Source organism: Gorilla gorilla, chromosome 2 (assembly GCF_029281585.2).
Source record: "Gorilla gorilla gorilla isolate KB3781 chromosome 2, NHGRI_mGorGor1-v2.1_pri, whole genome shotgun sequence".
NCBI lineage: Eukaryota > Metazoa > Chordata > Mammalia > Primates > Hominidae > Gorilla > Gorilla gorilla.
In genome coordinates this window covers 205,427,512-205,571,690 of record NC_086017.1, presented here as the reverse complement: position 1 = coordinate 205,571,690, position 144,179 = coordinate 205,427,512, and the positions used below count along the sequence as shown (strand labels likewise).

At 41.6% G+C, this 144,179-nt stretch overlaps 2 protein-coding genes across 7 annotated transcripts; both read left to right on the top strand.

Annotated features, from left to right (window-relative positions):
* The first annotated feature begins 27,956 nt into the window (after window positions 1–27,956).
* ATP13A3 (ATPase 13A3) lies at window positions 27,957–112,767 on the top strand. 6 transcript variants are annotated; one of them, XM_055382690.2, is made up of 34 exons: window positions 27,957–28,021; window positions 30,117–30,158; window positions 53,698–53,795; window positions 55,107–55,280; window positions 55,965–56,147; window positions 56,395–56,465; window positions 58,753–58,833; window positions 59,964–60,033; window positions 61,545–61,679; window positions 62,160–62,232; window positions 65,674–65,805; window positions 67,332–67,511; window positions 67,962–68,119; window positions 68,861–69,049; window positions 71,188–71,249; window positions 74,522–74,672; window positions 77,007–77,123; window positions 78,408–78,425; window positions 78,517–78,670; window positions 78,766–78,886; window positions 82,078–82,202; window positions 83,746–83,921; window positions 84,410–84,532; window positions 84,614–84,693; window positions 85,319–85,361; window positions 85,453–85,562; window positions 85,860–85,956; window positions 86,717–86,789; window positions 88,373–88,550; window positions 90,081–90,268; window positions 95,546–95,634; window positions 101,659–101,739; window positions 103,210–103,299; window positions 109,333–112,767. In XM_055382690.2, exons 3-34 carry the CDS (start codon window positions 53,745–53,747, stop codon window positions 109,528–109,530), a joined length of 3,771 nt encoding a protein of 1,256 aa, XP_055238665.1. In that variant the 5' UTR covers window positions 27,957–28,021; window positions 30,117–30,158; window positions 53,698–53,744; the 3' UTR covers window positions 109,531–112,767. The 6 variants fall into 6 exon arrangements, with proteins under 6 accessions (XP_055238665.1, XP_055238664.1, XP_055238667.1 ...); XM_055382689.2 differs by lacking the exon at window positions 27,957–28,021 and adding an exon at window positions 29,265–29,403; XM_055382691.2 differs by lacking the exon at window positions 27,957–28,021 and adding an exon at window positions 29,295–29,390.
* A 2,842-nt stretch (window positions 112,768–115,609) lies between these two features.
* On the top strand, window positions 115,610–119,598 carry GP5 (glycoprotein V platelet). Its single transcript, XM_031009866.3, has one exon. It carries the CDS (start codon window positions 116,389–116,391, stop codon window positions 118,069–118,071), a length of 1,683 nt encoding a protein of 560 aa, XP_030865726.3. The 5' UTR covers window positions 115,610–116,388; the 3' UTR covers window positions 118,072–119,598.
* Window positions 119,599–144,179: the final 24,581 nt, after the last annotated feature.

The following is a 144,179-nucleotide window of genomic DNA, read 5'->3' as shown; positions in this document are numbered from 1 at the left end:
ACTTTGGGAGGCTGAGGCGGGCAGATCACCTGAGGTCAGGAGTTTGAGACCAGCCTGGCCAACATGGCAAAACCCTGCCTCTACTAAAAATACAAAAATTAGCCGGGTGTGGTGGTGTGTGCCTGTAATCCCAGCTACTTGGGAGGCTGAGGCAGGAGAATTGCTTGAACCCAGGAGGTGGAGGCTGCAGTGAGCCGAGATCACATTACTGCACTCCAGCCTGGGTGACAGAGCAAGACTCTGTCTCAATAATAATAATAATAATAATAATAATAATAATAATAATAATAAATTAAGTAAATAAAATCCCAGTTCTGCTCCTTGCTTGCTGTGAGATCTTACAAATATTATTTAACTGCACTGAGCGTCAGTTTCTTCATCTATAAAATAGGGGTAATAAAGGCATCCAGCTTATGGGGTCTTTTAGAGGAATAAAATAACACATGTAGAACACAGCACAGTGATGCCATGTATGTGTATAACAACTGTAAGTTATCATGAATATGTTAGCTGTCTACCGGGTGGCCTGGAGAGAGGTCAGAGGTAGGGGGCAGCAGCAGGCACGGACTGAAGGCTAGGGTGGAATAGAGAGTAAGATATTTTAAAGCAAGCCTCAATAGGAATCATTACTTGTACACGTGGGATAACAAAAATACTTAAGAATGACTCTCAGATTCCCAGTCTTTTCTTTTTTCTTTAAGTATTTGCCCTTTTCTTTTAGTTTCTCAAGATTCCCAATCTTTTTATTTATTATTATTATTTTTTGAGACAGAGCTTCACTCTTATTGCCCAGGCTTGAGTGCAGTGGCACAATCTCGGCTCACTGCAACCTCTGCCTCCCGGGTTCAAGCGATTCTCCTGCCTCAGCCTACTGAGTAGCTGGGATTACAGGCATGTGCCACCATGCCCTGCCGGTTTGGTATTTTTAGTAGAGATGAGGTTTCATCATGTTGGCCAGGCTGGTCTCGAACTCCTGACCCCAGGGAATCTGCCCACCTCGGCCTCCCAAAATGCTGGGATTACAGGTGTGAACCACTGCGCCCGGCCAAGATTCCCAATCTTATTCACTGAGAAGAAAAGGGCTTCTGTCCTTCCTGTAGAAGATAGATAGCCATAAAGGGGGGAGAAAAAAAAAGGGATGAGGTGGCTTCTGATAGAAACGCGAAAACTCGGAGAGAAGCTGGCTTTTTGGAGCAAGATCACACTTTGGGAGGATGTGTGTATGTGGGGTGGGGGTTGTCAAAAAGATCCTGGGTTCTATTGCCAGCTCTGCCACCAGTTGGCTGTGTCCCCTTGCCAAAAACCTCTTTCCTTTTCTGGACTTCAGTTTTTAGTCAGTGAAATTAAGCTTTTACACTTGAGATCTTAGAATTCTCTCCCAACTCAGATGTTCTGCAGTTTCACCTGATCACTGTACAGCACTTGAAAGGGAGGATAGTGCTAATAGCCTGGCTCTTAGGAGGCTTCTTTGAAAAAAAAAAAAAAAAAAAAGAAAGAAAGAAAAAAAAGATTTTTTAAATTTATTTAATTTTAATTTCTTTTCTTTTTTCCTTTTTTGAGACAGAGTCTCACTGTCACTCAGGCTGGAGTGCAGTGACGCGATCTTGGCTCACTGCAACCTCTGCCTCCCAGGCTCAAGTGATCCTTCCACCTCAGCCTCCAGGTATCTGGGACTACAGGTGCACACCACCATGCCTCGCTAATTTTTGTATTTTTTGTAGAGATGGGGTTTTGCCATGTTGCCCAGGCTGGTCTCGAACTCCCAAGCTCAAGTGAGCTGCCCACCTTGGCCTCTCAAAATTCTGGGATTATAGGCGAGAGTCACCGCACTCCACCTGTAAAAGAAAAATTTAAAGTAGAAATGGAGGGGTTTCACTATGTTGCCCAGGCTAGTCTCAAACTCCTGGCCTCAAGTGATCCTCCTGCCTCAGCCTCCCAACACACTGGGATTACAGACACGAGCCATTGTGCCCAGCCCTTTTCTTGAGGTTCAATGAGAGGTGATGGGAAGAGGCAGCAATATGAGAAGAGGAAACCTCCTTCTTCTTTCTTCCTGCTCCCTTAAATGTTGGACCTCAGGCCCTGCAAGAGACCCCTTGGCCAGGCTCTCCAAAACAACCCCTGCATGGATCCTCCCATCACTCAAGAGATTCTGGGAACTGGTGTCAGAGAAAGCCAAGTGCAATGTTGATTTTATTTAGCTGCACTCTCTTCCACTTGGTTGGTTCCTGACTGGGCTTTTGTTTTTCTACCAGATTAGAGAAGAAAGGGATGGTTGTTTTAAAAAGTTCACTATCCTTAGCAACAGTGAAACCAGAACCCTTGGTGGTGGCTGGGGCCCAGCAGAGCCTGTGTTTACCCAGAGGGTGCACTTGGGGGTAGGAGGTGGAGCATCACCTGCCCAGGTGTGTGGCCTGGACGTGGCCTCAGGCAGGTGTTTAGCACCTTCCATTTAGCACAGCCTGAAGGAGAATGGGCACCCAGTCTTCTGGGAAGACCTGTATTTTGAAATAGAGTTTTACATAAAATAAAACAGAATAACCAGGGCTGAAGAATGCACATGTCGAATGCATACCAACACCTGGAATGACATTTAATCCGAGGAAATGAACCCCTTGGAGGACATTTTTTTCTTTTTCCAAATAAAATGCCAGTTATGTAACACAGCCAAACAGTACCATAGAGACGGTGCCCTCTCTCTCTTGTTTTATTTTTATATTTATTTTATTTTTTAATTTTTGAGGCAAGGTCTCACTCTGTTGCTCAGGCTGGAGTGCAATGGTGCATTCATAGCTCACTGCGGCCTCGAACTTCTAGGCTCATGTGATCCTCCTGCCTCAGCCTCTCAAACAGCTGGGACTGCAGGTGCATACCACCATGTCTGGCTAATTACTTTTTTGTAGAGATCTCCCTACATTGCACAGGCTGGTCTCAAACTCCTGGCCTCAAGTGATCTGCTGGCCTCAGCCTCCCAAAATGATGGGATGGCAGGTGTGAGCCACCGTACCTGGCCTTCCCGTTTCTTATGAGCTGGCACCTGTGGCTAGACCATTTCCCTCAGGCATTGACAACATGTAGGAATTAAACTAAGGGATTCAAAATTAATTCTAACATATAGTGACTCATACTCGTTTTAACTTTAATTGGTCCTCAGACTTAATGATAGACGATACATTCACCTTCAACAGGCTTCTTTCAGCTCACACAGAATCAGCATTATCATTTCTGTTAGCAAACATTTATTGGGCATTTTTTTGTTAAATAAGATCTAGTTTGTCTAAAATGTTTTATATACCTTAAAGCACCATGCAAAGATCGTACTGTGCTTGGTGGATTCATGGACTCCAAAAATACCATGTTCTGTATTTTACAGGTAGGAAAACTAAGGCCCTGGAAAGGAAGAGACTTACTAATCATCTTTCCCTATTTTATTTGTCTTTGTTTCTTTCCTTTTTCGTTCTAAAAAAATATTTTTTGAGGCCGGGTGTGGTGGCTCACGCCTGTAATCCCAGCACTTTGGGAGGCTGAGGCGGGCAGATCACTTGAGGTCATAAGTTCGAGACCAGCCTGGCCAACATGGTGAAACCCTGTCTCTACTAAAAGCACAAAAACTAGCCAGGCATGGTGGTGAACACCTGTAATCCCAGCTACTTGGGAGGCTGAGGCAGGAGAATTGCTTGAACTCGGGAGGTGGAGGTTGCAGTGAACCAAGATTGCACCACTGTACTTTATTTAGCCCAGGCAACAAAGTGACATTCTATCTCAAAGAAAAAAAAAAAATTAACCCAGTTCATAACTTTCCCTATTTTAAATGATAGCACCAGGCGCTGATGATTCAAGGAGATGAGAAATGCAAGTAATAGTCTAGCTCTTGAGAGAGGACACTGAGAAATTAAGCCCAGAGTGTCTAATCCCTCATTTGGACTTTACTTGAAGAACATGTCCTGATGCCTCTGAGGGTGACCTGGCGACATAGGAGCTCAAATCTTCAAAGCAAGTTTGAAGACAGCAGCAAAACCTAAAAGGGAAGAGGGTACAGGAGTGACTGGATACAGAAGAGAATCCATGGCTGCTTGGATCAGATAGTGGGCTGCCGAAGGCAGTGACTGAGATCCTGAAACAAGGTATAGCTCCCAGAGCAGCTGGTATCTGAAGAAACCTAAGTAGCAGGTGCTGGAGAACCACAGTGCAAGGGCGCTGGAGGGATGGCATTATTCATACTCTCAGTCATTTATTCACATTTATTTATTTTTATTGATACACAATGATGTACATATTTGGGGGTTACATGTGATAGTTTATTATTATTATTGAAATGGCATCTCACTCTGTTGCCCAGGGTACAAAGCAGTGGTGCAGTCTCAGCTCACTGCAAGCACTCTGCCTCCCGGGTTCAAGCAATTCTCCCGCCTCGGCCTCCTGAGTTGCTGGGATTACAGGTGCCTGCCACCACACTCGGCTAATTTTTTGTATTTTTAGTACATGTTTGCCATGTTTGCCAGGCTGGTCTGGAACTCCTGACCGCAGATGATCCACCCACCTCAGCCTCCAAAAGTGCTGGGATTACAAGTGTGAGCCACTGCACCCAGCCATGATAATTTAATACATTCATATAATTTGTAAAGATCAAATCTGTGTAACTGGGCTATCCATTATCTTTAATATTTGTCTTTTCTTTGTGCTAGAAATATTCAAATTATTCTCTTCTAGCTTTTTTTTTTTTTTTTTTTTTTTTTTTTTTTGTGACAAGAGCTCACTATGTTGCCCAGGTTGGAGGGCACTGGCTATTCATAGGTGCTATCCAAGTGCATTAGAGCCTCCAACTCCTAGGCTCAGTCAATCCTCCTGCCTCAGCCTCCCGTGTAGCTAGGACTCCAGATGCATGCCACCACACCTAGTGTCACTCCCGTTTATGAAGCACCTATTCTGTTTCATGTCACGGGATCCTGGCACAGAGAGCAGGCAGGAGTCCACACAGGCAAGGTGTCACCATGGGGGATAATCAGGACTAGTGTTAAGCAGGGTAAGGATAGGCTTGGGAGACACATTTACACTTTGTGAGTGGAGCAAGAGTCATTCATTCAATGATAAACATCTTTAAAGTATATTCTATATGCCAGTAAAGTTCTAGACATGGAGAACAGTGGATAAAATGCCCTTGTAGACATTACATTCTAGTGGGGAGGGGGAGATAGACAATCAATAAACTACCATCTATAATATGGCAGATGGTGATTCATGTTACGGAAAAAAAAAAAAACAGATCAGGACAGGGGGATAAAGCGTGCCAAGGGGAAGGGATTTCAACTGTAGGCCTCAGTGAGGAGGGGATGTTTAAACAAAGACCTGAAAAAGGTAAGGAAGCAAAAGCCATAGGGCTACTGGTAGAGGCAGAGGGCACAGCAAGTGCAAAGGCCCTGAGGTGGGAGTGTGCCTGATGCACGCACACTTGCAATGAAAAGTCACTAGTGAGGCTGGGTGCGTGGCTTGCGCTTGCAATCCCAGCACTTTGGGAGGCTGAGGCAGGCAGATTGCTTGAGCCCAGGAGTTTGAGACCAGCCTGGGCAATATGGTGAAACCCCTTCTCTATAAAAAAAAAAAAAAAAAATATATATATATATATATATATATATATATATATATATATATATAATTAGCCAGGTGTGGTGTCATGCACCTGTAGTCCCAGCTACTTGGGAGGCTCAGGTGGGAGGATCGCTGGAGCCCAGGCGGTCAAGGCTGCAGTGACCCACGATTGCACTACTGCACTCCAGCCTGGGCAACAGAGCACGACTCTGTCTCAAGGAAAAAAAAAAAGGCTGGGTGAAGTGGCAGCTCATACCTGTAATCTTAGCACTTTGGGTGGCCGAGGTGGGCAGATCTTTGAGTCTAAGAGTTTGACACCAGCCTGGGCAACACGGCAAAACCCTGTCTCTACAAAAAATACAAAAATTAGCTGTGCATGGTGGCACATGTCTGTAGGCCCAGCTACCAGAGAGGTTGAGGTGGGAGGATTGCTTCAGCCTCGGAGGTGGAGGCTGCAGGGAGCCAAGATCATGCCACTGCAGTCCAGCCTGGGTGACAGAGCAAGACCCTGTCTCAGGAAAAAAAAAAAAAAAAAAAAGAAGAGAGGAAGTCATTACTAGTGAAACACACGGAGTGTTTAGTTGCCACAGGCTGACATTTTCTTCCTGGCAGTTTACAGTGAAATTTAGTAATGAATACCCACACCCACACTCGTAGATCAGAATAGACCACCGCCATACATACTAGGTCAGGGTCTCCTTCCCAAGCTTAAAACTTCAGGGTGACTGTTTGTGGGACCCCCCCACAGGGTCCCCCACCGTGGGCTTAACGCTGTGGGTTCACCTTAGCTTCACTCCCACACTCAGAACAAGGTGACACCCACTGGGCCTGCAGCAAAGGTGGGAATCTTAGGAAAACACAGCTGCAGAGGCTTCAGCTGGTGTGTCAACGTTCCTCTGCATCACGTGCTTGTTGTTTTCTGACTTGCTTGGCTCGGAAAGCTTAGCTTTGGGGTTATAAACTTAATCCCAACAGACCTGAATTGATACCTCTTAATTATGTCTGTGATGTAGTAAATCAACACCCTATTAGGAAGTCATTCAACTTCAACTATTAAATATTCAGAAACTTTTTACAAGAGAATTGCAACATGTAAGCCCTCTGGCAGGAAGAGATGTTACTAATCTGTTTTGTGTAGAGAGAAGTGCTGGCTGACACTTTGCAAAACGGAGCTGAGCTACCAGTTATATGCTCCTTCATATATTTTATCAAACCAAGAGTTTAAGTCCTGCCCTATAAATAACTGTAAAGCATCCAGTGTAACCACTACCCCAACCTTTCCTCCCTAATTCTTTTGCCTCTTCGTGGCTCCTTTTATCGAGACTTAAATTGGAATTATGTCCTAATTTTCAGAGACAGAACATTCATTCATTCATTCAGCTAGTTTTCAGTATTGCGGCTGGGCGTGGTGTAATCCCAGCACTTTGGGAGGCCAAAGCAGGCTGATCACTTAAGGCCAGGAGTTCAAGGCCAGTCCTGCCAACATGGTGAAACCCCATCTCTAGTAAAAATACAAAAAAATTAGCTGGGTGTGGTGGCGCACGCCTGTGGTCTCAGCTACTTAGGAGGCTGAGGCAGGAGAATCGCTTGAACCTGGGAGGCAGAGGTTGCATTGAGCCCAGATCGTGCCACTGCACCCCAGCCTAGGTGACAGAGTGAGACTCCGCCTCAAAAAAAAAAAAAAAACAGAAAAGAGTTTTCAGTATTGAGTACCTTCTCTGTGCCAGGCATTGCTCTAGGCTCTTGGGATATATCGGCAAATAAAACAAAGATCTCTGCCCTGGTGGAGCTTATACTCAAATGGAAAAAACTGACAAATTGTATAGGGTATTAGAAGGTGACACGTGATATGGGAAAAATAAGCTGCGGAACTGAGTATTGTTGGTGGGGTGGCGGGCGGGGGCGGAGGGAGTTACAGTGTTAAACAGGGCGGTCAGGGTAAATCGCATGGAGAAGGTGAGACGTGGGCGGCTTGACGAAGATGGGGCGGTAACCAACCGAGTACTGGGAGAAAGAGCAGCGAGGAGAGTGAGCAGCCAGGACGCAGGCCCTAAGGGGGCACATGCTTGCTGTGTCGGAGCCCTAAGCAGACCACGTGGTGGGTGAGGAGCGAACCTGGGCAGGACAGGAGGAGGGGATGTCAGGAGAAGGAGGTAGGGAGGGAAGCAGATCGTAGTGCTCTGTAGCCTGCAGAAGGATGTTCACTGGTTTTTTTGGGTTCATGTAGGAACTCAAGCGACTGGACCAACAGAACTGGTTCTTTGCAGAAGCAGAGGGGAGATCTGGACTTTGCTTTTCCTGTGGCCATTAAGTTAACTGCCTGACCTTTGACAAAGTCTTGAGCTTTGCTTCGGTGCTGAAAACTAGGTTATTCCTAAGGCTCCTTTCAATTTTGAGATCCTATGACTTTAGGGAGTCGTCTCCAACACGTGATTTGAACAGTAGAGAAATATCTTGCAGTCCACATCTCATATGCATCTGCAGCTAAAATCTCCAGGCAAGCCTCAAGGCTTCGATGCTTCTGGAATCACGAGACCCCTTTGAAAAGGATTTGCCAAGAACTACAGGACTTCTCTCGAGAGAAATGGAGAGCTACATGTGCACACAGCAGTTGCTGACATTGTAGGGAGTCCACAGCATCCTTAAAGCACAACCATGGGGCCCCACCTCCCTGCAAGGTGAGCCATGAACTACTCATTCAGAATCCCTCCATTAAGGAGGCTTGGCCATTTCCCCCAACTTTCCTTTTTTTTTTTTTTTTTTTTTTTTTTGAGACGGAGTCTTGCTCTGTCTCAAAAGGAGACAGAGCTGGAGTACAATGCCACAATCTCGGCTCACTGCAACCTCCATCTCCCAGGTTCAAGCAATTCTCTTGCCTCAGCCTCCCGAGTAGGTGGGAGTACAGGTACCTGCCACCACGCCCGGCTAATTTTTGTATTTTTAGTATAGACAGGGGTTTCACTATGTTGGTCAGGCTGGTCTCAAACTCCTGACCTCAGGTGATCCTCTTGCCTTGGCCTCCCAAAGTGCTGGGGTTACAGGTGTGAACCAGCATGCCTGGCTCCCCACAACTTTCTATTATGGAAATGTTTCATACATTCAGAGAAACGGAAGACCAGTACAGCACACTCCTGTACATCTTTCATTTAAATTTTTAAAAATGTTAATATTTTCTCTCTATATAATACTTTACCAATATCATCGTTTCGTTGTTGTTGACCCATTTGAAAGTTACAGCAATCATGACACTTTATCCCAAAATATTTTCAGCATGTATCTTTTAAGAATAAGAACAGTTTCCTGTTATACCAGAAAATTAACACTAGTTGACCTAAATATCAAATAGAGAGAGGCACTCTAAAAAAAATAATATTCATCTGGGTATGTATCATTGCAATGGGAATATGTATGCCATAGTGAACTATGTAAAGGTTAAAGAAGACGAAGGTTTTTAAAGGAAAACTGAGGATTATATAATTGTTTTGAGATAATTATCCTTGCCAACAAAGATCAGTAACAAGGGTGACGCCAGTTTGAGGTTGAACGGCCAGCTGTTTCGGCAGATGTCCTCGCAGAAGTATTTTTTTGTGTAAGGCTCCGATGACCTGTGTGCAAGGTTGCAATTTTTGCAGACTTTTGTGATAGTTTTTGTTTTCAGGCACTTATGCACGAGAACTCTCCCTTCATAGCCTTCTCTGGCTCCATTTGTCAGCTTTTTGTTTTGTTTTTAAACACAAGTGACTCCATTTTGATTCTTACAACTCTAACAAACTGACCTCTACACTCATATCCAGCCACATTCAAATTCCCTTCATTCTAAGAATTCCTTCAACATAATTCCTTTTACACATTACCAGGATCCAATCAAGGCTCACATATGACATTTGATTCTTAGGTTTTGCTAGTCTATTTTATTCTGAAACCATCTCTCCATGGTTTTGTTTTTGATTGTTTATTTTCTTGATAATGACTCTTCAGAAAAGTTCAGACCATTTGTCTCCTTTTTCAATCCTGCTCCTTCGGTAAAGACCATGTCTTATAGAATGTCCTGCTTCTGGATTTGACTGCTAGTGTCCTCTAACTTCTTCCTCTATCGCCTGTATTCCTTGCAAAGGAGAAACTAGATCTAAAAGTAATTTGTGAGCTTTAATTAAAGTACAACATAATCTGGGAAGTAGTAATCCATTTTCTAGATGTTGACTGGGTTAAATGCCAGTTTCGGCTGTTGGCTCTTTAGAAGACTGTCTTGGGCTTTCTAGGACTCCATCCCCAGGGAGGATCACCTAGGGAGGGATTTGTGGTTATATAGAGACAGGGAGAGAAACAAACCCATTTTCCCTCGCTGTGAAAGGATCAACACTGAATTTGGAATTTAGTCTGGAAGTTGACTATTTTTATTCTCTGGACTTCAATTTCCTCATCTAAAAAATGAAATAACAATAGTTTTATTTTTGATGGATTATTGGGCTCAAATGAGATAACAGATTAGAATTTTTTTTTTTTAAGCTCTCCATTTCTCTCGAGAGAAGTTCTGTAGTTCTTGGCAAATCTTTTTTTTTTTTTGAGACAGGGTCTGTCACGCTGTTGCCCAGGCTGGAGTACAGCGTCACAATCACATCTCACTGCAGCTTCAACCTCCTGGGCTCAGGTGATCCTCCTGCCTCAGCCCCCCCGAGTAGCTGGGACTACAGGTGTGCGCCACCATGCCTGGCTAATTTTTGTGTTTTTTTGTAGAGACAAGGGTTTGCCATGTTACGCATGCAGCTCTTGAACTCCTGGGCTCGAGCAATCTGCCTGCCTCAGCTTCATCAAAGTGCTGGGATTACAGGCATGAGCCACCAGGCCCAGCCCTAGAAAATTCTTTCTATGTAAACTCAGATAGAAGCGGCTCTGCTTTAGAAATTGATGGTAAGTGCAGACACACCTTCAATTCATCTCATGTAAGTGAACAGTGTGAATATCTATCTATGTATCTGTCTACCCAGCTACCTATTATCTATCATGATGAACTTCTTTTCTTTTTTTTTTTGAGATAGAATTTTGCTCTGTTGCCCAGGCTGGAGTGCAGTGGCATGATCTCAGCTCACTGCAACCTTCTCCTGCCTTTGCCTCCCTAGTAGCTGGGATTACAGGCGCCCACCACCACGTCTGGCTAATTTTTCTATTTTTAGTATAGACAGGGTTTCACCATGTTGTTCAGGTTGCTCTCGAACTCTCGACCTCAGATGATCCACCTGCCTTGGCCTCCCAAAGTGTTGGGATTACAGGTGTGAGCCACCGTGCCTGGCCTCATAATGAACTTCCCAAGAGTTACTGAAATAGTGGTGGGGGTCAGTTTTTCAAGGGTGATTTAATGCAGTAGTTCTTAGCTGGGGGTAATTTTGCCCTGCAGGGACATCGGGCACTGTCTGATTACATTTTTGGTTGTTATAACTAAGGAGCTGCTACTGCTATCTAGTGGGTAGAAGCCAAGGATGCTGCTAAACACCCTGCAGTGCACAGGACAGCCCCAGCCCCCACAGCAAAGAATCATCTAGCTCAAAATGTCAATGGTGCCTAGTTAGAGAAACTTTGATTTAATGTGAGGCTCAATTAAATACTGAAACTTAGACAAGACTCCTTGACAAATCCTTTGAATATCAGGGTTTGAGGTGACTTACACCAAAATTCCATGCAATAAAATTGCAAATTATATCCATCCTGGGGCACATAGTGAGATCCTGTCTCAACAAAACGTCAAAAAATTAGCCAGGCATGGTGGCGTGTGCCCATCGTCCCAGCTACTTGAGAGGCTGAGGTGCGAGGATGGCTTGAGCCCCGGAGGTCGAGGCCACTGCACTCCAGCCTCGGCAACACAGTGAGACCCTGTCTCAAAAAAACTTGCAAATGAGGAATTGAAGTAGAAAAACAGAAAGAAAGAAATGAATAAATAAATATGTTAATTATTTCAATCAACATAATTGCTATGGTTCAAATGAGTTTCCTCTAAGGCTAAAAAGAAATCATAATCAATTGTAGTTTTGATGATCAGAAAAGATAATTCCTAAGGAGAATTGCTTTTCCCAAAATAAATTGTAGCTAAATTTTCATAATAAAGTTTTTTTTTATAATATGGGGAACAATGAGTGATATGTTGACAGGAAGGACAATGTTTTTAATATTTGTGCAAAAATGTAGAAGTAAGTTCCATATGGATATTTACTAAAGTAACTTTGATTAAAGCTATGAGGGAAATATTCAGATGAAATTTTGTTAAGGTGATTCAGTGAGGGACTATATTAACAGGATTCCATATGGAACCTTCTCACAGTCTAATTTGATAATTCTGAATTATGGCACCCTGGGGAATATAAGGTTTCAGTAAAGGCACAACTGAATCATGGCCTAGAGCCTTTATTATGTTATTTTGAGCCCTTTGTAAATATACTGTTTTTAAAATAATGATATTTTTGAGATATTAGTCATGCATCCTAAAAAATAAGCCTTTTAAAGTCAGTTTATGGTATAGTCACTGAGTTGTGCAACCATCACCACTATCTAATTTCAGAATATTTTCATTGCTCCCAAAAGAAACTCTGTATCCATTAGTAGTCAGTGCCTATTTACCCCTTTCCCATGTTTCTGGGATCGTGTCCATTTTAAGTTTTGTGTATGGTATGAGGAATGAGTCCAATTCACTCTTTTGCATATGGATATTCAGTTGTTTCAACATCATTTGTTAAAAAGATTATTCTTTTTCCCATTGAATTGTCTTGGCACCCTTGTTGAAAATCAGTTGACCAGAAATGTAAGGGTTTATTTCTGGATCTTCAATTCTATTCCATTGATCTACATGTCTAGCTTTGTGCTAGTACCACACTGTCTTGATTACTGCAGCTCTGTAGTTAAGTTTTAAATTTGGAAGTGAGTCCTTCAAATTTTTTCTTCGTTTAAACAATTGTTTTAGGCTGGGCGTGGTGGCTCATGCCTATAATGCCAGCACTTTGGGAGGCCAGGGGAGGGGGTGGATCACCTGAGGTCAGGAGTTCGAGACCAGCCAGGTCAACATGGTGAAACCCCATTTCCACTAATACAAAAGTTAGCTGGGTGTGGTAGCATGTACCTGTAGTCTCAGCAGCTAGGGAGGCTGAGACAGGAAAATCACTTGAACCTGGGAGGCAGAGGTTGCAGTGAGCCGAGATTGCGCCACTGCACTCTGCCTGGGTGACAGAGTGAGGCTCTGTCTCAAAAACAAAACAAAACAAAACAAAAACAATTGTTTTGGCTATTTCTGTCCCTTGTATCTACAGATAAATTTTAGTTTTCTTTTTTTGCGATATCTTTTTAAGGGGTTTGGTATCAGGTTAGTACTGGCCTTATAGAATAAGTTGGGAAGTACTTCGTCCTTTTTTTTGTAACGGTTTGTGAAGAATTGGTACCAATTTTCCTTAAAATTGTGTATATTTATCAGTGGTCATCTGGTCCTGGGCTTTTCTTTGCAGGAAGTTTTTTGATTACTAATTTCATCACCTTACTTGTTTAGATCAATTTAGATTTTCTATTTCTTCTTGAGTCAGTTTTGATAGTTAGTACCTTTCTAGAAATGTATCCATTTTAGTTATCTAATTTGTTTGCATACCACTACTTATAATATTTATCATTCATTTCTATAAAGTCAATAATAATTCCTCTCTTTAATTTTTTTTTTTTTTTTTAATTAGAGAGAGAATCTCACTATGTTGCTCGGCCTGGTTTTGAACTCCTGGGTTCAAGTAATCCTCCTGCCTTGGCCTTCCAAGTGGCTGGGACTGCAGGCCCATATGACCATGCCCACCCTCCCAAGTGGCTGGGACTACAGGCCTGTACCACCAATACCTGTTTTATTTTGTTTTTTTGAGACGAAGTCTCGCTCTGTCACCCAGGCTGGGTGCAGTGGTGTGATCTCAGCTCAATGCAATGTACGCCTCCTGAGTTCAAGGGATTCTCCTGCCTCTGCCTCCTGAGTAGCTGGGATTACAGGCAGGCACCACCATGCCTGGCTAATTTTTGTATTTTTGGTAGAGATGGGGTTTCACCATGTTGGTCAGGCTAGTCTCGAACTCCTGACCTTGTGATCTGCCTGCCTTAGCCTCCCAAAGTGCTGGAATTACAGGTGTGAGCCACCGCGCCCAGCCACCAATACCTTTTTATTTTTCCCCCCCTTCCCCTCCTTCCTTTCTTTGTCACTCAAAAACATCTGAGGTCTCTTCAATTTTTTTTTTTTTTTTTTTTTTAGGCGGAGTCTCACTCTGTCGCCCAGGCTGGAGTGCAGTGGCGCGATCTCAGCTCACTGCAAGCTCTGCCTCTGGGGTTCACGCCATTCTCCTGTGTCAGCCTCCTGAGTAGCTGGGACTACAGGTGCCCGCCACCATGCCCGGCTAATTTTTTTTGTATTTTTAGTAGAGACGGGGTTTCACCGTGTTAGCCAGGATGGTTTCAATTTCCTGACCTCGTGATCCGCCCGCCTCGGCCTCCCAAAGTGCTGGGATTATAGGCGTGAGCCACCGCGCCCAGCCCCTTTCATTTTTGATGTAAGTAATTTGAGTCTTCTCTCTAATTTTTGGTCAGTTTAGTTAAACGTTTGTCAATTTTGTTGATATTTTCCAAGAATCAAGTTTTGGTTACATTGATTTCCTCTGGTGCTTTTTTTATTCTCTAATTTATTTCTACTCTAATCTTTATTTCTTTCCTTTGTAAATATGTTATTAAATGTTTGCATAGTACCCCCATCATTTGGATGTGTTATAAATAATATCTCAGTTTTGCTGAATATTTTAGATATTTCTGAATATTTGCTGATATTTTAGAGCTTTAGATATCCCCCCCTCCATTTTTTTCCCATTATTAATGATATCGGCCAGGCTCATGCCTGTAATCCCAGCACTTTGGGAGGCCAAGGCAGATGGATCACTTGAGCTCAGGAGTTTGAGACCAGCCTGGGCAACATGCAGAAACCCCATCTCTAAAAAGAAAAGAAATATATATGTGTGAACATCTCCATGTAATCAGAATTTTCCGTTTTAGATTTTTGTATAGGGTCGTAGTTAGTAGAAATGGCTTTGGAGCAACACCATGTTCTTCAGTTTACCCAGCTATGCGACTTTGGACAAATTGTTTGTGTTTGGACTTCATCTGTAATGTGGGAATGGGAATTTGTTCTTGGGTATCTAGGTTATGTTATAATTAGGATTGCTTTCCATCATTGAACTATCTAGGGCAGAGGATGTGAACAGTTCTAAATAAACTCAATACATAAAGAAATATTTTCTATTAGTTCCTTTCTGTGAAAAACAGGGAAACAAAATAAATACACATATGTAAGAAGCCACCTCCAAAGTTCCAAAGTAGGTATTTCAGGAATGTGATGGTCTTTTTTTTTTTTTTTCCTTTTTCAAATTGGCAACAATTTGAAAAATCTTGCAGGTGAACCACATAGACTAGAAATATGGCAAAAATTAAGAAATGTTAGGTATGTCTTGAATGCATAAAATATATGTAGATACTAGTCTGTGTGTTATTTGACTGTTATTGGTAAGGCTTCTAGTCAACAGTAGACTATTAGTAGTCATGTTTTTAGGGAGTCAACATTTTTTTTTTTTTTGAGATAGGGCGTCACTCTGTTGCCAAGGCCAGAGTGTAATGGTTCGATCTCGACTCGATGCAACCTTGATCTCCTGGGCTCAAGCACTCCTCTCACCTTAGGCTACCAAGTAGTTGGTACCACAGGTGTGTGCCACCACACCCAGCTAATTTTTTGTACTTTTTATTTATTATTAATTAATGTATTTATTTTGAGACAGAGTCTCACTCTGTCGTCCAGTGCGGAGTGCAGTGGCACCATCTTGGCTCACTGCAACTTCCGCCTCCTGGGTTCAAACGATTCTCTTGCCTCAGCCTCCAGAGTAGCTGGGATTACAGGTGCCCGGCTAGTTTTTGTATTTTTAGTAGAGATGGGGTTTCATCACGTTGGCCAGGCTAGTCTCAAACTCCTGACCTCAGGTGATCTGTCTGCCTTGGCCTTCCAAAGTGCTGGGATTCCAGGCGTGAGCCACCGCGCCGGGCCTGAGTGTTGAAACTTATGCTCAGAGTTTTTAATGCATGGTGGCTGGCTCCCTCAACACCCACACTGTTTAAGGGTCAACTGTATTTTTTATTGTTTTATTGTTATTTTTTTCTTAAATATTTTTGATCCCTGGTTGGTTGATCTGAGGATGCAGAACTAAGGAGGGAACATGGCTACATGTTGTCGGGGATACAAAGGTAAACATGACTCTACTTTTTCTCTTGGAGCTTGAAATCAGCCTGTGAATATCTGAGTTGGTAGAGCTGGACGAGGTTACAGCTGAGCATAATTTTTGTTTCTAAAGGAGAGATAAAACCAAGTATCTCAGGAATCAAAAACAGCTATTAGGTACCGGTCAAAGGGATATCTGAGATCCTTAGGGTCCTCAGTCTTCTTTAAATGTATGTATATTTTAAAAATGAAACCAAGGTCATAAGTGTAATTAAAGGTATCCTAAAGAAATCACATTAGTTTTGAAATGATCGCGAGGAATCTACAGCATTAACTTTAGGAAACTTCTTATAAAGCCCCAAGAGGTTTCACATTGGTTGTGTCTGTTGTTAAAATGAGCTATTTAAGTGTATTTAAGGAGTGTAGTGACAAAGAGACACGTGGAAATAGCAAGATGTTTCTGGTGTGCTCCACCTTAAAGGCTTGTTCACTTTCTTTTTTTTTTTTTTCAGATGGAGTTTTGTTCTTGTTGCCCAGGCTGGAATGCAATGGCGCGATCTCAGCTCACTGCAACCTCTGCCTCCTGGGTTCAAGCGATTCTCCTGGTTCAGCCTCCTGAGTAGCTGGGATTACAGGAATACGCCACCACACCTGGCTACTTTTGTATTTTTAGTAGAGATGGGGTTTCTCCACGTGCATCAGGCTAGTCTCACACTCCCGACTTCAGATGATCCACCCGCCTCGGCCTCCCAAAGTGCTGGGATTACAGGCGTGAGCCACCGTGCCTGGCCAAAGCCTTGTTCACTTTCATTTTGTGGCTGCTGTTGTGAAATCTGCAGAACCTCAAGCTGTTTGGACTCCATCTTCTAGGTTGAATTAGATTACAGGTAATCTCATGGTGGAGGTGTATTCTGGATCGACTCACTTTTGAAATGTTTATGAAAGAAATTCCTTCACCTCGGGACTTCCACACTGGAGCTGGCAATCAGTATCACCTTAATTTACCTATCACAGTGAGGCATCTCTGCTCTGAGGAAAACAAAACAAAACAAAAAAGAAGAGCTAATGGTTCTGTTTTGTTTTGTTGTTTTAGAGACAGGGTCTCGCTCTGTCGCCTGGGCTGGAATGCAGTGACATCATCATAGCTCACTGTAGCCTTGATCTCCTGGGCTCAAGCGATCCTTCTGCCTCAGCCTGAGTAGCTGGGATGGGACTACAGATGCACGCCACCACACCTGGCTAATTTTTTTATTTTTGTAGAGACGAGGTCCCATGTGAGCCACGGTGCCCCACCTTTTAAAGCAATTACCGTAAGGAAGCAACTGTCTTTAGCAAATAGAAGATCATAAACATCCTTCTGGAGATCTTGAGATGTTGACTGTGGTTTATAGGGCAATGAAAATCTACATACCTGAGTGGGGCAGTGAGACATGAGTGCCACCTATGATCCTTCCAGTGAGCAATTCTTTCTGGTGCCAGGAGCCCAAAGGAAACTCAGTCAACCAGCTGTAGATGGGCTTGTTCCGAGTTTGTTCTAGAAGTCAGAACTGCCAGCTCTGAAAGTAGGTCACAAGTGACTGGCCATCCCTGGGCTGCTCACAGGAAGTAGCTGCAAAAGTCAGGGAAAGTTTTTAATGACTATACAGGCCAGTGAATGACAGGCTTTGAGGAGCTTCTCTTCTTGGCATCTGAAACAGGCACATGGAGGAGCTGCCTTGGAGACAGAATGACAGCTGTGGCAATGTGAGCCTGATTCCTCAGCCCCATAAAATAGATGCCTTTGCAAAAAACCCATTTCTTTTTTTTTTTTTTTTTCTGTTTTTGAGAGGGAGTCTCGCTCTGTCCCCCCAGGCGGAGTGCAGTGGCGTGATCTCGGCTCACTGCAACTTCTGCCTTCCGGGTTCAAGCAATTCTCCTGCCTCAGCTCCCAAGTAGCTGAGATTACAGGCATCCGCCACCATGCCTGGCCAATTTTGTATTTTAGTAGAGACGGGGTTTTGCCACGTTGGCCAGGCTGGCAAAAAGGCCATTTCTATACAGAGGAATCATCTTGCAGGACTCAAGGAATGATTAAGAGGAGTCTACAGCATTAACTTTAGAAACTCGATGCAATATTCCCAAGAGAAGTTAAGATTGGGATAAGTAATCTCTGAATTAATTTCAACCTTGAGATGTTGTGATCCTATGAAGTCACAGACATATTTCTTTTTTCTTTGTTTGAGATGGAGTCTTGCTCTGTCACCCAAGTTGGAGGGCGGTGATGTGATCTCGGCTTACTATGACCTCTGCCTCCTGGGTTCAAGCGATTCTCAGCTTCAGCCTCCTGAGTAGCTGAGATTACAGGTGCCCGCCACCATGCCCGGCTAATTTTTGTATTTTTAGTAGAGATGAGGTTTCACTGTGTTGGCCAGGCTGGTCTTGAACTCTTGGCCTCAGGTGATCTGCCCGCCTGGGCCTCCCAAAGTGCTGGGATTACAGGAGTGAGCACCATGTCCGGTCTAGATACATATTTCTATTAATACACATTTGCAGGGATCGTTTGTTACTGAAGTTGACGCCTTGTGCTTGAGAATGCTATTTCACTGACACAATTGTTATGGTATAAATGTGAGAATATAGTTACAATCTGGACTATTTTTTGCTTGTCTTATTGGCCCAGTAACCAGCTTGACACTGGGGACTATCAGGCTCCAAATAATAACCAATGTCTCACTCCAAACAGACAGGATACTATGGAGCCAGGGTCAGCAAACATTTTCGGTAAAGGGCCAGATAGTAAATATTTTGGGCTTTGTGGGCCCTATGGTCTCTGTCACAACGATTCAACTCTGCTGTTGTAACAAAAAAGCAGTCAGACAATATATAAATGAATGGGCATGGCTGTGTTCCAGTAAAACCACAAAAACAGGCAGCTAGCTTTGGTGTGGGGCCCTAAGAGCTTGGACTTTGAAGCCAGGTTCAAATCCTGGCTTTCTCACCTTCTAGCTCCGTTACCTTAAAGAACTTCACTATCTTCCTTGTATTTTAGTCTTTTCATCTCTAAATTAGTGATAGTACTTAACAGTGTTGTTATAAAGATTAAATGAGTTAAGTTTATAAAGTACTTAAACAGTGCCCACCAGGTAGTAAGTGTTATAGCAGAGTGTGTTAGATAATTAAACATCCTGTGCTGTGGGTGATATTATTCCCATTGCGATTTGGATTCAAATAAAGAAATACATGACTTAGAAGAAGGCAACGACTTGAACTCAGTTTCCGCATCTCTAATATTAATACAATTGCACTTTTCTCATCAGAGGACAAATCATTACATCGAAACACAGGGAAATTCCCCATGACAGCCTATGAGTCAGGCCTTGGCCCCTAAAGCCAAAATCTTTTTTTTTTTTTTTGAGATGGAGTCTCACTTTCTTGCCCAGGATGGAGTGCAGTGGTGTGATCTCGGTTCACTGCAATGTCCGCCTCTGGGGTTCAAGTGATTCTCCTGCCTCAGCCTCCCGAGTAGCTGGGATTACAGGCGCCCACCCCCACGCCCAGCTAATTTTTTGTATTTTTAGTAGAGATGGGGTTTCACCACATTGGCCAGGCTGGTCTTGAACCCCTGACCTCAGGTAATCTGCCCGACTCAGCCTCCCAAAGTGCTAGGATTACAGGCATGAGCCATTGCACCTGGCCAAGCCAAAATCTTAAAGGACTACTTGTATTTCTTCTCTCCCCACCCATACAAGGAATTATTATACACAGCAGTGTGCTGGGGCTGGTGTGTATTGGCTCACTAATGCTGGCTATTAAATTTTCAGGAATTTGGGCCAGGCGTGGTGGCTCACGCCTGTAATCCCAGCACTTTGGGAGCCATGGTGGGCGGATCTCGTGAGGTCAGGAGTTCGAGACTAGCCTGGCCAACATGGTAAAGCCCCAATCTCTACTAAAAATACAAAAATTAGCTGGGCATGGTGGCGGGCACCTGTAATCCCAGTTACTCAGGAGGCTGAGGCAGGAGAATCACTTGAACCTGGGAGGCAGAGGTTGCAGTGAGCCAAGATGGTGCCATTTTACTCCAGCCTGGGCGACAAGAGCACAACTCCATTTCAAAAACAATAAAATAAATAAATAACCATAAAAATTTTCAGGAATTTCGTGAAGCAGTAGGGAAACTCTTGGTAGCTTGAAATTGGCTGTGGTGGGAGCATTTACACCATTAAACTGGCAGGCGCCACACAGTCAGAGTTTTCATTGTCTTGGAGAACTAGGTTATCAGCACACTGGCCCGACGCCAACAGTAAGCACTCCTCCAGGAGGGACCCCGTGTCCTGAATAGCTAGTTGGTAAACAATATTCAGTGGCACGTGAACTGCCACATCCTAGGGCACCGTGACCTCAGAAAAACGCCAGGCGCATGCTTTTGTCTCATGGCAGAGGCAAACAGTTTTTACATGCTTTGTTTAGAGAAAGAAACAAGTCAGTGATGGCCCTGGACTGTGATTTGTAGACATCTGACTTAACAGTCCTGCTCTCTGTTCCCATTCCAGTATACACACACACACACACACACACACACACACACACACTGGCCTGCATAGGTCAAGCTAAATAGGAACTGAATGGCTTAGGAGGCACTAAAAGAAAGAGAGATAGAGCTTGTTGGGCAAACATCATAATCATAATCAAAGTACTTTCTTTTCTTTTTTTGAGACGGAGTCTCCCTCTGTCGCCCAGGCTGGAGTCCAGTGGCATGATTTCGGCTCACTGCAGCCTCCACCTCCCAGGTTCAAGCAGTTCTCCTGCCTCGGTCTCCCAAGTAGCTGGGATTACAGGCGCCTGCCATCACGCCTGGCTAATTTTTGTATGTTTAGTAGAGATGGGGTTTCGCCATGTTGGCCGGGCTGGTCTCAAACTCCCAACCTCAGGTGATCCACCCGCCTCAGCCTCCCAAAGTGCTGGAATTACAGGCACGAGCCACTGCGCACGGCCTCAAAGTACTTTTAATGGACAGTTTTTCTAGGAAAGGCAATGAGTGCTGTGTTTGTTTTGTTTGCTTGTTTTCCCATTTTTTAATGGCAAAAGGTCTTCATAATCTAAACATGTGACCTCTAACCTTTTGTGGAGGCAGCAGAGGGAATACAAACAAGGGCTGAACTCAGTCAGAGATTCTTAGATAAGACACTCCCTCTTGCGAAGTTGTGAATCTCATTTTTCTTCTCTATAAAAGGAGAATCAAAACAATTCCATTGCTAGTCTGACATCGTGGTTGTGAAAATCAATGTTAACTTGTTCTCCACTTACTCAGCATACTTTCTGACTACCGCTGTGTGCTGTGAGGGGCTGAGGATCCAGATGTGGCTGAGGAAGGTCCTGGCTCATGAGGAGGTGGAAGTCTGGGTGCTTAAACAGATAATCCAGAGTTTTGATGCGAGATGAACTCACTCTGGTGAATCACTCTGGCTTCATTTGGTTATAGTGGTCAAGAGTTTGGCTCTGGAGCAAAGTGTCTGGGTTTGAATCCTGGCTGTGCTTTTGGGTGAGTTATTGAACACCTCTTTTTTCATTCTGTAAAATGGGATTTTTAAGCTTTCCTCAATTTGTAAGCAGAAATAATCTTCCTCAATTTGTAAGCAGAAATAAGCTTTCCTCAATCTGTAAGCAGAAATAATAGTACCTCCTTCCTAGAATTGTTATAAAGGTTAATGAGATCATATATGTAAAGTTTCTTCATCTATGAAAATGAACAGAATAGTAACTACTACTTTAAGTGTTGGCATCGTTGTGATGATTAAATGAGATAACATATGAAAGTATTCAGAACCTTAGGAAAAAAACATGAATAAGGTAGACTCATGGAAAACAAAAACACTAAATAGGTGCTTATTCAAGGTTGTAAATGCAGTGAGACAAATATGCACTAAAGAGGGATTCTTTTTGTTTTGTTTTTTGAGATGGAGTCTTGCCAGGCTGGATTGCGGTGGCGTGATCTCGGCTCACTGCAAACCTCCACCTCCGGGTTCAAGCGATTCTCCCACCTCAGCCTCTTGAGTAGCTGGGATTATAGGTGCCTGACACCACACCTGGCTAATTTTTGTATTTTTGGTAGAGACGGGGTTTCATTATGTTGGCCAGGCTGGTCTCGAACTCCTGACCTCAAGTGATCCACCTGCCTTGGCCTCCCAAAGTGTTGGGATTACAGGGGTGAGCCGTGCGCTCAGCTAAAGAGGGATTCTTAGCCTGGGAGTCAGGGAAGGCATTTAGAGATGATATCTGAGATCGTAAATTCATTCATTCAGTCATCCATCAGGTGCAAACATTTGAGTGTCTATCACATGCCAGTCTTCATCTAGTGCTGGGTCTACAGTGATAAGCCAAACTGACTTATTCTTTACCAGTAGCAGCACAAAGAGATGGTTTGGGTGGGGATGGGGGATTTTTTTTTTTTTTTAAGAGCTGAGATCTCACTATGTTGCCCAGGCTGGAGTGCAGTGGCACAATCATAGCTCACCGTAAACTCAAACTCCTGCGCTTAGGCAATCCTAGAAATCCTCCCACCTCAGCCTCCCAAGTAGCTGGGACTACAGGCACCTGCCACTGTGCCCGGGTGAGAAGGATATTTTATGTGCCTGTTTCCCATAATCCCAAAAGTCCTTCTCACATTTACAAAAATAAACAACCATTATTTTTTCAATCTTACGTAAGTGTCATACAACCACAGCCTTGAGATAAATACAATAACAACACAATAAAAATACTATACATAAAAATATGTTTGCATAGCATTTACATAGTATTATAAGTAATCTAGAGATGATTTAAAGTATAGATGATGGGTTGTGGTGGCTCATGCCTGTAATCCCAGCACTTTTGGAGGCTGAAGCAGGTGGATCACCTGAGGTCAGGAGTTCGAGACCAGCCTGGCCAACATGGTGAAACCCTGTCTCTACTAAAAATACAAAACATTAGCCGGGCCTGGTGGCGGATGCCTGTAATCCCAGCTACTTGGGAGGCTGAGGCAGGAGAATTGCTTGAACCCAGGAGGCGGAGGTTGCACTAAGCCAAGATCATGCCATTGTACTCCTGGGTGACCCAAGGAGACTCTGTCTCAAAAAAAAAAAAAAAAAAAGTACACGGGAGGATGTATATAGGTTATATGCAAATACTATACCCTTTTATCCAAGAAACTTGAGTATTTTTGGATTTTGGTATCCACAGAGGTTCTGAAACCAATTCCCTGTAGATATCGAGGGACAACTGTATATGCATTTAAGCCCAAAGTTGAACTTATAAGTTAGTCAGGCAAGAAAAAAAGGGAAGGGAAAGAATAGATTGTACAAAGACCGTGAGGCAGGAAAGAGGTTGGTGCGTTTGAGGAATTGAAAGAAGGCCTAGTGTAGCTGGAGTAACTTAGGGAAGGGGTCTGCGGTGAGAAGACGGGGACAGCAGAGGAGTGCCAGTGGAGGGGGAAGTGGTGGGCAGGTTACATCCTGCGCTGGACTTTGGACCCAAGAAGTTCATCTAGTATTCCAGGTGAGGTGGGAAGCAAGTGAAAGCTTTTATCAGCAGCTCTGCTTGAAGTCACATAAACTAATACTCTGGCTGCTGTGCGATAATGCACTGGAGGTGGGCAAGGGCAAAAGCAGAGGAACCCACTGGGAGCAAATGCACTAGTGCCAGGTGAGAGATGGAGGGGGCATGCCAGGTGAGAGATGAGGGGACATGTCAGGTGAGAGATGGAGGGGGACATGCCGGGTGAGAGATGGAGGAGGCATGCCAGGTGAGAGATGGAGGGGACATGCCAGGTGAGAGATGGAGGGGACATGCCAGGTGAGAGATGGAGGAGGCATGCCAGGTGAGAGATGGAGGGGACATGCCAGGTGAGAGATGGAGGGGACATGCCAGGTGAGAGATGGAGGGGGCATGCCAGGTGAGAGATGGAGGGGACATGCCAGGTGAGAGATGAGGGGACATGCCAGGTGAGAGATGAGGGGGCATGCCAGGTGAGAGATGGAGGGGACATGCCAGGTGAGAGATGAGGGGTCATGCCAGGTGAGAGATGAGGGGACATGCCAGGTGAGAGATGGAGGAGGCATGCCAGGTGAGAGATGGAGGGGACATGCCAGGTGAGAGATGGAGGGGGCATGCCAGGTGAGAGATGGAGGGGGCATGCCAGGTGAGAGATGGAGGCAACATGCCAGGTGAGAGATGAGGGGGCATGCCAGGTGAGAGATGGAGGGGACATGCCAGGTGAGAGATGGAGGGGGCATGCCAGGTGAGAGATGAGGGGGCATGCCAGGTGAGAGGTGGAGGGGACATGCCAGGTAGGAGGAGATGGAGGAGGCATGCCAGGTGAGAGATGAGGGGGCATGCCAGGTGAGAGATGGAGGGGACATGCCAGGTGAGAGATGAGGGGGCATGCCAGGTGAGAGATGAGGGGGCATGCCAGGTGAGAGATGAGGGGGCATGCCAGGTGAGAGATGAGGGGGCATGCCAGGTGAGAGATGAGGGGACATGCCAGGTGAGAGATGAGGGGGCATGCCAGGTGAGAGATGAGGGGGCATGCCAGGTGAGAGATGAGGGGGCATGCCAGGTGAGAGATGAGGGGGCATGCCAGGTGAGAGATGAGGGGGCATGCCAGGTGAGAGATGAGGGGGCATGCCAGGTGAGAGATGAGGGGGCATGCATTATTCTAGTGGCAGTGAAGATGGAGCGATGGGGAAGGATTTGAAATGGACTTCGTGTTGGATTGGATGGGGTGGTGAAGGAGAGGGAGGTGTAAAGAATGACTCCCAGGTTTTGGGCTTCAGCAGTTGTTTGGGTGACAGCGTCTTTGCTAAGGTCAGGAGACCCAGGAGAGAGGAGCTGGTTTGGGGAAGAAAGGCAAGAGTTAAGTTTGGGATAAGTGAACTTATCTGGCACCAGTGAAACCCCATGTGAAAATGATAGGGAGGAATGGCCAAGGGACTCTGAGGAGTGGCCTGGGCTGCAGGCATATGGTTGACATTTTTTTTGAGACAGAGTCTTGCTCTGTCATCCAGGCTGGAGTACAATGGTGCCATCTCAGCTCACTGCAGCCTCTGCCTCCTGGGTTCAAGTGATTCTCCTGCCTCAGCCTCCCAAGTAGCTGGGATTACAGGCGCACACCACCACGTCTGGCTAATTTTTGTATGTTTAGTGGAGATGGGGTTTCACCATGTTGGCCAGGCTGGTCTCAAACTCCCGACCTCAGGTGATCCGCCCGCCTCGGCCTCCCAAATTGCTGGGATTAAAGGCATGAACCACCACGCCCAACCTCAGTTGACAGTTATTAATGTACATGCAGATGACAGCTATAGCCATAGTAGATGAGGCCACCAGGGGAGAGCATGTGGATCAGTCCTCTTATCTTTTTTGGGGGACCCAGACACCTTTGAGAAGCTGCTAAAAGCTCCACTTCTTCCTTTAAAAGTATTTGCATCCAAGTTTAAGGAGCTTATAGATCCTTCTGAAGCCCGTCCACAACTGTTGTAAGGTCAAGAGATGTCAAATTAAAAACAAACAAACAAACAAAAACACAACAAACCTTGTGTAGACACAGGAATGGATCCTGGGTTGAGCCTTGGGGAACAGCAACATTTAGAGAAGGACAGAGGAAGCACCTGCGGAGGCTGAGACGGAGTAGACAAAGAGAAACAGGGAGGAGGAATTCCAAAATAGAGTATGTTATCAAAACTAACAGCAAAGTGTCTCAAGGATAGGAGATGCATGCTGCTGAGAGAACTAGAAAGATAAGGCCTGCAAAGTGTCCTCCGGATTTGGCAACAGTAATATTTTGGGGAGGCCTAGCCCCTGGAGTTGGCCTAACAGTGGTCCTTTTTGTGGAGAGCTAGCTCTGTTAGGAGGAGGCTTTGCCCCTCTGGAGTGGGAAAACAGATCCTGGGGCCGACGTAGGATGATGCGCAGATTTGCGGGTGGGAAGATGAGGATTTTTGCTCTTGATGGTGTATGTTTTCTTAGTGAAATAGGAGGTAAGGGGACAGTGAGAGGGAAGGGCACGCAAAGATGGGGGTTTTGAGGATGGAGAAGATGCAAAATAGCCTTTGTGAGAAGTGACGTCAGACCTTACTAGTATGACTGTTACCTCCATGCAGCTGCAATCAGGGTTGGTGCTTACAGTGAGTAGGATCAGAGGAGGGAAGCAGTGGGCTTGGACCCACAATCATCATGACTTGAGAACCAGTAAGCCTTCCAGAACTTCTCCAGACTGTTCCACTCCCTTTCTCTCGCCTATCTTGGGTTTCTCCTTTTTTCTTGCACCTTCTTTTCCCTCAACCCATAAACATGCTCAAGCCTTTCCTGGTGACTCAGCACTTCCTCTAAAGCCAGTGTCCAAATTCCTTTTTTCACCATTCTCAAAACATCTGTAACAGAAAAGTTTTTGGAATATCCAACTGCTTTTCTCTTTTTCCTATAGCTTTCCCTTGCCTGGCTGCATGTTGCCTTACTTTGGCTGCACCTCGAATTCTGGGGCTCTTTGTGATCTTTTAAAAGCCCGAACGCGTTGACAGGTTCATGCTGGGTAGCTTGGAGGTATACACTGCAGCCAGAAGCCTAGGGAAACTCTTAGGATTTTAAATGGAGTGCATTGTAGTTCACTCTGAAGGCTGAACTTGTCTAACAATTCAGGCTGGAAAGGATGGATGCCAGTGGGAACCACCGTAGGAATTTTTTTTTTTAGATGGAGTTTTGCTCTTCTTAGCCAGAGTGGAGTGCAATGGCGCAATCTCAGCCCACTGCAACCTCCATCTCCCAGGTTCAAGCGATTCTCCTGCCTCAGCCTCCCAAGTAGCTGGGATTACAGGCATGTGCCACCATGTCCAGCTAATTTTGTATTTTTAGTAGAGATGAGGTTTCACCATGTTGGTCAGGCTGGTCTTGAACTCCTGACCTCGTGTGATCCACCAGCCTCGGCCTCCCAAAGTGCTGGGATTACAGGCATGAGCCACTGCGCCCAGCCCACCATAGGAATTTGAGGCTTATTAAGGAGGTGAAATAGATAGGACTTGGTGATTGGGTAAGGCAGAGGGCTGAATTAAGAATGACTCACTCATTCCCAACTTTCTAATTCTGATGACTGTGGAGATGGTGGTGCCAACAGCTGAGGGAGGGGCAGCTATGAAAGCAGAGAATGAGTTCAGTTTTGGAAATGTCCAGTTTGGGGTGTCTGTGATATCTAGCTAGAGCTGCCTGGCAGGCAGTTGGATATTTGGTTCTAAATTTTGTGGAAGGGGTCTGGGTTGGAAATTGCTAATTTGGGAGCTGCATCCATGAGGATGCAGGCAATCCCAGAAGAATGAGTGAAGTGAGCAAAGTTGTTGGCTTAGAGTGGAATCCTGAATTTAAGGTGCAGATTCACAAGTAGATGTTACCAAGGAGGCAGAGGCTTTACTTACCTTCATGTGATAATCGAGAGGGTTCACTCTTCTGAAACCAAGGTAGTAGAGAGATTCCAGAAGGGGAGAGTCATCCCAAGGTGTCAAATGTAGCAGAAAAAACCAGAGAGATAAGGCCTGAGGAATGCCTGCAAGGTTTGGCAAAATGAAAGTCATGAGTTAGTCTTGCCTGAGCAAGGTGAAGGGTTAGAGTTGGGGAGGAGAAGCCAGAATGCCAAGTGTTGAGAAATGAGGAAGCAGAGGCAGCCAGGGAAGACCATTGTCTGAGGTCCGCATGAAACACTTGGAAGCCAGTTGGAGGAGGCACTTCAGGAGGAGGTTGGCTTGATAATTTTGTTTTTAGGACTTGGAGAGGCCAGCCTGTTTAAAGGCTGAGAGGAAGCAGCAAGGCAAGGAAGCCTGGGAGGTGGGGGAGGAGGATTTCAGGGCCAGACCCCACCCAGACTGCTTTCTTGTGGTTTGCCCAACACTACCACACCCCTTATCTCTTTTAATCATTTCAACACCACGAGGTTTGAAACAAACGGTGAGGTATGAAACAAAACGGTGAGGCCAGGAATTGGGAAGAGAAAGCTGTGGCTCCATCTCGGTCCAGCGTGCTGTCCACGCCAAGAGGCGGGCAGAAATGCCAGCCTCACACAATCTAGGGGACCGGGGTGGCTGTGGCGCGCTCCTGCCCGCAGGAGGTGTTATCAGTGTCGCGGACTCGGGCGGTGTGCTGCCCCTGGTGAGATGTCATCACGTGCGTGGACCAGGGGTGGCGGCCCTGGTAAGTGTCCAGGGACTAAGGGCTCCCTGCTCTCCAGGTGTGGTGGACGGGGTCCGCGTGCATGCTGTCCTCTTCTCTAAGACGCTAAGGCGGCTGAGTTCTGTAAATAGCGGCAAGAAGAACAGTCACGGAGCGGGCCGGGCACAAAGGGCGCAGGCCAGGTGGCCCCAGGCGGAAAGATGGCCGCAGCCAGAGGCTGCAGGTGGCCGGGCGCGCTCCCTGCGCGCGTCGCGGAGAGGACGCAGCGAAAATCAAACCCGCGATTTGGAAATCCGGCTGCGGCCCTACCCCGAGATAAGTCTTCTGCGGAGGGAAGTATTTAATTTGCATCCAGGACGGTCGGAAGAGGCGCCTTCCCGTCGGAGGCGAGGCGCGGCGCGTGGGAGCTTTCTCGTGTGCGCTCCTCCCTGTCCTCCGCCTGCGGCCGGGGCGCAGAGTCCGTGGTCATATGAGAATGACAGTTTTTTGTCTGTTTGTTTTGGCGGGGGCGAGGGTGGCTAAAGGAATGAAAGAGCCTTGCATTAGGAGCTGGGCTCTGGTTTCCTCTCCACCATTCTAGCACAAGCTTCCTCCATGACCATGACTCTGGGCAACGTCTGTCTAGTCACTGAGCCTCAGTTTCCCTGTTCATAAAATGGGAGATTGGACTATGATGTTGCCATAGCCCAAAGGGGATGAAGTGGGATTCGCCTTCCCATTTCATCCCACCAGAAAAGCCGCTCTCCATTAGCCACCCCGGCCTGACACCCAGCGTTTTTGGACGGCCTCGCCTCCCCTTACCTGCCTCTTTCTTTCTTTTGCCCGTTCGAGGGTGGCAAAGGCGATGGGTGGGCGGGGCCTATAAATCGCCCCGCCCCGCCCCTTCCCCGCCTCCTGACGTCGCCCGCGCCCCTCCGCCCTCCGCGCGGGGATGAAGCCGCCACGTGACCTCACATCCGGCGCGGGAGTCCTGAGCCCGCGCGCGCTCCCCCGCCTGCCTGCCGGCGCTCCCCGCAGCGTGATCGGGCGCCGCCGCGGAGGGGAGGGGGGTTCTCTACGTCGCTGGCGGCGGGGGGGCCGTTTCGGAGTGCAGACCGCCCCCCTCCCCTGCCCACCTCCCGCCGCCCTCCCTTGTTCTCGCCCTGCCGGCTGCACGCCGCCGCCGCGGGCGCGGAGGAGGAGGAGAGCGCGGACGTCCCAGGGCCGGCCCGGCCCCGCCGCGGCGCCTCCTTCCCTCACCCTGAGCCGCAGCGCGCGGCGCCGGCCGAGGGCGATGGGGCTGGGCTGAGGCGAGGCGGCGGCGGCGACAGCGGCGGCCGGGTCCCCCGCGGCCCCTGGGGCTGGTCCGGCCGCGAGGGAGGCCGCGGAGGAGGCGGCGCGGCGGCGGCCGGTGAGCGGCCCCGGTGAGCGGGACGAGGGGCGGGTGGGCGGCGGCGCCGGGGGAGGTCGAGGAGGCGAATGGTGTTGTCGGGGCGGCGGGTACCGGGCGAGGTCGCGGCCCGCCTTCTCGGGCCGGAGTTGGGCATCGCGGGGACGGGGAGCGTCGGGGACAGGTGAGGCCAGGGCAGGAGCCCACGCGGTGGGTGCGAAGGCCTGGGGGGGACGCGCCGCCTGCCGGGGGCGAGCGTGGGAGCCCGGCGCTTGGTGGTCGGTAGTGAGACCTTTCGGAAAGTCCTGTGGGAGGTGGAGGTCCTGTGGGCAGAGGCGGTGGGGGTGCTGGCAGGGCCCTCCCTAGCTCGTCCTCAGCCGAGGAGTATGGAGCTGCTTGCCATCTCCGCATTTCACAGATAAAAGGAGTGAGTCCCGTGGAGGAAAAGTGACTTCTGACTTGCCGGAGGCCTCCCACTCGGACTCTGTGGCAGTGAGGACTAGAAAAACCCAGGGCCCTTTCCCCCAGCAGTGCTCTCGTGGCCACTCTCGCTATGGCCTTTCTGTCTCTCCATTCCTGTCACAGAGTCAGGTTCTGGTGGAAGTATGACCTCTGGCTTTTTTGGGGAGGTGAGGGGTAGGGATGAAGGGGGAGGGAGTCGGGTTGGGATTGGCAGGAACTCAGCTGGGGGCTTCCCGGTGTGGAAAAAGCTTTGTGACAGGTGTTTATTGTTTCCTCTTCCCGTAGATCTGACAGACATCCCTGAATCTTGGTGTTTGGACATAGGAGGTATGAATCACTCACATAATTAGCCGCTTTTAATCATCAGTGTCTTAGAGCTATATTTAGTGGTTATATTAGTGCAAAATGAATGGGTATGGAGTCGTACACCTAGAAACAGACTTGTGTTCCTATATACGATTCTAACTAAATGAGTAGAACATACCTGGGTGTGTCATGGCTACTTTAGATCTATGAGGCAGGAAGTTAGAATTTAAAGAATCTAAGAAATGCAGGAACTTGAAAGATTATTGCAAAATAAAGCCTTTAAAAAGTTTCGTTGTTGAAATGAGAGTGTTTCGATTTGATTCCTTTGAAGGGTGATACATAATGAACAGTGCTCTATCTTTGATTAGAACTCAGCCTCTTTACCAAGGCACATGTATTAATTTTGTTTCACTGGAATATATGTTGCATTATTTTCTCTAGAGGTTTGTTGCTTTGCTTAATAGACTACAGTTGCCAAAAATCAATGCGTGTGGGCATCTCATCCTGGTTTGCAACCCCTTTAAGGCAAATCAGTGCTTGGAAGTTGTTCGAAGTAGTAAACCTATTATTAATGATTGTTGTAGAACATAACTTTTGCTAGTATCTTTGATTTGCATTATCCTACCATTAGATCAGGCAGAGAGTGAAATAGTTAAGTGAGATTTTGAGCCATGTTAGAACAACAATGCCTGGCTTTGGTCAGGGGATTGGGTAGGAAAAGTGACACTATTTGGTTGCTTTAAATTTTTTTTTTTTTTTTGAGACGGCATCTTGCTCTGTTGCCCAGGCTGGAGTGCAGTGGTGTGAACTCGGCTCACTGTAACTTCTGCCTCCTGGGTTTCAGCGATTCTCCTGCCACAGCCTCCTAAGTAGCTGGGATTTCAGGTATGTGCCGCCATGCCCAGCTAATTTTTTGTATTTTTAGTAGAGACAGGGTTTCACCATGTTGGCCAGGCTGGTCTCGAATTACTGACTTCAGGTGATCTTCCTGCCTAGGCCTCCCAAAGTGCTGGTATTACAGGCGCGAGCCACCGAGCTTGGCGGTTGATACTTACGTAGTTAGTTTAGGTCACCAAATATACAACACACAGAATCTGCTTTGGATAAACCACATTATCAAGCTCATTTTGAAATCCTATTTCTGTCTTCAAGATTTTCGAAATTATAAACCACTTTGTTGTCATTCACAAGTATAAAGTTCTTATTTCCACCATCACTCAGACTGAGAAAAAAGAATAAAGACAAAGTTCCATAGGGCGTCCCCATCACTGCTTATTCTCACTGAGTTTGACCATTGAGTAGGTTGTATATCTATAGTAATATGATCTAGTGCCTATCTCCTAAGATTACTATTTATCTTAGGAATAAAGCATATTCATATTCTAAAACCTCATATTCACAGTAGTTATAAAACCACCACGTTATACAAGCATAGTTTGATTCAATATATGGAATGGAAGAATGAAAGAAACCATTATGTGCCAGGAAAAGTGCTCCTTTCTTTACATATGGTCTCAACTAATCCTCAGCACTTTCAGGTAACAATATTCTTCTTTGTTAAAAAAAAAATTAAAGAAGTTAAGCAGCTTACAGTATAAGCGACTTTGAAGACAGACAGAAACCTAACTCTGTGTTAATGTGCTTAACACAGAGGTTTCTGTCTCTGGGTTTATAAGGTTAGTTGTATGTGATTAGGCAACATAACATCTCTGAACCTCAGATTCTGGTGATAAATCAGATATGTCATCTTAATAGGTGTCACACACTAGATCACTTTCTTTTAGCACACAACTGTGAACTGTTTTAACTGTTTTCTTTGATAGGTGATAAGCTGCCAACTCCTATTCCATTTATCATCCATTCAAATATAGCTCAGTTTAACTCTTAGATATGTTGTACTTATCCTTTTCTCCCTTCTCTCTCCCTCCTTAGAATCATATTTCTTATTTTTTAAAGTTTTAAAAACATTTTTTAATACTGCTTCTTGCAGAACAGGGCTGCTCGATAGGCAGTGTGCCTAGAGTAGCCAGAAGAAATTAGAAATTAAATTTCTTGGTGTTACCTCTGAATGTATTCTGAATATGCCATATCTCATCTGGATCCAAGAGGTAGCTGATGGGATTTAGCCTTGGTTTTGGAACATAGTTTTTGTGAAAATGAAGCTAATTGGCCTATGGAGAGAGTAAATCTGTAGTCGTCAAAACCATGTTGAGTTTTTTTTGAGATAGGGTCTTGCTCTGTCTCCCAGGCTGGAGTGCAGTGGTTCTGTCATGGCTCACTGCAGCCTTGACCTTCTGGGCTCAAGCAATCCTCCTACCTCAGCTTCCAGAGTAGCTGGGACCACAGGTGTGCACCATCACACCCAGCTGATTTTTTTTTTTTTTTTTTTTTTTTTTTGTGTAGAGGTGGGTTTTCACCGTGTTGCCCAGGCTGGTCTCAAACTCCTGAACTCAAGCAGTCCGCCTGCCTTGGCCTTCCAAAGTGTTAGGGTTACAGGCATTTATCACTGCACCCTGTCCTTTTTTCTTTTTTTTTTCCCCCCAGAGAAAGAGTCTCGCTCTGTCACTTAGGCTAGAGTGTAGTGGCACGATCATGGCTCACCGCAGCCTTGAGTTCCTGGGCTCAGGCGACCTTCCTGCCTCAGCAACAAGGGTAGTTGGGACAACGGGTGTGTGCCATCATGTCTGGCTAATTTAAAAAAAAAATTTTTTTTTTTTTGAGACGGAGTCTTGTACTATCATCCAGGCTGGAGTGCAGAGGCGCGATCTCCACTCACTGCAACTTCCGCCTCCTGGGTTCAAGCGATTCTCCTGCCTCAGCTTTCCGAGTAGCTGGGATTACAGGTGCCCACCACCATGCCTGGCTAATTTTTTGTATATTTAGTAGAGACTGGGTTTCACCATGTTGACCAGTCTGATCTTGAACTCCTGACCTTGTGATCTGCCCGCCTCGGCCTTCCAGACTGCTGGGATTACAGGCGTGAGCCACCACGCCCGGCCTTTAAAATTTTTTTTTAGAGATGAGTATCTCGCTTTGTTGCCCAGGCTTGTCTCAGAACTCCTGGCCTCAAGTGATCCTCCTGCCTCAGCCTCCCAAAGTGTAGGAATTACAGACATGAGCCACCTTGCCCAGCCAAAACCATGTTCTAATTAACCACTTAAGTTCAAATAGCATGCAAGAAGCAAGGAAATTGTTAAGTTCTCGTTTGAGTTTTGTTGAACATCGTATTTGGAGAGTAGAGGAGTAAGAGAGGCTCAGATTTCTGGCACATAATTTTAATTAAGATTTAGGTTTAAAAAAATGAAAAAGTTCTGGGCTCAAATTAATCTGGAGAAAAGTAGATATTTGTAAGGTAGAAGAAGGTCCTACAGTTACTCAGTTATCACTAGATAACTAGTGATTATAAAAGGAGTTAAAACCATTTGTGTTAGTAGGTTATGCACAGTGACTCATGCCTGAAATCCCAGTGCCTTGGGAGGCCAAGGCAGGAGGATGGCTTGAGTCCAGGAGCTTGAGACCAGCCTGAGTGACAAAGCAAGACTTTGTCTTAAAACAACCAAAAATAATTTGTATTAATAAGGTTAAAAATAGAGGTAAAATGAGATGACATGAGTAAATGGTAATTGGAAAAAATGATCACTGTTACGATAGTTTAAAAAATGACTTTATGGTTATCAGTAAGAAGGGAGAAAAACGAAATAAAGGAGAGAACTGTCCAAATAAATGTCTGACACTGAGGAAGGTTGTTTGAGGATGGTGATTGCTGAAAAGTTTCCATGAAACGATTCTCTAGAGGGCACTATGCCAATACCATGTCTGTTAACATCTCAGGCCCACAGGGCCGTATTGGAGCCTTTGCTAGAGTCTGAGATGGTAAAACATTAACTCGACTAGTAAACGTCAAGACCACAAAATTAATCTGTTAATCAGAATTTTGTCTTTTTTTGTTGATTCTTACACTTACTCCCTGTGGATCTTGGTTTTAAATGGTCAATTGACACTCTGAGACTAGTTAGATAAGAAATTAAATTTCCAGAAAAAGTCACTTAAGTATGTAAAGTAGAATTTCCTAATTATGTGGTCTAGAAATTGCTGATGTCTGCAGAATCTTTCTCAAGTTTGAAGTAAAAATACTTGTAACTGATGTTGGGTGGTAAGGTGAAAGATGATTCTAGCTCAGTGAGTTTTTCTTATTTTTTTCACAAAGGAGTTGCACATTGAAATAAAGAGGTGTGAGACTGGAAAATAATGCGGAGAGATCATGGATTATTTAGATTAGTTCCTTTTTAGAGAAGAGGAAAGTGAAGTAAGTGACAGCATAAAGGATCCTTTATGTTCTAACCCCAGATCCTTTCTCTAGCTTGGGTATTCCTTTCACCCTTGCTTTAATTTGGTACTCTGTAGTAATGGCGCATCTCAAAACTTTTGCATTTTTTTTTTCCAGTGAGAGCCAACTTTTAAGGGTTGCCTTTGCTTGCTTGACAGACTTCTTGAAACAAACTATTTTTAGTTTGTTTAAAATGAGTCATGGAATTGCTCCCACATATGTGTCTAAGGGTGGTTTCTTCATAGCATCCCTGTTGCTCTGTTTTTTTTTTTTCCATTTGTGAAATAGGATGAAATATATTTTAGTTATTTATTTTGATATAAAAGACAAGTGTTTTGGGTCCTGATTTTTTTCTGATTGATCTAAAGAGCTGAATAAAGTGCAATCACTGCTCATGGGGCCTTTGGGCCTAAATTCTCAGATAAAAATCCTGTGTAGTTAAAATTACCCTTGGAAAAAGTCTTTTAAAAAGGCACCAGTTTGAAAACTGGTTGGAAACTGACATTCTGTCTTTCAATTCCAGTGTCCAGTTTTTCCTGTAGTTTTAGAGAGGTCCCTTTTTTGGTGAGCTGGAATCCTCATCAGCTGTGTGAGACCGTTTTGACAGGTGACTGGGTCTTAGATTGACTGAGCATAGCAGATTTATAGTCTTCATTTCATGCTCACTCTGGGACAGGGATGTAAAGGAAGGCATACTATCATCATTATTCAAATTATTTTTCTCTGTTGCTTCCCCCCAGAGTGTAAGTAGTTGAATTGGTTTCAATTAAGTGCATATATGATGCGACTCCACAGTGTGAATAATGGAGAAATAACTTAGGTATTTATGAACATCTGCTATCTCCCTAAGGTTATGCCACAAAAAGATCTAGGATAATTAAAAGGCTAGGTAATAAAGTTGAGAATATTAGGAGATTATTGGTACTTTCTATCATTCTGAGGGGATACTCAACTACTTTGAGTGTTTTTGTTTTGTTTTTTTAAAGAATAAATTTATTCCTTACTGCTAGCAAGATCTGCATTGTTTTAAAAGAGCGATGTAAATTATTAATGGAGTCCATGAAATTTAAAGTATCTGAACTTAAATATTACTCTGGGGATAGCACAGTAAGAAAACATGAGTATGTAAAAACATGATGGTGGCTAAAAACTTAACAGTCTTATGTCCTGGGAGAGGGCATGGTGTATTGGATAAAAATGTGGGCTTCAGAGCCATAGTGATTTTGAATTACAGCTCTGTCACATACCAGTCTTGTAGTCTGGGTGAAGTAAGTCACTGAACCTCTGAGAGCTTTTTTATTTGCCAGATAGAGGTGATAAAGGGTACCTTAGAGAATTGTAAGGATAAGAGTCTGAGTGAAGGGTAACTTATTATTTGTTAACTTAGTAACATTGAAGATATTCAAAACAAGTCAGATGTGTGTGTGGGGTGTGATTGATGATTGCTCTTTGTTTTTTTTGTTAACTGGAACAGCAGGCAATAATGTTATATTCAGGCTTTTTATGTCCAAAACAATGTATGATTTTGTATCTTTAGTCGCAACATCCTCAAAAGCTCAAGATGTTAACCTCATGTATCTCCGATATACATTTTATGTATATTTTAGTTTTTCTCTTTGTGTCTCTGGTGTGTTTGCAGTCTGTTTTCTCTCCCATCTTGTTACTGTTACCCAATGTCTCTGTCTCTGACCACCTTATAAAATTTAAAACTATCTGTAATTATATTTATTTTATAGGACTTTATATACATTATTTTCATTTAAAAATTCTGATTAGTCAAATATTTCTACTTTTTTTTAAAGAAGACTTTGAATTATATTTCAATTTTGTGACCTTTAGATTTCTTTAAACATGGAATCCTAGTCACTGGTTCCTTATAGACCAAAGATTTTTCTTTTTTTTAAATTTTATTTTATTTTACTTTATTTTTTTAGACCAAAGATTTTTCATTCATCTCTAGATCATGCCTTAGCTTCTTAAGTCACCAGTTTTCTAAGCTCATTTACAATTTTCATCTGTAGTTTCCTTGTTTCTCCTTTTTTTAATGTTTATGTTTCTAATTTTCCTAAGCACAAAAGATAGAAACCTATTTAATGCTAATTATAATAAGTAGATTAGTATACTAAGTAAAATGTAAAGTACAATAGGCAAATGACATAATTTTGTCTGTAGCACTTACTTGAAAGACTAGACTAACCTAGCACACGCTTAATTGAAATATTTAATGGGTCTTTTTGATATGAAAATGTACTTTTCATAATTGTCAGCACTGTCTTAGAGTTAGTTGAAGAATAATTTTAAGCTAACCCATGGTTTTCTGTTCAGTGTTTGATGAAGAGAATAGAATAAGCTCCTTAATTTAGTCAGATTCAGAAGCATCTTAAAGAGTACCCCCCGCCCCAATCCTTTCTCATCTCTGGTGCGGCCCATAGTGAATCACCATTCTTCATGTTCCCTTAATAGTTGTGGCAATGATAAGTTATTGTAGTGTATGAGAGTTGTGATTTTATAGGTAGCAAGGAAGGGGGCTTGGTTAGGGCCTCTTGGTTACGCCCTTAGGACTGTGTTGGTACTTCTAACTATTTAATAGTGTTTTAGTTCCCGTACATGCCAAACACAGGGCTGGATGCTGGGGAGACATCGATGAATGAGTTCTTCTCTCTTACACATACACAGTCCAGCAGGTAAACACTGTGCTGTTACATTGCACAAGTCCAGAGGATACCATTCACGTTGTATTCTTCAGGAATATGGCTCCTTGGCCTGGCCTAGGATCTCTTTCAGGTGATAAAAGTTCAGAATCTCCATCACCTACAAGATAATCTGTATTGTTTATCATGTCTAACAAGACCCTTCCTTATAATCTGATCCTGTCCTATCTTTCTAAACCTCCATTTGTAATTATTCCTCAAAGGCTATCACCCCGTGCACCAGTCAGTTTAAATAACTTGTTTTCTTGGCATTTTTTAGGATCTCTCACTATAGTACCTCTGCATGTGGCAGTTCCCCTGCTTGGGTTTCATCTCTCTATTTTCTCCCTAACATTTTTCCTCTTACTGCTTGTTTGCTTGATCAAGTTTACATCCTTCCGGTCTTAGATCAAGAGATAGTTCTTTTCTGAAGTCTTTTCTGTTCTTGGTTCTCCTCTCTTTCTCCCTGGTGCCATTGGTGACCATTTTGTTTGATATTTGTTTGCTTACTTATTTGTCTAGCCTACTAGATGTGGTTCCTTAAGGTTAGAAATTTCATCTTGTACCCTCCAGCATTTAGACCACTAGTTGGCACATGGTAGGCAATACCATTCTAACACATGAGTTTTTATGAAATCAAATTGGCAATAAACCAGAATGATTATTGCTAGAATGCTAATTTAATATTTACAGATTTATTTGAAAAATTAGGATACTTGACAACATCTTGGTTTTCTGATTTAATTTACCTTTTTCTAGTCAAGCAGTAGTTTGGGGTTAGATTTCAAGGAACTGCTTGGCTAGAGTGAAGACACTGTTTTAAGTTCATTGGTGAACATGTTGGTGAGAACTTTCTGTCTGCTGAAGAATTAACCTAAGTGGTCTCAAACTAAAACAAATACACAGAGGTATTCAACCCAAGAAGAATGGATGATCTGTAGGATGGTAGCGTCTGCCCCAGCTCTGTCTCTACCTGTAGCACTCATTGCAGCTAATCTGTAGGAGTGGATGAAGTGAGGTGGAAATACTTCTGGGGGGCCCAGTCAGGAAGAGACTCCTAGACTCTTCTGGGCCAGTCTTTCTGTGCGATAGAGTGTCCACTCCCCGTATTCTCTGCATACTTCTTTTAAAATTTTGTTTCTTAGTGATTCATCTTAGGTTAACAGCTATGAGAAGCTGTCACTAATTTATGTATTAACTTCTGAACAGAAGGATCCTGATTAAGAGGAAGAGGAAGGGTTGATCTGAAGAACATAGTGCTGTGGTGGAGGTTGTGTAGAGTTCCATGAGGTCACTAAGGGACCTGGGAACACAGGATATTGGGAGAGCTGGGAAAGGGGAATAGGGATGAGATGCGGGAGCATGCCAAAGACAAAATTACTTTGTTGTCAAATTTTGCCCGGAAAAAGAAGAGGGATTCCACCCCTTCTTCACCCAGTCTTGCCCTGTCTCCTTTATTCAGCTGCACTGCTGGATGCTTGCCTGGTTCCCAGCCTTTAAGGTTTTTAGTCTGTAAGTTCAACGTTGTTGGAAAAGTGCTCTGATACCTGCAGAGGTGGGAGAAAGGTGGGGGCAGTCCTCTGCTAGGAGGTGGAAGGGACAATCAAAGCTTAGTAGCTTGAGCTGGTCCTGGAAGAGCAAGTAGGAGCTCTTTAGCCAGACTAAGAGAAGGGCATTCTTGGCAGAAGGAATATTCTATATAAAGAAGTGGAGTCAGGGAACAGTAGGGCTCTTTGAAGAACTACAGATTGTGTTCTAAATGAATGACATGTAAGGTTTGTAAGGGGCGAGTGATAACCACTGATGAATGGCAGATGGTGTTGACAACTAGGCGGGGCCAGAGTCTGTAGGATCTTACATGTCTTGCAATCAGTTTTGACTTTGACCTTGGAACCCAGTTGGGGCTCCCTTCCGCCCCAGTTCCTCATGGCAGGGAAATACATCATGTTGTGCGTTGTAAGACTTCAAAACTTTGCTAGTGAGAGGCCTGCTTAATATTGTTTAATCTAGTTCAATTTAATTGTTAAAAAAAAAAAAAAACAACAACTTACTTTGAAGGTACTCTTTTACCAGTTTGGGAATTGCTACTACAGACAATGGGAAGCTACTGAAATTTTATGTAGAGAGAGAAATGGTCATATCTGGCTGCATACAGACTTGAATGAGGGAGACGAGGGCTCAGGACCTGAATCAAGGCAAAGCTGATGGAGATAGGCATGGTGAGGTGGATTTGAGAAGGGTGGTCATAAGATGAGTGGCCGGTTGGATATAGGTGTGAGGTAGGAAGAGTTCGGAGGTGACTTCTAAATTCCTGGCTTGGCTTTTTAGGCAACTCATACTCATTAAAGGAGGAGGGGGAATTGGTGGTGGCTGGGTGGTGGGGCAGAGTTTTTGGAAGAAAGAGAAAATGAGCCTATTGAATGTTAGCTGTCTGCAAACATGTAGTTGAATCTGTGGGTCTGAAGCACATGAGAGATCAGTGCTGAAAATGTGAATTGGTAGTTGCCATCGCGATGGTCCAGTAGTGCCACCCCTGGTGAGATTGTTACAAAGAGAAGAGCCTGAGGAATATTAATAATTAAGAAGTGGGCAGAGGAAATGGAGGCTTGGTAACCTGGCTACCTGCCTGGCAACCCAGGCTAGTGTAATGTGAACTGCAGCTCAGCAGAGTTGTAAGAGGTAAAATGGGCATTTGTGGGCTATCTTAGGAATCTAGACACTATTTTCCTTATGGAGAAATGTATTTCAAGTACATGTGGAGTAAGAATTGGTTTTTAAATGAATTTTGTTCCTTGAAAGATGGTGCTGCCTACGTGTCATTCCTTAAATTTGTTGGTAAGGCTTTTTGATGTAAAGTCACCCCATGCTTGACTTTCTGGTGAAAATGAAAAACACTAATCTTGGTTAAGTGAAGATGATTTTTTCCTGGTTTTGAAAGGCAGTATTCTGGTAAGTAAGAGTAGATAATGCCCATCAAAGTGTTGTGTAAACTAAATATTCCCATACAGGCGTCACTATTGTGGTTGTTATAGTGCCTAAATACATTGATTGTGGGTGTGTGTGTGCGTGTGTGTGTGTATGTGGTTCTTTTTAAATCCTGGATAGTGGCATACAGGACAATCATAGGAGGTTAGAAAGTTAACATTTTTATGATGGTTGTGCCGTGAATAAGGTGATTAACTTCTTCAATAGCAACTTATATTACTGTATTTTTGAAATATTTGTTGAATGTAAATGTTACGGCCTTTGTATTGTCTATGCTGGGTTAGCATGGGTAGGTTTCAGATTAGACAAAGGACTCAAGTAGAAAAACCCAAATTCATGTAACTTAAAGTTGACCCAAGTACCTATGAGTTACATTTATACATTTGCAGGATTTTACTTTTTGTACAGAATAGCTTCCTAGTGATTTTGTGCTTCTTTGTGGTTGGATTTTCAAATCAGAATCTGGAAGAGTGAAATATGAATCATTCTGTAGTGTATGTAGATCATGAGGAAAACTAATTTTGCTTTGTTTCAAATTGTACAGTAATTCTGAAGTGAACCATACAGAAGTAATGAAAAAAATTATTTTTAGGTTTGCTATCAGTAAGAAAAAACAAACATTTCTGAGGTTTATATGTTTTTAACACACTGAAGACTTGGAAGTATAACCTCTGGAAAATTTTCTTCCACTCTTCTTTTTTTCTTCTCTACTCTTCCCTATTCCTGTATTATTCCCTAGCCTCCCCTTTTTCTCATCCTAGCTTTTCCTCTCCACCGTGCTGTGCTATTTCAGTATCTTTCTATGCAGAACGTTACTTTTTGTTGTGTTATGCAACTACAGTGTAATCTTTTTGAATACTTTAATTAGTGATTTAAACTCAACATAGTCTTAGCAACAGTGCACGTTACTTAGCTGGCATGGCCATAGTCTGAGCGGTGTGGCCAGTGTGAAGCGTGAGTGTGCAGTGAGCACCGCATCACAGCAGCCACTTGCCGGCAGCAGCTGTAAGGTTGTATCTAAGCAGTGTCTTGATTTTAGCTATGGTAAAATGAGAATTCATGAATGTTTAAATTTCAGAGACCATCTTTAATTTGGTGACTGAAATGTCAGCAGTTATTTGAGATTTTTATTAATAGCATTACAGTTTCAAATGAATAGTTGTTAATTTGCATTATAATGGAAGACATTAATTTACATATTACTCAACAAAAACTTTACCTTAACTCTGAACTAAAAAGTATAATTTTTAGTTTGGGGGAATTAGGCTTATTTATCATTTGGTTTGTTTACACAAGCTGTTACTGAAACTCTTGATTTGTCAGTTTCTATTATATTAAGTGCCCATGCCACATGATTTCTTTTCTGCTTATTTTAACATACTCCTATTTCCAGCTGCTTGGGAGGCCAAGGTGGGAGGATCCCTTGAGCCCAGGTGTTTGAGACCAGCCTGGCAAGATGAAGAGACCTCATCTTTATGGGGGAATTAGTTAGGCGTGGTGGCTCAGGCCTGCAGCCCCTTCCTGCTCAAGGGAGCATCCCTTGAGCTCAGGAGTTGAGGTTGTGGTCAGCTGTGACGGTGCCACTGTCTTCCAGCCTCGGTGACAGAGTGAGACCCCATCTCTTAAAAAAAACCCGAAAAACTCTTTTATTTATTCTAACTAGGTGTTTTTGCTTTTAAATACCCACTGTCACCCCGCAAAGGAAAGAAAGCACAAAACTTTTATACTCTACTTCATAAATCTAAAGATGCAGAGGAATTTGAAGAAACCATTAATGGTAGCCTCTGCCTTGCAATACGAGATGATGTTAACAGTTTGGTGTGTATCTTACACCTTTCTCTTTGGTCTTTTAAAAACACATATCCACAGAGTTATTTGGTTGCTATAAAAATAGTGTATTAGACATATTCCTTTTTTCCTGTTTTTATATATTACATAGCTCTATCTTGGTCTCTACACATAGATTTAACTCATTCTCCTTAATTCCATAAATTATTCATCTATTCTTCTATTGATGGACGTTCAGGTGGGTTCTAGGTTTTTTCCCCCTGCTGCAAACAGTGCTGCAATATACATGTTTTGTTCCTATGTACCTATATATGTATTTGTCATAGATTTTAAAAACTGGGATTGTTGGATCAAAGTGTATAGGTTTTAAATTTAAATATCTTCTGAGATCAGATGAGATTGGCACGTTCAAGGTGGTATGGCCGTAGACAAAATTTAAGTATCTTGTCAATTGGTTTTTTAAAAAGGTAGGACAGATTCACTCCTAAGACCAATATATAAGGTTGCTCCTTGTCAGGTTTTTTTTTTTTTTTCACCAATTTAATGGGCAAATAATGTCTTACCATATAATTTTACACTTTAAATACATCGTCTTGTTCTGTAATAGGTTCATTTGCTCTTTGTTATTGTTCTCTCCCTTGCTTTACAACTTTGCAAGATTCCTAAATTCTACTTTCAGACTAGAATGTACAGGGAGTGTTAATATAGCTGTTTCTCTCTGCCCCATTATCATTTGTTTTGTGTTTTATTGCGTACATTAATTTTTTGTTGAGACACATGAATGCAGGGCATCTTTTAAAAAGGCAATTCTGCTTTCCATGTCACGATCTCCACTGGTACTAAAATATATAATTTCTCATTAAAATTTCAACTTTTATTGTAGATTCAGGGAATACCTGTGCAGGTTTGTTACATGGATCATATTGTGTGATGCTAAGATTTGGGGTATGATTAATCCCATCAACCAGGTAGTAAGCAGAGTACCCAGTAGGTACCCTTGCCCCACCCCTTCCTTCATCTAGTCATCGCCAGTGTCCATTGTTCCCCATCTTTATGTCCATGTATATCCAATGTTTAGATCCCACTTACAAGTGAGAACATATAGTATTTGGTTTTCTGTTTCTGCATTAATTCGAATGCTTAAATAATGGCCTCCAGCTGCATCCGTGTTACTGCAAAAGACATAATTTTATTATTTTTTATGGCTGCATAGTATTCCATAGTGTCTGTGTGCCACATTTTCTTTATGCAGTCCACTGTTGGTGCACATCTAGGTTGATTCCATGTCTTTGCTATTGTGAATAGTGCTGTGATGAACATATGAGTGCATGTGTCTTTTTTGTAGAACGATTTATTTTCCTTTGGATTTATACCTAGTAATGGGATTGCTTGGTCGAACAGTAGTTCTGTTTTTAGTTCTTTGAGATAATTTCTCATCTTTAATCATTCTTGATCACTTCAGATAACTGCAGCAGTTCTATTTATTAAGTCTTGTTGTAACTCAGCCTTTTTTCCTTACTAATGTTGGAACATCCCCTAGTGGTGAAAGAGTGTACCAGCAGGCCATGTACAAAGGCTATGCTTGTGTAGCTCAAAACCTTTTTGGTTGATATTTATTGTAGAAATTATTCTATCTGCCTTATTTTAATGGAGAAGAAGTTGAGACCAGCGTGAAGGAACTTGCATCATAGTTCATGTTGAATTAATTGTTATTTAAGGAAAAGTTAAGGTTGACTGTGTTTTTTTTTGGCTACTGTGCAACAAAACTTTTATTAACATTTTGAACATGTTCAGCTATTACTGAAACTGGTCATTTCTAAATTTAAATTGGGGCAAATGGCTACGGTGCAGAGTTAATGCCGTCATTGGGCACTGCGAAAAGGAGACTGAAGAACTGACAGCCATTCCTCAGATGGCGTCGAGGTGCAGGGTTGACTCTGGATGTTGTAATCAGAAAGAGTGTTGGTTGCCTGCAGCAATCAGCTGGTTGCCTGCAGAAATGAGCCTCTTCTGGTCAGGGGGCATACTTTCTTTACTCTGAATCTTGGCCTTTACATTCTCAGTGGTGTCACTGGGCTCCTCCTCCAGGCTGAAGGTCAGGGTCTTCACAAAGATTTGCATTTTGTTCTGTTAAGTGAAGTCAAAGATACTGCAAATTGCTAGTCACCTCCAGCCACCTGAAGGCCACTACACTGTTGCTCGACAAAGCCAGCTACTGAATCTAAAGTTGACTCTTGTGCTCTTTTCATTTATGTTTGTTTGTTTTGGGGATGAAGTTGTAAATCCTACTGTTGTAATGTAGTAAAGAACCTGGCATAAGATGCACACTTAATACTTAGATGAATTAGTTTGATAAAAATAATTTAGGGCTGGGCGTGGTAGCTCACGCCTGTAATCCCAGCACTTTGGGAGGCTGAGGTGGGCAGATTGCTTGAGTCCAGGAGTTTGAGACCATCCTGGGCAATATAGTGAAACCCCATCTCTATAAAAGCACAACAAATTTGCTGGGTGTGATGGTACACACCTGTGGTCCCAGTTACTCAGGAGGCCGAGGCAAGAGAATTGCTTGAACCCGGAAGGCGGAGGTTGCAGTGAGCTAAGATTGTGCCACTGCATTCCAGCCTGGGAGACAGAGCAAGATGCTGTCTCAAATTTTCTTTTTCTTTTCTTTTCTTTTCTTTTTTTTTTTTTTTTTTTAGAATTTGCTGCTACTTACGCTGTATTATAGGCACATGCTTTTTCAGCTGGGCCAAAATGTAGAGGAGATAGAAATAAATCTAATTAATAGAAGTATACTTGTTAAAGGAGCTTTCAGGATGACAACTTTCTCTTGCCTGGGGTAAGATGCAGGCAAAGAGAATGGTCTGATAGAGCACCGTGACGTGCTTCAAAGGTTCCTACAAGTTTAGAACTCAGGGTTGGCCATGCATTGTAGAATTAGAAGTTTAGGCATATATTCAATCAACTATTCAGTCTTCCTTCTGGAAGGCATTCAAAAGGCACTAATGTCTCTTCCTCACTCCCACCCAGCCCAGAGGTAGCCATTGTCACCAATTTATTGATGTATTTGCCTTTTTGATTATCTCAGGGGTAGGTGCCAGTTTTCTCTCTAAGCCATTTTACTTCTGCCAGTTTCGAATATTCAGTCTGGAACTTATCACTGTTTCCTGTTGCCTGCTGCAGCATTTTTCATCGTAGATAGTAGTAATGTTTTGAAATCTATCTAGCAATCATAAGAGTCTTAAAATTCTTAACCTTGAATGTGGAATTTTAAAAAGTTACATACTTTTTAACAATTTAGGGGAAAGTATGAAAGTTTTAAGAACAGAGTAGCTTGAATAATTGAAATAGAAAATCAGTGACATAAGTGGAGATTTTGAGAATGCAAACTGTTTTATTACATTGCATATAAATGATATTTTGCACATTCTTTTTATAAAGAGAGAGTAAAATGCACGTATCATTTGTCAGTCCAAAGGTAACGTCCCCCTTTTTGCCAAATACTATACAATTAGACAAAACTCTGTGGGATTTCTCTGAATAAAAGGGTTGATTTTGTTTTTTAAATAGCGTATATGATCAAAGCGATAAAGTACCTATGCAAGAATTAATGGTATAGTGTAGGCTAAACTCTTCTTCATATTGATCCTAATGTTATCTTTCCTAATTATAGCTTATTTTGTTATAGCTATCACATTGTTTTGTAACATACAAAAAAGTATAATTATACAAAGACTCCACTTTACAAATGTAAATACAGTCTTGGTTTGGTGTATATTGGATACAATGGTCTTCCTTAAGCCTAAACACAGAAACAAAAGCATATTATAAGAGAAAGTCCAAGATGGGAAGTGATAAAGTGGGTATTGAGTAGAGCTTTGTTAAAATTTAGCTGGTATCCTTGTAAAATTTCCATGTATTCATTAAATTATATTATGTCATTCTTATTTTTAGGAGCTGACTTGAAGTTTTAAGTTTTGCCCTGATAAAGAATTGTCACAATTTGGTTATTACAGTTGGATGATTCTGATTTTTAAAAAATTCTTTTTGTATATATTTGTATAGGTATTAAAATTGAAATTGTTCAGTGACTAAAGTTAAGGCTTTAAACGTATTGGGGCATATTTTATTTCAACAGCAAAAAGTAGAACTGATTTTGAACTGTACAAGGTTATCTTCTCAGTTACTGTAAATTTTACAAGTTTGAGAATAAAATAATATTTAGAATGCTAGCTGTGCTGTTTATATTTCAAGATCATTAAAGCACTCTTGGCTTGTGTGGTCTTTAAAGATGGGTTTATCAAATCTTTATTTAACATTGGTAGGTATGTGTAATTCTCAGAAAAAAAATCTAGGACTGCAAAACAAAGCGGGATAATTCTTTCTCTCATTCAGCAATACAAGGTGTCACAGAAATCTCAGTGAAGTTTTAATTTTTAAAACTCCAGAATTATATATGTTATAAACTTAAACACCATTGAGAAATTCAGTTACTTGAATTTCTTTTATACTTATTTATTTTTGTGAGTTTTTTTTTCTTTTTTGAGACAGAGTCTCACTCTGTTCCCAGGCCGGAGTGCAGTGGTGTGATCTCTGCTCATTGCAACCCTCCGCCTCCTGGGTTCAAGCAATTCTCCTGCCTCAGCCTCTCCCTAGTAACTAGGATTACAGATGTGCACCACCACACCTGCCTAATTTTTGTATTTTTAGTAGAGGTGGGGTTTCACCATGTTGGCTGGACTGGTCTCGAACTCCTGGCCTCATGTGATCCTCCTGCCTTGGCCTCTCAAAGTGCTGGGATTGTAGGCGTGAGCCACTGCACCCAGCTGTGAATTTTGAATGATGCGCTTTTTTTTTGGTGTGTGTGTGTGATGGAGTCTTGCTCTGTCATGCTGGCTGGAGTGCAGTGGCGCGGTCTTGGCTTACTGCAGCCTCCACCTCCAGGTTCAAACGATTCTCCTGCCTCAGCCTCCTAAGTAGCCAGGATTACAGGCGCATGCTACCTTGCCCGGCTCATTTTTGTATTTTTTAGTAGAGATGGGGTTTCACCATGCTGACCACGCTGGTCTCAAACTCCTGACCTCAGGCATTCCACCCGCCTCGGTGAATAATGCATTTTTAATTTTAGTTTTTTACTTCAGTACTGCTGAAGATGGCAAATACTGACTGAAGGAAAAAATTAAATTAAAAATGTATTATTCAAAATTGCTTTGCTTGAACTTTTACTTGATTACAAGTCGTTATTTAAATCACTTTGTGAAATTACCTACTTTGGAATTGTAGGCACGTACATAGACTATCCTTAAAAAAATTCAACACTCTCCACACTCACTATTATAATATTGTTACAGCTCTTGAGAAACTCAGGTTTGAAGCAAAGATGTCTTTGAGGTTTGGAGATTTCTGTGTCTGAAAACAACTGATCTTGTTTTAAGGAAAGAAATCTGACTAACTTTTAGCATGGTATAGGATAAATAGTATACTTTAATTGTTCATAGTAATTACATAATGTGAAAAAATAAGTAAACTTTCAAAAATTAGCATATTTAATTTAGTGAGTTTTTTTTCCCAGTAGCTTCACTTTGTCCCACACTGTTCTTTTTTTTTTTTTTCAACTCACACAGCAAATCAAGTTTATTATAAATTCAAGGAAGGGTTTGGTTAAGCACAATAGCCTATAAGCTCCTTGCTATTTAGATAACATCAAGACTGAGGCATGCACTGTGGAATTGGAACTTCGGTGAGCTAACTAGCTAGGATTTATTCAAATCATAGGAGCTCTACGAGTGACAGATGGCAGAAGGGCACATCTTCTGAAAACTTACTAAATATTGGTGAATTACAAAATTCTAAATTTTAATACCTTAATCATTTTGAAAGCAGTTCAGACAGAACCGAAACAGAAATATTTGGCATAAAATTCCAAATTTTTATGCTCAGTTTTATTTTTAATATTAAAAGCCAGCTTTTGAAAGCCGTGCAAATATCAGGAATTGGGAAGAGTGATGATATAGTGCGATTGGTAAGAAAAATTTCTTCAATTTGTTTTCTCTGATATCGAATTTGACTTGGTTAAAAAACATGTGCTCCAGCAGTCCAGAAAAGTTATACTTCTGTAAGTAATGGGTTTATCAATTTGGTATTAATGCTTCAAATGTCTGATTAGATATATAGTAGAATTGTATTTAATGTGTATTTTTATCTTGATAAGCAGTGTATTTTAAATATGTTTATGTGGTTTTTTATCCTCTCAGAGTCATTGAAATAATCAGGGCTTTTACTTATGTACATTTAAAATTTAAATATGTTTTTAACATACATATGTTCTAAATGTAAGAGCTGTTGGAGTTGTCACATTGGAGTTGACTAAAAGTTTATGTGAAAAGTGAATTCTTGGGTAATTTCCTTTGAGGTGTATAATATATTCAAAGTGAATAATTAATTGGAGGTTTTTAGAGCAACTTTTTATTTGAATTGTTTATTTTTAGCACTTTGGTAAAATTTGCTAAGACTTAATTTGCTTTAAAAAACAACTACATTTTAGAGAAATTACACTCATAAAAAGAGTAATGGTGTAATATGGTTAAAAAATTGTATTTTGAAAAGTATGAAAATAGATTGCTATAGGCAGTGAACTACCTATAATAAGCTCATTTAAAAATAATTAATTGGAATAGTTCTTTATGTGGTCTAACTGTAGAAGATGAAGTGGAAAATATTATGCTGAACTAAGGCGAATGAACTCCTTCTATAGATACTTGGAGAAAAAGTTTTAAATAGTTAAAAGTACATGGGCTTAATGAAAACACTGGATTTTAACGGCAGTTCCTTTCTAAAGTTATAAAACATGCTTATTCATCTATTTATACATACATTCTACATTGAAAAATTTGGATTTACAGGAGTGGGAAGTCTATAGGTTTGTGGGAAATTGATAAAAGACAAGGGTGAAGAAGAGTAAGGTTCAAAAACCAACAGAAGTTTGGTGAATTGAGTTTATGGATAATACCTGGCACATAGTAGATTGAGTCGGTGGACTTTTGAGTCGGTGCCCTACAGGCAGAGTCCTTAATATTCGTGGCCCTCTGTGCCAGAAATAAATGTCTTCTGAAAGTTTTCTTCTATCTAAAAGCTTCAGATGGGTGGGAATTAATTTTTAAATTTTTTATTTTTATTTTTTTAGCGATGGAGTCTCACTGTTCTGCCCAGGCTGGACTCAAACTCTTGGGCTCAAGTGGTTCTCTCATTTCAGCCTCCTGAGTAGCTGAGACTATAGGCATGCACCACTGCACCCAGCTGTTTAATTTTTAATTTTTTGAAAACCTTTTCTATTATCAACAATTTCTACACATTAAAAAGTAGAAAGACTAGTATAATGGACTCTCATGTATCCATTCACTCAGCTTTTAACTTTGCTTTAGCAGTTATCAAACTCATGGCCATCCCCTGGTCAATAAAGATGGGTTTTTTAATTTAAAAAATTTTAATTCTGAAGTAACTTTAAACCTACAAAAAAGTTGGTGTATCAGTGTCAAGTTGCTTATTAAGTTCCTTGATTAGTCTTCTGATACTTGCAGAATCTTTTGTGGTATATCTGCTTATTACTGATACTGGTAATTTGCATCTCTCCTCCCCGTTTTCTTTCATTTTGATGAGTCGAGGTAGCAGTTAACAATTTTATGGATTTCAAAGAACCAGCCTTTTTGGTTTCAGTGACGTTTCCTCTTTCTGTTTTTTTATTTCATTGATTTTTTTCTCTGAATTTTATTTCCCTATAGCGGTTACTCTGGGAGTAATTTGCTATTCTTTCTCTGCTTTTCTTAAGGTGGAAGCTGAGGTCATGACCTTTCTTCTCTCAGATACTGGAATTTAGTGCTATAAATTTTTTTCTAAGTACTGTTTTAGTGGCATGTTACACATTTCAATATATCATTTTTATTCAGTTCAGAATACTTTGTATTTTCCACTTTGACGACTTTGACCCATTGGTGTTTTAAAAGTTTATAATTTTTTTTTTTTTTTTTTTTTTTGAGGTGGAGCCTCACTGTGTTGCCTAGGCTGGAGTGCAGTGGCGCGATCTTGGCTCACTGTAGCTTCCGCCTCTGGGATTCAAGCGATTCTCCTGCCTCACCCTCCTGAGTAGCTGGGACTACAGGCATGCACCACCACGCCTGGCTAATTTTTGTGTGTGTGTGTGTGTGTGTTTTTAGTAGAGATGGGGTTTCACCATGTTGGCCAGGCTGGTCTTGAACTTTTGGCCTCAGGTGATCTGCCTGCACCAGCCTCCCAAAGAGCTGGGATTACGAACGTGAGCCTGCGCCTAGATTTATTTACTTGAAAACAGTTGTATTATTTCAGGTCTTATGTTTAAGCTTTGTTAGTACCAGAGCAGTTTTTGTTTGAGGCAAATTTTATCCCACTAACTAAAGCAAAAACCTGAATACCCTTCCTGATTCCTTGTGGCTAATGGGGTTTTCCACTGTGGTTGGTAAAAATGGGTACGATTCCCAGCCTTTTGTGAGCCCTGGTGGTTTAATTCCCTTAATCATTTTGGGTGGTTCTTTCCCTGGCCTTCGGTAGTTTCTTCACACGCAAGTGCTGAGCGGTACGCAGCTGAAGGCTTGAGGGAGTCCATCTTGCAGGTCAGTCGTGTTCTTGGTGGGTCAGACTCTCTTCTGGTGATCTGACCAGCAAACCTCATTGCTTTGGTGCTTCCCCAGACTACCAGTTTCATCTCCCAAACTCAGGGAAACTGCTGGGCTCCCTCTGAGTTCCCTGTCCTCCCTTTTTTTGTGACCTGTAAAGTGTTTTCCGTCAGTAAACTGGGACAGTTGTAGGGCTTACCTAGTTTGTTTTTTTAATCTCTCAATTATCAGTTTTCTTCATTGCCTGATGTCCAGTTCCTTGAAAACCATTATGTATTTTGTTGTTGCTTTAGGGCAGAAGGGCAAATATGATCCCTTTTGTCTCAACTTGGTTGGAAGCAGAAGTCTCCATATGAGAATGTGAAGTAATCCGTCCCTGAGGAAGCATATTTTAGGTGGTGGTGATTGGAACTGGAGATCAGAATTGGTTATCAAAAATGACCCCATGGGGTGTGGTGGCTCATTCCTGCAGTCTCAGCATTTTGGGAGGCTGAGGTGGGAGGATTGCCTGAGCCCAGGAGTTCTAAACCAGCCTGGGCAACATAGTGAGACCCTGTCTCTATTTAAAGAAAACTAACAAACCCAAACCAAAACAGACCCCGGTGACTACTGAGTGATGACTACAAGGTTCATTTTTGAGCCCTTAAGGAAGAATCACAGGCTAAAGGTTAAGAACCTCAGACTAGTATTCTTTAGCAGGGACAGTGTCAGAGCAAAAGGTCTTTGGTTTATCCTTTGATAGTAGGCCTGTACGGTGTTATTACTTTACACATTCAGGTGATGATAGCCGATCTTCTCTACAGGGAAAGAGGTTGGGCTTATTCTCACCATAGTCTGTAGTAGCAGGCACAGCCCTTGAAAATAACTGCCACCCAAAAGTGCTTTGATTGTATGGAACATTATTATGGTGGAATAACTCTGGTAATATGCTCTAGGACCATTACACTGCCCTAGGTGGAGAAGATCTTGTTACCATGCCCAGAAGGTTTTGTATGGTCATACGGCTTGTTTAGAGGAAGTCGGACCCGATAGTGTGTAAGGTTTCTCCTTTTCCACAATGGCACTGAGTTCAGTATCTTACTGGTTATTTATTTTTGCACCAATGTTTATGTATTCACATACTTGATAAGAATGTCGTAGTTAGGAGTGAAATTATTAAAACGACGTAAGTAACTGTACAGACAGACCCCTCTCTTTTTTGAGATGGAGTCTTTCTCTGTCGCCCAGGCTGGAGTGCAGTGAGATGATCTCAGCTTACTACAACCTCCGCCTCCTGGGTTCAAGCAATTCTCTCGCCTCAGCCTCCTGAGTAGCTGGGATTACAGGCACCCGCTATCATGCCCGGCTAATTTTTGTATTTTTGTAAAGATGGGATTTTTCACCATGTTGGCCAGGCTGGTCTTGAACTCCTGACCTCAGGTGATCTGCCTGCCTTGGCCTCCCAGAGCGCTGGGATCACAGGCGTGAGCCACCACGCTTGGCAGATAGACTCCTCTTATTGGTTGCTTTATGATAGAACACCAAGAAGTTTCAACAATCTTTATGTATGGGGTTACTTTAAAATTCTGCATTTGGTTTTTACTTGGCTGTTAATTTATATCATCTTAAAATAAATAGGTATTGTTACTTAGTGCACATTTTTTAAATCAGTTCATTTATTCAGTAAGCATTTTTGAGTGCCTACCGTGTGTCAAGCCCGCTGTGCACTGGGGTAGATGAGTAGAGGTATGGGATCTGAAACGAAGGCAGTAATATTCCTGCTGTGAGATTAGCCTCATCTAAAGCAGTGGCTATCAAACTCGGGGGGCTGAAACCCATTTACCTTCTTGAAAATTTTTGTGGATGCTAAAGAGCTTTTATTTATGTGGACTATAGCTATTGATACCATATATGAATTAAAACTGATATTTCAAATATTTATTACAAAAATAAAATTATATTTTAAGTAACATTTTTGGAAGATATTTTCTAAAAAAGCAAAAAGTTAGAAAACTGGCATCGTTTTACATCTTGCAAATTTCTTTAATGTGTAGCTGAATGTTTAATATTTGAAATACAAAAAAAAAAAAAAAAGGAAAAATATGTCAGTGGGCTCAATGAATTTTTTCCCTGGACAAGTTTTGTAGGTAGTCAGGAACAATCAGAAGGTTGCCCAGTGGACTTGGAATCGAATGCTGGAGTCAGCTGAGTGCTCTCCAGTAGGGGTAAACCTGCCATAGCGATTGACTTTTGGCCAGGGATTGCCATTTATGTAATTGGTGCTTAGTAAATATTTATTGGATGATTAATAATCTCTGAGAAGTTTTTGGGTTGGTTTCATTGCTAGTGCCATAGCTCTTTACTATGCTACAGTGAATAATTTTGAGTTGTGTGAAGTACTTTTAGCTCAAGATGGTTAAACTAGACTACTTCTGAATCTGTGGAATGAAAAAGGAAGACTCTGTTAGTAGTTCCTCTCAATATAAATTGTCCTGTATCACAGTAGTTGCTAGTCTAAATGAATTAATGAAATATGCCATGTTTGTGGTAGTTAAGTAATACAGATTCAAGCACTGGTATCCCATTGAAAATGTCATTAGAACCAGCTAGCACTTTAGAAACTACTTAAGTGTCATCTAAAGTTTGATACATCCCATGAGCAAGTGATGAATACATCACTGCTTTGGAAGAATTCAAATTTAAACAAAATCTTATTAAATATTAAAAGAACACTTCGATGGTATAAAACAGTGGTCCCCAACCTTTTTGGCACCAGGGACTGGTTTCATGGAAGACAATTACGGGTGGGGAGGGATGGTTTCGGGATGAAACTGTTCCATCTCAGATCATCAGGCATTAGATTCTCGTAAGGAGCACACACCCTAGATCCCTTGCACGTGCAGCTCACAGTAGGGTTTGTGCTCCTATGAGAATCTAATGCCTCTGTTGATCTGATGGGAGGTAGAGCTGGGGCACTAATGCTTTCTTGCCTGTCACTCACCTCCTACTGTGTGGCCCTGTTCCTAACAGGTCCGTGACCCAGGGGTTGGGGACCCCTTGTATAATAGACAGTTGATAGAATGAAGTTATATCGTCTACTAAGATATAAAATAATTCACTAACATTTGTTCCCTTTCTTCCCTCAGTGATCTTCCATTGTTTTGAAGCACTAGATCTTTAAACCACTGTAGGTATGGACAAGGAAGAAAGGAAGATCATCAATCAGGGTCAAGAAGATGAAATGGTAACCAGCTGTTCTAATTTACTTGTGACGTATGAAGACTTTATCTCTGCAATTTATTATTTTAGGGACTAGAAAAAGGCAATTAACAACAGTGGCAGCAGCAGCTAACTCAGTGGGCTTCTTCATCCTGTGCTTTTGAATTGGGATTGTGTAATATGTCTATTAGTTGCTTTTAGTATAATTCTTTTTTTACTTATGGTCTGTTAAAACTTAGAAGAAGTGTGTTTTTGCATTTGGTGATTTAAGAGGTAACATTGGCTAATATAATCCTAAATAAAAGATTTAAATACAATCCCAAATAAAGATTTCTAATTTTGACTTACAAAAATTTTCTAAAATCAGCTTAATAAAAAAAGCCAACTTCAACTTCTCTACTTTTTGTTGGGGGGAGCCAGAAAGATGTCAGGTGAAGTATAAGATGCCCTGTTAAATGTAAAAGTCACATAATGAAGGGAGAAATTTTTAGTATAAGTATGTCTGAATGTTGCATGGGACAGACAAAAAGATTATTATTTATTTGAAATTTAAATTTAAGTGGGCCTCCTGCATTTTCGTTTATTAAATCTGGCAACGCTTGTTGGGGGGCTAACCTGAAACTATGAGACAGTTTGTCAGTGGATCAGATTGATTAGTCGCAGTGGTATTGGGACAATTAGTAAATCATTTGGGAAATAGTAGATTAAAATCTATTCGTCCAAATGTACTGTGATACTCTCGATTATATTGTGCAACAGAAATAACATGTTAGTGGAAAACTAGTGAAATCCTAAAACTGAGTTTAGTTAATAGTAATACAGCAGTGTTAATCTATTGATTCTTAACAAATGTACCAGGAAATGTTAAAACATTAGGGGAAACTGCACAAAGGATGTACAGGAACTTCATAATATTTTTGCAACTTTTCTATAAATCTAAAATTTATTTCAAAATAAAATGTTTATTTAAAAAAAAAGCCCACCTCATAACAAGATAAATTCAAGAAGAATTAAAAAGATATGTAACAATGAAATTGCAGACATTCTAGGGAAGTGTACTAAATATGAATTTACTATATCAGTGGGAAAGAACGTATTAGGCATAAATTAAATATAAAATCAAAGTGTAAATACCAATAAATTTACTTAAAATATAACTGACAGTAAACTGGTCAGAAACAAAATTTAAAGGTAAATTATGGATTGGAAAATATTTACAGTTTATGTGACAAGACAATAAATACCTAGCTGGAAAACAAAGAACTTTGGAATGTGTTTCTCTGCCATGTCATTTTATCATTTGATAATTAATCATGTGGTCGCTGTGTCCATGCAGGAGATTTATGGTTACAATTTGAGTCGCTGGAAGCTTGCCATAGTTTCTTTAGGAGTGATTTGCTCTGGTGGGTTTCTCCTCCTCCTCCTCTATTGGATGCCTGAGTGGCGGGTGAAAGCGACCTGTGTCAGAGCTGCAATTAAAGACTGTGAAGTAGTGCTGCTGAGGACTACTGTAAGTTTATGTGTTTACTTGTAGCTGATTATTTAAGGAGTAAAACAATGTCTTTGTGTATACTTTATTCAAAATAATAGATGAAGGGAACATTGCTGCCTGGATAAAATGAGGAATGCTAATTCTAGTATTTCTAGAGGATTTGTGTTTGAATTGACTATTATTATAGTGATGAGAGTTTAAAGGAATCTTAAAGATGATCAGATTCACCCCCTTCCTTTCATATCTCTTATTGCCCTGAGAGATTAGATACTTGTCTGTTACGGTGCTGGTCCATTAGGACTGTAGTCCAGATCTCGGTCACTAGGCCAGCTGCCTGTCTGCTGTGTGATGCTGATGCATCTCAGCCTTGTTTTTTTTTAAAAACCCTAATTGGAAGCATTTTATAAGAGGTTTTAATATTTAGTCTAAAATATAGGCTAATTAAGGAATTACTCATGATATTTTATGAAGTATTGATGTGCTTATCGGTAAAATATGTCATAAAAACCATGAGCAATGGAAAGCACCTTATGTTTGAATTTAAGCATCCTCATGAAATGGTTTAGTATTTAGTGAGTAGGCGTGATGTTTCCTCAATTAGAGATGAGGAAATAATGTCTTGTAAAGAATGGAAAATAAATGAAAATATAGGCAGTTTTATATAAAATTGACTCCTTACCGTTATCCCTTTCTCTCTTTAAGGATGAATTCAAAATGTGGTTTTGTGCAAAAATTCGCATTCTTTCTTTGGAAACTTACCCAGTTTCAAGTCCAAAATCTATGTCTAATAAGCTTTCAAATGGCCATGCAGTTTGTTTACTTGAGAATCCCACTGAAGAAAATAGGCACAGGATCAGTAAATATTCACAGACTGAATCACAACAGGTATTGTGATCTTAATGTCAAAGTTTCTTTAAAAATCAGAATTGTTACATTTTATGCTATCATGTATATTTTGTAATTTTGTGTTTGCAGTTAATGCTTGAGATAAATTTACATACATATAAAATATTACATATTACTATATATAATGCTATATATAATCCTATATATAGCTGTTAATAGAAGTAACAGATTACATATCACAAGTGATGATATGCTTTTTGGTGTGACGTTTATTTGTGTTCCACAGATTCGTTATTTCACCCACCATAGTGTGAAATATTTCTGGAATGATACCATTCACAATTTTGATTTCTTAAAGTAAGTATCTTCCTTTTGTTTGGATTGTATTTTGAATATCCTGAAAACGTTCTAGGTAGAAAAGATTCCATTCTAGTATTCATAAAATTGCTGAGGTTTTATTTTATAATTTCTATTCACGTATTAATTAACATCTCCCTGTTGCTGTTTGAAGGCTCATTAGCCGTTTTAAAATAAGTCCCACCGCAGCTTGCACCATGGCAGAGTTTACATGAAACCTAGAATCAGTATGATGCCAAAGTCTACTGAGTCTGAGTTCTTACCTGTTTCACCTCAAAGTGATTTTGAGTATACCTCATAGCCTGTATCTTAACTTAGAGTATCTGAATCGTTACCTGTTAGTTGACTGACACTTAAAGCCTGTGGTACTTGAGGAGTAGAGTAATAGGCAAAGAGAAATTTAATTTTACTATGTAGATAAAGAATGGGGCAAGCTGTAGTAATTCCTTTATTTTTAATCGAGGATTTAAGTTATGTAAGTACACATTAAGATTTTATTTTTATTGCTGTTAAAATGATTATTATAAATACTCATTAATATCGTTGCTTTAGAGTGCCAAAGGAATTCTTAATTTTAGCGGTAAAAAGAAAATCATGTTATGAACATTTAAAATATTCATACCTGTAGGTTTCTATTGGAAGTAAAAAATAAAATATACCTGGATTTTTTACTCAGATACACTAATGAATTGGAACATTCTGGAATGGGCATGGGCATTTTTACATGCCTAGTTTTAAAAACCATTCCTGATTAAGAACTATTGCCTTAAAGAAAATCAGGCCGGGCGCGGTGTCTCATGCCTGTAATTCTAGCACTTTAAGAGGCCAAGGCGGGCGGATCACCTGAGGTGAGGAGTTCAAGACCAACCTGGCCAACACGGTGAAACCCCGTCCCTACAAAAAATACAAAAAAAAATAGCCTGGTGACGGGTGGCTATAATCCCAAATACTCAGGAGGTTGAGGCAGGAGAATCGCTCAAACCCAGGGGGCCGGAGGTTGCAGTGAGCTGATACCGTGCCACTCCGTTCCAGCCTGGGCCAAAGAGCGAAACTGCGTCTCATAAAAACAAAGAAAATTGCCAATGGGCTGTCATTTTGTTTAAAAAAAAATTTTTTTTTTTTTTTTTTTTTTGACTTGGCACTGGCCCCTGCTGCCTTCTGGAGAAGTCATCAAATTCATTGGGAAGAAATGTCAAACATATTTACTGTGTGTTTTTTGCCAGCCATAGAAACTTAAAAATTTAAACTTACTCCATTGATTGAAGTGAATTATGAAGCTTAGCTTTCCTATGTGGAAGGTGTGGAAAAGGATTGGAATTAAGTATATGTAGGACTTTCTTTGCTTTAGAGTTATAGCTGGTATCTCAGTTAAAATAAGCATAATTAAGGCGGGGGGCGGTGGCTCATGCCTGTAATCCCAGCACTTTGGGAGGCCAAGGCGGGCGGATCACCTGAGGTCAAGAGCTTGAGACCATTCTGGCCAACATGGTGAAACCCCTTCTCTACTAAAATTACAAAAATTAGCTGGGCGTGGTGGTGTGTGCCTGTACTCCTAACTACTCAGGAGGCTGAGGCAGGAGAATCGCTTGAACCCAGGAGGCAGAGGTTGCAGTGAGCCGAGATTGCGCCACTGCACTCCAGCCTGGCGACAGAGCAAAACTCCATCTCAAAAAAAAAGCATAATTAAGATATTTTGGGAAAAAGTAGATGTGTTAGTTGAAGCCCACTTAGAATTATTACAGATTTTAGGCATTGTCTGTGACTCATAAATTCTGCACTTCAAACCAGGTATGCATTAGGGAAGGGTTTGGATTGATGCTTTTATGGAGATGGAAGAAAATGAATAGAAATTCTTAATTTGACTCTAAAATTGAAAAGGAGAAACTATGTAGCTAAAAAGTAAAATGTTTTCATCTTTGGTTTAGAATTCTCAAGTTATACTTTATCTTAAAATTTTAAAGTTTAGTTTTAGTTATTACAGCTTTGGTACAGTCTTAAGGATAATGATATTATTATTTAAATTTGAGTATTTAGAGCCATCTCATCTATCCTGCAATAAATATATTGAATAGCTTCGAAGTTGGGTTTGAGACTTAGATTTGTCATTGTTTATCTTAAGAATTTGAGATTTAAAAATTCTCATTTGTTATCTCAATTTTTGTTAAGAGTTTCTAAGGATTTGTAAGGAAGTCACACCTTTATAAAATCAGGCATATAGAAAAATGAGGCGTTAAGAAATTTGGATATTTTAAACTTTGTTTAAAGTAAAAACTTTGGATTTATTTAGGGGACTGGATGAAGGTGTTTCTTGTACGTCAATTTATGAAAAGCATAGTGCAGGACTGACAAAGGGGATGCATGCCTACAGGTAATTTTTATCCAACTAAAGTTAGATCTTCTCAAAATTCCTAAAAGCAGTAGTATACATAGTCAACCCTTTACCATATAGTTGTACATATTAACAGATACTTAAATATTACAGACATAGTAGTTGAGAATTTATTGATGTTTTATTTGGGTAAGACTGTCTTAGTTTAAGAATTATAAAAATGTGCAAGCTGATATTTTGAAGTTGGTATCCCTGAAATTATACCATATTTCATCAGTTCCCAGGTGCACATTTTTCCACCTTTTAACATCTCTGAGATTGGGATGTGTCATAGAGTTGGTGAAGTGTCATTCTTGATAGCATTTTTGTCTTTCTCAATCATGTAATGATGGTATGCCTTACAATTGATAGCACCTTAGATTTTCTGAAATACAAGCATGAGTTCAAATTCACTGTAATGAAAGATTGTAAATTGGGAGACATAATCTCCCTCATTGTGTTATTCCTTGTTAAATCATAAAAATACACCAGTGTATTGCATATGTTAAAGATAAATGCCACTTTGAAATTCAATAAGAAATGTTCTTGTAGTTCTGTAACATGTTCTTTCAAAGGGGTGGAACATAAAATTCACTCATTTAGACTTACATTTCATAAAAGTCTAGAATTACTCTATCATATAGAAAATACTATTGTAACATAAGGAATTAAGTGGAAACATTTAAACTTTAAAAGCATTTTCTTTTAAAGTCAAATGTACAATGTTTTGAACTAAACACTGTTAGTGCAATATTAAAAAAAAAAAAGATCCCTCAAATTTATTTGGCTTCTTGCAAAAAATAATTGTAATTCAAAATTGTTAAGATCTAGTGTGTTCAAGGATGCAAAAGAGAACCTTTTGCTCACAAGGTATTATAGACTAGTGGGAAAGATACTTGTCACACATAAAGATGTGAGACAAAATGAAGTTAAGTGCTACCAGTATAGGTATCTACTATTGACTTCTTTGTTTTAAATTCTGTAGGTAGAGAGTTTGAATTATAGAAGACAGGTGTTTGGAGACATGAATAAGAACAGTCTGTGGTTTAAGCCTTACCTAATATAATGCCTTTCGTAAATTATACTATTATGATATAATGTAATACTATTAATGTATTTTCCTGTTATAGAAAACTGCTTTATGGAGTAAATGAAATTGCTGTAAAAGTGCCTTCTGTTTTTAAGCTTCTAATTAAAGAGGTAAGACTATTGATTGTATATAACTTAACAGTCATGATCAATGGATGTGTCAATTTGGAATGAGTCGTGATTAAAATATTCTTGGTTTTCTTTTTCCTAACCTCTTTTTTGCATATTTTTACTTGGAAGGTAAAGACGGAAGACATTTATTCTGGTAGAGAAAGAATCTGGGGCATGTATTCTTAAAATTTTGTCTAGTTTTGTTTTTATTACCTGTTGAATGTCTAGCAGAGTTAGGCTCACCAATCTTCATTCTGGTTTTTGGCTAAAGTTCAAGAATTAGTTGTATTAGGTGAACACTTTTAGGAGTAGAAGTAAGATTGTTTTTCATCAGTTCCTGGGAGTGGCCATGTAATGTTGCTTATGAGCATAGCATAGTGTAGTGATTAGGAATTGGAAGACCTGATTTTAATGTAGTTCCATCAGTAACTAGCTCTGATCTTTAGTACATTCTCTCTGTTGCTCCTTTACCTATAAACTTGGAATAAGTTTTTTCCAATTATCTCATTTGGTTTTGAGGTAAAATGAGACTATATATGAAAGTGCTTTGAAAAGTACAGAAGCATCAATTTGAAGACATTGGGTGGGGGGTGTTTAATGAAATTGATAAAATACCATGACATTTGGGTGGATGAAGTTCATTGCCAAGGTCTCCCTTTATCTCTTTTTCATTCAGGATTTAATACTTAGTTATTATCTTAGAGAAAGCAAAGTAACATAACATAACCCATTAACTCATATTTGTCTTTCCTTTGGCCTCCAGTTAACTTTTGATATATAAGTAAATTTGTGTTTTGAGTTTATAGTAAGCAAACATTTGTTCAATTTCGTTAAAAGTTTTGTATTCTATTAGCCCAGAGCACAGTAATTGGAAATAAATGTACTTTATTGCCAAAGCAGATTGCAGAATGGCTAAAATCATACACTTACTAGCCTTTTCTAGCTGAATCTATATTTGGATAGTATGAATCTAAATGGATGCCAGTAATTTAAATTAACCTTATTTAGCCAAATTCTAGTAGTTTAATGATAATAAGAGTATGATGGCATATTGCCGTACCTTTTTTTTTTTTTTTTTTGAGACGGAGTCTCGCTCTGTCTCCCAGGCTGCAGTGGCGTGATCTCGGCTCACTGCAAGCTCTGCCTCCCGGGTTCAAGCCATTCTCCTGCTTCAGCCTCCTGAGTAGCTGGGACTACAGGCGCCTGCCACCATGCCCAGCTAATTTTTTTAGTATTTTTTAGTAGAGACAGGGTTTCACCGTGTTAGCCAGGATGTTTTGATCTCCTGACCTCATGATCCGCCCGCCTTGGCCTCCCAAAGTGCTGGGATTACAGGCGTGAGCCACCGCGCCCAGCTTGCCCTACTTTTTAGGGAAGTACATTTTGCCGTAGAATACTATGGAGCTTATCTTGTACATATTTGTAGCTTTTTGGTTGTCAAATGAAAAGGTGGACAATCTGTATGGTCATTAATACCTCATTCAGTTTGACTTTAAAATCTTGTTTTTTAGGTTCTCAACCCATTTTACATTTTCCAGCTGTTCAGTGTTATACTGTGGAGCACTGATGAATACTATTACTATGCTCTAGCTATTGTGGTTATGTCCATAGTATCAATCGTAAGCTCACTATATTCCATTAGAAAGGTAAGTTCAAATTTATTATGGGTTTCACAACTGTATTTGTATTTTGTAGTAACATCTAAAGTGTGTAGAATAGTACTCAGCACAAAGTAAATTCTCAATGCAGTCATTATTTTAGTTGCATGAATATATGCTTCTTCTCCCCTCCCTTTTTTGTTTGTTTTGCTGGTTGGGAGGTTGGGGATGGCAGGTGCTTTTTAGAGTCAAGACTCTACCACTTGACTGTCTAGAGGCCACAGGGATCTGTAGTTGCTGATCACAGACTAGAATACTGGAAGGTACTGTTTTCAGGGCTATCCTGTTAAACTGCTTCTTGTTTTGTCTTGAACTAAAACAATGAGTACTCCAAATTTCTGACTCGACATTTTATAAAGATGGAGTGATATGCATTTATTGAATTAACTTATTTTTTTAGCACTCTGGCTTTTTTCTTGAGGAGTGGGTTCATATTGGCTAGTTTCTAACTTCTTTTTCCTCTTTCAGCAATATGTTATGTTGCATGACATGGTGGCAACTCATAGTACCGTAAGAGTTTCAGTTTGTAGAGTAAATGAAGGTAAGTAATTGAAGTGAATGTTGGAAGAATAAATCAAAAAAGATACCTGTTAGGCATAATGTGTGAAGTAAGCCCAAAGTATAATACATATACATTCTTTGATTGATTGATTGATTGAGTCAGTGTCTCTGTCACTTAGGCTGGAGTGCAAAGGCACAATCTCAGCTTACTGCAGCCTTGACCTCCCAGACTCAAATAATCCTCCCACTTTAGGCTCCCAAGTAGCTGGGACTACAGGTGCATGCTACCACGCCCAGCTAATTTTTGTATTTTTTTTTTTTTTTTTTTTAGAGACAGGGTTTTGCCATGTTGCCCAGTCTGGTCTCAGACTTCTGGGCTGAAGTGATCTGCCCACCTGGGCCTCCCAAAGTGTTGGGATTACAGGTTTGAGCCACTGCACTATGCACCCGGCCTTTTTTTTTTTTTTTTTAAAGTCAACGTGGTCTCACTGTTGCGCAGGCCTGAGTGCAGTGGCTCAACTTACCCTCCTGTCTCAGCCTCCCAAGTAGGTGGGACTACAGGCTTGTGCCACCATTCCTGGCTAATTTTTTTTCTTTTTTTGAAGAGGCGAGGTCTCACTGTGTTGCCCATGCTGGTCTTGAATTCCTGGGCTCAAGAGATCCTCCTGCCTCAGTCTCCCGCAGCTTTGAGATTACAGGCTTGAGCCACTCTGCCTCGCACATACATTCATTTTTTTAAGAACTAAAAGTATACATTTCAGTTCCTGAGTTTGTATCAAATTCATTTATTTATATACAATTGTATTTTTCTTCTATGTATCAGGCACTATGCTAGGCTCTGGGGATTCGGTGTAGAGATAACAGTAGTAACAGTAACAATACAGTGGGACAAATGCTATGATAAGGAGAAGTCAGCCAACTTATATATTAGGGGAGCTCATTTACTGTAGGTATCAGGGATGACTTCTTTGATTAAGTGCTTGTAAGTGGTGACTATTTGAATTAGCCAAATAAGAGGTAGGTGAGAAGTTGATAAGGGGAGGCTGAGAGAAAGAGAGAAGAGGGTTCTAAATACCCAAAGGCCTAGAAATTAGAGATTGTGTGGACATTATAAGAACTGAAAGAAGAAATTTAGTATGACAAATACAGCAACTATAAATGATAGATAGCTCTCTGAAGCATGTTAGGGATTTGGGCTCAGTCCAAAAGACAGTGGAAAGCCATTGAAGGGTATTATTATTAATTTATTTTATTTTATTTTATTTTTTCGATAGAGTCTCCCTCCCAGGCTGGAGAGCAGTGGCAATCTTGGCTCACTGCAACCTCCGCCTCCCAGGTTCAAGGAATTCTTGTGCCTCAGCCTCCTGAGTAGCCGGGATTAGAGGCATGTGCCACCACGCCCAGCCAGTTTTTTGTATTTTTAGTAGAAACAGGGTGTTACCATGTTGGCCAGGCTGGTCTCTAACTCTGGGTCTGAAGTGATCCACCCGCCTCGGCCTTCCAAAGTGCTGGGATTACAGGCGTACGCACCATCACACCCAGCTGATTTTTGTGTTTTTAGTAGAAACAGTGTCAACCTTGTTGGCCAGGCTGGTCTGGTACTCCTGGCCTCAAGTGATCTGCCCGCCTCGGCCTCCCAGAGTGCTGGGATTACAGGCACGAGCCACCATGCATAGCCACCGTTGAAGGGTTTTAAGCAGAGGAGTGATAAAATACTTGCCCTTTGGAAAAAAATCATCCTGGCGTCCACATTCAGACTGGTTTAGAGGAGAGTAATACTGAAGGCATGCCCCCCGGAATCAAGGTAGCAATTGCGGAGATGAAAAGAAATGAGTTCAAAAGATACTTAAATGTGACCATTGAACAGGATTTAACTCATTGGATATGAGGCCATGGAGCAGTGTCTGGCTAGGTGGATGGATGATGGTGCTGTTTAGTTAAATAGGAAACTGTGGAAGAGAAGCAGGCTTGCAAGAAGGGTAATATTTTGGACATGTAACTTGTCTGGCAAGATGTTGAAGAGGTAAAGGAGGCAGCACAGCATCATGGGCCTTGGAGGCAGAAGCCGCTTTGATTTACTCAGAACACCAAATCAGTCTCCATTTTCTTGACTCAGACTACACGCAAGAGATTGCTTCCTTCCCTGTGCTTCCTGGCCACTTGCTACTCTAGCTGGGAAGATCTGCCTCCCTTAGCTGAAGTCTAAGATGTGTAGCTTATTGATGCCTCTCCTCTTCTGGTTCTGCTGTTGCTGAAGATAATGGGGATGCCAGGACAGACATACCATTCAACTTGAACCTTCCCTACCTACTTTGTATAGTCTTACATATCATTGATACCTTGTTTTCTGGTACGCCTAAAAGGAGTAGAACTTCAAGTGGTATTTAAAAGCTTTAAGAAAAGTCAAATTTTTACTTTTTTCTTTCCATCTGAGGAATGGATTTATTTTCTTTTTAAAGAAATCCAAATTTTTAAAAGAAGGGATCTTATTTTTAAAACGAAGATCGATAATATCTACTATGTACTAAATGTCATTCTTTAAAAATTGTTCCCTCATAATTTAGTAAATTACTTCCTTTTTTAAAAAAAGGAAAGAAAGAGTGTTTGTCTTACAGGCTAACATCACAAACAATAAGTTTCTTCTCATCCATCTCCATTTATAAACTAGTGTGACTGTCTTCTGAGCACAGTATTAAACCTGGACAGGGAGAGGGAGGGTGTTAGAGAATGAGAGGAAAAGAGAGAGAATACCTACATGTAAGGTGACCCTAAAGAAAAGCCTTTCACCCTTCGGAAGATCTTTTCATTTTCATTTTTCTTTTTTTCAAACACCAACTTGTACCAGAGGGAAGATCTTTTTTTAAAAGTGTTTCACTAAAATTTGTAAGGAAATAATGAACTAGATAAAATATTACAGTGTTTAATTTATTTAATGAATTTACTCATATTTAAAATAATATCTAAAAAGAGTAATTTAGGAATATTGAGGCAATGAGACTTGAAGGTTATAAATAGTGGCAGTGAGAAAAGGAATATTATAGGTACGCTGTTGAAAAGAAAATATGCTAAGTTTTCTAGTGCTTCCTTCTTTTTCCAAGGGATTATAGAAATCGGAGTTTGTTTGACCTGTTTCACAGGCATCTCCTTTGTGGACTCATTGTGTCTCTTCCTTAGGCTAATAGTCAACATTTATCATGGACAGTTATCATGAGTGTTGAAGCACACTTAACCTGCTTCGTCAGAGGGTACTTGGCATCACTGGTGCACAGCTGGTGTCCTAGCAGGAGACTAACTAGCTGACACACCATGCTTTGTTAGCCTAATAATCTTACTTGTTAAAACTTGCCATTTGTTGGATTTTTCTATTTTACCCCATTATAAACTTCGTATTGAGATCAGATGACTTCTGAATAGTATTTGCTGTATTTTTCCAAGGTAAAGAATATCTTTTTCAGATTTTTCTTTCTTTCTTTAATTTCAGAAATAGAAGAAATCTTTTCTACCGACCTTGTGCCAGGAGATGTCATGGTCATTCCATTAAATGGGACAATAATGCCTTGTGATGCTGTGCTTATTAATGGTACCTGCATTGTAAACGAAAGCATGTTAACAGGTAAGCTAAATGAGTAAATATCAACATGAGTTGTTCATGATATATCATGACTAAGTTACTGATTAAGCCTTTTCAAAATTAGCTATGTCATTTGTACCTTTACTCATGAATATGTTGGATATTGGAGATTTAAAATTCTCAGTAGACCGAATTCTGCATTATACTCAGCTGTAATACTAGATACTGTGCTATAGTGTTGGTCACATCTCTTGACCTCACTCTGGCTACTCTTTGGACCTTAGGAAATGGTTTATGGTTAGGGAAGTGGAAAGGCGGCCTTTTCCCACGGAGAATGTGGCATACAGTATTTGGTTCCCCATTTGATGTGTAAAAAGTGGGAATAAAGAAAGATTTTATATTTTTCTTGAACTGAGGAGATACAGGCTTTAAAATGACTTCCCTTTGGAAATTCACAATCTTGAGGTAGAGCTTGATTTTTTTGTTTTGTTTTGTTTTGTTTTGTTTTGAGACAGAGCCTTGTTCTGTCACCCAGGATGGAGAGCAGTGGTGCGATCTTGGCTCACTGCAGCCTCTGCTCCCAGGTTCAAGCAGCTCTTATGCCTCAGCCTCCCGAGTAGCTGGGACTACAGGTGTGTGCCACCATGCATGGCTAATTTTTGCATTCTTAGTAGAGACGGCTTCACCACGTTGGCCAGGCTGGTCGTGAACTCCTGTCCTCAAGTGATCCATCCACCTTGGCCTCCCAAAGTGTTGGGATTACAGGCGTGAGCCACTGTGCCTGTCCAATATCTTATTTTAATCGTGTGAATTTTTTTTTAATTGTCCTAGTTGATCTGGCTAGAAAACGATTTATATGTAATACATTTTGAAACTGTTAAGAGTCGTGTCTTAAAACACACAAACACATATCTTGTATCTTAAAACACACAAACAAATACATATCTGACACACATGCCTTCTTTGAAGCAAGAAATGTGAATGCTACAGAGAATTAATTTTAAAAAGAATTTGGCTGTTTGTGGTTGTTTGAGAGAACCACCACATTACTCATTTTCACATCTCTTTTTTGCCCAGCTGTCTTTTCTGTTCTCTCTCTCTGTGTGTATGTGTGTGTGTGTGTGTGTATGTGTGTGTGTAGGGGTGGATCGGGGTAGGCCCTCACATCTCTTTTGTACAGTGCTTTCCACTGTTACCATTAGTTCTTAGAGATAAGAAAACAGGTGCAGGGACTATATCAACTACTTAATCTTTTTTGAAATTATTTGAAACTGAACAATGCAACTGTTCTAAATATAAACAAATATTACCTTTGAGCCACAAATCACTTTCTGGAATTATTGTGGGAGATAATATTTGATACTTCTATGTGAGGAAATTGGTAGACAAAAAATTAAGCCATGTTGTCCACATATACAACTCTCAGTGATTATTGTAAACAGTACGGTAGCATTTAAAATATTTAACAATTTAATATTTTTTGGTGTTCGATACTGATTCCTGTGCTTTCGTTTAATAATTTGTAAACTTTTTGTTGTTGTTGTTGTTGTTGTTGTTGTTTTTTAAAGGAGAAAGTGTTCCAGTGACAAAGACTAATTTGCCAAATCCTTCAGTGGATGTGAAAGGAATAGGAGATGAATTATATAATCCAGAAACACATAAACGACATACTTTGTTTTGTGGGACAACTGTTATTCAGACTCGTTTCTACACTGGAGAACTCGTCAAAGCCATAGTTGTTAGAACAGGTAGGAAACATCTTAATTAATCTCTTTTTGCATGTTTCAACATATTTGATACCTACTAAATGTTTAAAAAGAGATTCTGGGCTGGGTGCAGTGGCTAACACCTGTAATCCCAGCAGTTTGGGAAGCCGAGGTGGGCGGATCATGAGGTCAGGAGATTGAGACCATCCTGGCTAACATGGTGAAACCCCGTCTCTACCAAAATTACAAAAAAATTAGCCGGGCCTGGTGGCGGGCGCCTGCAGTCCCAGCTACTCAGGAGGCTGAGGCAGGAGAATGGCGTGAACCCGGGAGGCGGAGCTTGCAGTGAGTCGAGATCACACCACTGTACTCCAGCCTGGGTGACAGAGCGAGACTCTGTCTCAAAAAAAAAAAAAAAAAAGAGATTCTGTTTTGGGAGATAATTCTCATTTTCTTATAAAAATATCAATAATTGTCTTCTTTTTTTGAAAGGATTTAGTACTTCCAAAGGACAGCTTGTTCGTTCCATATTGTATCCCAAACCAACTGATTTTAAACTCTACAGAGATGCCTACTTGTTTCTACTATGTCTTGTGGCAGTTGCTGGCATTGGGTTTATCTACACTATTATTAATAGCATTTTAAATGAGGTATGTATGTGGGACTCTTAATAGGGTTTGAACCTCAATTATTTATCACATGCAGCTATTGAGGATTTGAAATGTGGCTAGTGAGAATGAGGAACTAAAATTTTAAGCTAATTTAATTTTAATTAATTTAATGCTAACAAAGTCATGAGACTAGTAGCTATGATATTAGAAAGCCCAGCTATAGAACATTTCCATTGTAAAGGATACTTCTTTTGGGTGCCTCTGGTTTAGATGGTCTTTTACTTGGTCTTGTGACTTTAAAAAAAAAAAAAAAACAGGAAAAAAAAAAAACCCCACATAATCACCAAAAGCTTTATTTTCTCTTTTTTACCTCTGAGATGTAATATACAGTGTTAAAATGATTTGTGGTTAGTTAATTGAAGGCGCCGCTTGTCAGAAGTGGAGAGTGGCACAGTAAGGTGTGTGCATGCTGAGGCAATATCTGATAATGATTGTTGACCGGCTTTGAAGTGTGTCATGTGTGAAGTATGTAGCGCCTTGAAAATGAGATAAGTTTCTTTTGAAAGTAGCTGTCATTCTATAATCCATTGAGCTTTTTTATTTTGCAGAAATATCTGAAGAAAAAAATTATATATGGTTAATAGATATGTATATACACACACATACATAAAATTGAAATACATAATTGAAAATGGCTTACAGATTTTCACTAAAGAAATACCCATATTAAATCCGTAAATAATACTGGGGATTTGACATTTATTTTTGTGTTAATTGTAGGTACAAGTTGGGGTCATAATTATCGAGTCTCTTGATATTATCACAATTACTGTGCCCCCTGCACTTCCTGCTGCAATGACTGCTGGTATTGTGTATGCTCAGAGAAGACTGAAAAAAATCGGTATTTTCTGTATCAGTCCTCAAAGAATAAATATTTGTGGACAGCTCAATCTTGTTTGCTTTGACAAGGTTGGTTCAGTTTCATAGTTACTTTCAAAGGTTACTTTGTAGTGTTTAAATATTTAGATCAATGTTTTTTATTTTCTTTGTCAACAAATTTGGACACATTCTGTCATGTTCCTCTAATTTTCCTTTTCCTCCACTTATTTGGTATATGCATCATTTTTCTATACCATAAGTTCTCACTTAACATTACTGATAGGTTCTTGGAAACTGCAACTTTAAATGAAATGAAACCAGTTTTACCATAGGCTAATTGATACAAATGAGATTTAAGTTCCTGTGCCATATTTTGGTCACAAAAAATCACCAAACTTCTAAATAAGGATCTAAAACACTTCTGATATTAATCATTGAAATAAATATGAGCTATACATTCATTTAAGAAAGAAATAAAAACAAGTAAGGTAATTATTTACCCAGTTGTTTTATTTCAGGCTCCTGGGTAGTGGGAGCCTATCTCAGCAGCTGGCGGAACGAGGCAGGAACCAGCCCTAGACAGGATGCCATCGTATCGCAGGGTGTACTCATACTCGTGCAGACTGGGACCATTTAAATGTGCTGGTTCACTTAACTTGCGTAGCTTTGAATGTGGGAGGAAACCGAAGTACCTGGAGTGAAACCCATGCAGACAGGGAGAGAACATGCAAACTCCATGTAGATAGTGGTCGCGGCTGGGCCTCAGCTCTCCCCACCACTGGCCCCCATCATGTTATAAAAAAAGACGGACAAAACAATCGTATTTGAGGACATGCTATATTTCTTATTTTCTCAATTTTTAATACTTTGGATATTGCTTATTTGCTCAAAGCTTCAGTTAACTCCAGAATTAGGCCTAGTAGTATTAATAGTAGTAGCAGTAAAGATTACGTGACCTTTAATTTTTCAGACGGTCATTCTTATTTAACACAATAGGCTCTATACATATATATTTATTACGATTTTATTGCTTGTAAGTGTGTATGTTTAGTGTTTGCTGTATGATTTTATTGAATATGTTTCAGAATTATGAAGGTCACTGATTTTATGTGAAAATGACAAATTATGTACCTGTGTGAAGTATATCTTGCCTCTTAGAAAGGTTTCTCCTTTCCTGAGCTGGAATTTTCTTTAAAGTTTTCTGAGAATTAAAGTTTGACCAAAAAACCTTCTATCAAACTTTTCTGGGTAACTGATGTATACGAATTTGATTTTTGTGCAAAATCATTATTACAGAAAAAAATGGGAAACATGTTCTGTTAGAAAAAAATATGTCACATACTGCCACAATTATTTCATATTTATCAGTTCAAAAAATTTCACTTACGCTTGTGTTTTTTGGAAACTTTCCCAAAAGTTTTAAGACAAAAGTGGAGAAAAGATGTGTGTATAATAAACACTCATTTACTCATTACCCAGCTTTATCAGTTATCAACACATTGTCAGTCTTATTTTATCTATCCGCTCATTTTGAAGAGGACAGCATCAGACATTATTTCACTCATAACTACCTTAGTATGTGTCTAGAGGATATTTAAAATATCACCATCACATTTAACAGAATTAGCAATTCTTTAGTTTTTCTAATATCCAGTTGAGATTTCCTCATATCTCAAATTTTTACTAGTCGATTTTTCAGTCAGAATCCAAATAGGGATTACATTGCTTACAATTAACATGTAACAATTGCCTTTACTTACCCCTTATCTCCAATTATTTTGTTGAAGAAACCAGGTCATTTACCTTGTGGATTTGGCCAGTTGCTTCCTCCTGATGTACTTTAACCTGTTCCTCTTGGCCCTCCTTATACAGTAATCCTTCCTTTTTTCCTTTATAGGCATCCTTTATTGATTGATAAGATAGGTTAATTGGTGCATCCTTCCATTGATTTTTTTTTGATAGTATAAGCACATAAATATATACCCCTCTCTGCCCTTACGTAGAAGATTTGTGATCATTGTTTGCACCCCTCTCCCACTTTAACCATATGTCCTGGAAGCCATTCTCTATCAGGGATCTTCCCTGTTTCTTTTTTTAACTCTGTAGAACTCCATTATGTCATATGTAGCATAGTTTCTAATGCTGTGTGGTTGCTTTTTATTTTTATTTTTGGGTTTTTTTTGAGGCATCATCCATACTTTGTGCATGTGTGCTTTTTTGTTTTTTAGACTGGAACTCTAACTGAAGATGGTTTAGATCTTTGGGGGATTCAACGAGTGGAAAATGCACGGTAAATATTAGTTAGACTTGATAGTTTATTAGTTTATTTTTAATATTTTAACATGTGCAACATTCAAACATAAAGGAAGTAATAGACAACTGTGTACCTACACCAGGATTAAACCGTGGACATGTTGCCATATTTGCTTCAGATCGCTTCCTTTAGAATATTAAAATATTATAGAAGTTGCCAAAGTCCTACTGTATCCCTTCCCCAATTCCTACTGCCATTCTGAAATTATTTTTGCATATTTTATATTTTTTCTAAGTATAAATCTATAAATAAGTATCCATGAATGATATACTGTACATATGTTTTGCTGCTTTTTTCCCCTCTCCAAACTTTGTTTTCAAGATTTATCCATGTTGATATGTGCAGATCTAGTTTATTAATTTTAACTGCTCTGTCTTATTCCATTGAATGATTAAACCTTGTCTGTTCTTCTACTAAGGGACAATTCTGTTTTTTCTTCTTTTTTCTCTGCACTGTTGCAAATAGTGCTGGAATTAAAGTTCTCACACACAAGTCCTTGTAGGCATGTGGCTGAGTTTCAGTAAGCTAGATCCCTGTAAATGGAAAGGCTGGGCCGTAGCATGGGCACGGCTTCAGCTTACTTATGCTTTCTCTCTCAGTGGGTAAAGATCTTTTTACTCCATATTCTTGCCAAACTTAATATTGTCAGACTTGTAATTTTTGCCAGATGGATGGATATGAGTATTACATTGTGGTTTTTACATTCTTCTCATTTCTTATACAATTGAGCATCTTTTCACATTTTGGAGGGAGGGTCATTTAGCATTCTTCTGTGTATTGTGTGTTTATATCCTCATTTTTCTGTTGGGAAGTCTATCTTATTTGTTAGAGGTCTTTTTTATTTTTTGGATAGGAATCTTTTTCAATATTGTGTATTGAAAATTATCCTATTAGTCTCTGGCTCATCTCTTTACTTTTGTTTCTGTTGCTTTTTGAAGCTCAGAAGTTTTACTCCTGTAGTTTTGTTTATGTCTTCCCCCCTCCCCCCGTCAAAAGTCTGGTAAATTTTGGTGTATATAGCTTGAGAGACAGTATTGTTTGGCCAATGTAATTTCAAGAGTTGTTGTGTCTTGGAAAATAGTATGTCACATTGTGACCTTTCTTATCCCTAGTAATGCATGTTGCCTTAAATTCTCTTTTGTCTTATAATTATATAGCTCTATACCAGCTTTCTTTTGCCTGATGTTTGCCTAGTGTGTGTTTTGCCACTTGTTTACTTTTCAGTCTTTCTGTGCCATGATGTGCACATTTATTCAGATATATTAGAAATTATTTCTACCATTGCTCCCCCAATTTACATACACATTTTCACATTCTCATTTTTTCTCTCATTTTCTCACTTTATGCATCCCAATCTTATACTGCTTGTTCTTACATTATCAATATTTATATTTAAAGTTCATGGGTGTTAATACTGCCTTTTAACCACTCCCCTGCCCCCCAAAACAAACCTATGGACTGTAAGATACTTTTGGTTATTCTCCTCCCTTCCTGTATGTATTTGTTGCGTAATATTTTCTGATTATGATTTTGGTCTTATACAGTCTGCATGCTTAGATTTACCTAGGTGTACAAATACCTTAACCACTGCATCTTGTGTAAATTGCCATCTTCTGTAACTACATTCATTTGCTTTGTTTCACTGTCACTCTTTTTTTTTTTTTTTTAAGTGAAAGCAAATTTATTAAGAAAGTAAAGGAATAAAGAATGGTTCCTCCATAGGCAGAGCAGCCCACTGTCACTTGGGTGGTAGTGTAACTATACAGATTTCTAGGTTTGACATTTGTGTTCTCTCAATACTATGAAGCTGTTATTTCATTTCTCTTAATACCTTTTGTTAATTGGTACTGATAAATCTTAGTCTCTTTAGTAATCTTTTTTCTCTCTGGTTGCTTGAAGAATATTTCTTCACCCTTAATTTCTGCAGACTCACTGTGATCTTTTTATTTGTGTGTACAGGATTCATGATGCTTCTTGATTTCATGCTTTCATGTTTTTCATAAATTCTGGAAAATTTTCAGGCCTTTTTTACTTCCATTATGGCCTTTTCCTTGTGTTTTGTTTTCTCTCCTTCTGGGAATCCTAACCATGTGTTGGACAACACATGGTTTACTTGGTTCTTTCCAAGTCTGCTCCCACCCCTACTCTCGCATCTACAGTGTCTTACTCTTCCTATGTCTAATTTTAAAATGCCCTTTTTGCATTCTTTCAGATTTGCCATTCTGTTATCTTAAACTTACGGGATTCTTTATTTTTTTATTTTAAACATAGGAATGGGTATGGGTGTCTCGCTATATTTCCCAGGCTGGTTTTGAACTCCTGGCCTGAAATGATCCTCCTGCCTCAGCCTCCCAAAATGCCGGATGACAGGCATCAGCCACTGCCCCTGGCCAAATTTATAGGATTCTAATTCTGTCTTTGTTATGTCTGTTGACACTCTTGGTGAATTGTTTGCTAGCGCATCTTTAAATTGTGGACTCATTCTTAACAGAATTTTCTTTGAGCTCCCCTCTGGAGAAGTTCTGACTTTGCTTGGCTAAGAGCCCCAGTGGTAATCAACGGTGTCATACAGGCTTTAACTGACCTCCTGTGTTTCAATCCTTGCTCTGCTACTTATGGACGGTGTAACCTGGGACAAGTCACTTAACCACCCTGCTTCAGTTTTCTCATCTATAATGGGGGTAATAAAACACCTTTTCTATGGTGTGAGGATAATGGGCCAATAAATTTAAAGTTCTTAGAATAATGCCTGGTGCGTAGTAAATATTATGCAGATATTAGCTATTTTCTTGGACTTTGGGTGAGGAAAAAGACAAGCTTATTCATAATTAATGCCTTTAGGTCTGTGGGTGAATTTTTTCTCATCTGCTCTTTTCCCAAGGGCGTGTAGCTCTTCAAGAGTACTGGCTTTCCTGAGTCAGAGGGATCCTTTCAGTACCAGCTTCCCACTTTGCATGGGGCCAGACTTTGTTTCCTGTCCTTTTGTGGGTATTAAATCCCAAGTTCTTAGTTTACTGAGGTGGCCTCCTCCCTTCATCCCCCCAGCAGCCATAGCATCAGCTCAAGTTCACACCCCTCTGGTTTTCTTTTCCCTGTATTTCTGACACTTGACAGTTTCTCTTTCTTAGGAGCTCAGATTGGGATTTAAAAGATTTTTTTTTTTTAGTTACAAAACCAGAAAAGCCCTGTTAGAATATTATCTTGAATCTTAGAATTTATGAAACTAATTCAGTGTGTCTTCTGCTTAGATTTCTTTCACCAGAAGAAAATGTGTGCAATGAGATGTTGGTAAAATCCCAGTTTGTTGCTTGTATGGCTACTTGTCATTCACTTACAAAAATTGAAGGAGTGCTCTCTGGTGATCCACTTGATCTGAAAATGTTTGAGGCTATTGGATGGGTAAGTCAAATATTTTAAAATACAAATAACTTTAGGAAAATAATAGTTAAAAATTAAATTACCTCATACAAGGATTATTTCTGCTTTTTGTTTTAATGTCAGTCTATCTTGTACCCTAAAAGGAGCTATGTAATTTCTAAAGCTACATCACTGGAGAAATATTTTAAAAATCATGCAAAAGTAACTTTTAGTTAACCCATTTAGTACACCTTTAATAGAGGCTGACCAGCTCAGGCCCCTGCTTTGTGTTTAAGGTAAACCAGGAGTCAGCAACTTGGGGAGGGTAGAGCAGAGCCAGTAAGATGATCTCAACTGACACAATTTCTTGGCCACAGGCAAAGGAGTATAAAGTCGTTTGTCTTCATTGCTCTTTTTTACCTGTCTTTTGTTTACTGTGTCCACATACATGCACATGTTTTTGTTTGTTTATAACTTCCTTCTATTTTTGCCATTGGGACTTTTAATTTCTAAGTGCCTGCTTATGTTCTCTGGTTGTTACCATTTTACAGCATTCAGTTCTTCTTTTATAAATACAAAGTCAGTTCATTTTAGAGTTCCCTTCTGGCTTCTGAATTATTTATTTTCTTTGGGGTTACGGTCTCCTCTGGCCCCCACCCCATGCCTGGTGTCTCTCCTTCATGCTTTTGGTTTTCATTGTACATCTGGATGGCACTTTTTTACTCTAAAAATGAAGATCTGATTTGGTAATTCTGCATAGCTGCAGTGAGCTACTTCAAATTTTACCCTTGCCCATATGTATGTTAGTGTTTCTGATCGGGAAGGTTTGTTGGGGGATGGGGGATGGTGCTTGCTCTGTGTCTGGTGGGGTCTTATCCACAGGGGTTCTTAAAGTTTCAAAGGAATAGTTTCAGAGTTAGCCTCTCCGTTGCTTTCCTCACCCATTCTCACCATGCTTGCACATGTGGAGCTCTGTACTCTGGAATCCTCACCCTCATGTCAGCAGCCTTTGCTCTGTCAGACATTCAGTTTATGTCTCTGGAGGAGGACTCCCTGGTTTTTTGTTTGGCTTTCTTTAGCTCAGCTACTCTGGCTGATAAGTGTTCCTGCCTCACCTGGTATCTTGTGTTTGTTCTGGGCTACTGTTTCGTTCCTGTTTGTATCCATCCATAGGTTTCAGTTTGCCCTTTGTTTCCATATTTGAAATCCCTTCCTTCAGGTTTGTTTTCTGTTTACATTTACAGGATCCTCCCTTCCCTCTTCCCTGCCTCCCCACCTCCCTCCCTCCCTACCCACATTTTGAAAGGGAGAGAGGGAGGAGGTGACTGGATAAGTGCTCCATCTGCCAACTACTGAAAGTCCATGGTAAACACTCTTGAAATTTAATTCTGAAAAGGAGGCCTCACTTCATTTATAGAGAGAATAACAAAAATGGGCTGATTTATCGTTCTTCTCTAAGCTTTTCTCCAACTGAATAGATTTTCAGTAGATTTAGTGTTCAGTGTTGGTGGATCTTCAAAGAAATTAAGAAAATGTGTATAATGGCATATTTCATTGGCCCTGAGTTGCTTTGATGCTTGATCCCACCAGAGCTTACTTATCAGTGAAATGGTTTCACATAGCCAGTCACAACTGTGACTTGATGTGATTGGTGTCGTATGATACAAGATGCAGATGTCATATGATACAAGATGCATCCCGGTTTTAGAGATGTTAAGATACGAAAAAAGGTGTCTTAGAATTGTACAAAATTGGCTAATTTTTCACAGTTCCCTATTGTTTTCTCATTTATTGATCCCACTAATTATAGTGTGTGCTTAATATAGGTTTTTCTTTGGATGTTTTTCACCAAAAAAGGTTCTTTAAAGTATTAGCTTAACTGGAAGTATTCAAGCTGAGAAACTCTAAACTCATATCTTTGTGCTTTAGCCTGTTCTTGACCCAGCGGTTCTGCTAACCATATCTGAGCTCTATGTACTTTTGAATCCTTTCTTGGTAGCAGAAAGGAATCACTGGATGAGCCTGAAAATTCTGGGGACTAGAAGAACCTTTTATCTTTTGCAGAGCTAGTCTCTAAACCCAACAAGTTGTAAGAGTGAAGTGAGATCAGTTTCTATTTCTTTATTCTGCTTCTAACCCTGAATGAAGCAACCCTTCTCCCATGGGTTGCTAGGTATCTAACTCACCATCTTTGTTCATATTTTCTTTTACTTATGTTAGTGATCCAGTAGTGCTCATTTGTTCCTTGGACATACATTTTTTTTAATTATTGAAAATGGCCATAATGTTCCATTTAAAAATGGAACCATGAATTCAGTTTTATGAAGCAGTGCTTGAATGTTGTGTTTTTGTTTTTTTGTCTCTTTTTTTTTCCAGATTCTGGAAGAAGCAACTGAAGAAGAAACAGCACTTCATAATCGAATTATGCCCACAGTGGTTCGTCCTCCCAAACAACTGCTTCCTGAATCTACCCCTGCAGGAAACCAAGAAATGGTGAGAAATCACTTAAAGCTAGATAAAACTGTTGGTGGTTACTTATATTTATTTTTAATTTTTTTCAATTTTTATTTTTTATAGAGACAAGGTCTTGCTATGTTGCCCAGGCTGGTCTCAAACTCCTGGGCTCAAATGATCCCCCGCCACCTTGGCCTTCCCAAGTGCTGGGATTACAGGTGTGAGCCACCACCCCCAGCCTGCTTACTTACATTTAATTCTCATTTTGAAATGTTGCTAGAAGAGGAAGTCACAAGTCCTTTATTTAACTCTTATGCAAAGATAGGAATATTTTAACTGCGTTTATCAGAAACTACACCTCTGTGTTGAGATTTAATTCTCGGTACTATCACTTTTCTCTCCTATTTACTGAGCAGCTCAGTGCCTTGTGGTTTATACAGCTGGTGGTTAATCCTCTTAAATTGCATCTGTATTCCTAGAATTTAATAAAAATATGTATGAAAGGCTTTACTTTTAGGTGAATTTTTAAATATATTCCCCTTAGTTTATTATTATTATTTTTTAAGTTACCTGAAAATTTTTTTACATGTATAAGTATTACATACCCAAGAAATTTACCAAGATTCTAATAAACACCACTTATCTTATTTGTATAACTGGTTGGCAAGATTCTGGGTAATTCATTGTCCTTCCTGTTTATGTTTATATTTGTTCTTTCCAGAGTTTATTATTATTTTTTGAGCCGGAGTCTCGCTGTCACCCCGGCTGGAGTGCAGTAGTGAGATCTCAGCTCACTGCAACCTCCGCCTCCTGTGTTGAAGTGATTCTCCTGCCTCAGCCTCCTGAGGAGCTGGTATTACAGGTGCACGCCACCACACCTGGCTAATTTTTGTATTTTTAGTAGAGATGGGGTTTCACCATGTTGATAAGTCTGGTCTCGAACTCCTGCCCTCAAGTGATCCACCTGCCTTGGCCTCCCAAAGTGCTGGGATTACAGGCGAGAGCCACTGCGCCCAGCCAGCCTATTATTTTTTAATTTTTATTTTGTGTTTTTTGGTATGTACACTTGCTTGCACCCCTTAGTTTATTTTAGTACTTAAAATGTTAATATTTTCAGGATAGCAGAACATTTGAAAATATTTAAGAACATACTTTTTAAAAATGGGAAGTAGTATAGAAGGAATCTTGAATCCTGACTTTGAAAAACAGTTGCTTGTTTCTTTTCCAAATAATGTTTTGTGGATGCTTAGTAAACTTTTTCTAACTTTAGTGTGTTAATAGAGTTAATCTGTACTATTTTTTCTTGTTTTGTTTCGTTTTTAGGAGCTGTTTGAACTTCCAGTAAGTGAAGAATGTTTACTTCTTACTAAGTATATTTGTTTTGATTCTTTAAGAATATTAAGTGCTTTGTGCCTCTTTTGAAATGATATAGGCTATTTATGAGATAGGAATTGTTCGCCAGTTCCCATTTTCTTCTGCTTTGCAACGTATGAGTGTGGTTGCCAGGGTGCTGGGGGATAGGAAAATGGACGCCTACATGAAAGGAGCGCCCGAGGCCATTGCCGGTCTCTGTAAACCTGAAACAGGTAAGGAAATATCTATGCTTTGGGTACAATTCTGGTGTTTGAGTAAACTTGTATTAGCAACTCTAACAGTGAAATTTACTCTTTCTTTTAAAAAGTTCCTGTCGATTTTCAAAACGTTTTGGAAGACTTCACTAAACAGGGCTTCCGTGTGATTGCTCTTGCACACAGAAAATTGGAGTCAAAACTGACATGGCATAAAGTACAGAATATTAGCAGGTGAGGTTGAACGGCTTTCCTAGTTTCGCAGTCATCATCATTTATGGTTATATTAGTCATGCACAGTAATTTGCATGTAATTGAGTATTTATTGAATGTATGAAAAGATATCTAATATAATATTGTTTTAGGTGATTGAAGTAAAAGTACATTTTCCCTACTGCCTGATTTCCTTTCATTCTGGGTTTTTTTTTGAGAGACAGTCTCACCCCGTACCTAGGCTAGAGTGCAGTGGCACTGCAGTCTCGGGTCACTGCAACCTCCGCCTCCCAGGTTCAAGCACAGTGGCACAAGTCTCGGGTCACTGCAACCTCCGCCTCCCCGGTTCAAGCAATTCTTGTGCCTCATCCTCCCAAGTAGCTGGGATTATAGGCGGGTGCCACCACACCTGACTAATTTTTATATTTTTAGTAGTGACGGGGTTTTTGCCATGTTGGCCAGGCTGGCCTCGAGCTCCTGGCCTTAAGTGATCATTCTGTATTGACTGTTTACCTATGTTTCCTTATGTTATTGTAACATCATGTTTTTTCCTTAGAGCTCTTTGAAACTGTTTGCAATTTGTTAATTATTATGTGCCCACTATGTGTCAGGCACATTCCAAGAACAATAAATGTAATTTTATAGAAGTTTATTTTCACCAATTGATCTTCTCACTTTTGCCCAGTGGTTGGATATAACTACTAATTCGATCAGAATATGAGTCATAGTAACCGAGCTCCTCCCACTCCACCTCTTTCCTAATCCCCAGTACTCTCCATGTCCCCCCGTCAAATGACAGTGTCATATTCAAGGATTGTCACTTTGACTGTAACTGATACAGACCTACCTTTGAGGATAGCATTTTTGTTTAGGAATACTTCATGATGTACCTAGCATTTTGTAAGCAGAAAGGAGTGTCACTTGGCTGTCCTGCTAATTCTGCCTATTTGGGGGAGGTGGTGAGGTCTAAGCATGAGTTTAAAAAAAAAAAAATGAAAAACCTCTACCCAAATTATGTGATACATATGCATGTCGGGAACCACAAATGGATATAATATTATATCCTAATTCCTACTAAGGACACATTAGTCTCTTCTTAATTTATAGTTTCACACTAGCAAGGGTAAGACAATGGACGCCTTTGCCGTTTTCCCCCATAAACACTAATTACTGAATTGCCTACAGTTCTTTTTTTTTCTTTTGAGACGGAGTCTCGCTCTGTTGCCCAGGCTGGAGTGCAGTGGCACGATGTCAGTTCACCACAGCCTCTGCCTCCCGGGTTCAAGCGATTCTCCTTCCTCAGCCTCCTAAGTAGCTGGAACTACAGGTGCACAGCACCATGCCTGGCTAATTTTTGTATTTTAGGTAGAGACAGGGTTTCACTATGTTGGCCAGGCTGGTCTCGAACTCCTGACCTTGTGATCTGCCCGCCTTGGCCTCCCAAAGTACTGGGATTACAGGCATGAGCCACTGCACCCGGCTGCCTATAGTTGTTAGGTGTGTCATCTTGAGACATCCTTCCATGACACTGGATAGACTGTTCCTTGTGCTGAGGATACCCTGTCCCTCCTTGTTAACTTTCCTCTCTTTCTCTACTCCCTTTCTTCTTTACCCTTCCACTGAGACCTCTGTGTTTCCATTTTACCTTGTAGGAACAGGTTTTAGCATTTCCCTTATAGCTTAAGCCTTTATATCTTGAATATTGGACTATTCACTAACTAGAGGGTAAGATTTCCATGACCTGTATCATTCATGCGGTATGAGAGAGTTAGGAGACGAGCTGAAGCCAGAAAGTAGGGCCTGAAGGAAAATGGCTTAGTGCTTTTGACACATTGTCTTCACATTGATACACCTTTGGGCTTTGAAATACAATTTCAGGTTTCAAGGCTTTTTCCTGCTGTTACCACCAGCAGTTTCATTTATATTAATTTTCTCAACTATTCTCTAATATCCTTACCACCCATTGTTAGAAATTAGGTGTTTCAAAGATTTTAGATTTCATAGATACATACTTCAAGCAACTTTTATTGGAATTTTGTCAGAAAAATCATTTGGTTGTTCCAAGTCTGGAATTCCAGTCTCTGACCTCAGACCCTCCTCCTTCCCCATTGAGAAAAAAATTTCTATGATATAATTCAGGTAGATTGAGGTGTTTTTTGCTTGTTTTCTTTTTTTGTTTGTTTCTTTTGAGATAGGATCTCTCTTTGTTGCTTAGGCTAGAGTGCAGTGGAACAAACACTTCTCACTGCAGACTTGACCACCTGGGCCTTAAATGATCCTCACTCCTCAAGCCTTCCAAGTAGTGGGACTGCAGGCACATGTCATCATGTCCAGCTAATTGTTTTTTCATTTTTTGTAGAGATGGGGTCTCACTATGCTGCCCAGGCTGGCCTCAAACTCCTAGGTTCAAGCAATCCTCCTATTTCAGCCTCCCAAAGTGGTGGGATTACAGGCATGAGCTACAATGCCTGACCTGAGATTTCTTAAGAACGTAACTATCACTGAACAGACTTCATCTCTTTTATAGTGCTAAAGCACATACTATTTTTGTGTGCACCTCTTTGGTTGCATGTCTGTTTCCCCACCCAAGTGTCTTGAGAGCAGAGATCATCCCTTTTTGTCTTTAACCTCCCAGTGACTAGCATAGCGCCTGGTGCATTCTTGATACTCAGTTATTTAAAGAATAGCATCTTGATAACTATATTAGTAATATTTTCAAAGACCCATCTCTGGGTCCCAAGTAGATCTCATTGTTGGATTGCTAATGGTTCTTGTGTCACATTTTCAGGATGAGTAATTGTTTTATAGAATTGATCTGAGACTTGATAATGAATCCACAAAAACTGTATTGAATGTGCTTGTGGCACAGTTTTTTCTTTTTCACTTAGCATTTAAATTAGGATATGTTGTAGAGGGCAGTAAAGAATAGATTTATGCTTATTTTTGGATACTACACAAGATGAATATACCTTAGTATTAGAATTGTTTAGTGTACAGTGACATACATTTCCAAATGATTATTATATTGAGATACTGAACTCTTGAACACACACGTGGTTTATTCAGCACATAAAATGTTTTCATTTATAGGTATTTTAAACTGCGTTATAACTTACAGACATTTTTAATTGCTTAGATATTTTAAGTTTGTGTACATAAGTTGCTTACTCAGTTGACTAAACCGTTATGTGTTAACACTTCTTTTTATGCAGAGATGCAATTGAGAACAACATGGATTTTATGGGATTAATTATAATGCAGAACAAATTAAAGCAAGAAACCCCTGCAGTACTTGAAGATTTGCATAAAGCCAACATTCGCACCGTCATGGTCACAGGTTAGACTTTATAAAAGAACATGGAAGGAAATGGAGTGTGCCAGAGCTGAAGTTATATTATATTGAGGGATAATCAGTTATAAAGTCATATTATATAGTCTATAGCGGTTTCAACCTAAGTTCTCTTTTAGCTCTGAATATTTTGCCAAGTGCAAGATAAGTTTGTCATATTCTTTTTGAGGTCTAGCGAATCCTATTTATAGAAAGTGTAGTAGAATAGTAAAAGTACACTGTAAAAATTTAAACTTGACTCCTTTTTGTTTTCTCTCTTTATTCATATATTTCTTATAGCACTTATTGTACCTTGTGTTATTTGTAGATTTGTTTTCTGTACTAGAATGTAAGATTCTTGAGGGTTAGGAGTATGTTTTACTCATGTTGGGGTCCTTTGCAACTTTTAGAACTGTCAGCTACATAGAAAATGATTAATAGATATTCGATAGCATGAAATGTTTATATGTAAGATATTGTTTATTACCCTAGCTTGAATTCTAGTGAAATAGCCTACTTTTTTTTTTTCTAGTACATCTAAGGGATTCTCCTGATGTTACTATACCGTTGATAATATTAGATAACTCTTACTCATTAGCTGTGTGAAATTGTGGTAGCTCTGTTTTTTGTTTTTTTTTCTTAGCAGATAATCAGATTTAAGATACTTCATGGCCCTTACGTGTTCAGTAAGACTAATATGGAGAAAGTCTGTATACATTTTTGTGTTTTAGACTCTTGAGATCTAATAACATAATTTTACCATATAACTCAAGGTAACTAAGTCTGTTAGCATTCCAGCCATTCTTAGTTCTTGTGTCTTCTCTGTCAAGACACTTTTCACCTGTTCCTCGTCCTCCTCTTTTATTTATGGCTTTGTGTACCAGAATATGGCTTTGTGTACCAAAGGTCATAGGAAGATATTCTTGGAAATAGTGTGTGGAAATTGAGGAAAGAAATATCTCACTCTTCTGTTTTGGTAGCAGTGGGATCCACAAACCTTTGTCTGCTTCTCCTTAATAAGATCCTGTTCTTGCTGCTCTTCTTTCTTCTCATGACTGAGAAGTTGTCTCTCTTGTTTCTCGTTTACACCTGTTCTTATTACCTGTCTTACCTTTTTGTTTTGTATGATCTTGCTTTTGTCATTCATCATTTTCTATGATATGGTGCTGGTGTTCTTGCACAGACCACTAGTCACTTTGTAAAGTTATTTCGGTAAGTATTTATTGAGCCACCTGATCTGTGTGTAGCACCGTGCCAGGTATTGTGTAGATACGAATAGTGCATGACTGGAAAAGATTGAGAATTATATTTGGCTTTAAAAATTGTGGGTGAGATGTTTTCTTTAGCATATACGTGCTTGCATTATTTGAGGCTTCTTTTGATAAGTATGCTCCAATTTTGTTATTTTTAAACTGTAAGTGGAAGAACCGTACATTATCGTTACTCTGCCAGCCCAGTCATGGAGACTGTAGTAGATTCTCAGCAAGTACGTGTTTGATACGTTCACGTTTCCATTTTAATTTTAATACATTTAAAATATTTTGAAAATTAGGTGACAGTATGTTGACTGCTGTCTCTGTGGCCAGAGATTGTGGAATGATTCTACCTCAGGATAAAGTGATTATTGCTGAAGCATTACCTCCAAAGGATGGGAAAGTTGCCAAAATAAATTGGCATTATGCAGACTCCCTCACGCAGTGCAGTCATCCATCAGCAATTGACCCAGAGGTAAGGTCAAGATCGATTGTCCCTTTTAAAGTTTGTTGATTTAAATTTAGTCTGAAAAAATAAAAAAAGTGGTGCATTAAAACACAGTAAAGCAAAAACTAAATGAAAACAGAAGTCTGGGCTATTTTTTCAGAGATTATGTTTCATTAGGACTGGGACAGACCCAGGAATCTCAATGTTCAAATTTTGATATTTAGCTAAGATGAGAAGCATAGTTTTAAAGTACAAGAATTCCAGATGTTTATCGTATTCTTCAGGTAACTAGTGGTAAATGATGCAGGTGGTCCATCATACTCAGTTCATGCATCGTTTCAAATTGAAGCTGATATTTAATTGAGTTTCTTTTTACTTTGAATAAATGTCAGGCTTTCATCATGTTGTGGAACATATCAAATGAAAATTCAGTTTTAGAACAAATATGTTTAAAATAGAATTGTTTTACTTGGTTTGGTTGCGTAAATATTGTTCCCAATGTCTCATATACACAGGCTATTCCGGTTAAATTGGTCCATGATAGCTTAGAGGATCTTCAAATGACTCGTTATCATTTTGCAATGAATGGAAAATCATTCTCAGTGATACTGGAGCATTTTCAAGACCTTGTTCCTAAGGTAAGTAATTTGGGTGTATGTATGTGCTCACATGAATGCATCTGAACAGTATTTTTAAGAAATTTGTATTATTGTTTCCAGTTGATGTTGCATGGCACCGTGTTTGCCCGTATGGCACCTGATCAGAAGACACAGTTGATAGAAGCATTGCAAAATGTTGAGTAAGTATTGGTGTCTTTTTTGGTTTTGGTTTTTGATGAATGATGGTTTCATTTCAGCATCAGAAAAATAATTTTTATATGTTTCTTATACTAATATTTCATATTTATATATATAATTGTGATATATAAGATAGATGAGAACTTTAAGTGCTGCTTTAAAAGAGTCTCATGTGCTTTTTATTTAGCTAAAGTACAATATCCACAGTTTTTTCTCTATGACTTCATTCTTTCAGGTGCTCAATCTTGATAGAAGTGGCTAATCATTTTAGTAAACAGTTGTTTCAGGTTATTAAGGGATAAATTTTTACTGATAACTTTAAAAGTAGCCATACTAAAGACTGTAGGCACAAGCGCTTTGCTCTAAAGATGAGGAAATTGAGACACCAAAATGATTTGCCGATAATGTGACAGAAATAGGACAATAACCTAGCTCATTTCACTTGTGGTCTGGTGCTGTTCGCAAAGCAGCACACCTGTGTTCATTATAGTGAAAAGATTCGTAGTTCCACTGGGGGAATCTTGGTGTGTTAGCTCTTTATAATACTGTAATAGAAAAGTCTTAATAAGTTAAATGTTTTGTAGTTTAAGAAATTAATTAAAATCTTAACATTGTTTTGTTTCTTAGTTATTTTGTCGGGATGTGTGGTGATGGCGCAAATGATTGTGGTGTAAGTATAGTTTTTGTGATTTACTTTTATAGTTCTTACTCTAGCCTAAATCATATTCACAAAACTTAACCAGTTTTCTTAAAATTATTAGGCTTTGAAGAGGGCACACGGAGGCATTTCCTTATCGGAGCTCGAAGCTTCAGTGGCATCTCCCTTTACCTCTAAGACTCCTAGTATTTCCTGTGTGCCAAACCTTATCAGGTAGTACAAATTAAAATTCTTCTCATCCCTTTTTCTCTGTCTCTGATAATACAGAAGAGAAAATTATCATAAAAAGTAATATGAATTTGTTTAATATTAGCAGATTAGCACATTTGAGCTGTAACTTATTAGGAACAGATTGATTGCTACTCCTCATTTGGTTTAGTTCTTTTGGTGGATAAGCACTTTGTTGTAGCCGTTGAATGTTGATGTTCATCTGTCAAGATAAAATTGTGGTTTGGAAAATGAGTTTAAAATGCTTTTATTCATATGCCGACATTTGATTTCTTTTCACAGGGAAGGCCGTGCTGCTTTAATAACTTCCTTCTGTGTGTTTAAATTCATGGCATTGTACAGCATTATCCAGTACTTCAGTGTTACTCTGCTGTATTCTGTGAGTATTAACATTGTGTGCAGAGATAACACTTAATGTGCACAGTAAATTAAGATGTTGAGTGTATGTGTTTGATTTTGAATGCATCCGTTAGTAATTGTTTCTGTGAGTAGTACCTATAAATTTACCTTCAATTTACTGTAGTTTGAGTAGCAAATTGAAAAAGTTAAAATGAGAAAAGATGTTTCAACAGTGGTTTGTTGAATTTGGAGAATGGTTTGCATTTGGAGAAAAAGTATAAACAGCGATGGCCACAGGTACCCTATCACATTTTATAATCAAAGTGTTCTGACATCCTAAAGGCTCATGGTGACACTATCCCACTTGACCATTTGTAGAAAGTATCAGAAGGGATGGTATTAGATGAAGCTACTAATTTACAGCGTTGAATATTTTGAGTAAATGTTTGTGTTTTCTTTTTGCCAAAAAAACCATGTTGGCCAGGATGGTCTCGATCTCTTGACTTCGTGATCTGTCCGCCTCGGCCTCCCAAAGTGCTGGGATTACAGGTGTGAGCCACCGTGCCCAGCCTATTGAACGAATTTTAAGGAGATGCCTTTTATACTAATATACTAAATCAAATATTTGTAAATATATGTTATATTTAATTTCAGAGACACTGATATTTCAATTTTTAAGCAGGTCCAACTGTCATTTTTAAGTTGTCATTATAGGGAGAATCCAAACTATTAATAAAACCTGGGGACGCTATAAAAATAATTCCCAAAAACTAATAATGTTTTTAAAATTACTTCTGTAGATCTTAAGTAACCTAGGAGACTTCCAGTTTCTCTTCATTGATCTGGCAATCATTTTGGTAGTGGTATTTACAAGTGAGTATTTTGCTTTGTTATTGATTTTTAAAGTGTATGAAATTCTGATGTGACTTATTAAATTTTTGTAAATTTACATCAACAATTGTAACATAGCTCACACCTCTCCAGATTCCTTGTAAATATGTTATTTTATTACCAGTTGTTTATATCTTGCGCCAATTTTTTAATTGTTCTGTCTCTATTGTTTTTTTCCCTGAAATATTTGAAAATAAGTTTTGAGTCATTATGCTCTTTTGCCTCTGACAATTTTAGTGTATATTTTCTAAAAGCAAAACCATTCTTTTATATAACTAAATACAGTTGTAAAGATCAGGAAATTTAACATTGATATAATATCTGGTGCAAAACCTATATTCAGGTTTTGTCATTTGTGTCAACAGTGTCCTTTATGCCTATTTTCCCGTAGTCCCCTAGATTAGAACAAAAAATATCTCCAGACATTGCCAGATGCTCCCTTGGGGTGCAAAATCCTCCAGTTGAGAACCACTTATCTTTAGTAGATGATAAAACTAGTGAAAGTTTGATGAGGAGCAGGATTTTCACAGTCTCAAAGTATCTTTTCACAAGGTGCTAGTTACAAAGGGAAAAACAGAAATTTCTTTTTTTCTTTTTTCTTTTTTTTTTTTTTTTTGAGACAGAGCCTGTCTCTGTCACCCAGGCTGGAGTGCAGTGGCACGATCTCAGCTCACTGCAATCTCCGCCTCCCGAGTTCAAGCGATTCTCCTGCCTCAGCCTCCTGAGTAGCTGGGATTACAGGTGTGCACCATCATGCCCGGCTAATTTTTATATTTTTAGTAGAATCGGGGTTTCACCATGTTGGCCAGGCCAGTCTCTAACTCCTGACCTCAAGTGGTCCGCCCGCCTCGGCCTCCCAAATTGCTGGGATTACAGGCGTGAGCCACTGTGCCCAGCTGAAAAATAGGAACTTTATAGTGGAAAACTTGTGTATACCACCTTAATAAGTAATGAAAGCCTTTTTGAAAAATGTTTCTGCTATGTTTATATTGCTTCAAACATTGTGAATATCGTAAGAGGAAGAAGTATGTATTATTTTAACTGTAGTTTTGCAATTAAAGATTCAGAATATAATGGCCTCTTAAATATATGAGATGATTAACTTTATAGTTATTGTGTTTATATTTAGTTTTACTATTTTTTTAATTTAAATTTATTTATTTATTTATTTATTTATTTATTGTAGAGATGGGGTTCCACTATGTTGCCCATGCTGGTCTCAAACTTCTGGGCTCAAGTGATTCTCCCACTGTGGCCTCCCAAATTGCTGGGATTCCAAGCATGAGCCACCGTGCCTGGCCTAGTTTTATTTGTTAATATTACTGCTGAATTTCAATAGAAATGTAAAAATTATTCCTGAGGCATTTTTCAAAAAGCCTACACTGTTTACTTTTACAGATTATTTAAATATGTACGATATGTAGCTTGGTTTTTGAAGATTTTTTGTATTAAAGAATTGTTAGGCAAAAACAAATTTTTAAAGTTCCTAAATGAATCTAGTTATGCCTTATATAGTGATAGATTAATGTAGATACAAATGTTTCCTCTTTTTCTTTTCAATATAGTGAGTTTAAATCCTGCCTGGAAAGAACTTGTGGCACAAAGACCACCTTCGGGTCTTATATCTGGAGCCCTTCTCTTCTCCGTTTTGTCTCAGATTATCATCTGCATTGGATTTCAATCTTTGGGTTTTTTTTGGGTCAAACAGCAACCTTGGTATGAAGTGTGGCATCCAAAATCAGAGTAAGTTGGTCAATCTATGTAAAAATCTATATGAAATATGTGCAACATATATGATATAAAAATGAGTTTAGAAGTTAATATAAAAGTTTGTGCCAGGTGCGGTGGCTCACACCTGTAGTCCTAGTACTTTGGGGAGGCCGAGGCAGGTAGATCACTTGAGACCAGGAGTTTGATGACTTGAGACCAGGAGTTCGAGACCAGCCTGGTTAACATGGTGAAACCCCGTCTCTACTAAAAATACAAAAATTAGCCGGGCGTGGCAGCGCCTTTCTGTAATCCCGGCAACTTGGGAGGCTTGAGGCAGGAGAATCACTTGAACCTGGGAGGCAGAGGTTGCAGTGAGCCAAGAGATTGTTTTTTGAGACAAAGTTTGCATGCAGGCTGCTTTAAACACTTACATAATTTGGCCTGTATTTGCCTGTATATCACGGTCACGCCTGTCTTTGGGAAGATGTTCAGGCAAAATCCTAATAATCCTACCAAAATGGGGATCTTAGATCAGTTTCTTAATTTGCTACTGAGCCTTACTTATCTGTAAAATAAGAAAGGTGGAATTAATCTCTGGGGCCTCTTCTAAACCCAGAGTGTTGTGTATTTCTAAGCTTTCTTCCCCCAGTTTAGGAAATGGCATTTTAAAACTTAAGGGGAAAAATAAATTAGGTGCATTTGCTATTCGTAGAGTGTAGAGTGCTCTACGGATCACAAATTATAACATCATTTTAATTAATTAAACGTGTTAATTTTGTAGAATTAAATTTTCAGATGTAAACATTTATTTCTAGTTTGCTTGACTGAGGGATATTATCTTTAAAATTTTTAGAAGATTGTAGGAGATTTAACCTTTTTTTATATGTGCATAGAAACACTGCACATGAAAAAAAAAAGGTGGAATTTTCTTGAGAATCTTTCCTTAGTTCACTTGCAGCATAGTCTGTTAATCACATTTCGTGAGCGCTTACCTGTGTCTATAATTCATGCTTTAGTAATGATTGTTGGGGACTTCTCATCGTTAGTTGTTTCTGTGCCTGATGGTCCTGCCTACCTGAAAGTAGAAATGAGGGACAGCCATAGCTGGAGAATATTGAGGGACATCTCAGCACCGGGGACTTGCTAGGCATTTGCACGAGTCAACTTGTGATGTAGGTACCAACATTTACCAGCGAGGAGGTAGGCTCAGAGAGAGTGAATAATATTTCCTCAGTTAGCACTGAAAAGTGATAGTGCTTGGGTCAAGCCCATTGTCTCTGTTTTCACTCTGCTAAAATTACTCCCAAAATTAAAAAAACTGAGGGGGGCTTATTAAATATTTCCCACTTGATTCTAATTTTTTAAGTGATTGAGATGCCGGACTGAAGAGAAAACCCTTCATACTCTTGTACCTGTTTTATATATCTTATATTGATATTTTGCTGTAAATATCATATTTCTATTTGTTATGATAGTGATTCAGGGCAATTAAGGTAAGATTGGTTTCTTTTGGGAAATGAGTATTATGTTTACTAATGCAGACATTTTTTGCATGTGTTCTAGTGCTTGTAATACAACAGGAAGCGGGTTTTGGAATTCTTCACACGTAGACAATGAAACCGAACTTGATGAACATAATATACAAAATTATGAAAATACCACAGTGTTTTTTATTTCCAGTTTTCAGTACCTCATAGTGGCAATTGCCTTTTCAAAAGGAAAACCCTTCAGGCAACCTTGCTACAAAAATTGTAAGTTTGGCATTTATTGTGATTTCCACCCTGCTTGCCCCTTTAAAACTAATGTAGAAGAGAATAATTATAACTGCCTTTGCCACAGTAAACCAGATCTTCACAGATAGAACCAACTTAGTGATTTAGATGTTTACCGTTTTGTTTTACTTTCATTGGTAGTTGCCACCCTAAATTTAAAGTTCAAGCCACCAGTGTTAAACACTGTTGTTGTTCACATCATAGTGCCTCTGGCTGCAGCTTTTATCTCTGCAACCCATTGCGGAGGGAGTTAGGATTGGAAGCAGAGACAGAGGTTCCTCAGCCCACTGCTGGGTGAGTTAGGATCGGGGGCGGAGACGGAGGTTCCTCAGCCCACTGCGGAGGGAGTTAGGATTGGAAGCGGAGACAGAGGTTCCTCAGTTGGAACAGTAGGTATTATACTTTCCTCCCGGGCGGTCTGCGCAGCATCGGCCATCTTCTTCATTTCCGACGCTGGTGTGGCCTGTGTTCACCTCTGGGATTCTTCATTTCTAGTATCTTTGCATGCTATTGCAGAAAGGGCCGGTATACTGAATGGAGGCCTGTGCCCTTGTGGACTTGTCTATGGCAATAGAATATACCATTTGGATTGATCAAAATTAGAGTTTATGGAAAAAATCAGTTACCACATATAAATTGCCAGTTAAAAAAAATTGAGAATACACTAATATATGGAACAACTTTTAGACTTCTGCAGTATCTTGGAGCAAATAGCAATTATTCTTTTGCTGTAGTTATGACTAGGTGGCAGTGTTCTAGTTGGCAAGATGCCAGGTCACAGGTATCGGTATGTCATAGGAATCACAACTATTAGTGTCTCTGTCTCATGTTAGCATTTATAAGGCATTTTCTCATACATTATCTTATTTGTCACTTCTATCCTGTTGGTTTGTAGGGCAAGTTTTATTACTTTATATTTTGTACAGGTAAGATTATAATCTGATCTTACTGGTAATTTTTCCTTTTTTTGCCCCCTTTTTGGAACTGATGTTTCTTATTTTAAAAATAACTATATTATTACTTATTTATTGTTATATATTGCTATATAACTATACTAATAACTGTGTTACTAAGAACTTTAAAAAATCACTATTATTTTAAAAATAACTATATTATTTATTAGTTGTATATTGCTGTATAACCATACTAATAACTATGTTACTAAGAACTGTATTAGAACCATGCTACGGGATGAAAAACCTTCCATAGAAGGTTTGCCACGGTATTTCTAAAAGGATTTTTTACTACAGATAACTTATTATAAGGTGAATTTAATCATTATCGTTGGTATACATTTTATTCAACATTTTTAAATTTCAAGGAAATATTGAACACATGTAAGGGTAGCTAAAAACATCTATGAAAAAACATTGCTTTTTTTTTTTAATTTGAAGAAAACTGGTATTCAGACTGGTTTGCAAGCAAGACAGCTCTATCAAGAAAGTTAATTTTAGAGATCTACCCGATCCACACTGTTAGAATTAAAAAAGAGAAAGGGAGAATATTAGTTGCCTGTTTCTAAAGATGCATCTTCTATATGTTTGGAAAACTTTTTAAAAAAGTTTTAAGAAATTTTGTTTTCTCGTTTAATTTCCAATTGACTAGAATAGATAATAAACACTATTTTTGGCCACTGGATGATTTAAAAATGTACTAAGATTGTATTTAGCAGAAATATAACCATAAAACTCGATGGCCGTTACTATTAGCAGCTTGTGTACTTCTCTCAGTGAGTAAACAGAAGCACTTGCTGTTGTAAAGCATGCCTTCTGAAAAGTACGGAAGGAGCAGTGCAGTGGATGCAGGCATTCTGCTAGTTTTCACCTCTTGTCTGTTTGTCACGGGAGTCCATGCAGGGTCCTTTGCTAGGACCTGCCAGTTGTTGCTCTCTATAAATGGTGTGTAATATATTAAAAGTATTTTGAAGTTATTATTTTTAAGAATTAATCTCAGCCTTAGGCGTTTAAGGAATTCTCTTTAGAGTTTTTTGCTTTCCTGTACTGGTTCACTTTTAATCTAAATTAAACTTAACTTCAGTCTGTGTGGTTACCTATTTTCAACTTGAGCTTCACAGTTACATTTTCTCATTCAGCTGCCTTCATTTCAAGGGTCATGATATGCACTTAATTCTTAACACTCTCCTTTAACTAGACGTGATTTCTTGGGATTTGGCTTCAATTTTTAATGCAGTTTCTTGTTGGATCATTCCTACAGTTTATTGCTTGTGCTATCTAATCCCTTTGTCTGTGAAGGCGTTACTACTGAATTGCCAGGGTCTTTCCTATTCAGGGCCTATGTATCTTTTTCCTATTCATCTAGCATGCCTAAATTGGTTGAAGCCATTCAGATACCTAGAGGCCCTACAGAATAAGGTGACCTTTTAAAGACATAACTGGATAAGGGGAGAGGGATAGGAATAAAAAGGCTTAGGATTTGTGGCTGTAGGTTAGTTAGTACTAGTTATTGTTTGGGGAAGGAACAAAGAGATATATATTGGGGTAAATATTGTATGTGTGTCTACCTTATTTCGGAGTCACTAAGGAGAATATGAAGGAAATCCTTTCTGGTACCTTATTTTGATACCATAGTCCATCGGTGGCATCTGGTATCATGAACAGCACATCGTATGTTGCCACAAGCTGAAAAATATTTCATAATAACTTCAATTTACATGTTGCTATATACTTTGAATACTTAAAAATCTATTATTTCCTACAGAATCCTTATCATATCCCCATTTTATAGATAAAATAATTTGACTGTAAATGACTTGTTTAGATTCACATAGCTTTGTGGAAGAATCAATCTAAAACAATCTAAATCTTAAGGAACACCCTTGACCCTGGCCTGCAGTCACCAGTGACACACAGTTTGTTTTGATAGCTGTCTTCTGGTGAAGAATGTTTACACTTTAGTACAATTACTAAGCCATTGCTTATAATGCTAGGAGAATCTAGGAGCTGAGAGCATAGTCTACAAGAAATTCATACCTCTGTAAAGTGAATACCTAATTCTTCTATTCTTGGTTGAAATCCTTACTGATTTTAAAATTTGGTATGGTTGTATGTCTGCCAGCCATCCTTCTCTCCCCTTGTCACTTAGTGTCTTTTTTGAATAGTGCCTTTTTTTTTTTTCCTCCAGGCTAAACAAAGATAGATTCAGTTACTTATTTTCTCTTTCACGTGGAAATCTTGGCAGATTTTTAGAGGTGGGATCCAAGAGGTGGCTCTGGGAGAGACATGAAAATTTGAGAAACAAACATTGTTTAGGTAGATGTAAAGAAGCTTCTGTGCTTGAGTAAATTTTTTTTTTTTTTTTTTTGCCAATGACACACATGTCAAGAACCAGGTCGCAAATCTGTTTTTGCTGTGGTTTGAAAAATGCAATCAGATTTGAAAAACATGCAATATGGCTTATTACTTCATTGAATTTCTTTTTTAGTTTCCGTGTTTCTCTCTGCCGTTTATGTTCTGACCATTGCTTTTTGTCCTTTTTCTGATTTTGTCTTTTTTCTTTTCTGTTTTTATATACTTCCAACCACCACTTTCCAAACACTTTTTCCTTATCTGACCATAACTACTTAAATGACCATAGAACTTACATGATACTTTAGTTGCTGCATTTGTGAAACAGGATGTCACATTTCCTATTTACAATTTAGTAGAATTACTTTTTACCCAATATGAGTCCCACTTTTTTTTTTTTTTTTTTGAGATGGAGTCTCGCTCTGTCACCCAGGCTAGAGTGGAGTGGCGTGATCTCTGTTCACTGCCAGCTCCACCTCCCGTGTTCACACCATTTTCCTGCCTCAGCCTCCCGAGAAGCTGGGACTACAGGCACCCGCCACCACGCCTGGCTAATTTTTTGTGTTTTTAGTAGAGACAGGGTTTCACTGTGTTAGCCAGGATGGTCTCATTATCCTGACCTCGTGATCCGCCCTCCTCGGCCTCCCAAAGTGCTGGGATTACAGGCATGAGCCACCGTGCCCAGCCCCACATTTTTTTTAATCCTTTTGGTCAGTGGCTCATAGTAAAAAATGTGTCTCCACTTTTGGTATAAGTGTTAGTGTAAGTTTCAGCCTAAGCTACTAAAACTATATATATATACACCCCTACACACTGGTATATATAAACATAAAAATAATAAATATATAGTATAGTTTCTGTAGAATGATATTTACCTGTAGTTTTGAATTGATATTAACAAAGTTTATATTTACAAATAACGTCCACGTTTAAAAATGGCACTGAGACCCTTCATTTACAGTCAGTAAAAAGTAACTTCTTTACCCAGTCTGGAGGCTTCATGATAAAGTTTTTGTATGTGGTCTTAGTAAAGTTTGAGTTTGAAGTGGAGTTCAAAGAGGAAGTTGTAAATAAATGTCCAGATCAAAGGAAAAGGGGAGGAAAGTTTGGGCTATCAATATATTAGAAAATTTTGGAGCCACTTTTATGGCTTATTATTATACAAGTATATGCTTATATACATGTGTGTATATGTGTAGATGGACACACTTAAGAAAATGGCCATGAGCAAGCAGTTTGGTTTTTGAGTTAGGAAAGTGAGACAAAGTACTGCTGGGTGGATTTGCCATTCCCAGCTCCCATAGCAAGCCATAAGGTCAGCCCACTTTGAAAAATAGTAGATCAACTCAGTCTCTTGGCTTTTGGCTAAGATTTTCTGTGAAAACATTTTCACAGTGTAAATCAGTGAAAAAATGGGATTCACTTACTAGAAATACATTTACATTTAGGTTAGAATGCCTCTATTTAGGATTAAGACATACCCAATACTGAAAATAAGTGTTATTCAGCATTTTTACAGTCAATAGTAATTGTCATTGAATACAAGTTTTAAATGATAATCTCATTTTGCCACACATAGTTTAGTCTCTTATTTGTGCATTATATATTGGCTTTATTATCTTACAAAGTAGCTATCCATTTGGGCGACATATAAATGTCTGTGAAGGTCTGAGTCTTATTTTTTTAAGTGCTGATTATTTTCTGAAGGACTTTCACGGTTAAAGCTAATGGAGTTTAAACATAACATCACGTTGTGTATGTGAATCTTTTGGGTGCCCCGAACAATGTCTCATACTCCAGGAGATAACAGAGCACATACTTTATTCCATCAACTGAAGTGGAAGTATTCAAAACCAAATTTACAAATGACAGTATACCAGCTGTTATTGGATGCCTTTTTATATAAAGGAATTTCCTAATTTACTTGTTTTACTTTTGCTGTCTTTTCCAGATTTTTTTGTTTTTTCTGTGATTTTTTTATATATTTTTATATTATTCATCATGCTGTATCCAGTTGCCTCTGTTGACCAGGTTCTTCAGGTAAGACTTAAGCACATCATTTGTTAGGGGAAAAAGACTAACCTGTATACATTTCTTTTTTTCCAGGATCTCTTCTTTTTATGTATTCTAAGATGCTGTTATATTAACCCAAAGATACTCTACAGAGAATAAAGAACCTAATGAAAATAGCAGCTTTTCTTAGCTATACCTGTTTAATCTCTGCTTCTGGTGCCGTTTTCATTTGTCTGCAAACAAATTAAATAGCCCTTGGTCTTTAAAAACATAAAAAAACGTTGATCCTGGTACCTGTTACTCCTCTCTTCTCTACCAGTCTACTTCTTGAGTAGTCTACACATGCTCCCTTTTGTGTTTTGGCCATTTAGTTCTTCAATTCTTTTCATTAAAAACTTTCTGAGTAGTGAAATACTTGTTTTTCATACAAAAGAATATGCACACATATTTAAGTTGTTAGCCATAATTAAAAAATAGTAAAGAGATAACACCCTGAGTGTATCATCCAACCTGAAAAAATGAACATTACCTGAGCACAAGTCAGTGACAAAAGAAAACAAAAAAAGGTAACGTTACCAATCAATAAGGCACTCTCGTGTACCTGTTTTGATGATTTTCCCTGTCATTCCCTGTTTTCATTATATACTTACCATATATGTTTGCAGTCATAAAAGATAGTTTTGTGTGCTCTTGAACTTCATGAAAATGTTATCTTGTTCCCTTTTTTCTGTGACTTGCATTCTCCCATCAACATTGTTTGTTGATACATGTATTTTATTTTCACTGCTGTATAGTATACAATTGTAGGAATATATTAAATTCATTTCTCCATCCTCTGTTGGTAAATAATTACTGAACATATTGCTGCTATGAACATATTTTTACATGTCTTTCAGTGTATGGGGGTAAGTAATAGTGTATGAAAGAGTGGAGTAGGAGTGGTTTATCCCAGGTACAAGCAGTGAGAGAGTGGTGCGATGCTGTAGAGAATTTGCAAACAGTGATTAAGCCCAGTAGAAGTCCATCTGCTTTTTAAATATTGCAATGTGCTGGTAATTCCAGACACTTCCAGTGATAATATACTCCTTCCACTACTACCCTTGGCAAACCACTAGGGACAAAAGTTTCCTCTGGTGTATTTTGGTATCATGATGAGCATGTACTCTTCAGCTACCACGTGCCAAGTTGTTTTCCAAAGTGATTGTATCAATCATCCATCAGTGTTTGACATCCTGTTGTTTCACATCATTGCCAACACTTGGTCTTGTCCAGTGGGTGTAAAATGTTATATCATGATGGTTTTACTTTGCTCATTAACTTTACTAATGGAGTTGAGCATTTTTTCATATGTTTAATGGCCATTTTTATTTTCTCTGTGAACTGCCTATTCATGCCTTTGGTCAATTTTTTCTATTAGGATGTTGTCTTTTTTTTAAAACTTTGTTTTCAGAGTTCTTAATGTATTATATTTGAATGTATAGTGATAAATATCTTCTCCCAGTTTGTGGCTTGTCTTTTTACTTTGTTTATAATATCCCTCTTTAGAAAACAAACTTATAGTCTGACAAGGCAAATTTATTAATTTCTTTCTTTATTTGTTCCTCGTGTCTCAGTTTGGCGGACTTGTCCATCTCAAAGTTATAAAGATACTCTCACATTTAGTCTTTAATCCATCTGGAATTAATTTTATGTATAGCTTTTGAATAGGGATCAAATTTCTTTTTCTTTTTTTCTCTTACGCATACCCATTTGTTTCAGCAATTGCTTATTGAAGTTTGTCTTTGCCACTGATATTCAGTGATACCTTTGTTTTATATCAGTTTCCTTCCTTCCTTCCTTCATTCCTTCTTTCCTTCCTCCCCCGCCTCCTCTCTCCTCCCTCCCTCCCTCCCTCCCTCCCTCCCTCCCTCCCTTCCTTCCTTCCTTCCTTCCTTCCTTCCTTCCTTCCTTCCTTCCGTCCATCACCCACGCTGCAGTGCAGTGGTATGATCTCAGCTCACTGTGACCTCGACCTCCTGGGCTCAAGTGGTCCTCCCACCACAGCCTCCTGAGTAGCTGGGACCACAGTTGTGCACCACCACACCCAGCAAATTTTAAAATTTTTTGTAATAAAAATTATAAATGGGGTTTGTAATGGGGTTTCACTGTGTTGCCCAGTCTGACCCCCAACTCCTGGGCTCAAGTGGTCCTCCTGCCTCATCCTCCGAAAGTATTAAGATTACAGGCATGAGCCATGGCGCCTGGCCACAGTTTTCCATATATATGACTAATAGTGTTTTAGGGACTCCATATTTTGTTGTTTAGTTCTCTTTATTTGTGCCAGTTACAGTATATTGTCCATGCTACCATGACTTTATAAGAAATCTTGATATATGCTTGGGTAGGACTCCTACCCCCCTCTCACATTGTTGTTCATCATGACCTTTTTGGCTGTGCTTGAGCTTTCCTTCTTTGTGTGTGTGTGTGTGCGCGTGTGTGTGTGTGTCAGAATCTGGCTCTGGTACACAGGCTGGAGTGCAGCCCACTGCGACCTTCGTCTCTCAGATTCAAGCGATTCTCCTGCCTCAGCCTCCCGAGTAGCTGGCACCTGCCACAACGCCTGGCTCTAATTTTTTCTATTCCTAGTAGAGATGGGGTTTCACCATGTTGGCCAGGCTTGTCTTGAACTCTTGACCTCGGGTGAGCTCCCTGCCTTGGTGAGCCACTGTGCCCAGCCAAGCTTTTCTTCTTAACTTTTAAGTTTAGTTTGTCAAATACCAGGAAAAGCCCTCTCGGAACTATTAGAATTACACAGAGTTGATCAATAAATTTTGAGGGTGAATTCATTAGTTTTCCTTCCCACAAACAGTATCTCTTTCTGTTTCTGTCTTTTTGACCTAATGTCTTTCAGTAAGTCAGATAGTTTTCTCCCTAATGGTTTTTGTACATTTTTTTGTTAGATTCTTAGAGTAATAACAGTTTTTGATCCCTTGATAAATTATAATTAAAATGACATTTTCTAATTTTTTATGTTGTTGAACTCAATACAGTTGTTTTAGATATTCATCTTGTTCCTAGAAGCCTTATCAGACTTTATTCAGACACATTTTAGATTGTCTAGGATTTTCTGTTTAGACAGGCATCATATATAAGTAATTACAAGCTGTAATTACTTACTTGACTCCCCAGCAGTTTGTTTCTGACATTTCACAGTCTTTATGTGCTTTCTCGGTATTTTTCATGTCTTAATATATTAGTTATAGTGATAGTGATATCCTTGTCTTACTCTTGTCTCTAAAGGACGTGTTCCTAATAGTTCACCATTAGATAAACTGTTTGCTGTATATTTCTAGTGTATAGTCTTTATCAGGTTAAGGAAGCTTCCTTAGTTGTACAGTGTTGTTAACATAAGTGGTTTTAAATTTTTATCTAATGCTTTTTTTTTGAGATGGAGTCTCGCTCTGTCGCCCAGGCTGGAGTGCAGTGGCATGATCTCGGCTCACTGCAACCTCCACCTCCCGGGTTCAAGCAATTCTCTTGCCTCAGCCTCCCAAGTAGCTGGGATTACAGGCGTGTGCCACCACGCCTGGCTAAGTTTTTGTGTTCTTAGTAGAGATGGGGTTTCACCATCTGGCCAGACTGGTATCGAACTCCTGACCTCGTGATCCACCCACCGTGGCCTCCCAAAGTGCTGGGATTGCAGGCGTGAGCCACCGTGCCCAGCCAATCTAATGCTTTTTCTGCAGCTATTGAAATGGTCACACAGTTTTTCTCCCTGAAGAATGTGATGAATTATAGCTGATCAGTATTCAAATATTGAACTAACTTTGCATTTCTAGAATAAATTCAGTTTGGTCATGATGCACACTCTTTGAAATTTGGATTTAGGTTGCTACGATTTTGTTTTGGATTTTTGCCTCTGCATGAATGAGATCAGATTTAATTTTCTTTTCTTGTATGTTACGGACAGGTTTGATCTTAAAGTTATATAACTTAAACTTACAAAGTTTGTGAAATGAGTATTCCATTGCAGGGACTTTTTAGTAATTTGTTTAGTCCTGTTTTGCTGGATATTTAGGTTGGTTCCAGTGTTTTGCTATTAGAAACAATGTGGTATTGTAAGGAGAATGGTGTGAACTCAGGAGGCGGAGCGTGCAGTGAGCCAAGATCACACCACTGCACTCCAGGCTGGGCGACAGAGCGAGACTCCGTCTCAAAAAAAAAAAAAAAAAAAAAAGATACAATGTGGTATTGTAAATCCTTGCACACTTCAGTTACAGACAAATATATATTTATAGGCTAAATATGCAAAAGTGGAATTGCTTGGTCTGAGGGTATCTATAAATTTAATTTTCATAAATTCTGCATTATTGAACTTTGAAGATGTTCCAGGTTGTAGTCTTACCAGCAGTGTATGTCTGTTTCCCTGCATATTTCATTGAGGGGTTTAGATAAGCACTTACAGTAAAAGAAGAAAACAAAATGCATTGTATTTCTTTCCTGGTGCACATGTCTTCTGTTTCACAACCAACTTTTTCTTGAAATAGTACCACATTCAGCTCACCTCCCACACATTCGTCAACTAGTCTGGCATCTTCCCCTGCCAATCTACTGAAACGGCCCTCAGCAAGGCCGTTAGCCTCTTACTTGTTAAGTCCAATGGACTTTTCTCCCTAATGTATTTTTTTCCAGTCTTACTTGACTCCCCAGCAGTATTTGACGAGTTAGCCATGTCATAATTCTTAAGATACTCTCTTCTGAAATTTTGTGATGCTTTGCTGTCTTTTGGCCTTTTCTTAGCTCTGACTCTCCAGTCTCATTTTCCACTTTGGCTCCACTCCCTCTGCCCATTCCTTAAATGTTAGGGTTCCTTACATTTCTGTTCTTATTCCTCTGGTCACTCAATACATTCTGGTGATATCCCCTAGAGTCATGGCTTCACCTGTAATCACCATCTATATGTTAAAGGCTCCCAACCTTTATACCCTGAGCCTACCTCACTACTAAGCTTTAGACCTGCGAATACACTGATATATTGACTGTTACTTGGGTGTTCCACCCAACAGATCCCTCAATTTCAACATTTTAAGAACTAAGCTTATCATGTTCTCCTTCAACCCTTTTTCTTCTCTGTTTCTTGGTACCACTATTCAAGTCAGAAGTGTGCATGCTTGTGTACATGCGTGTGTGTCTATTTGTCTGTGCCTTTTCTTCCTCTTTCCGTAGCCAGCCATTTGTTAGATTCTTTCAGTTTTCTTATTATAAACCTTTCTGTCTTTACTACTATCCCATTTTTTTAGGCCTTAGAAATTAATCAGATTTTAAAGTGAACACTTAGATTGTTTTTTCTTAACTTCATCTACATAGTTCTTTTATGAATTTGTCTTTATAACTGAGTTTTGACCAGTACTTCGTTATTAGATTGGTACCTCTTTTTTTTTTTTTTTTTTTTAAGGCAGGGTCTTCTGTCACCCACGCTGGAGTACAGTGGCAGGATCTCGGCTCACTGCAGCCTCCGCTTCCCAGGCTCAAGTGATTCTCGTGGCTCAGCCTTTTGAGTAGCTGGGATTATAGGCATGCACCACCTCGCCTGGCTAATTTTTGTATTTTTAGTAGAGACGAGATTTTGCCATGTTGCCCAGGCTAGGCTCAAACTCCTAGCCTCAAGTGATCTGCCCACCTCTGCCTCCCAAGATGTTGGGATCACAGGCATGAGCCACTGTGCCTGGCTGGTACCTCATTCTTTAAAGTTGGGTTTTTATTTTAAAAATAGAAACTGTTAGACATTCATGATCTAGTAGAGCATGGGCTTTTGAATCTGAGTGAACAGGATTTGACTCTAACCTCAGTCACTTAATATTTTCTTTAACCTTGAGTTACTTAAACTTTGAGTTTTATCATCTGAAAGTGAATATAATATATACCCCGGGGCATTGTTGAGGATTAAGTAGATAATGTATATGAAGGTGTTTGGTACATCATAGGAATTCAATAAATTTAGAAATTATGATACAGTGCTATAATATTGACTACATACAACAATTTTAACTTTAAAATGTTTTTGCATTACAGATAGTGTGTGTACCATATCAGTGGCGTGTAACTATGCTCATCATTGTTCTTGTCAATGCCTTTGTGTCTATCACAGTGGAGGTAAGCACTTCCATAGTCAAATGGCTACCATGTTGCTTTGAAATTCTTGGGTGATTTAATGGTAAATGGGAGAAGAGGGCAGGTAATATAATGGAAAGCCACAGAGTCTCAGTTTCATCTCAGGCAAATCCATTTAGCCTTCTCCTGTGAACTTTTCCATGAATTGATAGTGGTCGTATTAAGGGAGGTGACTTAGTTGCACTCACACAGATAGGAGAAAATAAGCAATGTGATAATAAAAATTAATGACGAGTAGAAAGGAGAGAAGTTTGGGGCCTCGGTGGCCCATGAAACTGATGAACCAGTGATTGTGAAATCAGAGTTGGCATGTGCCACCTGTGTTTTGTGAGGTACAGTAAAATCTCCCATTTAAGGGAGGAGGGAAGGGGGAGGGCCATTCTCCAGGAAACATAGTGAATATTAATAGCAAGAGAGTTTAATGAAAGTATAAAATAATAATCGTTATGGACTTACCTAATTTCAGCATTGATTACTGGAACATCCTCCTTGGTATTTGCTTTTGAGTGACCTCTAGAGGTCTTAAGTACCCTTTGATTCACTGTATATTGTGTAGTTACCCTCCCGTTAGGATTGCCTTTAGGTTAGCGTCTCTAAAAGGAGGTAGCAAGTTCTCATTGGTGGCTTATTAATAAGCTTTTGTCTGCTCTCTGAACTACTATCAGAATTGACTCTTACAGTAACTATAAAAATGGAAGAGAGACATACAGTTGTGATTTTTAAGTTAAGAATTTCATAGCACAGGCTTTTGGATTAAAATAAAGGTAATTTTTTTGAGAAATATATATGCATATATTTTAGTGATAATAGCTCTGGTCTTAGAAATTACGCTTAATTTCAATTACCCCCTAAAAGATGACTTGGTATTTAAATTTGGGATATGATGGGCAGCATGGATATTATGGTACTGACCTTTTGAAGTTGCCCATTGAAATGTGATTTTTTTTCTATTTGATGGGTGCTAGGAAGCACATGTAAGATACTATATTCTTAAAATGTTTCTTTTTCTACAGTATAAGTTCATCTTTTCACAGAAATGTTACTTATTCTTACTACCTAAAGAATGGTTTGTGTTGGATGCTGATGAAATTATATATCTATAGATATGGATATAGAATTAATACTAGATATTCAATGAAAATAACCATTGTGAAGAAAGACTTCAAATTACATAAGCATCATTTTAATATGGGAAAGACCTATTTATACAAAAGCCATATTTCATGGAAAATTTAGAAGTCTCATTTTATCAAGAATTTTATGATGATTTGTATTTGTTACAAAAGTCCTATCATTCTTGATCATTTGGCAGTATCAACTGAAATTCCATATATGAAAATCAAAATCTGTTTTTCATCAATTATGCAGCATGTGTGATTTTTTAAAAAGGTGCACATTAATAAAAAATGACTTAGTCATTATTAATTCTTAACTCACTGGAATATCTCTCAGAACTTCTTCCTTGACATGGTCCTTTGGAAAGTTGTGTTCAATCGAGACAAACAAGGAGAGTATCGGTTCAGCACCACACAGCCACCGCAGGTTGGAACTCAGCACTTCCTGTCAATTCTTGCTGTCTCTCTAGGCTCTCTGCTTGTGTACTCTGTATTCTCTAGCATGTTGTTGTTCTGTTATGTGTTATTCTCTAGCGTGTTCTTGTTCTATTACGTGTTCCTTCAGCCTTTTTCTCTGTGCTTGGCATTTCATTTCTTGTAAGAAGTCCTAGAAAATTCATGGCAAGCATTTGTTAGAGGCTTTTCAAGATCAGAAATTTCATAAGTCTCCTTTCCATTCCAATCCTGATCTTCTATTTGTGTAAAAGTCTTGTCCTCAAAGGTGAGAGTTAATTTTTCCATTTCAATCTACTATAAATTTTATGTTTTTGTTTTTCATGAGTCCCCTTAGAAGCTAAATGAGATTTATATAAACAAAGTTTGCAATGAAAACTGTTTCTTCTTGGATCAGAGTCCAAAGGCCAAAATTTTGAAGAATTATTTCTGATTTCTTGTCAGTTACTGTCCCTTAATTTGGAGTGGCTTTTTGGCTTTCTCCAGCGTTATATACCTTATTATGCAGAAGATGATGTCCTTTTTTCATACAAACCGTGGTTTAGGACATTTGACTTTTTGGGTCTGTTAAATAGCCTATCATTTGAAAGGTATTGCAAGTTCTGTGGTAAAGAGAGAAGAGAAACAGAAGAATAAAACCCATTTCCTAGTGTTAGGATGTTAAAGTATAGCTCTTGATACAGATTCAGATTGGACTTATTTTTTAAACCCATCCTATGAATCAGAGCTCTTTGAGGCAGCTTTTTAGGCATAGAGAATTTGATAAAATCTCACCCCTTCATTGCCTTACCCATTTTTCTTTAGAGATGGGTGATGTGCTTTACAGATAGGAGCTCTGAGTCTTTCACTCAGCCTTGAGCCACAGGAAGCTGGTGGAGTTGAAGAGGACTCCCTGGCATTTTTGAGTTGGGTTACCCACTTAGTTTTAGCCAACTTTTACCTAAGTGGTAACTTCCTGAGCTTTATTTTGGTAATCCAGCAGGCCTGATGTCCTGGTGTAATGCCAAAGGCTTGCTTTCTAAGAGGGCCTGCAGAGTACCATTTCCGTTTTCTAATGCTTTATGGTGAATAATGATGGAATGCAGTCAGCCTCAATTTTTTTTTTTTCCTGAAAGCGGTGTAATACCAGTTGTCCCTAGTAGTGCGTATGACTAGGGTTGTACAAGGGGCTCAAGTCCTTTAGCAAAATCTCCTCTGTGTATACACACACACAGACACACACACCCCAACACCCCAACCCTCCCACCCCCATATGTATAGTTACCTCACTGCATTACTTCAAAAGGTTATCTTTGGCTTATATAATCAACTCTCATGTGAAATATTCGTATTGTATTCCTAGGCCTAGGAAAACATTCAGATTTTTCATATTCTCCCAAGAGATCTCTGACTATTGATCTGAACAAGAAATTGCATGTTTTGAAGGGGAGTAACCCTGGTTTAGCCAAAAGTAGGCATTATAAGGCCCCTTAAAAATATTTGGATTGGAAGACTCTCCTTGCTTTTCAACCAAAATTAAATGATAGAAAATTCTTTTTTTGGTCTCTGTTTTCTAAAAAATTATTAGGAAATATCTGCCCTTCTCTTTTTGTGAGACCAGGGCCTCACTCTGTCACCCAGGCTGGAGTGCAGTGGCGTGATCATGGCTCACTGTAGCCTCAAGCTCCTCAGGCTCAGATGATCCTCCCACCTCAGCCTCCCGGGTAGCTGGCATTAGAGGTGCATGCCACCATGCCCGGCAACTTTTGTTTGTTTTGTAGAGATAGGGTTTCACCATGTTGCTGGGTAGATGGAACTACAGGTGCATGCCATCCCAGGCCCAGCAGTTTTTTTTTTTTTTGCAGAGAGGAGGTTTTGCCATGTTGCCCAGGTTGGTCTCAAACTCCTGGGCTCAAGCCATCTGCCTGCCTCGGCCTCCGAAAGTGCTGGGATTACAGGCGTGAGCCACCACGCTTGGCCTGCCCTTCTAATTTTTAGAAGTTTGTGTTTCTACCTCTGAAGTGTTCATGGGAGAGTGAAGGTAGAGAGTGGTCCAGAGCAGGTGGGCCCCAGCACACCCTGTGTGTCAGCTGATTCTGAGAATCATCAAATAGACAAGAATTTAAGTCTTGCGTTTCTGTGGTCATGATTAAGGTGCATTTTTTAAAGACTTAAAAACTTACTGGCTTTAGGAAAGAGAGTTCTTATAACCTCCCAGCACAAAGTGACATACTTTCATTCTCTGCTACTTCTGTGTGTAGTGTTGCTTCACTGTTAATGTTTGTGGCTCTTCAAGAGCCAGTCTTTAGTTAATCATATTACCATAAGGCCGTGGTTCTCAATCGGAGGTGATTTCCCCAGGGGACATTTGGCAGTGTCTGGAGGCATTTTTGGTTGTCACAGTTGGCAGCCCCGGGTGTTAATACTTACTCTCTGACCAAAAAAAAAAAAAAAAATTCTTTACGTCAGTGATTATCAAGCAAGATTATTCATCAGAAATGCTTTGAATTCTACCCTTGACCTACTGAATGGAAATCTTCGGTGGAGACCCCCATCATCTGTGGTTTTCTATAAAGCAACCCTGTTTCAGGAGATCTGTGTCGTATCTTCTCTTTAGAAGCATTTGTGCCTGCCTTGTGTCTGGTAAACTGAGGGCACTTAGTAGTGGAACTAGAATCATACTACCTGTAATTTGATTATGCCTGAGGATTTGTGCCCAATTTATGTTTTCTTACTTGGTGAAAAATCCAAAAAAGTAGTTTTTATGGTGTAGTGGTAGTCTTTATGCCACTTAAAATATTATTTGAGCTTATGTAGACAGAATGTTAATTCTGATTTTCTGTGTTTGTTTTATATTCAGGATTGGTATGGAAGAAGACTTATGAAAACCACAGTGCCATTATAACATTTTTTCCTTCAAGCATGGCATTCTGTTTTATATACTGCCCAAGAAAACATTTCCTAAAAGACATTGCTAAGCGTAAACTTGACATTTTTGAAAGTTCTTTTTAGTTTCTCTGCTAAACTATGCATGGTAGCCTCTTTCCTTCTCTGAGAGGATGAATTCGGTCACTGAAGCATTCCTTTCAGAAACAAACCGAAAGATCCAGTTGCTATAGCTCCTGTGTTCTGCTTTAGGGACTTGTGCCGTAGAGGTTTTGGAGAGACCCACATGCTCATTCTGTGCCCCCGATGCCCTGTTTCATGGCCTTTGCGTTACACAGTACTTGCTTTTCTCCCTTCACCATCATCATCTCCCCGCTGGCTGATTTCTCTTTCCAGCATGCCTGTAGCACCTTTTATTTTCTCTTCCAGTGAATTATACTGTGTTTGAGAATGTGTGTGGTATGTTTGTGTTTGTAAACTAACAAACCTGTGCTTGCATGTAGTGTGCTTTCTGTGTATGATACTTGGGGGAGGTAGGGGTACAGGAACAAAATGTCTCCAATTATGGTACAGTAGGGGGGTCCTTAGTGTTCCTCATGACTTGTTCAAAATTGTGACAAGTGTACACTGTTTGTAATAGGGTTGTGAGGATATTTTTCAATGCATAAAAAGAATCCTATTCAGTTATTGTTCTATTTGCAAATAAATTAATTTTAATTTTATTGGTTGACTTACTTTCCACAAGTAGGGAACAATGAATTGAGATATGTGTGTGTTTGGCTTTCCTTAACTCAGCTTGCTACGCGTTGCCCTTCAACCTGGCAGACTCTTTGGACAGACAAGTCCTATTATGTTTCTGCTTTTTTAAAAAAAGTCAGCAGTCAACATTAGTTTATTTCCTGTGGTAACAGTGCTACTTAAAAGTGACAGCTTTCGGCCTGGTGCGGTGGCGTATGCCTGTAATCCCACCAGCACTTTGGGAGGCTGAGGTGGGTGGATCACGGGGTCCGGAGATCGAGACCATCTTGGCCAACGTGGTGAAACCCCGTCTCTACTAAAATACAAAAAATTAGCCGGGCATGGTGGCGCGTGCCTGTAATCCCAGCTACTTGGGAAGCTGAGGCAGGAGAATCGCTTGAACCCGGGAGGCGGAGGTTGCAGTGAGCTTAGATCACGCCACTGCACTCCAGCCTGGTGACAGAGCAAGACTCCGTCTCAAAAAAAAAAAAAAAAAAAAAAAAAGTGACAGCTTTCGAATTGATTTAGGAACAGTGGGTTTTTTTCCCACAATTAGATTGACACATGACACCTTGGGAGAAAAGTAAGGTCCAAGTAGTAAACTGTCATCTCAGATGAAATATTACGTTTGTTGTGTGCCTATACTGGAAAGGCATTATCTGTTATTTTGGATCACCTGAAGAATCCTATACATAGTGACTTCTGTACCTTAATGCTAAATATTTTCCTGTGGACTTTTTTTTTAAGGTGATGCTGATATAACTCTCTTTAGTTATGACAGTAAAAAGGCTACTAGGCGAGTAATCTTCAGACTTTCCCCGCCCCCACCCCAGAATGCCACGTAGCTTACTTTTGTCCACCGTTTTTGCCTTTAAATTCTTGGTAGCAGTGCAGCTGATTGTGTTTTGTTGACAGGCTTAAGCTAGCAGACCTTTAACATTGAGAGCGGTGAGTTACTGTTTACCGTGCTCTCGGCGGGGCCAGGGAGGAGAGGGAGAGAGTAGTAGGTTCCTGATGGTTGTTTCAATTGGATGAGAAAGAGCTATCAAGTGAATATGAAAAAGCTTTAAGAGCTTTAATTTTAAAGTATTTTTGCTCTTCTCCATTGGCCAATTTAGAAACATGTTTCAAAATACATCTATAGCTAACTTGCCTTTTTAAATCATGAGGCATTTTGGGTAACATTAGAATATGTAGCTCAGTTATGTTCTACTCTACCTTGTGAGATTACTGCATTTAGAGCTAGTTGTAGCCTGGTTTATATGTTGATTGGCAAAACAAAATGACCTGGAATTTAAATTTCATTTTGGAGAAGCAGCAGCCAAAATCATTACAAAGTGGCTGTTCTTTAGAAGTAAATATAACTACTATGAGTCCTGGTGTAGTCATATTTATTTCAAATTTCAATTGAGACAAATTCTGAGGGCCCTTTTCAGCCCTCTATTGAGTTTACATTTCTATGCATTAACCAGGGACTCTGCTTTCTTGTTCTCCAAGGATCATTTATCTAAGGCCAAATTCACTAAAAACATCAGGATTGATCAGAAGGATTTCGGTGACAGCAGAGCTTTTTGCAATGAAATAATACTAAGCAATAGTACTTGTTTTATACCCCTTTCCAGTCGTGGAGCACCAACGGAAACCATCATTATAAAACAGTATTGTTTTTTATATTAGTAAGGATGAGGTTTTAAAAGACGTAATTGACATTAAACATGATTGAAGCCCTAATTTTGACCAAACGATATTTACTTCATGTTTTGAGAGATGATATTAACAGTAACAAGGATACTTGTACACGGCTTTCTTCCAAAAATGATCATGCGGCTAAGTTGCCAGGAGCAACAGTACCAAAAGATAGTTTGGGACAGAATGTGAAGATTTTCAAATTAAATATTAAAAATGTTTTCTCTTTCTGAATGGCTTAAAGTTCTTCTTAATACATTAGATATTCTGTGGTAAAGAATCCATATCTGCAAGTTATTTAAAATGTATTAGTACACAAGAGTATAGGTATATAAAACTAAATGAAGTAAATCATATTGATTATCCCCCCCAAAAAAATCTAATCTAAAGAATAATCAGTTCCTAAATAATTGAAAGCTGCCTTTACAAAATAAAACAAAAGAACACACATTTTGTCGTGTTGCCCAGGCTGGTCTCGAACTCCTGGGCTTAAGCAATCCTCCCACCTCGACCTCCCAAAATGCTGGGATTTCGGACGTGAGCCACCACGCCCGGCCAAAGCTGCCTTTTTTTAACATGGATTTTTTCCCCCCATTTGTTGTGCTCAGAAGTCATTTTCTCTTATTTTTCTCTGCTAATGTGTGCTTTAACAAACCTGTTTAAAACAAGCCTTTAATCAACTGGGGTGTTTTGTTTTGTTTTTTTCTTATTTTCTTAGGAGTCAGTGGATCGGTGGGGAAAATGCTGCTTACCCTGGGCCCTGGGCTGTAGAAAGAAGACACCAAAGGCAAAGTACATGTATCTGGCGCAGGAGCTCTTGGTTGATCCAGAATGGCCACCAAAACCTCAGACAACCACAGAAGCTAAAGCTTTAGTTAAGGGGAATGGATCATGTCAAATCATCACCATAACATAGCAGTGAATCAGTCTCAGTGGTATTGCTGATAGCAGTATTCAGGAATGTGTGATTTTAGGAGTTTCTGATCCTGTGTGTCAGAATGGCACTAGTTCAGTTTATGTCCCTTCTGATATAGTAGCTTATTTGACAGCTTTGCTCTTCCTTAAAATAAAAACAGAAAAATATATTGTCCTAACAGTTAAATTAACAATCAATCCATAAAGTCCTATATCTTCATTCAGTAACCCAAATATTACATACATTTCCAGAATTTTCTTGATTGTTACTCTCAGTGATATTCTTTATATTGGGTACAGGAGAAGTTTGGTGTTTGGTAGGTTTTTCAACATTAGTTTTTGAGACCAGTTTACCTCTTCACATTTATGCTCACAACCCTCTTGTTAGAAAAGTCTGTGTTTATATACAGGCTCTAAGTTTGTGATTGATAAAAAGAAAATGCGTGTTAATTAGCCTCCAGTGAAAATATACTGAAAGCCTGTTTTCATTTGATTCCAATGTTTCTTCCAAAGAATTCTGTATAAACATATGCCAATTCCCTATGATGGTCTAGAGTTAGGAATGAGTGTTTATGGTGTTGCTTATAGAACAACTCAGGTAATCTCCATTTCTGGTTTTATATTTTCTGTACAAACTGCCTGGGTTTTATTTTTCTAATCAGCAAGGTGCTTCACTGCCTTCTTGAGACGCCTCTCAAAGCTCTTAAGTGGCTGCTGTGCTATGTGTGGTGTCGGTAGTCTAATTTGCTTCTGTTAAATGTTGTAGAACCTTTTTCACTAGGAAATAAGATTCCTTTCTTTTGGCAGTAGATGTAGATTCATCTTTTAACGTTTCTTCAAATTTGTTTCTGTCAGGCTTTGTGTTATTTTAAATGGTTTTTAAAAATTTTCTTCTATGTTTTCAATTACCTAAAGACATAGGATAATAGTTTTTTTAAGTTAGAATTTTACCTCATAAAATTTTTTGAGGTTTGATGTATGTCTCTGTCTTATCAATAATGAGGCTTAAAAAATACTGGATTTGAATGGCTGCCGTTTTTTCAAAGCAATATGAATTTGATGAGTTTGTTTTATGCCATTAGGTGGCGCCAGAGGTCAGAACACGTCTATTTTGAATTGGATCGTTACAAATGAGCATATTTGATGCGGAAATTTCTGGGAGAAAAAAAGTTGAGGAAATAAAGTTAAAAAATTGACATTCATTGAGCCAAAAGAGATGTGGAGAAACATTTTTCACCTTTCTGTTTGGCCTGATTAACATTTAAATTCTTGCCAAAATTAAGGTAACTTTTAAAAAACACCTTTTATGGGTGGATCCAGCAGTCTGGCAATGCCCACAGTTACCGCAACACAGAAAACTGATCGTGCTATAAAATGGACGCTAAACTATGAAAACAGTGTGACATTGTTCTCTGTTCTTCCAGAGCCAGTAACATGCTTGCTCGTGCTTTCTACTTCTAGCTGATCATTCTTTTCAACCAACATATATTTACAAATTTACCAAATTTTACCTAGAATTTTAGGACCAAATGGTTCTCACTCTTTATGCTGCAAAGACCTGGATGATGTTTGGTAACTATAGAAAAATAGAAATTACACTCAGGATCACTGTTACTGCTATTGCCAGTGATGATTCCTGCAAAAATATAATCGAAGTTTTCCATCAAATGTATAATATGCTGTTAATACACATTAGATGATAACAGTTGTTCCATGAATGATTCTATGAAGCTATGCATCTTAGACCTCTTGAGCTGTGAATTAGCACTATTTTCTATAGTTACTTATTCTCTGGATCATTTTATAATTTCCATATTAATTTCAGATATGCTCGTGTTATTCTTCAGTGATTTCCACAATTGTGCATTTTATTCTTTGGTTTAAGTACTGAAGCATATAATGAAAGTAATTGCTAAGTAGCAGCTTAAAAATTCAATTATCAGATTGTATTTAACATCTTTAAGAGCATGATCATAAAGAGCTATTTTTGACACCCCCCCCTTTTTTAACATTTAGAGTTAATAAGGGTTTTATATCTCTTCTGTCCATATTGTTTTCAAAGGAATGAGGTGTTGAGGTGGATGGAAAAGCATTTGTAGGAAGTTAGATTTGAATATAGGTGGGTTATTCACGTTGAGAATGTTATTTGAAGAATGCCTGTGAAGCCAGGTGTGGGTTCTACTCAGTGCCATAGATAGACTGAGTCTTCTCTCGTAGGTCAGCATTACATAGTAATTTTGATTCTGAATTTCACATTAAATTATTTGAGTTTATAGAGACCTAAATTTTAAAATCTGTACATATATTATTTTGATGTATTAAGATGAATATTGCTGATTTAAATTTTATTTATGCACATACTTAAAGGACAGAAATGTCTGGGAAAGTAATTGTTAAATAATGATATGTAACTTTTTAACTTTTTAAATAAATAACAAGATTTTTAATGTGTGTCTCCCTCAGGGTTGTTTAAAGTTTTTTTTCTCCCTCAAGTATAAATAGTGCTAACTATATGTTTTGTATCTTCTAGCACCAACTGCTGTAAAGCAATGCTGCAAATAATGCTTGAATACAAGTGGCTAAGCCAACAACAGAATAAATACTTTTATAGTAGTTTTATAATCCTGAAATTGGAAAGCTTTCCAAATTGCGCTTGCATCTAAACAAAACTGTTGCAGCTTTTACTCTATTTATTTTGTTCCCCATGTTTATGAAAGCCCTGCACAGTTTCAAAGGCGTGGCAAATAATATATCAATGTTTATGTAGTCTGTTACAGAAACAGCTATAGATAACATTATCCAGTGAAGAGCAAAATTCGAGCTTTAGAAAATATTCATGCATGCAATTTTGACATATCTAAAAATAGGTTTTTGTATATTTATGGTGGGAGGTGGTTGGGAACTTTTAACAAAATGGGGTGTTAATTTTTGTACAGTCTGTGGGCATTTACACATTTTTAATGTATTAAAATTTGGTAATTATGTGTACATTAAATTAATAAAATTTACTTCTAGTTATGATTTGTGAATTCCCTAAGACCTTGGATTTTTTTAAGTAACTTTATATCAGAAATGATACTGCATCTTTATATTTTTAAAATTGTATTGCTGCTCAAGAATGGTACCCTCTTGTCAAAAAGGCATACATTCATAATTGTACATTCAGCATTGTAAATAATCTTATGAAACCTTTTTTGATTGAAGCTATTCAAAATAAAAATTTTAATGAATGAAATAACACTTTTTTTCTGTGTCTTTATCCATTTGTTTGCTTTTTAGTGACATGAATACTGCCCTTTGTGGATTTATTTTCCTGCCTAATAATACTTCCCCATTTCCTTCTTTTTTTTTTTTTTTAAAAAAAACTGGATTTTGAAGGAGATAAGAACAACATTCTGCATATCACGCCGTGTGTGTGAGCATCCTGGGGAAACCCCGCAGGCGGATGCAGTGTAGAGCCAAATGTTAAATGCGAGGCGGTCTGAGGGCAAAGGTGAAATAGAAGAGTAGGGACTTATAATCTATTAATAGTTGGGAGAATCAAACCAAAAGCTAATACCATGGAGAGAGAAAATGGTTGTAAAAATCCCAGAGAAGACAGGACCTTTGTGCGTGGGTGGGAGTTGTTTCCATGGAGCTCAGCTCCGGGAGACACGGAGCCTCTGCTAGGGAATATGTGGCTGGCTGTGGTGTGATGAATTCGGGGGGTGAGGGCCTGCCTGCCTTTAGCTCAAGTTCTTAACAGTCGCTATGGTTTGTGCGGCATGTATGATCCTGTCCCCACAGCCTGCTGGTGTGGGCACAGTTCTGCATGTCTCTCCTTCCGCTGTATCACTGCCAAAGGACAGGGAGTCCTAGGGGCTTGAGTGAGACTGTCCGTGGTCCAAGTTGGGGTGTGGTTGCTCCCTGCTGTGCCCCGCCCACTGAGTCTCCCTCAGAGGAAAAAGGCTTATCTCACCCAGGCACAGACCTGCTTTTGAATAGTCAAGCCCCTTAAGCCAGGTAACTGTTTTACAGCAGACTTCTGACCTGGTAATGGATACAGAATCTTAAGACTTGGAAGCACTGGAGCTGTCAACTTCCTTGCTCCAAATACTTCTCATTACCTCATCAACTTGCTCAGTGGATGGACTAAGAGTGTTCCCCCACTCTGCAACTGCCATACCTACTTTTCCCTTCCTGGACAATCAAAGTGTCTTCCTAAGGGACAAAATGTAGAGGCCATTCTGACTGGAGGTTTTCCTGGGGAAATAGGCTAAAGAAGGGCCACAGGAATTTGAGCCATCGGCATCTTACTCTGTTTCACAGCTCGCCTTCCCAGTCTGTCATGTTGGCTCCCTGGCATTTTCATGGGCAAGGGGGTGGGGAGGCTTTCACTTGATGTGCCTATGCATGACGGACTTACCAGGTCACCAGTGTAGCAGTTCAGGGCTCTGGAGTTGCATTCCTTGATCAGAACTCAAAGACCTCCCGCGATACCTGGCAGAGGCAGTGGCTCTTCCCTGTGGTCCAGGGCTGCGTGACTTTGAAGGTAATTTCAGTCAACCCAGCCTTTACTGGGCTCTGACTGCATTAGGCTGCATCAAAGGGTGATTGGATCCCATGATTCTTTATATATTCTGATATTAAGGCTTTGTCAGCTATAGGTGTTACAAATATCTTTAGTTTGTGGTTTTTCTTTTCCCCTTTTTTATGGTGTCTTGAAGGATAGAAGTCTTAATGCAGACAGCATTATCAGTGTGTTCAAAAGACACGTAGACACGTTTTGCCTATAGACAAATGGGCAAAAGGAAACCCAGCTTTCTCAAATGAAGTACAAGTGGGCCTTAATTATGTGAAAAGGTGTTCAAGTTCATCATTAAACAGGGAAAGGAAAAGTTAAAACCATGCTATCTTTCATAGAAATGGCAAAAAGCAGGAAGTGCCAAGTGTGGGCAGAGAGGAAGCGCAGGAACTCTCACAAATGGTAGGTGTCATCGTAGACCAATACAACCACTTTGGAGAGCAGTTTGACGTTCCCCAGTTAAACTGAACATGTGAGCGGCCGGGCGTGGTGGCTCATGCCTGTAATCCCAGCAGTTTGGGAGGCCGAGGCGGGCAGATTGCCTGAGCTCAGGAGTTCAAGACCAGCCTGGGCAACACGGTGAAACCCCGTCTCTACTAAAATACAAAAAATTAGCTGGGCATGATGGTGTGTGCCTGTAATCCCAGCTACTTGTGAGGCTGAGGCAGGAGAATTGCTTGAACCAGGGAGCAGGAGGTTGCAGTGAGCCGAGATCGCACCACTGCACCCCAGCCTGGGCGACAGAGTCCCCCTCCCCCACCAGAAAAACAGAACAAGTGAGCATCCTGCAACCTAGCAATGCCATTGTTGAACATGTTCAACGATGTTCTTAGCCTTATTAGTCCCAAAAGGAAGAAAAAAATGGAGGATTTGAGAATGTTCTTAGCTTTATTGCTAAGTGGAGAAAGAAAAACAACACATACAAAAAAAAAAAAAAAAAAAACCTGGGTGGAAAATTAGGGCCATGTGGCATGAAAAGGAAGACCCACGGGAAGTGTGGCCCATCTAGGGGTGTGGCTACTGCAATGATCCAGCTGTATCACTGAACTTCCCTGGCATCATAGAGTTACGTTGTGCCATTTATGGAAAAACTCTCCCCGCTGCTCTTGGCTTTGACAGTAGGAATCAGGTTATATATGGTCTCTCAGTTTGAAGATATTTGTCATTAAAAACCAGAACATGGGCTCTGAGATAGGGTCGTTTCCTGACCTATTCTGGTAAAGTCTTTATCCTCAGGATGCAAGGATACCACCCTCTTCCTTTGGAAAGTGTCGAATCACATGCAGAGCTCTAAGTCTTTCAGTGGCTTTGGAGTGCAGAACCATTTCAGGTAAGGCCAAATATTTTAAACATTAGTATAGGGAATTAGAGGGCTCTTTAGTCTGTGTGTGCACGAGAAGTAAAATTGCACGAGAAGCAATTAATGTAAAATTTCGCTTAGGAAACATTGTTTTGGCAGGTTAGTACTATGGTGTGCATTTCGCAGAAAATTCAGTGCCGTGAGTATTACGTTTAGTTAAGCATCTTAGAAATAGTAGCTCTTTATATTTATGGCTAAGTCAGAAATACTACCCTCAAATTCTGTGTGACCCTAGTTATGCTGTTGAGCCTTTCTGTGCCTTTGTGCCTTCATCCTTGAATCAGGGATAACATACTTACCTCCCAAGGTTATTGTAAGGCTTAAATGCATATAGTATAAATAAAGAGCTGAGAGCAATGCATGGCGTAAAGTGATAGGTATTATTATATGTTTTGTTGGCTGTTGATTGAAGGTGTTCGCTGTTTGGGGGGTGTCCTTTGTTTTAATAGAGTAACTTGGTACTGTGGAAATAGCATGATTGTGAGCAAAAGAATCAGATGTTGGTGGCTGCAGACTTTGCCGTTCCCTTCTTGACTGTTGGTTATAGCCAATGCAGGGTAAGTTATAAAGTCAAGAGCAGAGCTGTTTTCACAGTGGACACTGCTTTGTGATGTCTGTGAGCTTGAATGTGAGAATGATTATTTTAATTCTCTATGTAAGGATTTTAAAGTATTGGCTATTCGGTAGCTTGAAAACTCTTTAATCTCAATGCTTTAAACTGAGAGTGGAAAATCAATAAAGCAAAAGCATGAGACCACGCAGTGTAGAATGAACGTCTTTTCACCACGTAGGGAAATCTGTAGTCCTAAGAAAAGAGGGAGTGAGAATTCTGGCGAAAGGATTGTGCCTCTGCACAAAGTGCAGGATCCCAGGGTTCAGTGCAGGCGCGAACGCTCCTGTGTGTTGACCACACTCCCACGGTTGCTTTTCCAGACATGCTGAGGAGGACTCTACTGTGCGCGGTGCTCGGGCTTCTGCGCGCCCAGCCCTTCCCCTGTCCGCCAGCCTGCAAGTGTGTCTTCCGGGACGCCGCGCAGTGCTCGGGGGGCGACGTGGCGCGCATCTCCGCGCTGGGCCTGCCCACCAACCTCACGCACATCCTGCTCTTCGGAATGGGCCGCGGCGTCTTGCAGAGCCACAGCTTCAGCGGCATGACCGTCCTGCAGCGCCTCATGATCTCCGACAGCCACATTTCGGCCGTTGCCCCCGGCACCTTCAATGACCTGATAAAACTGAAAACCCTTAGGCTGTCGCGCAACAAAATCACGCATCTTCCAGGTGCGCTGCTGGATAAGATGGTGCTCCTGGAGCAGTTGTTTTTGGACCACAATGCGCTAAGGGGCATTGACCAAAACATGTTTCAGAAACTGGTTAACCTGCAGGAGCTCGCTCTGAACCAGAATCAGCTCGATTTCCTTCCTGCCAGTCTCTTCACGAATCTGGAGAACCTGAAGTTGTTGGATTTATCGGGAAACAACCTGACCCACCTGCCCAAGGGGTTGCTTGGAGCACAGGCTAAGCTTGAGAGACTTCTGCTCCACTCGAACCGCCTTGTGTCTCTGGATTCGGGGCTGTTGAACAGCCTGGGCGCCCTGACGGAGCTGCAGTTCCACCGAAATCACATCCGTTCCATCGCACCCGGGGCCTTCGACCGGCTCCCAAACCTCAGTTATTTGACGCTTTCGAGAAACCACCTTGCGTTTCTCCCCTCTGCGCTCTTTCTTCATTCGCACAATTTGACTCTGTTGACTCTGTTCGAGAACCCGCTGGCAGAGCTCCCGGGGGTGCTCTTCGGGGAGATGGGGGGCCTGCAGGAGCTGTGGCTGAACCGCACCCAGCTGCGCACCCTGCCCGCCGCCGCCTTCCGCAACCTGAGCCGCCTGCGGTCCTTAGGGGTGACTCTGAGCCCGCGGCTGAGCGCGCTTCCGCAGGGCGCCTTCCAGGGCCTTGGCGAGCTCCAGGTGCTCGCCCTGCACTCCAACGGCCTGACCGCCCTCCCCGACGGCTTGCTGCGCGGCCTCGGCAAGCTGCGCCAGGTGTCCCTGCGCCGCAACAGGCTGCGCGCCCTGCCCCGTGCCCTCTTCCGCAATCTCAGCAGCCTGGAGAGCGTCCAGCTCGACCACAACCAGCTGGAGACCCTGCCTGGCGACGTGTTTGGGGCTCTGCCCCGGCTGACGGAGGTCCTGTTGGGGCACAACTCCTGGCGCTGCGACTGTGGCCTGGGGCCCTTCCTGGGGTGGCTGCGGCAGCACCTAGGCCTCGTGGGCGGGGAAGAGCCCCCACGGTGCGCAGGCCCTGGGGCGCACGCCGGCCTGCCGCTCTGGGCCCTGCCGGGGGGTGACGCGGAGTGCCCGGGTCCCCGGGGCCCGCCTCCCCGCCCCGCTGCGGACAGCTCCTCGGAAGCCCCTGTCCACCCAGCCTTAGCTCCCAACAGCTCAGAACCCTGGGTGTGGGCCCAGCCGGTGACCACGGGCAAAGGTCAAGATCATAGCCCGTTCTGGGGGTTTTATTTTCTGCTGTTAGCTGTTCAGGCCATGATCACCGTGATCATCGTGTTTGCTATGATTAAAATTGGCCAACTCTTTCGAAAATTAATCAGAGAGAGAGCCCTTGGTTAAATCAATGGGAAAATCTTCTAATTACTTAGAACCTGACCAGATGTGGCTCGGAGGGGAATCCAGACCCGCTGCTGTCTTGCTCTCCCTCCCCTCCCCACTCCTCCTCTCTTCTTCCTCTTCTCTCTCACTGCCACGCCTTCCTTTCCCTCCTCCTCCCCCTCTCCGCTCTGTGCTCTTCATTCTCACAGGCCCGCAACCCCTCCTCTCTCTGTCCCCCGCTCGTTCCTCGAAACTAAGCTTTACATTTGTAAACTGTGGTTGCCTGCCTTCCCCAGCTCCCACTCGGGTGTACGCTGACACTGCCGGGGGCGCTGGATTGTGTTGGACCCATCCTTGCCCCTCTGTGCCTGGCTTGGCGTCTGGTGGAGAGAGGGGCCTCTTCAGTGTCTGCTGAGTAAGGGGAAAACTCCAGGCCGGGGCCGGTCTCCTGCACAGAGTAAGCCGGTAAATGTTTGTGAAATCAATGCGTGGATAAAGGAACACATGCCATCCAAGTGATGATGGCTTTTCCTGGAGGGAAAGGATAGGCTGTTGCTCTATCTTTTTTTTTTTTTTTTTTTTTGGACAGTCTAGCTCTGTGGCCCAGGCTGGCGTGCAGTGGGCCTCTCAGTTCACTGCAGCCTCCGCCTCCCAGGTTGAAGTGATTCTCATGCCTCAGCTTTCTGAGTAGCTGGGATTAGAGGGGTGTGCCACTACACCCGGCTAATTTTTGTACTTTTTAAAGTAGAGACGGGGCTTTGCCATATTGGCCTGGCTGATCTCAAACTCCTGGTCTTGAACTCCTGGCCACAAGTGATCTGCCCGCCTTGGCCTCCCAAAGTGCTGGGATTACAGGCGTAAGCCACTACACCTGGCCCTCTTTATCGAATTTTATTTGAGAAGTAGAGCTCTTGCCATTTTTTCCCTTGCTCCATTTTTCTCACTTTATGTCTCTCTGACCTATGGGGCTACTTGGGAGAGCACTGGACTCCATTCATGCATGAGCATTTTCAGGATAAGCGACTTCTGTGAGGCTGAGAGAGGAAGAAAACACAGAGCCTTCCCTCCAGGCGCCCAGTGTAGGTCCAGCGTGTTTCCTGAGCCTCCTGTGAGTTTCCACTTGCTTTACATCCATGCAACATGTCATTTTGAAACTGGATTGATTTGCATTTCCTGGAACTCTGCCACCTCATTTTACAAGCATTTGTGGAGCAGTTAACATGTGACTGGTATTCATGAATATAATGATAAGCTTGATTCTAGTTCAGCTGCTGTCATAGTCTCATTTGTTCTTCCAACTGAAAGCCGTAAAACCTTTGTTGCTTTAATTGAATGTCTGTGCTTGTGAGAGGCAGTGGTTAAAACAGGGGCTGGCGAGTTGACAACTGTGGGTTCAAATCCCAGCTCTACCACTTACTAACTGCATGGGACTTTGGGTAAGACACCCGCTTACATTCTCTAAGCCTTGGTTTCCTGAACCTTAAAACAGGATAACATAGTACCTGCTTTGTAGAGTTTTTGTGAGAATTAAAGGCAATAAAGCATATAATGACTTAGCCCAGTGGCCTGCACAATACATGTTAATGAATGTTAGCTATTATTACTAAAGGATGAGCAATTATTATTGGCATCATGATTTCTAAAGAACAGCTTTGAGTTGGTATTTTTCTCTGTGTATAAGGGTAAGTCCAAACTTTCTCATACTGGAGGTTACATTCAAATCAGTCTGTCTTCCCTTGCGGATGGCCTCAGCCCTGGGTGGCCAGGCTCTGTGCTCACAGTCCAGAGCAATGGATCCTCCAACACCACCAGGTGGATGTGGAGCAGGAGAGCTGGATCGTGGCATTTGTTTCTGGGTTCTGCAGCTGTGGGAGTTGGTTTCTGGGTTCTCCATTGGTCTACTTGTCTAGTCCCATACCAGACTCACGGTCTCCATTATTGGAGCTTTAATAATTTTTGGTATAGGGTCATCTCTCCACCTTGTTTTTCTTCTATTCTTGGTTCTTTGCAATTCTATGAATATTTCAGGGTCAGCATGTCAACTCCATTCAAAAACCCTGCTGGGATTTTAATAGAACTTACAGCTCACGCCTGTAATCCCAGCACTTTGGAGGCCGGGTGGGTGGATCACAAGGTCAGGAGTTTGAGACCAGCCTGGCCAAGATGGTGAAACCCCGTCTCTACTAAAAATACAAAAATTAGCTGGGTGCGGTGGCAGGTGCCTGTAATCCCAGCTACTTGGGACACTGAGGCAGGAGAATCACTTGAACCCGGGAGGCGGAGGTTGCAGTGAGCCGAGATCGTGCCACTGCACTCTAGCCTGGGCGACAGAGCGAGACTCCATCTCAAAAAAAAAAAAAAAATTGCAGTAAATTTAAAACTAATTTGGGGAAGAATCTGTATTTTTTACAATACCTAGTGTTCTTGCCAGTAAGCATGGTTCATCTTCCCATTTATTTACGTCATTTTAAATCTTTCAGTGATGTTTTAGAATGTTTTTTTATAAAAACCTTCACTATAAGAACAGAAAACCAAACACCGTATGTTCTCACTCATAGGTGGGAATTGAACAATGAGAACACTTGGACACAGGGCGGGGAACATCACACGCCTGGACTGTCGTGGGGTGGAGGGGTGGGAGAGGGATAGCGTTAGGAGAAATACCTAATGTAAATGACAAGTTAATGGGTGCAGCCAACCAACCTGGCACACGTATTCATATGTAACAAACCTGCACGTTGTGCACATGTACCCTAGAACTTAAAGTATAAAAAAAAAAAGAAACCTTGCACTGAATTTGTTAGATTTATTCCTAGGTATCCTTCCTCTTTTTTGATTTGTCGTTGCTATTGTAGATGGCATCTTTTTAAAAAGTCATATTTTCCCTTTCCACGGTCTCCCTCTCATGCCGAGCCAAGGCTGGACTGTGCTGCTGCCATCTCAGCTCACTGCAACCTCCCTGCCTGATTCTCCTGCCTCAGCCTGCCCAGTGCCTGCGATTGCAGGCGCGCGCCGCCACGCCTGACTGGTTTTCGTACTTTTTTGGTGGAGACGGGGTTTCGCTGTGTTGGCGGGGCTGGTCTCCAGCTCCTAACCGCGAGTGATCCGCCAGCCTCGGCCTCCCGAGGTGCCGGGATTGCAGACGGAGTCTGGTTAACTCAGTGCTCAATGGTGCCCAGGCTGGAGTGCAGTGGCGTGATCTCGGCTCACTACAACCTCCACCTCCCAGCCGCCTGCCTTGGCCTCCCAAAGTGCAGAGATTGCAGCCTCTGCCCGGCCGCCGCCCCGTCTAGGAAGTGAGGAGCGTCTCTTCCCGGCCGCCCATCGTCTGAGATGTGGGGATCGCCTCTGCCCCGCCGCCCCGTCTGGGATGTGAGGAGCGCCTCGGCCCGGCCGCGACCCCGTCTGGGAGGTGAGGAGCGTCTCTGCCCGGCCGCCCCTACTGGGAAGTGAGGGGCCCCTCTGCCCGGCCACCACCCCGTCTAGGAGGTGTACCCAACAGCTCATTGAGAACGGGCCATGATGACAATGGCGGTTTTGTGGAATAGAAAAGGGGGCAAGGTGGGGAAAAGATTGAGAAATCGGAAGGTTGCTGTGTCTGTGTAGAAAGAAGTAGACATGGGAGACTTTTCATTTTGTTCTGTACTAAGAAAAATTCTTCTGCCTTGGGATCCTGTTGATCTAAGACCTTACCCCCAACCCTGTGCTCTCTGAAACATGTGCTGTGTCCACTCAGGGTTAAATGGATTAAGGGCGGTGCAAGATGTGCTTTGTTAAACAGATGCTTGAAGGCAGCATGCTCGTTAAGAGTCATCACCACTCCCTAATCTCAAGTACCCAGGGACACAAACACTCTGCCTAGGAAAACCAGAGACCTTTGTTCACTTGTTTGTCTGCTGACCTTCCCTCCACTACTGTCCTATGAACCTGCCAAATCCCCCTCTGCGAGAAACACCCAAGAATGATCAATTAAAAAAAAAAAAAAATCTAAATACCATAGCAAATTGATAGCCATTAGCATCCTCTTGAAAATTACAAAGCCAGGCATGGTGGCTTATGCCTGGAATCCCAGCACTTTGGGAGACCAAGGCAGGAGGATTGCTTGAGGCCAGGAGTTTGAGACCAGCCAGGGCAACATAGCAAGGCTCTATCTGTACAAAAAAAAAAAAAAATTAAAAAATCAGCCAGGCACAGTGGCATGTGCCTGTAGTCCCAGCTACCTGAGAGGCCAAGGTGGGAGGATGGCTTGATCCCAGGAGTTCAATGCTGCAGTGACCTATGATCGTGCCACTGCCACTGCTCTTCAGCCTGGTAGACAGAGTGAGACTTTCTCTAAAAAGAAAAAAAGGAAATTACGTGAACAAGCTCTTTTATGAAAGCCAAATTTTTACATGAATTCTTTTTCACCTTGAACCAAAATTTCCACTCTTTCCCTCCATTTTAGTGTGATATGACATATTTTTATTCTTAGAAGACTTTTCTTCATCACCCTATTGTACTCAGCAAGAAAAATATGCATATAGATGGAAATTAATTTTGCTAATCTCCTGTGATCCTAAGTTCTTCTTTTTTAAGAACTCAAGTCTTCAGAATTAAGTTATCATTATAATTATTAGTAGTACACTAATGATCAAAATGACCAATGCATTACTAATTTTGATCCAAATCATTAAATAAAAATTAATACTTTATAAAAAATAAAAAATAAAAAAATAAAAAAATAAAAAAAATAAAAAGTCATATTTTCTAAAGAAAAAAATAAAAAAAGTTGTATTTTCTAATTTTTATTACCAATATATAAGAATGTAATTTATTTTTACATAATTATCTTATGTCTAGTAATAATTCTGATAATTTGCTTCTTCCTATTAAAACCTTACACCCATTATTGATTTATGTTTCTATTTTAAAATATCTTCCTGCACTGGCTAAAACCTCCACTGTAATGTTGAGCAGAACAGTGAGCATCCTTAGAACCATCTTGGTTGCGAAGGGTAGGTCTCTAATGTTTCATCAATAAATGTGACGTTTCTAGTCTGAGTTTGCTAAGTATATTTTAAAATAATCAGTAAAGTTAGATTTTATCCATTTTTATCTTAACTATTGAGATGCTCATATCATTTTCCTTCTTCAATGTGTTACAATGGTGAATAAATTTATAGATTTTGGAAAAGTAAATTCATTCTTGCATTCCCCAAGTAAACCAAGCCATGCTATGTGTATTTAAAATATATTGCTGAATTCAGCTTGCTGTTTTGTTTAGAACTTTTACTATCTGTTCATTAGTGAGATTTGCTTATACATTGAAAATAATATCCTTGACTGGTTTTGGTATCAGGTTATACAGCCTCATAAAGTGGGTGGGGACGTTCTCTCTGGAATGGTTCGTAAAAACTGGGATCATCTTTTCCTTGAACGTGTTGTAGAATCCCCTGGAAAACCTTCGTGGCCTGGTTTTATTGTATGTGTGTATTCGGTATTTATTGTTGCATAACCAGTACCCCAGATCTTGGTGGTTTAAAACAATAAAATACATTACGTCACAGTTTCTGAGGGTCAAGAATTTGGGAGTAGTTTAGTTGAGTGGCTGTGGCTCAGGGTCTGTCATGAGGTTGCCATCAAAATGTTGGCTGGGGCTCTAATCATCATGACTGCGGCTGGAGGATTTGCTTCCGACATATCCCACTCACGCTGTTGGCAGTTCCCTGCTGGCTCACGGCAGGCAGCCTCGGGTCCTTGCCATATGGACCCCTTGAGTGTCCTCATGACGTGGCAGCTGGCTTCCCCCTTTCGTTCTTCAAAAATTGTGGGTTTTTGGGCTTTTTTTTATAAGATCTAAAAAAGAAAAAATTAACATTGCTCTATATGTTGCTTGAGCTAGAAGGCATGGGAAAACAGACAACATATATCCATGAAATTTCTCCCAAATATGAGGTAAAAAGATGAAATATTTAGATAAGTTGTAAGTCTGTACAAAGAAGCTAGATTTACTACTCTCTAAAAAGTGAAGGGACCTGCTATATAAAACACAGAAATAATTTAATGCTTTTCGTAAGAATATAACCTGAGCTTTGCTGAAGCTTCATATTCCCTGAGGATGTCTAAAATGCCAGTCCAGGCCAGGCATAGTGGCTCACGCTTGTAATCCCAGAACTTTGGGAGGCCAAGGCGGGTGGATTGCTTGAGCCCAGGAGTTTGAGACCAGCCTGCGCAACATAGCCATATCCCCAGCTCTACAAAAAATACAAAGTTAGCTGGGCATGGTGGTGCCCTCCTGTAGTCCCAGCTACTTGGGAGGCTGAGGCAGGGGGATTGTTTGAGTTCGGGATATTGAGGCTGCAGTGAGCCGTGATCATGCCACTGCACACCAACCTGGGTGACATATAATTTCTAATAAATTAAAAAATAAAATAAGATTTGATTTAAAAACTTTTAATAGTTTAATTTACTGATATTATACATTTCTGCTCATATGTTAGATTGCATTGTATTACATTTTCGATGTTCAACCATTTTTGACCTAAAAAACAAGTTTCTTGGGAAGCCGAGGCAGGCGGATCACTCAGAAGTTCAAGACCAGCCTGGCCAGCATGGTGAAACCCTGTCTCTACTAAAAATAAAAAAAATGAGCTGGGCATGGTGGTGCACGCCTGTAGTCCCAGCTACTCGGGAGGCTGAGGCAGGAGAATTGCTTGAACCCAGGAGGTGGAGGTTGCAGTGAGCTGACACCACGCCACTGCACTCCAGCCTGGGCGACAGAGCGAGACTCTGTCTCAAAAACAACAACAACAACAAAAAAACAAGTTTCATGTGATTTAACTTAAAAGTTCTGGCACTATATGTAGTCCTTCCAGTGATTACATTTGTAACTTTAAAGTTCACCTTTTTCTTGTTCCAGCAACCGCAGACGGTCTCTATGAATGCCTTGTTCTGTGCACTGACATCTATGTTCCTATTTGTCCCATGCTCATCTATCTCTTCCACCTCCCAGTTTCAGTCAAGACTGATCACTTTTGTATTCTCTTATAGCTAAAATTTTGGTGACTGTGGAAAAACTTGAAAATGAATAAAAAAGACTTCATATGTTTTCTTTGTAAATATTATTTACTATAGTGCCAAATAGTCCACTGTCATTACGTTTCCTTTCTAGCACTTCCTTCATTTTTCTAGCATTTCTAGAAACCACTCCGGCCGCCTATCCGGCTGTTTCCTAGAACTGATCTTCAGCTTTCCTTGGTTGCTTCCACAATTTCCCAAATTCCATGTCTTCTTTCTTTTCTACTCCCTCATTTTACAACTACTTAGGAAAAGGGATCCAAAGGATATCCCCTTTCCTGAGTCCTTGCCAGCAAATTTCTATATTCTTTATTCTCTCAAACTTGATGGCTAGTTTAGCTGGGAAGAGAATTCTAAATTCAAATGATCATCTTGCACCAAGGGTGCTGGTGGGAATTTGTTGTCATTGTTAACAGGGGACCTCTCTTTTTCTTGGCCGCCATCCTTAGGATCTTCTCTATGTCCTCTGTTCTGATTTTGATTTGATGTTTGCCATACATTGCTCTTTATTTCATTCACACAAAGGGGCATTTGCAGGGTCCTCTGGAGACTCATGTCTTTTAACTTTTGTGAGATTCTGTTATACTTTTTTGGATAATTCCTTTGTGCTCTCCTTTCATCTGTTTTTGCTTTTTCTATTCTTCATCTTTTTAGTCTCTTTTTTCTACCTTCTTTTTCTACCTTCTGAGAGACTCCTCAACTCCATCCAACACTTATGCAAAAATGTTAATTTCTGCAATTGTATTTTTAATTTCTGCAATCACTGTTAATTTTTAAAAATAGACTCTTATTCTTGTCTTATGGATGCAGTTTTTTTTTTTTTTTAAGAATACTAGAGTTTAAGATTTTTGAGTTTTCAAAGTTCCCCTTTCTAAACTACATCTTTTTTCTCTGGTATTTCATTTTGTTGTTGTTGTTGTTTGCTTGCTTGCTTCTCTTAAACCCTTGGTTGTTGGTACATATTTTTAAAGTAAGGCAATAAAAATAACTGACTTTGGGATCTTTGTGCACACTGGCAGATGTTATCAACTTCATTCTAGGGTATGGGGGAGCAAGCTGAGTGTTACACTGGGAACTTCTACAAGCCAGAATGTTTGCAGAGGGTTATTTCTCTAGGATCTTGCAATTTCTTTAATTAACTTTTTGTTTGTTTGTTTTCCTAAGGATGGGAACAGACACAACTGTGCCTTATACTATAATAGCTTTTAAACAACTCCCTGGCTTTTATTCCCACAGATCATGCCTTTTCTACATCATACCCGGTATAATCCATCTTCACGCCTCTCTGGGGTTCCATTGAGTAGACGGGATCTCTCTGCTCACATTGGCTGTGGCTTTCTCTTCCTCATCTATTACTCCTTAACTGCTCTGTTCCGTAAACTTGCTGAACTCTTCAGTCCATTGCTGATCCTCTCCCATTCCCTGTGACATTGTGGGCTAATACCATTTCAATTTATTTTACTGCCATCTAAGTGAGGTCTTTGGAGGGAGAAGAGCTAACTGGGTTTCATCAGTTTGTTTGTTTTTAACTGAAAGTCCAACTATTTCTGTTCTCTGAGTTTCCAGCTCTAGAAGTTTCCTTGACTTCTCTTGGGCAGAGTTGGGTCCTCCTTGTCCTGGGTTCCTCCTCACTTTGTCTCCTCCCTCTCCCCCACTGCATGTTGTCATTGACTTCACTGTCTGAGACCATCACAAAAGTTGGGCTTTGAATCTCTGGTGACATCAGAAGTGACGGAGTCTGTTTTGGGAGAAGTCAATCTGGGCTTCCCAGCTTTTAAACAATCACCATTGCTACAGGGCGTGCCAAAGGCAGGGCGATGCCAGGACTCACTGCCCAGTAGCTGTGCACACCCTCATTAGACACCTGGAATGTTACAGGATGATTCCATCAACATCGTAAAGAGACAAACATTCATTGAGTTCAGTGGGCGGGTCCAGGGTACTGGAGGCTGAGGCCTAGAGGAAGAAGACAATGAGCAACATCTGCCCCTGATGCCCGCCCGCCTTCCACCTCCCTGTCGATGCTTCCAGGTGCTCCCTGGCTTTGATGACCCCAGCATGGATCTTTCCAAGTCCAGGCTCTGGGGGTTAGGGGAGGCTCTGTGTTTCAGCTGCTGCCACACTCAATGAAACCTTTATTTTTATTAGATTTTATTTATTTATTTATTTTTTTCAGACACAGTCTCCCTCTGTCGCCAGGCTGGAGTGTAGTGGCGCGATCTCCACTCACTGTAACCTCCACCTCCCGGGTTCACGCCATTCTTCTGCCTCAGCCTCCGGAGTAGCTGGGACTACAGGTGCCCACCACCACACCCGACTAATGTTTGTATTTTTAGTAGAGATGGGGTTTCACCATGATGGCCAGGATGGTCTCGATCTCTTGACCTCGTGATCTGCCCGCCTCGGCCTCCCAAAGTGCTGTGATTACAGGTGTGAGCCACCATGCCCGGCCAATTTTTACTTTTATTATTTCGTTTTATTTTATTTAGTGAGACAGGGTCTTGCTCTGTGGCCCAGGCTGGAGTGCAGTGGTGCCATCTTGGCTCACTGCAACCTCCGCCTCTTGGGTTCAGGTGGTTCTCATACCTCAGCCTCCCGAGTAGCTGGGATTACAGGTATGTGCCACTACGCCCGGCTAATTTTCGTATTTTTAGTAGAGACGGGGTTTTGCTATGTTGGCCAGGCTGGTCTCAAACTCCTGATTTCAGGTGATCTGCCCAGCTCGACCAAGTGCTGGGATTATAGGCGTGAGCCACCATAGCCAGCTGTTTTTATTTTTGGAGACAAGGCTGTACGTCCCAGGCTGGAATGCAGTGGTGTGATCACATCTCATTATAGCCTCAACCTCCTGGGTTGAAGCACTCCTCCCACCTCAGCCTCCGGAGTAGCTAGGAATACAGGCATGTACCACTACATGCAGCTATTTTTTTTATTTTTTGTAGAGATGGGGTCTCCCCATGTTGCTCAGGCTGGTCTCAAACTCCTGGGCTCCAGAAATCTGCCCGCCTTGGCCTCCCAAAGTGCTGAGATTACAGGTGTGAGCCACCACACCCGGCCATGAACCTTTATTAAACACCTAATACATACCTGGCATCATGAAGTCAGTTTTCTTAACCTTCCAACCCCTGTGGGAGGTAGGTATTATTATTTCACTTTACAGATGACAACACTGAGGTCCACGACGGGGCAGTGACACATCTGAGGTTATGACTGGCAGAGCTGTCACATGAGCTCGTCTCCTGCCATCTGGCCTAGAGCTACTCACCCCTGCCCTCACTGCCCACTGCTTCTCCTGGCATGGACTGGATCAGCTGCCAACCCAGGCCCTGCTGGCCAGGGGGATGCAAGTGCCAGGAGGACACTCATGTTCATGGTCATAGACCATTGCGACCTTACAGGGGTTCTAGTCCTCTAAGCCTAGTGAGGGCTCCCTGAGAATTAAGCATTATTTTTGGAGGTCTTGGATGATGAGATGGAGAAAAGCAGTGGGAATAAAAAGGAATATGGGAGAAAAATGAGTGGAGAGAGAAACAGATGGGATAGAAGGAAGTGAGAGAAAGGAGATAGAAATGCAGGTGCAAGCCATGACTGACAGTCACTGCAGGCCCAGCCTGGACCCAACAGGAGCCATCCAGAGCCCACAGGAGGCATCCTTGTGTGCTGGGAACTGCAGAATTGGTCTCAGCTCTGCCACTGACTCGGTTTCCCCATTCACACCAGGGTGTTCTGAGGGCCAAAGAAGGCAATCGATGTAAAAGTGCATTGTAAACTGGAGGTGCGCCTGAGCAGAGAGGCTTTCCTGGCACTGGTACGCCAGGAAGGCGGGGGTCTGCCCCATTGGCCACACCCCGGAGCAGAACTCAGAACACTCCTGCGCAGCACGAAGGACACCCAGGAATGAGGAGGCTAACAGAGATGCAGAGAGCTAGCAGGAGTGCAGGAGGCCTTCCAGGCAAGCCTTCCCTCACAGGCCCCACAGCCCAGAGCTCCCATACCCTCCACCTGACCTCCACTGCAGGGCCTACCTGAGGCTGGCCAGCACCCCAGCTTGCTCTCAGGACGAAGGCAAGAGGGTTGGGCCTCCTCCTCAGCTCTAAGCCCCTAGCAGTTTATGTTCCCAGTGACATCAAAAGAGAAATGGAAAATGTCAGGGTTTCTAAGGTTTTGTCCCTTCAAGCTCAAGTTCAAATTCATTCTCAGTTCAAATTATTTTGAGTTGATTTGTAGCAAAGGAGTAGAGGAGATGGCGTCTGAAATTCCGCAGAGCATCCAGCTTTGAGAATTGTATTGCTCTGCTAAGTCATTGACCTGGCCACCTGCCCAGGTGCATTTAAGAAAAACACAATCTCTCCAAGGATGAGCCTCAGAGAACCTCCTGGATATACCAGACCCCCTGCATACCATGATCCTCCCACTGCACAGTACTTCACCGTGGTCCAGCTAAGTCACTCCTGGGCATTGTGAGGTCTACTAACATTTCCGGTGATTGTGAAAACATCAGGGCTCAATTTAAGGAAGATCGTCAGTTCAGAGCTGTCAACAGGACTGAATAGAGAAGATGGGTTTCTAGGAAAGTCGTGAGCCTCTCAGCACTAGAGGCAATCAGGCAGATGCTGGCTCTTTGTGGAAAAGTAAACAAAGAAAAGCAAAGTCAAAAAAAGGACAAACACGAGCCATGCTTTCTTGTCTTGATGCTTTGGGCAAGTGTATTCTTCTTTATAAATCTCCTTTTCCTTTTTGTTTCTGCATAAATCTCCTGCAGAGCCTTTAGGGGGTCCTTTCAAATGTGGTCTTTCCCACAGCCCAAGTTAGTTGTTCCCTGGGTGAGCAGAATAATGGCCGCCCAAAATGTCCCCTTTCGAATCTCAGAGAACCTGTGAATACGTTACCTCAGATGGCAAAAGAGGCTTCATTAGGAGTGATTAGGTGAGGGATCTTGAGACATAAGCTGATCCTAGATGATCCCTCAGGTCCTCGTAAGGGACAGAAGGAGGCGGGAGGGGGGAGTCAGAGAGATTTGAAGACGGGACGCTGCTGGCTGTGAGGTGAGAAAAGGGGCCTGTGAGCTAAGGAGTGTGGGCAGATTCCAGAAGCTGGAAAAGGCAAGGAAAGTGTTCACCCTGGAGCCTCCGGCAGGAATGCAGCCCTGCTGACAGCTTGACGTTAGCCCGGTGACGTCTGTTTTGGGTTTGTGATCCCTCGTTTCGGCCACGATAGGAAGTGAACCTTCGCGATGTTGGTGTCTGCATCCCAGCCTCTAGCACATTTCACTGTAATTCTCTATGCGCTGATTTCCTAACTGGGCTCCTTGGGGTAAGAGCTATGTATTAATTAGTTTTTCTCCCATGGCGCTGGCACAGAACTGGGCACGTAGGAGGTGCTCGGGGTGAACTCTCCCCTGACGGGCCCAACATGTCACGCATGAGCCGGCATCCAGACAAGGACCTGGCCCAGGGTCCCTTCAACACCTGCTGTGGTACTGGGGCACGTCCCCCTTTTGACTCCACTACTCTTAAGAGAGCTCAATATTCTTCTTTCTTATTATAAAGGTGTTCGAAAATCAGGATTTGTCACACATATTTAATTCTTATGAGCCACAGGTGTTCATAATTTTTTGCCTCTGAGCAAGCGTGGCTTTCCTGTCTGGGTCCTTGAAGCTTGGGTCAGGGAGTCAAGACATGGGCTAACAGGAAGGAGAAGGGGTGTGTAGAGAAGCCACCTTCTTAAGTCCCTAGAGCAGGGAGGATTTAAAACACTGCCTTGGCAGGGCACAGTGGCTCATGCCTCTAATCCCAGCACTTTGGGAGGCCGAGGCGGGCAGATCACCTGAGGTCAGGAGTTTGAGACCAGCCTGGCCGACATGGCGAAACTCTATCTCTACTAAAAATACAAAAATTAGCCAGGTGTGGTGGCCCACGCATGTGGTGCCAGCTACTCAGGGGGATGAGGCAGGAGAATTGCTTGAACCCAGGAGGTGGGGGTTGCAGTGAGCCAAGATCATGCCACTGCACTCCAGCCTGAGTGACAGAGTGAGACTCCATCTTAAAAAATAAAAAATAAAATAAAATAAAATAAAATACTGCCTTCAACTCAAATGTTCTGTTCAATCCTGGGAGCCACCATTAAGCAAGCAGAGAGAGTTTAGTAGAAAATAACTAGGGTAGAGTGCAGAAAGGGAGGTGCTGGGGTGAAGAACTGGAACCCAGCCACATGGAAACTGGATAAAAGAGCCAGGGGTGTTCAGCCTGAAGAAGAGAGGATTCAGGGTTGCTGGTTACAGGGTTGAAGCAGTTAAAGGGGTGATACAAGGAAGAGGGAGGAGACTTGTCCTATGTGGTTTCAAAGGACAAAATGAGGACAAATTGGTAGGAAATACAGGGGGTTAGATTTTGTCTGCGTCCAAGGAAGACCTTGGTCAGCACCCTCCAGGGCCGGAGTGGCCACCATGTGCGCCATGAGCTCCCACCCGGGGAGGAGCTCAGGCCGAGACCCAGCAACCACAGCCAGAAGGATTTCCAGCATTTGATGGAAACAGGCATGAGGCTGGGAAATGCTCCTTCTACCTCACACGGTCTGCGGTCGGCCACCCCTGCCCTGGATTGCGCTGGGTGAGTGTGGGTGTAACTTGCTGCCCAGCCAGTGGTCACTTGGGACATTGGCCTTGGACTTGCGGAGCTGAGCTGCACTGGGAGGAAGAAACATCTGCAGGCGCTGAGTTGGCTTGGGTGCTTAATGCCCTGGGATCAGTCCACATCCTCAAACAAACATGTAACACCAGCCGTCCTAGCAGCAGGCTTCTTGCAGCTTGCTCTTCCAGGGAAGGGGCCTCTCCCTGGCCCACAGATGCTTCTTCGGGTTTTATTTTCCCAGTTGTCTTTGGAAAAGCTCGGTTATAGTTTCACTAATAGTCCTTACAGGAGGGCTGGTCCCTGCCCACCTGAGGGGTCCCAAGTGTGTGTCTGGTCCACCGCTTCCTTCCTCTTCCTCTGGACACCCACACCTCCCTCTGCCCAGGGCATCCCCTCCGGGCCTCTGACCTCTCCCTCCTTCCTGCCCTTCCTTTATTGCAGCTTGACCCTCCCGCGTCCATTCCTTCCCTGCGAGGTGGCCCATTGGAGGGCCCTGTGAGGTGACTCTCCTCTGAGGTCACCTGGTCCTCCACAGTGGAGAAGGGGGGACCTCACAGATCACACTGGCCATATTCACGCTTCAGATACGGGATTAGGGAAGATGGAAAAGTGGGGGGCATTTCGAGATGCAAATCCTGTCATGTTTGAAAGCGGGGTTCAGATCATCCCTCTGCCAATCCTGTCATGTTTGAAAGCGGGGTTCAGATCATCCCTCTGCTACTGGCCAGCTGTGTGACTTTGAGGGAGTCCTTTCCCGTCTTGGGCCTTAGTGTCCCCATCTAAAATGAGGGTCTGGACCAGAGGGCCCTTCCCACTCTGATGCTCCGATGCCCAGAGTTGAGTCTCTCCCTACTCTTCACTTTCCTTCCCTGTCCAGTCTGCCTCTGTCCTTTCAAAGACACACCTCATTTGTCACCTGTCCCTTTGCCCTCCCCCAGGCTGCACCTGAATGGCTAGTCCTGCTAATCTCCCTCCGAACACTCAAGCAGCTGCAGAAAGGGCCCTTTCCCAGAGCAGGTGGAAGAGGGTGCAAGTGCCCGCCCCAGCATCCCTGTCCCCATGAGCATCCCTACTGCCCTCACCACATTTTGCAGAAATGCACCTTGGCTGTTGTCCTCACGGCTCCGTTGGAGGAGCTCTGACCTCAGGTACAATAGCACCTGTTGACCTAATGTGTAACCCTAAATGCTACAGGGAGAGACCAAGTCCTGGGATAGCCTGCCTCGCAGTGCCTTATGGGTGCCCAGCGGGCCTTCCTCACGCAGAGCTTTACAAGTCACAAAGCACTTTCTCACTGTGATTGTTCCAAGAGCGCCTAATCCAAGCCATCCACAGGGGCAAGAGTAAGGTTGCAACAACCCAGGGACCTCCCATTGTTGTGCTAGGAAAAGTGAGATTCCGTGAGGAAGTGCCAGATAATGCGCCTTCCCTGTGCGGGCAAGAATGTGGCCTCACAAAGCTGGGGAGACAGGATGAATGAGGACCCCCCAGTTGCTCCTCACAGCTTGACCCCGGCCAAGTTTTCTCTAAAGTCAGTTCCCTCAACTGCAAAAAAAAAAAAAAAGCAAAAAGGTTCCTTTCCAAGCCATGGACATCCATGTGCCCCTACGACGGCGCCGTGAACTCAAGGACCTTCTCTGCTTCCCCGGGGGCTCTTGGGTTTCCCTGAGGCTGTGGCAGCAGGGAGACCAGAGCCATCTGGGCAGCTCAGGGACTGGGTGTGAGAGCCAGTGAAGCAACAGATGCCCCTGCCTGGGTTGCTCCCGGGACCTCCCTTACCGAGGAGGGGCCTGCGGGAGAAGTGGGGCTCATCACAGGAAACCAGGCCACACAGCTTCCTGAGGGCATCCTCCTCCTCAACAGAGCCTAGCCCTTTGGACTCCGTTTATAGACTGCATTATAGGAAGTCACTTAAATACCCAGCTGGAACCCCATCTGCCTCTTCCTTTCTTCCTGAGGAATTCCTGATTTTTCTCAGATTAACCAAGTGTTTCCTTTGTTGGGCATTGAAAGGCTCTCTCTTCTTAGGCGGCGTGATTTCATCAGAAGAGGTCGACTCCAGTGTGGTGAGTCTGTATTTTCTGGAGAGGGGAAGCCCTTCACCTCAACGCTTGGCCAAAAGGTCAGGGTCGGATTCATGGTCACCTGATGTTTAAAAGCTCAGGTGCGACGAAATACTATTCAGGGAGAGATCCTGGAAGGAGACACGCAGTTCATCCACTCCTCCCGATGGCCTCAAATACGTCCTCAACCAAGCTGGACAGGAGGGGCTGGGGTCACGTGGTGGATAAAATCTGAGACGACCCCGTGGCGCTCCCGGCTCTGTTGTTAGGAGGCCTGTTGCCGGGGACGTTTGGACCAAGTGACAAAGCGTCCACTGTGCAAGGACCCTGAGGAGAAATGCTCATCTGGCCCCGGCCCAGGGTACCCCACTCCTCTCCAGCCCCTCACCCCTGCATCTGGCCCCGGCCCAGGGTACCCCACCCCTCTCCACCCCCTCACCCCTGCGTCTGGCCCCGGCCCAGGGTTACCCCACCCCTCTCCAGCCCCTCACCCCTGCGTCTGGCCCGGGCCCAGGGTACCCCACCCCTCTCCACCCCCTCACCCCTGCGTCTGGCCCCGGCCCAGGGTTACCCCACCCCTCTCCAGCCCCTCACCCCTGCGTCTGGCCCAGGCTCAGGGTACCCCACCCCTCTCCAGCCCCTCACCCCTGCGTCTGGCCATGCAAATGGTTGGGATCTCCTTTTCCCCACTGCACTGCCTGCTGGGAAGCTTAGAGGCCAAGGCGTGGCCCACTTTGGTGAGTTCCCCTCCCCATCCCTCCGTCTCTGGCTGTCTCACCTCGGTCTCTCCTGCAGGCTCAACCTCTTCTCCCAGCCTTTAAACGCTGAGAGCCCCGAAGCCTCTGCCCCGCCCTCCTTCTGAATCTCTGCTCGCCTGGGCAGTTTCCCGCTGGCCATGGCTTCAGTTGCCTTCTGGATCAGCATCCTGATTGGCTGCGAGGAACAGACTCACTGCAGAGGCTGGCGTAGCCCAGTCGGGGATGGCTGTGCTCATGTGCCTGCCCACGAGCGAGCGAGCGCAGAGGCAGACCCTCCAGGGTGGTGCAGCGCCTCCACCGCGTCGTCTACCATCTGTGGCCTGTGGCATTTGTCCCCACGGCTGCAGCTCCTCCCACCTCTGCATTCCAGGCAGGGAGAAGAGTTGGGCAAAACTGTATGCCAGCCAAGTCTATCCCTTTAAAAAAATAATAAGTGGATATTTGTATTGCCCAGCATCCATACAGACAAGTGCATAAATCACATGTGCCGCTGGCTGCAGGATTTTAGTCTCTCACTTTTGTCTTTCTTCCTTCTTTGCTTCTTACTTTATTTATTTATTTATGTATTTATTTATTTATGTATTTTTGTGACGGAGTCTTGCTGTGTCGCCCAGGCTGGAGTGCAGTGGCGTGATCTCTGGCTCACTGCAACTTCCACCTCCCGGGTTCAAGCAATTCTCCTGCCTCAGCCTCCAGAGTAGCTGGGACTACAGGTGCGTGCCACCATATCAAGCTAATTTTTGTATTTTCATTAGAGATGGGGTTTCACCACGTTGGTCAGGCCTGTTGTCTCGAACTCCTGACCTCAAGTGATCCACCTGGGTGGGCCTCCCAAAGTGTTGGGATTACAGGCGTGAGCTACTGTGCCCGGCCGCTTCCTACTTTTAATTTATGCTATCTTGTTATTATTATTATTTAAATTGCCTCAAATCCTTTCTGCAGCCAGGAGGGGTAAGAATAAATTCACTAATGGATGAACGAGTGGATAGGTGGATCCATTGTACTCTGACATGACCAGGAAGCTGATTCAGACAGTCCCCAGTCCTGAGGACCACAGCTCCGTTCCAGACAGGAGGAAAGGCCTCCACGGAGGGATGGGATGGGCTGGTCAGAGCAGAGTAAGTCTGGGGGATCGTCCACATCAGCCTGGACAGCAACTCGCACCTCTTCATCACCTGTCATCAGGTCTGCATCCACACTGCCAGCCACTTGTTCATTCCACCTGCTCAGTTTTAAGAAGCACAGTCATGATGCTCCTGTCTTCAGAGTCCTCTGCTGTGAGGAGCAAGCTCGTCATTTCCCTTAATTTGCTAGGAAGGAAATGGCTCATGCTGGGGAGAACAAGGTCTGTCATTCCAAGGACTCAGGTGGCGGCTCTGACAGTGGAACGGAGGCTCATTAGCATTAGTTGAACGGCTGTCTGGGCTGGGCGCATTAATACTATATTGCTATGTGTGTGGCGGGCAGTGCAGCAAGAGGCTCTGAAATGAGCCAAGGAGGATGCAAGCATGAACTGGGAACAAGTGTTGCCTGGCTGTCTCCTTTCCTCACGTCCTCTCTTCTCTCCTTCCTTCTTTCCCTTCTTTCCTCCCTCCCTCCTTCTTGTCCTTCTTTACCAGATTAAATGGGGTAAAAAGATATAATTTCTTTCATAGACTGATAGGCTGCTGTAAGTGGTTATCTCATGTGACGTCCCCACTGTCTGGATGGGACACTGATTCCCAAAGGCAGAAGTGACTTGCTAAGGTCCATGTTCTGGGTTTCTAGCCTTCCGTGTCTTTCTTGAACCTGTTCATCGGGCTAATGGCATTTCTCTGTTCCTTCTTGGATTGCTCCCTGAGAGGAATTTGGGATGGGGGAGGTGACGAGGAAGGCAAGTTTCTCAATGAGGTGGAGGAATGGGGCTCCCTGGATTGAGTCCACGTGCCCCTGTGTTTCTGTGTAACCTTCAGTCACGCAGGGCATTCAAAACAGAGCTGTTCCTTCATGTGCTAATCAAGGAAAACACAATTGCTCTTACAGCTGCCGACCTTTAATTACACGCGGTGACGCGCTGGCAGCTGCTCCAGCCATGAGGACTATGAGGTTGTTAGTTTTATCATTTCAAAGGCTAGTCTGCTTTATTGTGGCATAAAATTTGGAAGTCTCATATTAAAATATACAATTAAATGAGACTTGAATAAATTGCTTTAGGCCAAAGAGAACTTTTCCCTTCTGCTTCCTGCACCCAGCCCTGTCCCCCTGCCACCTCTACCTGTTAACTGCCTGCTTTCAAACTCTCTGAACCTCTCTGAAAGGGAGGAATGAGAGGGTTCTGTGAAAAACAGCCTTGGAAAGACATGTGGCAAGCTTACGGGTTGGGCTCAGGCTGTCCTGGAGGCTGGATTGAGCCCACGTGCCCCTGAGTTTCTGTGTAACCTTCAGTCAGGCAGAACATTCATATCCCAGCTTTGAATGAGAGGATAAGAAGCATAGGCAGCTTCTCAGGTCTGTGGGGCCAGGTGGGCTGGTCTCTTTTTTCTTTTTTGAGACGGGTCTTGCTCTTTCACCCAGGCTGGAGTGTAGTGGTGTGATCTTGGCTCACTGCAACCTCCGACTCCCAGGTTCAAGTGATTCTCCTACCTCAGCCTTCCAAATAGCTGGGACTATACGTGTGTGCCACTACACCTGGCTAATTTTTGTATTTTTAGAAGAGAAGGTGTTTCAGCATGCTGGCCAGGCTAGTCTCGAACTCCTGACCTCAGGTGATCCACCCACTTTGGCTTCCCAAAATGCTGGGATTACAGGGGTGAGCCACAGCCCCCGGCTCTGGTCTCTTGATAAAATAAATGAAACCCTCGCACTCACTCCCCTTGCTGATTCCCAGTCAGCCGTGGAAAGAAGTCCACGTGGCTCACCCAGCATGCGAGGGCCTGGTGATCAGCTACCTGTGAAAGCTCAGTCTCCCACCATAGCCTCCCTTCCTGCCTCCAGGCCTTTGCTCAGCCTTGCTCTGCAGCTGGATGGCCCACCCACTTCTTCGGCCCTTTCAGAATCCCATTCACCCTCCAAAGCTCTGCACCTACCCGCTGAACCTCTCCTTAATCAATCCTGGTGGGCAAATCTTTCCCTCCTCTGGTGCTTCAGGACACGTTGCTTAACTCTATGTTTAATTTTTCAAGGACAGGTTTTACTTTGGGGTGCTTTATGCTCATTGTGTGTGTTGGGACCCCATGACTGGGCTCTGGGGGAGGAGGCCGAAGCTGGTTCCTGTTGTCTCTGCAGACCTCGAGCGGAGTGCCCACCTGGAGTCCAGCCAATGGCCACCAAGATCTGCCGGGACTTTGCTCCCTCTAGACTGTGAGTCTAGCCCCTCCCTGGGGTCCTACCAGCATGGCTGACCTGGGAAAGAGCACATCGCTAGGGGGCTAATTCCAGGCAGTGGAGGCTCCTCTTGAGAGACACTGCAGGGTCTGGCATGGAGGATGAGGTTTTTAAAATGGAAAGAATTCGGCCGGGCGCGGTGGCTCACCCCTGTAATCCCAGCACTTTGGGAGGCCGAAGTGGGCAGATCACTTGAGGTCAGGAGTTCGAGACCAGTCTGGCCAACATGGTGAAACGCGAACGCTGTCTCTACTAAAAATACAAAAATTAGCCAGGCATGGTGGTGGGTGCCTGTAATCTCAGCTACTTGGGAAGCTGAGGCAGGAGAATCGCTTGAACCCGGGAGACAGTGGTTGCAGTGAACTGAGATCGCGCCACTGCACTCCAGACTAGGCAACAAGAGCAAAACTCTGTCTCAAAAATAAAATAAAATAAAATAAAATAAAATAAAATAAAATAAAATAAAATAAAATAAAATAAAAAATAAAGAGAATCCAAGGAATGTTTTTTCCATTATAAAACTCATCAGCTACAGAAAAATGTGGAAAAAAGACAAAATTATAGAGGAAGGAAGGAAAGATGGCTCATATTCCTGTCACCTCAGCACATGCCTGTGGGGTGAGGGGAGCTGAGTTCATCCCAGAGCAGCGAGGTGAGCTCTATGACCGGTTCCTGTCCACACTGAACCAGGGACCAGCTTGCTTAGATTGGGTTTCTGTAGTCTTTTAAAAAAATACCTAATGTTTTCAGAAAGGACTAATTTTTAATGTCATAGAACATTTCACCAGCAAAATGGTGGTCCTCAACTTTCTCCGGCATGATTTCATTTGATGCTTGATTTGTGTGTGTGTGGTAAAATCTACATGACATAAAATGTATCAATTTTTCCAAATTTTTATTGTGGTAAAATACACATCAAATTTCCTTTTTTTTTTTCTTTTTAGACAGAGTCTTGCTCTGTCAGCCAGGCTGGAGTGCAGTGGCACCATCTCAGCTCACTGCAGTCTCCACCTCCTGGGCTCAAGTAATTCTCCTGCCTTAGCCTTCTGAGTAGCTGGGATTATAGGCGTGTGCCACCAGTCCTGGCTAATTTTTGTATTTTTAGTAGAGACAGGGTTTCACCATGTTGCCAGGCTGGTCTCGAACTCCTGACCTCAGGTAATCTTCCTGCCTTGGCCTCCCAAAGTGCTGGGATTTCAGGCATGGGCCACCGCGCCCAGCCAAATTTACTATTTTAATCATTTTCAGTGCACAGTTCCGTGGCATTAGTAAGTCATATTTTTGTGCAACCATCACCATCCATCTTCAAAGTTTTTTTTATCTTTCCAAACTGAAACTCTGTCCCTAATTAAAAACTAACTCCCCATCCCTCTCTCGTCTCCCAGCTCCTGAAAACCACCTTTCTAGTTTCTGCCTCACTATTTTATATACTTCTTATCAAAGGAATCATAAAGTGTTTGTCCTTTTGTGGCTCTCTTATTTCACTTAGCACAATGTCTAAGAAAGAATTTTCTTCCTTTTTATTTTTATTTTTTTTGAGACAGGGTCTCACTCTGTCACCCAGGCTGGAGTGCAGTGGTGTGATCTTGGCTCACTGCAACCGTCCACCTCCTGGGTTCAAGCCATTCGCGTGCCTCAGCCTCCCGAGTAGCTGGGACTGCAGGCGCCTGCCGCCACACCCGGCTCATGTTTTTGTATTTTTAGTAGAATCAGGGTTTCACCATCTTGGCCAGGCTGGTCTCGATCTCCTGACCTCAGGTGATCCGCCCACTTTGGCCTCCCAAAGTGCTGGGATTGCAGGTGTGAGCCACCGTGCCCGGCCTTTCCTTCTTTGTAAAAGTTGGATAATATTCCGTTGTCTGGCTAGACCACATTGTGCTTATCCATATCCCTCTGTCGGTGGACATGGGGGCTGCTGCCACCTTTTAGCTATTGTGGATGATACTGCTGTGAAAACAGAGGCACACATATCCATTCAAGAGGCACACATATCCGTTCAGGTCCCTCCTTTCAGTTTTTTGGAGTACACACCCCGAAGTGGAAGGATGGGATCGCACGGTCATCTATGTTTAACTTTTCAATGAACTGCCACGCTGTTTTTCACAGCGGCTGTACCATTTTTACATTCCTGCTCACAGCATACGAGGGTCCCAGTGTTCCACATCCTTGCCAACGCCTGTTATTGTCTGTTGTTTGGATAGCAACCCACATGACTGTGATTTGAGCATCTTTGCGTGTGCTCATTGGCCATTTGTATATCTTCTCTGGAGAAATGTCTGTTCAGATCCTTGGCCCATTTTTAAAAGCGGTTGTTGGTTGGAGGGTTGCTTTCTTATGCGTGAACTCCCCTCTCCCCCACCCACTGCTCCCAGGCTCGACACTGTGACCAAACAGCCTCCCTGGGACACTCCTGACTCTGAACACATCATCACCATGAGGAAGGGAGGCCGGGGACCAAGGGCCATCTTACGAAACTTGCCTTTGGAGAAACATCACTAATTACCGGGTATGGCAGGACATGAGTGTGGGAGTTGTCACTGGGGATTTTAAGAAGGTGACTGTTTGCTTGTTTGTCCCATTATTACTATTCTATATATTTTTAGTGTTTCTGGCTTCATTCTTCCTGTATGAGGATGGTGTGTAGTACTTTATAGAGACTAAATTTTACCTCTTTGGGATAAGTAGGAATAAGTCATTTCCTCAAAGGCTGCCTTTTTCCTACTGACAAAGCAGCAACAACCCTGTAAACAGGGAAAGACAGGAGTGGGAGGGGCATTCCCACTGACAGGGAATCTGCCGTGATCAAGCCCTGAGCTGGGCATTTCACACACGATTCTCCTTCTAATCCTTTCATCAGTCAAGTGGGGCAGGTTGTTATCTGAGCTCACACATGGGGACAAGGAGGCTCAAAGTGGCAGGTCAGGGATGGACGGGGCTGGGATTTGGAAGCCATCAGGGAACCTGAGCTCCTTCTGTGACAGGAAAAGCCCTTTTGCTCCTGCTGAGTGCTAGGTGGTCGTTAGGGGCCTGTTTCAAGAAGAAAAGAGTCTGGTCTCCTCCCCTCCCCTCCCCTCCCCTCCCCCCTTCTCCCCTCTCCTCCCCTCTCCTCCCCTCCCCTCCCCTCTCCTCCCTCCCCTTACCCTCTCCTTCCCTCCCCTCCCCTCCCCTGCAGCCTCCCCTCACCCCTCCCCTCCCCTCCCCTCGTCTCTTTCTTCTCCTCCTTTCTTTCCCTCCTTCTCCACTAGACATTGACTCCACTGGACATGTCACTCAGTCTATAAACGTTTCATTCTTTACCATGAAAAAAACATTCCGTGTGGTGTACATACTCTGTATGCTATATGATGATGATACATGTCATTACACACTTGCCAAAGCTCATTGAATGACAGCACCAATCCCACACGGGCCTTACGCTGGAAGCTGATGGTTCATGTGTTTGAACCCCTTAGAGTAGGTTAACTTCTGTACACCAGCACCTGGCTCAGGGCCTGCCGCTTACCGGATGCTCAGTTACTGAGCGAATGCGGGGCTCCCCGGTGACCCATCAGGATGGTTGTGGGGAGGGCCTGTGTGGGGCAGTTCCAAGGGTGCAGGAGAGGAGAAGGCTTTGGAATGGATGAGCCTCACACGGGCAAGGGCAGGCACCATGGGGCCCAAAGGGTGGAGGAGAGCCCAGTGTGGAGGGCCCAGGGAGGCAGGTTTCAGTTTAAGAAAAAGATGTAAAAAATAGAACCTTATCGAGACCAGCCTGGGCAACATGGCCAAACCCCATCTCTACCAAAAATACAAAAAAATTAACCAGGCGTGGTGGTGCGTGCCCGTAATCCCAGCTACTCGGATGAGGAAGGAGAGTCACTTGAGCCTGGGAGGCAGAGGCTGCAGTGAGCCTAGATCGTGCCACTGCACTCTAGCCTGGGAGCTAGAACAAGGGTCTAGCTCAAAAAAAAAAAAAAAAGAACCTTATTTTTATATTTCAAAATAGTTGTTCTAATTACTTACCGGATGTAATTCAGGAATGCATGTTTGTTTAAATGAAACATAAAACAACACATAGTTATAAACACCCTTGTTTATCACTGTTCCCTGCCGCCACTGCTGTGGCAATTTTGTATGTGTCTTTCTAGATCTTTCTCTATGCATTTATATATAGATACAGACAAAGACACCCGTGTGTGTGTGTATATATGTGTGATACAAACACATATGGACAGACACACACCATATAGCTGGGTGAAATTTCTCACACCTGCATTGCTCTTTCTTGTTCCTCTTAAGCCGTGTCAGGGAAAGTTTTCTATAAAACTGAATACATCCACAGAGACTCAGGTGGCCGAATGCTCCAACACAGTCCTGTTATGAGAGGCTGTCCTCGTGAGCAAAAGGGATGCCTGTGTGTCTTTGAGATATGCTGCTCTGAGGAACAACCTAAAATTCCTCCTTCAGAGAACAGCCAGGACCTGGGAATGAGCTGGGGACCACTGGCTGCCCCTTGGGACCTTGCGGCTCTCATGGCCTTTTCTGCCTCCTGAAGGGAGAGCAGATGGAGGGGCACCTGGGCAGGAGAGAGGTGGGAGGGAACCAGGCGGAGACGAGAGCCCTGGATGGCCATCCCAGGCTGACTCTGTAGACACCGAGGGCCATTCAGTGGGATAACTGATGTTTCGTACCATCTTCTGGCTTTTTGTGTGATCATGATTGACAAATAGAAAGATTGTTTTCCTGACTGTTTCCCATGTGTTGAGGTATTACTGAGGAGTTGTACATTTACGTCTTTTTTTCTTAAGCCAGTAAGCGCAATTGTATTATATATATTAATCTGTGACTCGCTTTTATGCTTAATACATCTGATATGTTTTTCTTCTGCAAATAAAGATGTATCTGTCTCATCTTTTAAAACTGGCTGTTTGGTATGGATTTTCATGATGTGTGCAGCCGCTGTCTTGCAGACAGACATCTGAGTGGTTCACAGTGGTCTGCTGTTGGCAGTCTTGCTGCCTGGAGCATGCTTGAACATATCGCTTCATGCACACCCACCATCATGTCTGTGTATGTGGGGGTTTACACACTTTGAGTTTCTTTTTTTGTTGGGGGGGGGAGAGATGGGGTCTCACTATGCTGTCCAAGCTGGTCTCAAACTCCTGGCCTCAAGGGATTCTCTTGCCTCAGCCTCCCCAGTCACTGGGATTACAGGCGTGAGCCACCATGCCTGGGTTTTTGAATTTTGATAGCTGTTGGTCTACCAGTTTACATTCCCATCAACAGAGTGTGAGACCGTCATCATCCTTACCAGCCCGAGGCATTCTCCATCTTTTTTATTCTGCCGCTCCAGCAGGGGACATAATGGTGTGGTCACAGTGTCCCCACCCCTGAGGTGAACTGAGCAGGGATCCTAACGCCAGCTATGGAGGGTGCTGTGGAGGGGTTTGCCCCACCGAGGGGAGGCTGGGTCCCACGGCCTCCAGTGCCCGATTCTGTGCTTGTTAACTAGAATAGAGACACATGTGAGGGCGGGAGAGAGCAGAGTTCCCTGAAGCCCTGGGGTGACCCCAGCTCTTCTGGTTCTCCCAGGGGGGCTGGAAAGTGAGCCCTGAGGTTACAGGGCCTGCGGGTGGTAAATCAGGCTTTCCCTTCCAATAATGATAGATGTCCCGTCCCTTCATTAGTGGAACGGAGCGGCTGTTCTGGGGGCTGACTGGGGGCTGCCTTGCTTCCTCCGTAGGAGAAGGTGCTTCTCTGGGGAAGAGAGGGCCTCCATGTGTGGAAACCCGGAGTCCTGCAGCCCGATCTCCACGGCACCTGCAACCTGGGGAACTGCTCCTTCCTGCACGGCCTGGTTACGGTGTGGAAACCCACGCGCTGTCACGAAGGCCAGAGAGAGTTCTCTGTGAAGGCTGGACCCCCCGCCACCCCCATAGCACACTTCCTACAGCATGGCTCCACCTGGGCCTGTCCCTCCTCCAAAACTCCTGGTGGCTCCCTACTGCCTCCAGAGGACTTCACCCTTCGGGAGCATCCCAGTCCTCAGTGAGGCCCTGCCACACAGCCTGGGCTTCAGCCACATTCTCTCTCCTGCTCACTCTGACTGGATGGCTTTCCTTTACCCTCTCCCCTCACCTTCCAGAGTCTTGCTTTGTCACCGAGGCTGGAGTACAGTGGCGGGATCTGGGCTCACTGCAACCTCTGCCTCCTGGGTTCAAGCGATTCTCCGGCCCTGGCCTCCCAAGTAGCTGGGACTACAGGCGCCCGCCACCACGCCC

Bases quoted from the DNA above. Each gene is read 5' to 3' on its own strand.
- ATP13A3 (XM_055382690.2), top strand. From the start codon at position 53,745: ATGGACAAGGAAGAAAGGAAGATCATCAATCAGGGTCAAGAAGATGAA. The intron at 53,796-55,106 runs GTAACCAGCTGT...GTGTCCATGCAG, and splicing joins AGGGTCAAGAAGATGAAATG to GAGATTTATGGTTACAATTT. The intron at 67,512-67,961 runs GTAGGAAACATC...TTTTTTTGAAAG, and splicing joins AGCCATAGTTGTTAGAACAG to GATTTAGTACTTCCAAAGGA.
- GP5 (XM_031009866.3), top strand. From the start codon at position 116,389: ATGCTGAGGAGGACTCTACTGTGCGCGGTGCTCGGGCTTCTGCGCGCC.